This window comes from Clarias gariepinus, chromosome 5 (genome assembly GCF_024256425.1).
Source record: "Clarias gariepinus isolate MV-2021 ecotype Netherlands chromosome 5, CGAR_prim_01v2, whole genome shotgun sequence".
In the NCBI taxonomy this organism is placed as follows: Eukaryota; Metazoa; Chordata; class Actinopteri; order Siluriformes; family Clariidae; genus Clarias; species Clarias gariepinus.
In genome coordinates this window covers 16,274,672-16,396,567 of record NC_071104.1, presented here as the reverse complement: position 1 = coordinate 16,396,567, position 121,896 = coordinate 16,274,672, and the positions used below count along the sequence as shown (strand labels likewise).

At 38.7% G+C, this 121,896-nt stretch overlaps 3 protein-coding genes across 5 annotated transcripts; 2 read left to right on the top strand and 1 right to left on the bottom strand.

Moving 5' to 3' along the window:
• The first annotated feature begins 1,619 nt into the window (after window positions 1–1,619).
• On the top strand, window positions 1,620–75,339 carry clybl (citrate lyase beta like). Of its 3 annotated transcripts, XM_053495754.1 has the most exons (9): window positions 1,640–1,667; window positions 23,021–23,094; window positions 43,469–43,676; window positions 58,607–58,795; window positions 66,370–66,471; window positions 67,209–67,302; window positions 67,492–67,659; window positions 71,593–71,717; window positions 72,472–75,339. In XM_053495754.1, exons 2-9 carry the CDS (start codon window positions 23,033–23,035, stop codon window positions 72,565–72,567), a joined length of 1,044 nt encoding a protein of 347 aa, XP_053351729.1. In that variant the 5' UTR covers window positions 1,640–1,667; window positions 23,021–23,032; the 3' UTR covers window positions 72,568–75,339. The 3 variants fall into 3 exon arrangements, with proteins under 3 accessions (XP_053351730.1, XP_053351729.1, XP_053351732.1); XM_053495755.1 differs by lacking the exon at window positions 23,021–23,094 and having other exon boundaries at window positions 1,620–1,667; XM_053495757.1 differs by lacking the exons at window positions 1,640–1,667; window positions 23,021–23,094 and adding an exon at window positions 31,803–31,909.
• Window positions 75,340–88,333: 12,994 nt separating this feature from the next.
• Window positions 88,334–93,155, bottom strand: zic5 (zic family member 5 (odd-paired homolog, Drosophila)). The gene is made up of 2 exons (XM_053495765.1): window positions 91,986–93,155; window positions 88,334–90,305 (listed from the first exon to the last, which is right to left on the bottom strand). The coding sequence occupies exons 1-2, from the start codon at window positions 93,022–93,024 to the stop codon at window positions 89,860–89,862; spliced, it is 1,485 nt and encodes a 494-aa protein (XP_053351740.1). The 5' UTR covers window positions 93,025–93,155; the 3' UTR covers window positions 88,334–89,859.
• Window positions 93,156–96,754: 3,599 nt separating this feature from the next.
• Window positions 96,755–100,734, top strand: zic2a (zic family member 2 (odd-paired homolog, Drosophila), a). The gene is made up of 3 exons (XM_053497237.1): window positions 96,755–98,294; window positions 99,414–99,577; window positions 99,710–100,734. The coding sequence occupies exons 1-3, from the start codon at window positions 97,319–97,321 to the stop codon at window positions 99,902–99,904; spliced, it is 1,335 nt and encodes a 444-aa protein (XP_053353212.1). The 5' UTR covers window positions 96,755–97,318; the 3' UTR covers window positions 99,905–100,734.
• Window positions 100,735–121,896: the final 21,162 nt, after the last annotated feature.

Here is a 121,896-nt window from a genome sequence, read left to right as displayed (position 1 = left end):
ATGAAGTCAGGGAAAAAAGGTAGTTTCCAAGTAACCAATAAGTGGAATTTTCAATCTATAAACACATGTCGTTTATATTGCATCTGCAAGGAGGGCTCTATGGGATCACACACACACACACACACACACACAGACACACACACACACACACACACCTATACCTATACTGCACCTAATATGTTGCATGATAATACCTATATGAAGAGAAAGGTGGTTAGAAGGTGGTAAAAATGAAAGAAAAAAAAAAAAAGGTTTTCTAAGATACAGCCAGCATTTTCAAAGCCATGAATTTTGAACATTGTGCAGAATGAGGTTGGTGTAGTTAAAGAGTCACTATGGTCATGTTAGCAGTAGATGTGCACAGCAGGCTTGGTCTGAGCCTACCCCTTTCACAGCTGCTCACACATTTCCATGCATTTGATACAAATTGGAAAATATAAGCAGGACTGCTTTGACAGACTGAATAGTTGTTACCCAAGAGCGGTGTATGCACATTAGTTATCACTGATGAACAGAGGAACAGTATACAACATAGAGGAGCTTAAATTCTGGAGTGACGAGTACACTTTAAGGAGACATGCATCACTATAAACATTAATTTCTGAATTTATACAATTTATACAATTGTGCATGCAATTACTTTGAAATGGGCTCCAGCATTTGATAGCAGCCTATTCGCATACTGATGGGCTATTTCTTTCTGCATGGCACTCTTGTTGGGCGTGCAGAGGTGTCCCCCAATTTCGTGCAACGCTCTGTGCCCACAGCTAACACACATCCGGGAACTGCTTTTTGAATCCTGACATTTGGAGCGAATCCCCTGCTGACTTAATCATGCCAAATATTGCGTGTCATTTATGAGCCACACATGGACCTGGCTGACGGTTGTAGTAGTAATCCGCCTCTGCTGTGCCGAGCTCCTGGGGTTCTTAGGCACTGCCCTCTGCGCTCTTATTTTCCTGTCACGCTTGCTCATACAAATAACAATGAGCATCATCATGCAATGGATATTTATGGAAATGTAGCTGTGATGACTAAGTAGGTTTCGAAAAAGAGGAAGGTCACACTGACAGACAACTGCATGAAACATTTTTATATCATTTAAAAAAAATCAGACATTATGGGGTACGGTGGCGTAGTGGTTAGCACTGGTGGCCTGGCACCTCCAAGGCCCTGGTTTGATACTCGCCTCGGGACTGTGTGCGTGGAGTTTGCATGTTCTCTTGGTGGGATTCCTTCTGGTACTCTGGTTTCATCCCAAAGACATGAATAGGGGCTAATTGGCGTTCCCAAATTGCCCATAGTGTATGAATGAGTGTGTGAATGACTGTGTGAGCGTGTGTATAAATCTGCAACCCATTCGGGGTGTGTCTTCTAGGTCTTCTAGGATAGGCTCTTGTATAAAGAATACCGCGGTATAGACCAAGAGTGAGTGAGTAAGTAAGAATAACCAGAAGTTCAACATAATTATTGAGCATTTGCTGCCTGTGGTACAACTTTAAATTACCAAGCGAGGTCCGCTCGCCACGCCCACTTCTCATTCGACCAATCACAAGTCTTCAGACGCGCGAGGAGGCGCAGCCCCCAGCCAATAGCAATGCGTTTTGATATGACGCCGTAAACATGGCGCTCCGCATAGCTCGGGTTTACAGGAGGGAGTCTGCTCAGTAAGTTTTAAAATGCCTCGCCAGATATTACTCTATTCTTCATGACACTTGTTTGTATCTGATTAAAATATATGACAGTTTTCTGACATGCGCTAAATACAGGTTGCAAAGATAACATAAACAATATTAAACAACATAAATACTCGGGAGGCAAGGTGAAATTCTCAGCGCAGTGACACGACATTGAGATTTATGTTTGAATGATTGAGAATAATTTATCTCAAAGACAAAACGGCTTGATTATGAAACAGATTAAATACATTGTTCATTCTAATGCAGTCTCGATTGCCGTGCTTTCAGCCAGCACGCGCAGCTGCAGCAACTGCTTCCCTGTGTGTGTGTGTGTGTGTGTGTGTTGAATCAGGCGAATGTCCGCGCAGGCGGCGGTGTTGCCAAATCCTCGCTTTTCATAGATTTTGTTAAACTGCTGCTGTATTTTGGTTTATTTGTTTATGTTTGACATTTATATACATTCTTTTTTGAATTAAACATATTTCAGTGCATAAATGCTGAAATAAGACTAATTCCGTTATCAAAATAAAATAAAAATAACCTGATAAATGTGATCGCAAACGTAAAACACCATAACGCTCGTAAATGTCTCAGCATGCGCTAGCGGTCACGCGAGGTTCTCATGCACGTGTCCCTTTTAACATCAGCGCAAATGTATTATCATATTTGTATTGTCTAATATATCATCATATGTTATATCTGTGCCAGCGAAATTTTTCTCCTAATTTATTATTATTAGGGCATATGATGTCACAGTGTATGTGAAGGGCCTTCTTTTATAATAGTAATAACATTATTATTATTAGTAGTAGTAGTAGTAATAATAATAATAATAATATATAATATATATACTCTAATAATAAGTATATTATCATTATTATAATTATCATAAACCGTTATTTTTTTAGGCTGATCATGATTATGAGGGACATTTGTAACCTGAGTATTACCTACTACAAGGTTGTATCACCTTTAATAATAGTTTATTTATTTGATTTCATAAATGTTTTGTCACATCCGCCATTTCGTTTGATGGGCCAACAGATATTCAGTATTGCCAGTTGTACCAATTCGTGCCAAACCTGAGTCTGCATCAGGTCCAACAGACTGGCAGTTACTATTAAGTCCATTTGCCAATCTTCAGCATTTTTGTTATGAAAAGTGCACCAATGCCAGTGTTAGCTTTGGCACAATGTTGTATTAGAAGGGGACAAAACAGCCACACAAAACTAATGTTGGATTGATATCAGCTTTCTCCTTAGGCTTGACCATTTAAAGAATAATTTTGGGATTAATTATGCATTATATTACAAAGAATTTTAATGTTGCATTTACTATGGGATTTGCAATGTAGACACTATTAAAATATGCTTATTTGCACTTATATTTCTACAATAATTAAATTACAGGTTACATGCAGTTGAAGTATTTTTTTTCTACGGTCAACTTTGCAGGTGTAAATCTGTACAGCATGTACTTTAAAACGATATACTGGATTTATCTATAGGCTGTTATAAACATTGTCACAAAAAAAACTGCATTAATGAACCCCTCGTTAGACACTGTGAATGACTGGCCTATGTGTGTGTGTATATATATATATATATATATATATTTCTTTTTTTTTTCTTTTTTTTTTGCCAGAATTGCATATGTTTGGTGGAACATGGTGGTGCTGTGATTTATCAACACACCCACAGTGACCTTGCACTTTCTCAATTAATAGATTATACATTGAGCAACCCTGGTTGCTACTGGATAGAACAGTATACGTTTCGATTTCTGTTTTCAAGTATGGGCAGCTTAATGTAGTGCCAAGGGTTCTTGTTGTTACAATAATAATAATAATAATAATAATAATAATAATTTGTTGTAAATAAACTTAGCTCTAATGCTGCCACTTTATTTTGCTTAAATGGTAAATTATATGGATTCAAAATTTATAAAGTACAGGTTTAAAATTGTTCCTCAGTTGTCTGACTTTATAAGATTTTCCATAAACTTTAATTTATTGTCATTGAATAGTGTATGAGATTCTTGGTCTATAATTATACATTGCTGTGCAGTTTCCTTTGCTCAGTGTTTTATCTATTATAAATACATTATAAAAATTCATCTATTATAAATAAAGTTTTCGACAGAATGGAGATCAGAACAGTATAGGCAACAACATATACGGAGAACCCAAACCGGGAAAAGAAAACACACAATAAAAGTGACCAGAGGTGACGGATAATAGCTGTGACCTCTGCACTGCACGTTATTTTGCATAGCAATAACAGGTTATTTTACTTCTGTCGGCATACGAGATACATAGAGCCACCTCCTATGCAGATAGACACAAGTCTACACAGGACCATGTAAAGAGAGATTTAGCTTTTTCCACCTGGTGTTTTTGCTTTTTCCCCTCTTGTAACTGTGACTTTTACATTCATACCAACATTTTTCTTTTATTATTTTTGCTTATTCCAATAATGCAGAAAGGCAAGAAGATAATTGTATCATTGGAGGTACAAATTCTTGGATCACATCCATGTATTGGGGCATAGTAGAGCTCAAATTGTGGAATGTGTTTCTCCAAATAGCTTGAAATAGCACTTTTCTGCCAGTGAGGGTGAAATTTCAAAATCTTACACCCAGCAGTATTAAATTAGGAGGCAGGGAATGGGCATGGGAATGTATTTTAATACTGTAAAATTGAATTTAACATTAGGTAGACTATAATTTCTCACAAAGCACTGAACTGTCTGCATGTGAGATGTTTAATTATAAACTAACTAATTGTAGCATTGGGGCTTTTTTGCCTGAAAAGATGAATTGGATAAAAGGATAAATTCATAACTTTCATCTTGCATTTCTGAGACATTTAGACAAAGCCATTAATTTTGGTGGTGTTTAAAACCATTGTTTTGTTTTGTTTTTCCAGCAGTTTCTTTTACACAAAATAGATGAAACAAAGACAAAAACAAGACAGAGAGAGAGAAAGAGAGAGAGAGCGAGAAAGGGATGGTGGTGGAGTCAGGCTAGTCATTTTGGGGAAGTAAACAACCGGACCTTAATTAGCCAATACTGTACTTTGTTAGGATGGCAAGTTACATCTGCACCTGATTCATCTTCAGAGACTTTAACAAGGAACTTCAAACAGTTTAAATGTCAATTACAACCAAGGCATAGTTTAGGGTCCTAGTAATCTGTCCATATTGGTCATCAGAACATGGTGCCAGGTGGGTTAAATTCAAGGCAGATGAATTTCCAGAGGCGCTGTTCTGATGGCACAGCTCATCTACAGTGTGTGACGGGACTGTCATGCCAGGCATCGTCATATTTGCAGCTTGCGTGTGAGCACAAGGTGCATACAGTGACAGTTTTAGTGCCTGAGGTGCTCTCAGGCGCTGCCATGAGGATGTGTTTAGCTCTATTAATTAAAGCCACCAGTTCCTCATTTTATTCCAGGAAGATGAAATAGTTTGCTCATTCTAAGGGTGCGCACGTGAACTAATTAACAAACATTTAGTTTTTTTTTTTTTTTTTTTCAATTTAAAAAAAGCTTGTCAGTTTACAATTTGTCTAATGAATCTGTGTTTCCCTGCAGATAATGTGAGGTAAAGTCAATTAAGAGTTGAGTGCACACCAGGCTAAATGCTCAGGCTGTACTCTGTTCCAGGCAATGTAAGCGTGCATGGTTTATGTAAAACAAGTCGCCACTGGCAAGGCAGCACGCTGTGTTATGTCACCAACACCCACTTGTCAAAGATGCCGCAGCATCCGAAAGGAAACATTGACTGGTGCTATGAAGTCGACAAGTGATGAAAGTGGCCTAGAGCTTTTCAATTACACTGCCAAGGCCTAGACCCTATAAGTTAATGGGCAGCTTCCTCTTTTGAGGCCTGCCAAGGCTTAATAGCACAGGTTATAAAACCTTGAAATGTAATGTGCTACTATAACTTCTTCAATTAAAAGCAACTGTGCAAAGGGAAATAGGAAGCAGTTTTGGAGAGGCATTAGGAATAAATCAAAGGTGGATTTCAAATAGCCTCGGTTTACAAACTATTCAGGGGGTAAGTGAAATTTAATAGATTCTTATGCACCCTTCTGTTAGGGGTATATCTGGATAAGCCATAATCTGTTTTATGCAGCCTGCAGACTGACAGTGCATCATAAACAGGAGTTTTGTAGGCTGTACAATGTTTCAGAGTACCTCATGCCAAGCACTATAAACGCCAATAATTAACTTTTTTTTCATTCCGACTTAGTAAAGCTCTAAAACAAATCCAGACCACACTCGGTATGTGCTGTAAGCTTTATTATGAACAGATTAAAATAAAAAATAAAAAGTTCAAATGTTTGATATCTGTGGAACAAATATGAAATGTAACTGAAAATGATAAATACTTCAAACTTGCTGATCCATTCATGCCGCAGATGTTGTGTCTGGAATCCCCTAAAAAAACAATTGAGTCCTGAGCAAATAGTCTTGTGTTGACAAATCATTTCCACGTTGATGGGTGCTGGTGTTCACAGCGGTGCTGTGTCTGTGTGTGTGTGTGAATGTGTGGGGCCCTAATCCATTTAGGGAAGTAAGCAACTTAGGCCCACTTTAAACAAACGTTACATTAAGTGTTAGGGCAGTTAGCAAAATAGCAAAGAAAAAAAAAAGATTTTTGCACTCAAATGGATAAATGTACGTGAACCACTACTTTAACGGTGCAGCAGAAGAAGACGTATGCCAAGGGAAGGGTGCGGGCAGATTAGTACCAAATAACAGCTGCTAATTCCCCTACCTAAAGTGTGTTGGATATTAGTAAATAAAGAGGTTCGTATGATTTGTATATGCGTTTGGTTAAACACTAAAAAAGCATTACAGTGAGTGCAAGGTCAACAATAACCTTTTAAAAAAAGATAATTAAATAAAGTTCTCTGGCTCTCCTTTCAGAACAGTTCATCAATAAACCGGTCTATTACCTGTTGTTGACCCTGCTAAGCTAGCATTTAAAATTTGTTACAGAGCATTAAGCTAACACATGTTTCTGTGGGAAAACAAAGACTTGGTAACAGGATTGGGGTCCAGCTGAATAAACTGAATGGGGAGGGGTGGCAGACACTCTTGTCCTGGACGAAGCTAGGAAGGTCCATACGGCCAGCAGATGGGCATTTGTGCTTTAGGTCCCCACAGACAAAAACACTGACCCAAACAAGTGCCTCAGCTCTTGCATTAAACACTTTGATCAACACAGGATCTCGGCCAGAGAGCGGCACCTCAGATAGGCCTCAGAATTGCATCTGTATAAACATGGTCTGCTAGGAATGTGTGAACAATGCAACAAGAGAATCTTGTTCAAAAAGCAGACCTTTGACCAAAGCTGGGCCTCTGAGTTCCAACGAGCATTGAACCAGATTAAATAAACAGTATCGGGATTAGAAGGTGACGGGGAATATGTTGAACTGCACTCCAGTTTGTTTAAATATAGTTGTCATCACAATCATAAATGATCGTGGACCGATTAATGATAGTACTTGAAGTTTTTGCACATTCTAATGGTTTACATAAATTCTTGAGGTAAGCTTTCACTCAAGCCAAAGCTTACTGTATAATAATAATAATAATAATAATAATAATAATAATAATGAACAATGAACAAAAATATTTAAAATTACAAAAAATTACTCTCATATAATCCACAAATATATCCTTAATAATAATAATCATGATTAATGTAAGAGCAATAATTGGATGTTTAATAAATAATTTTAAACTATTAAATATGTATTGAAATTATTGCATCTTCTTATCTTAACTAACAGTAGTATTCTCCCACAATTTTCCAGTATTCTCCCACTTATTCACTATAGCGCAGTCTTTTGATTCGGACTGTTATTGGCATATATACTGTAGCATAATTAAATCGCTGCAGTTAGAATTGTAGCTTGTTTTGTCAAACAGTAAAACCAACTGATGAACCTGTGATGTCTCGTGTAAATGTGAGCCATTTATCATTACAATATATAAAAAGACATTTTGTTGGATCCTCTGTCAGAATTCTGACAGAAACATGATGAAAAGCTACGGTTTGCTATGGTAGAATGCTTGTTTGCAGAAGACCAATGTTGTGAAGATTAACAAATGATTGATTGTGTAGGAGTTTAGGACTCTAAAATGATTTGGTCAGGCTGTCAGCCAGACGACTATGATGCAACTCTGCATGCTGTGTTCAGCCAAGTTATGTTGGTAAAACTACATATTATAAGCTTAAAGTAAAGCTTTCTCTATTTCATTCATCATGTGAATCTTAGTGAATCTCCTAGAAACATTACCTTGTCTCATGCATTCAGTGCGCTGGTGACTCTTGAAGCAATTCACTCAAGGTTCAGGTGGTAGTAATTCACCTTAAATCCTCTTGGGGTCAGTGTGCACAATGTTCTGCTGGGCTGAGTGTACAGTCAAGGAAATTAAACCCAGACTTTAACATCAAGTAGATGGGGTTTAAATATATAATTCACTTTCTCAAGTGGCTTAAGTAGCTTTATTTCTGTTGCATATTTTAGAGATGTTGGACTAATGAAACATTTCTAACGCATGCTCAAAACAGACTGTTCATTAAAAGGTTATGAGTATTAAAGAACTAAACAGTAATTAATGTGAGGTTAATTATTCAGGTTTTCAATTAAAACGTCTTAAATCATTTCCTCCAAAAAAAAAAAAAAAACATAAATAACCTGATATCCCTGCAGATCCTTATTTACTTTAAAATTTAATATTGCCTGTGTGTTCCAGGTAAAAAAAAGTCTCTACTGCAATTCAAGCCTCAACCAAATATGAACCGTTGTCTAAATAAAATACCAGAGTAAATAGGACTTACAGTACAATTAGGAGTTGCATCACAACAAGCAATCATATGATATCCCTCCTTTTATGACTGCATGAAAAAAAATTAAATAAGTAAAGAACAGAAGCAATAAGTCGAGTAATAATAGTGGGAGTAGATTTCCCATGGTGCCACACATGTAAATAGAGAGAGTAGAGCCCTGAGGTTGGGTCCCACTCACTGATGTCCCGGTGAGGACGTTTCACTGGTTCTCATTAGTTTTGGAAATGAGCATTTCAAGGGGAGGGGGAAACTGCACTCGACCATGAACAATAGAACGAGCTGTCTATCATGACTTGTACCTTCTTTAAACCCTGCGTTTGGTTGCAGGATTTCTCAATATCTCATCGACCCTTTGAGAGATTTCTATGGAGAACCCGGATATGTGGTAGCAGGTGTGGAGTGTTTCAGAGTTTGAAAACCTTTCTTGGCAACATTATAAATGATTTGTCATGTTACTGTGTACTGTGGTGAACTTTGCACTTGCTGAACATCGGGTAAAGCTAAAGCTAAATCCCAACTCCTGGAGCAACAGGAATATTGTGTATTTAATAATAAGTGAATGAGTGATTTGAGGTTCATTTTATAAACTCCTAAACAATTATTTTTAATGGTGTATTAGTTTTTCTGAGGCGTTTTATGATTTTATGCGTAGTATTTATTTTATATTTCAGACACGCAGTCGTTGTTCTGTGTTAAGCGAGTAAAACGTTTATGGGATATTACGTTAAACCACTGACCGAAAACAAGCCTGTGCCTTCTTAGACCACTGGAATTGCTTAATTTTTGGAAACCTGATGTAAAAGCCGTAGCCAAAACCGATGTACTTAGTTCACACACATGTTGATAACCAGTTACTTTGTTTTATGACTTGTGTTCAGTTTTATAAAGACTTTGAAGTCTTGTTTAGCTTCTTTCTAGCAGGCAGTCCGTATGGAACCTTGTTGTGTCGTACCATAACATAAGTCCCTAATTTTTCTTTCATTCTTTCTTTCTTTCTTTCTTTTTCTTTCTTTCTTTCTTTCTTTCTTTCTTTCTTTCTTTCTTTATTTATTTTTGTTCAATGCTCAAGGTTACCAGAGATAAATTAGCACAGAATATTTGTAATCGTTTCCTAAATATAAACAAGGCCCACTGTCTTTCTTATATCTTACATGGATTCCCTCAGACTGGCTAACTCATGATGACCACACCTCGTTGTGGATGCCTTGTCGGCGAGTATGTTGTGTCTTCGTGCACGCATGCGGTGACTGGATGCAGGCGTTTGAAGTGGAAGCCGAGCTGCCGTGCAAAGGCTGTTTGCTTTGTCCCCTTAATGGGGTGTGTGATGGGCCTCTGGTCACGTCACTGAGTAGTGCTGCAGCTCATTAGAACCAGGCTGTGGTCCTGCCCCACACACACACGCACACACACACACACACACACACACACACACACACACACACACACACACACACACACCGACACACACACACACAAACATGCACACACCTGTCTTGGAGGTAAATAATTGTTTTGTGATGTTCGTGTGTGTGCGCACACACACACACACACACACACACACACACACACACACACGTGTGTCCACATCGTTAATCATCATGATGCACGTGTCTTTCCACGTTAGTCAGCCCACAAGTTGGTTACAATAATGGCTTTAGGTTCTTTATTTTCCCCCTACACATAATGTTTGTTTGGCTAGTTTTTGTTTGTTTATCATTTCCAGATGGCGGTCCTCAACTTTGCTTGCGTGGCTTTCAAGTTCCCAGTGAGCGTTTTATAGCTTTGGCTCGAGTGCTTATCCTGTTTCCTAGCCCTCGCTTTATGACAGCCACTTTTTCCCTGCAAACTGAAAACACTTTTCTGGAGTGTAAAAGGAGGAGCTAATCTTTGTTTTGACGCCACGATGGTTTACCCTAGGTTTAAGGGTCGCTTGTGAGGCGAGCGTCCCCGAGGCTACCATTCTCTTCAATTTATTTCCGTATTGAAACCGAGCCAAGCCCCTTTGTTCATGGAGGTGCAATGAAATGTGGCGCTTTTGTTATAAGGAAGGACTGATGAGGCTGGAAACCTTTTCCCATGCCTGGGTCTGGGCACCATTAAGGACACGTCACTTATTTACAGGAAAAGAGCAGGTCAGCTGTAAATGTGGGGGTGGATAGCCTTACTCATCGGATGCGGTTAAGGGCAGGACGCTCATCAAAGCTCACAGCTTTGTTAAAGCATCCCTCTCCCTTAACAGGTTCTTTTCTCCGATGCCAATCAATGGCTAATTACCCTTCTATTCTAGTTCTCTTGATCGTATTTTCCTTAATGACTTAAACAGGGAATTCCACTAATGTTTCAAGATGTCTGTGTAATTTGCATATCGCGAAGTAGGCTGAACAAAGTCAATCAGCAGCTTTAAAGTTCTCTGATGAAAACCGTTGTACAAATTTGAGTAAAAAGGAGTACACTCTCCGTGGAATGGCAAGGTCAGGTTTTTTTTTTCAGTACACTGAGATACACAGGGGTAGCTCGGTGGTTAAGGCATTGGACTACGGTTCGGAAGATCCCAGGTTCAAACCCCACAACCACCAAGTTGCCACTGGTGGGCCCTTGAGCAAGGCCCTTAACCCTCAACTGCTCAGATGTGTAATGAGATAAAAATGTAAGTCGCTCTGGATAAGAGCGTCTGCCAAATGACTAAATGTAAATGTAAATGTAAGATGATTAGGAGACTATGCATTAAAATTTCTGTTTTCCTTTACTGATATTTCATATCTAGAGCTGTTAAATAACTTGGAACATGGAACCTCTTGTTTAAATTTTTTTTAAGAAATCAAACTATCTGAGAATGTGGCATTCTTGTGGCCAGATGTGCTCTTTTAGATTAATTGATTTACTCTTGGTTTGAGCATTGGGTTTCACCTGTGAAATCTGCATGAGTTGGGACAGGTGTAGTGTTTTAGACATGGGACTATTGATTGGAAGGTGCCAGGTTAAAAACCCCACCACCATCAAGTTGCCACTGTTGGGCCCTTAACCCTCAACTGCTCAGGTGTATAATTAAAGAAAAATGTCACTCTGGATAACTGCTGCTGATGCGAGAAAAGCAAGCCATTTTAATGCTGATGGAAGATCAAGCAGAGCAGTTGCACAGGCATTGAGCATGGGCAGTACAACAATTTTGGAATGTCCTAAAAGAGAAGAACCCACTGGTGTACTAACAACCAGACATCGAACATGTTGGCCATGGAAAACTGCAGCAGTTAATGAAAGAAACAACACCAGCAACAACCACAGGGCAGGGTAAAGGCATTACAATCCACTGATTAATAGAGGTACAGTGGAGGTAACGTCATGGCTTGAGATTAAATGTCTGTTTCTGGAACAGACTCGCTCTTCTTTATTGATGATGTAACTCATGGTAGCAGCAGAATGTATAATGTCTTTATATACATTTGACCTGCTATCCAATCTAGTTGGAAGGAGCTTTATTATGCAGCAAAACAACACAGTTTGATGATGTCAATAGATCACTGGCTTGATGCGGTTTTTGCAGAGAAGGGATTTGCAACCAAATGTTAAGAGCTTTTTCATATATATTGGTGATGTCTGTGGCATCACGGTGGCATTATGGTTAACATTGTGGCCACGCACCTCTAGAGTCGAGAGTTCGATTCCCTCCTTGGGTCTCTCTGCGTGGAGTTTGCATGTTGTCTCTGCGCTGGGCGAATTTCCTCCAGGTGCTACGGTTTCTTCTCACAGTCTGAAGACGTGCTGGTTAGGTTAATTACGTTCCCAAATTGTCCGTTGTGTGTGTGCCCTGTGATGGGTTGGCACCCTGTCCAGGGTGTACCCCGCCCTGTGCTTAAAGGCTCCCCTGTACAGGAGATGTGGTTTAAAGATAAATGAATGATGGTGTCTGTTCAGATATTTTTGCTTGCCTATAAAATCAAGAGGTCTGCCACCAGAGGTCTGCAATGTACTAAACAGTTAGTAGGGAATATTAGATCATTCAGCTTTTGATCTCATGGACAGTTTTCCTCATTGTACACTAAAATCAAAAGAACTGACTTTGCTATTCCGATCCTTTTAAATACTCTAGTTGCATATGAGTAACATGAGTTTTAATAGAATGGAAATCCTCATGAATGTGTATTATTTTAATGAAAATGGTACTGTGAGTATGATTGACTATTATTACATGAAATGATTATATCTATCCAGTGTCATAACTTTGGCACAGTGTGAAAAGATGATGATGATGGTGAAGAATGTAAAGCAATGTTTTGAATTTCTGTTTCTATAGTACTTCCCCTTATTTCTGTTAAAATTGTTAAAGAAAACTAGATCAAATAATTATATCTACATGCATCCTAGCAGAGGTCAGGAAATAAAACAGAATTGCTTGTATTTTTGGTTTAATTTTTCTTTGCCTCGCTCGTTGTCTAGCACTGAATACAAAAATCCTCCATCATCTTTAAAGTCACCAGTAGGGCAACATTTAACTTGTTTTTCCAGTCGCATTGGTTGAGAGCAGCTCATATAAAAAGGCACCACAAGAACCTCAGTGAAAAGAGACAGTTTAAAGATGCAGTAGCTTTTAGATTTAAAATAAATCTAATAGCCGGTTATCCTTACCACAATCACAAATTCAGCAGGAGTTTTTTTTCTTCCTACCAAGCTGTTTTCTAACCACAGAGAAAGAAAAGATGCTGGGTTTAAGTGCTTACTGTTAAACCAGGAAAAACACAATTCCAGGTAGATTATGTTTAGGAAATTAAATTGTACTCTTGCTATATAAATGAGAAGGATGTAAATAAACACAATTGCAATAATTGTAATAAATAGACGTGTTTTAAACAGAATCAAAGACAGATGATATGAATAGGTGGGGCACTACCTGCTTTTGGGCTGGATTGGCACGATGGATAAGGGGCATCTGGCTAATACTCAAAGCAGAACAAAAAAAGTTACATGAGCAGAAGTTTTTATTTTTTACTTTTTACTTTCATAAGGATTTAAGAGAGCAGTCGGATATAAAGCAGGACAAACAGTCATTAATGTGCACGCACAATGTTCATCTAGTCCTCCTTACAACGAGAATTCCTAGACCATGCTGTCAGTGCTGGGCTTTCTACCTCTGGCTCAACACCCTTACCCCACAATAAAAAAAAAAAAATACACACACACACAAAAAAAAAATTGGTTTAGGCCATGTACACTTTGCTTTTAACTCTAAATGCAAATAGGGATATTTGGGCCTTAGTGTTGGGTACAGATAATGTTTCTGTGTTACACTTCTAATGAAAGCATAGTGGCTATAGTGGGTGAGAGAATAAGCAGAACTAATTGCCATGGAAAGACTTAATACTATACAGTTTATTTAAAACCATTCATCCATCCATCTATTCTTAGTAACAGTTTTAACCTAGTTAACCTAACATTTTTTTCCCACAAGCTATCTTACAATCTTTTGTATTAAAATAAAATGTATATTTTATAAAACAGTATTGTTTCATTAAAAAATAAATAATTAAAATAGTTACTGCTGTAATGTTTAAAGTTCATTTAATGCACTTTAAAGGAAAAAAAATATTAATATACAAACCTGTTAACTTTTGATTAAAAATGGAGCAAAATGTAAAAATCAATGAATCTGCATTCAACCAGATTAATAAAGTATATTGATGCAGTATACAGTACATTGGTTAAGGCATTGGACTACGGTCTGAAAGGTCCCAGGCTCGAACCCCACTACCACCTAATTGAGCAAAGCCCTTATCCCTTAACTAGCTCAGATGTATAATTAGTAAAAATACATGTCGGTCTGCATGAGGGTGTCTGCCAAATGCTGTAAATGTATATTGTCCTATTGCCCATCCTTAAAATGCAGCTGATCAGTAGACAGGTAGACAGGCTTGGTTTGAACAATATTGGAATCATAAGATCATTAGTGTGTTCTGAGAGTGCTGTGTGGTTTTAGGGCCAGAGTCTCTAGCCAAGGCCTGACCCTGTGCTGAGAAGTGCCTCTTACACAGTTTCCCTTAATCTCTGTACTGACCGCTTGGTGACACCCACTTGGCCATGTCGCTCAGTTTTTATGTTATAATGATCCCATTTTTGTGTAAAAAGCCACTGATAACAGTTACTATATGTGTTAGGTCGCTTAACCATTTTTTTTTGTTGCTGTGTGTTTACAGCATTTTTTACTCTGTCCAGCAAAATTTTGGCAGTTAAAGAACTAAACAGGAAGCTAGTGGTTATTTGTTTTCTAAAATCGTTAGTGATTTGGTCTAGGTAAAAATTTGTGGAAAGAGCAGATAGCGCTGTCCTCCGAGTGTGTTATGAGTGTGTTGTGAACAGTTCGAAAAGATGCGGTCGTCTGGCTGGATAGTCTTCGGCCCTCCTGACTGAGTGGTAGTAGTAGCCTTAATGTGGGAGCCTCCTAGTGATGGGGAGGAATTGGCCACGATTAAATAAAAATCAGGGGAAAAAAATAAAATTAATAATTTTAAGAATAAAAGTTTAAAGAATATCCCTGTTCTACATTGTAATTATTATGCTTCTTTGAACAAATAATAAACCAAACATTTATAGACTATAATATATTTTTTGATCTGAAGGGAAATTCCAGATATCCAGCAGTAATGGAGACAGTAACGCAGAGACTGGTTATGGATGGGATTGCACACTGTGTCTTACATATAGTCAGTATACACTAGGAAATGTAAGGAACTACCCGGAAGTAACTAGTGCACTTATAATAACAACAAAATATGATATAAGGAGCATATAAATATGGCATTTAAATCACAAGTGAAAAATATAAAATAAGATAAATGAAGTTAATTGCAGTGCAGCCTTGATGTGCAATTTTATGTGTGGCAAATTGTGCAAATAACCAAGTAATTGTGCAAAGAGCAGTATGAAAGTGACAATGAAACTGAATCTGTGTGTAATGGCAAAATATGCAATAGTAAGAGTGATAGTGGTGGTATAATGGTGTGGGGGATGTTTTCTTGGCAGACTTTAGGCCCCTTAGTGCCAATTAGGCATCGTTTAAATGCCATGGGCTACCTGAGCATTGTTTCTGACCATGTCCATCCCTTTATGACGGCCATGTACCCATCCTCTGATGGCTACTTCCAGCAGGATAATGCACCATGTCACAAAGCTTGAATCGTTTTAAATTGATTTCCTGAACATGACAATGAGTTCACTGTACTAAAATAGCCCCCACAGTCACCAGATCTCAACCCAATAGAGCATCTTTGGGATGTGGTGGAACGGGAGCTTCGTGCCCTGGATGGCGTTCCACAAATCTCCATCAACTGCAAGATGCTATCCTATCAATATGGGCCAACATTTCTAAAGAATGCTTTCAGCACCTTGTTGAATCAATGCCAAGTAGAATTAAGGCAGTTCTGAAGGCGAAAGGGGGTCAAACACTGTATTAGTATGGTGTTCCTAATAATCCCTTAGGTGAGTGTATATAGCAGATGAGCCTTAGCCTAGATCTCCCAGTCCCCATTCCCATTCCCTTGTAGCGCGGGTTTAAAGAGCCTCATGGCTCTGGGGACAAAGGATTTCATAAGTTGAGCAGCTCTGCGACAGAAGTCTTCCACTCAACACACTCTTCTGTTTGCCGAAAACTATGTACAGTGGGTGGTTGGGGTTGGCCATGGTGGACAGCATTTTGGTTAGTGTCTTCCTCTCCACTTCTTCCCAGAGAGCGTACAGCTCCAAACCAGCTCTCCTGACCATGTTGTCCAAACACAAGGCATTTGTGGCTACCTTCCCAGCATAGTACCACGGCAGAAAAGCACACTGGTGATGACCGATTGATAAAACATCAGCAGGAGCTTATAACAGATGTTGAAAGATCCTAGTCTCCTCAGGAAGAACAGCTGGCTCTGACCTTGTGTTTACTGACCAGTCCAGTTTGTCATCTAGCTGTAGCCTCAAATATCAGTATGACCTTACCTTCTAAACATCCACTTCCTTAATGGAAACAGGTAACAGGAGAGACCTGGATTGATGTAAGTCAATAACCATCTCCTTGGTCTCAGTGATGCTCTAAATATGTAATGCCTGAGGTGTATTGATTGAACAGGAAAGGGGCGAGGACGGTCCCCTGTGGTACTCCTTTTCTGCTGAATATGATTTAAAATTTTTGTTATTTGACATCTTTCCTGGTATTAGAGGAAGCCTGATATATGTTTGCCATGACGCACCACTCTATAAGCCGTAATGACGCTCAGGACACCCTGCAATGATATTTATACATCATACCATTTACATTTATGCCATACGGTAGGTGGTATTATGCTAGCAACTTACTGTATACTCTGGATTATTGAATTCCAAAATATAAGAAAACAAGGCTCATCACTTTAATAAATTATAAAATAAATTAGATAAATTTTTTTGTCTTTTTTTTTTAACATGCTTGTCAATTGCACGAATATAGTAGTTTTTTTCCCCCCACAAGTCAATTCAGGAAGTTTGTGAAAAATAAAGCTGTCTTATACCTTGTACACTGATCGAAATTAGTATGTCAATCCACACATGCTTTAGCCTGAAGGCTTTGCAGAAGCCACCTTGCCTACTAAAATGTAGTTAGAAGTTGTAAGAGAGCTCAGCCTGTCCACTGGAAACCTCCCAGCAGTGCTAGACACCATCCTTGGCCAGATTGCTGACGGTGCAAATAGCCAAGGGGCAGTAGAAATGACAGAGACGCTAAAGTTCTCAGAAGACTGTCGCTCCAAGCTGAAGATATCATAAATGACAAGTAATGGTGTGAAATGCTAATAGGAGAACAGTGGAAAAAATTCAGGGAGAGCAATATATTTATCCAACGATGGATTGACTGCACTAAGCTATGCACATTGTGTACTTCTAGATATAACAGTAGATTAAGGAAACCTAGAGGTTTAGGGTGGGTAAAGTGTAATTTGTAGTTAAATACATGCAGCAGACACTGAGCTGATTGTTGAGAAGCATTTTAAAGTTCGTCACCAGTGCAAATTTGGAAGTGGTGTTTAGATCAGATAACATTTTTTTTAAGTTGTTACTTATAAACTAATAAGTAAATAGTGCCAACAAATAGCTGAGCTAATGAAACCATTTTTTTCATATTTTTGCTTTTATGAGAATACAAAACGGATGATTTTAGCAGTCTTGGTTTATTTACTTATTCAGAGATGGAATAAACTTTATCAATGCACTTATAAAATCCAGTGTGTCAGCTAAAATAGCCCTATTTTGGTGACATGTTTTATTTTGTTCATACCTTGCAATTGAACCGCAAGGATTTTTATGACACTTCCCCTTATTGTGAAACACAGTTGAATTGGAGAAGGTTGCTTTCTGAAATTGCCAGAGGCTGTTTTCTGTACTTATGCTATTCGGAAGGGCAAGGAAGGAATATATTTTTTTCGCCAAAAAGGCCTCTAAAAGGTTTAACCTTCCACTGCCGTCCGGCAAACAGGTTCTGGAAGTGCCTATTTTTAATGCAGTCAGCATAAAGGACTGTAATTATGAAGTCGAGCGAGTCATAAACCAGGTCATTTAAAAGTGACGGCACAGGAATGGGACCAAATCCTTTGGAGGCAGAGCCTTTTAAGCGCCTGTTCTGTCTCTTCCACTGCAAACCCCCAAACCCGTTTGGCACGGCTTTGATCTGTTCATTCGACAACGGATCCATCAATAGATTGCAAATTAAGGCGACTGGACATGGAATATGAGAAGGCACAACAGCATAATTTTTTATGCTATGCTGTAGGCTGCACAAAAAGCTCATGGCTCATTCCTTACATTTTGATAATATTCTGAGTATTTATGTTTTAAATTTCATATTTTCTCGTCTGGGCTATGTTATGCGCTGTTCTGCATGGTTCATCTGAGAGACGGACATGGATGCTGCTCCACTGGTAGTCCGGCTGTAGTAGGCTGCCCACTGACACACACATCGCCATGCCTTTTAGGCCCAGCTGCAACCATGCGCTACTTCCTGACGGCTTTTGTTTACCCTTCTGGGCCCCAGCTGTTGGGATAGGTGATAGCCACGCTTTCTGCTTCAAGCCCCCCTTCGAAAAAGACAGTGCGCTCGTCCACACCAAACCCTAAATAGGTGCATTAGACACAGCACATTAAGAGGCTGCTGGCGTGGAGGTAGGTGCATGTCCCCGAGGCCTTCAACACCCACCACCAAAAACACACACACACACACACACACACACACACACTGGATCAGGAGGCATGAGTGGGGCAAAAAAAAAAAAAAAAGCTTAGACTCAATGCTTTTTATTCCTCCTTTCACCAGTCTTCCACCCCCCATTTTTATTCGTACAACACTCTCATTATTTAGATAGTTATCTCTCTTGAGGAAGAGCTTGCCATCATGGTCTTGTTGGTATTTTTAACACTGTGTCATGTGGCACTGTGTTTGATGTAGCATTATGTTACCCTAGACTTGTCGTGTTGCTGTCTTTGTGTCCCCATTGACTTTCTTTTCTTTTTCTTTCCGTCGTATCCCACCCTCCTTCCTTTTTTCCCGCTTTTGGAAGCGTACACCCCGCCGTAGCCACAGCGCTGTGAAAATACCCACAAGGCCAATCAGACCATATGTAGTGTTGCCGATTTTTTTTTTTTTTTTTTTTTTTAATGCACCAGCTGAATCGAGACACAGCAGGGTATTTCTAAACATGAAAATTAATTCACAGCTAAATGCTCCTATATGCAGTACAGAGGCAGCATGGGAGGGAAGAGGAATCAAACGCTGAGTTTCACTAGATAGCAGACGAACCCTGAGCTGCCTGGGCCTCATTTTCAAAGTCAGCACCACAAATAGGGTCTGACAATATAATGCTGTTTTTTTTTTTAGAATGCTTACCAAAAAAAAAAAAAGGACAAGACAGACTTTTGATTGCCCAGGATATGAATGAGTATAATACATCGGACACTGAGAGGGGGGAAAATGGATATCAGAACATAATTAATTTGATTCTTTGATAATGGCAATTCAGCTATTATATACAGTTTATTAACAAAAGACTAGAAAAAGTTTTCTGTGCACAATATGTCTCTTATGTGGAGTCTAATTTTGTGTGATTTCCTGAAAGGGTACAGCTAAAGTCAGCGCGCAGGCCTGGGTTCAGAAAGCTGAGCATGCCCCGTTCCCCTAAATAATGAAAACAGCGATGGGGTCTCTCTACTTGTAATGAACTTTACCATGAAAGTACTTGAGCATGACTTTGTCTCAGAGCAGTGCAAATGGAATTGCCTCCCGATGGTTTGGAATGCACCCAGCTGGCATTTAAAAGGTGATAATTGGAAAATACAGGATACAGCCATGATTGGGGAAGGGAGTTCTTGTTCTAGAGATCTAACCACTGCATACTTGATACAGGGTGTGCTGAGCTTGCCTTTCAGTTTGCTCTTTCACTGTTCTTGGTGGTCTTTCCTATAAAGGTGGGATTGGGATTTAAAACATGTTGCAATATAGGTAAATGACGAAATGATATAAAACGAAAGGATAAGCTTACATAAAGTGACATCGTAAAGGGATGAGGCACCACCAGATACCAGAACTGGTCTTGCAACATGTTCTCCAAGTACGTCAAGGAGAAACACCATTCTTCTACTGGATGTTTCTGCAATGGCCAATCTGGGTATGCATCATTGGTGGTATATGGTATGTGTATATATATATATATATATATATATATATATATATATATGTATATGTATATATATATATATATATATATATATATATGTATATGTATATATATATATATATATATATGTATATGTATATATATATATATATATATAATTCGATTCTTTTAAAATAATTTTTCATTTATACATTTCTGCATTTGGAGTGGTAATAATGTTGTTCCTCTATAATCAAATTTGAGGTGTAGTCTAAAGTATTCACACACTACAGTTAACAGCACAGCATCTTGTGTGGTATGGACAAATTATTTGAGATGTTCGTTTGAATTGTAACAAAATGTAAGATTTCTACTGAATCGGAATATTTATAAAGTCGCAATGCTAACAATCACAATGCAATTTGAATCAACACCTAAATATCACGATAATATGGTATGGTCTGGTCGCGACAGTGTCATCATGGAAAAGCTGACAAAAGTTTTGCTTTAGATGGAACCCATTATGGAAAAAATTCACTTTTGTGATTTTAGATATTCCGATAGTCTCCAGTTTTGTGTGCAAACACGAGAAAAATATTTTCTGTTTTTTGTTTTTGTCCTTTTTCTGTTTGTGTATGTACTGGAGCTTAAACAAGCCTACGAGGTTATAAAGAAGGCATACTTTACACTTATTAGTTTTATATGTACTCAGAATTCTAAAGCAGGGCATGGCCAGCTCCTTTGTTTTTATTTAACCGAATTTCATGCATAAACTGTAAATTGTGTAATCTCTTTCTAATCTTTTTTTAATCATCTCACTTCTCCCCCCTTTTGATCTCTAGGCTTATATTCCTCCTTTAGATCAGGAGAATGTGGGGCCACACAAAAGTAAAAGCTTATAAAAAGTAGCCTTTTCTCCCATCACCTCCCCTCTTTTCTTCCTCTCTTTATTGTAGTCTTATAGCAGTGCATAAAGCCAGACATGGCATTCCTCCTGATCTGAGGAAGGAAGCCTTGAAGCCTGGGATTTGGAGAGCCTCACACCCGTGTAAATTAAAACCATCTCTCTGCTCCTCTTCGAAGTTGGGCTAAGCAGGAGCAGACAGTATTCGTTAGAGTTCCTCAGCAGAAAGAGCCTGCTAATGTCACTGATGAGACACGGTCTACAAAAGAAGTGTAAACTTAAGCTGTGATTTGTAGCAGTGTTTTCTGTAAAACAGTTAAAAGCTCAGCGAGCACACAGATAAAAGTTATCAACAGACACCAGGGATAGGTTAGGGGTTGTAAATTTTTTTTTTCTAGCTGCAGCACCCCCATGCCATCTGCCTGACCCATGCACCTCTGAAAGATGTTTCCATCATTAGCGCACAGCGTCCTATCTGCACAGGAAGACCTTTGAAATATCGTACTGGACATAGCCTAATGATTTCCGCTGGTTTGCGAGTGGCGATTCCGGTCGGTTTCTGCGCACAGAGTCTGTACTATGAAAGGCAGTAAGCTGAAAGGACACCCACTCCCACTCGGTTAACAAACATTAAGGTACTGGGCTTCTCAATCTTGTTTGAACATCACACCAGTTCCTTTACTGGTTCCTGAGAACAGCATTGCAATTTCAGGCTGCTCTGTGTGTTGTTAGTGTGGATTTTCCATGTTTTCACAGACTAGACGGTAAAATATGTGCTGAATGGATGGAATGGGGAAGGAAGGGCGATATTGGGTGGTACTTGCCCTGCTATGCTATGCCACGCTTTAAAGCAGTCCTGTTCTTCCACCTTTGAACTTTCCACGCGTGTACTTTGTTTGTTTAGCTTAACCATGATTATGGATATGGATAAAAAAATGACTGAATTAAACTGGCCAGCTTAAAACTCTTTTTTTGATGTGCTACATCTATAGCATAAACATTATCATATCTGATAGTGACAACATGGTAGTTCCTTACCAATCACACCCTAAAAGTTATGAGCCAATAATTCAGCATGATATTCCATAACAAGCATAAAGCTTGTGAACTTTTATGAGTTAACTTTTCCATGTTTGAAAGCAAGCAGCCGTCTGCATGCTTTCCATGTACCGTCACTGTCCACTTTTATAGAAACCCTGGTATACATTTTAATTTATGCGATTATCCAGTCAGCCCATCATAAGCAGCAGTACAATGCATTATGCCATCCAGATACAGGTTCATATAATGTTTACATCAAGCATTAAAAGGGGCAAATAATGTGATCTCTGTGACTTCAACTATGGCATGGTCGTTGGTTCCAGATGGGCTGGTTTGAGTATTTCAGAAACCGTTGATTTCTTGGGATTTTTATGCACAGAATTGTGCAAAAAAGAAAAAAACAAAACAAAAAGAGCCCTGTGGCCAGAGGGCCTGAGGGCACTTATTTCCTGTTCTGATATATTGATATGAAAGTTAACTGAAGCTTTTGATGTGGATCTGCGTAACTTTAAGCTTTGTGCTGCTGCCGCGTAATTGGCTTTATATATATATACTGCTACCTTACAGTATACAAGTTAGAAAGTTGGCCCTATACTACAGTCCAAAAACATTTTTATTTTTATGGATTTGTATAGAGACTGGTGTCGGGTAACTTGCATCTACTCATGCATCCGATACCTTGCGATATTATCTGAAGCAAGCATAGTGTATGTTGCACATTACATACTGGTGATGTAGTGATATTTCATAATTAATGCAGGCTTCAAGCTGTTTTGTTTAGAAAAACAAAATCTACAGGGGATAATACTGCAACTTCCTGCCATTCCTGATAAAATATCTTATGGGCAGACAGTTTCTTTAACAGAGAGTCTGAATTTCCTTTAGGATCAATAATGGATGGATGTAAGGATGAATGGAGATCTTGCTCATGAACAAGCAGAACACTATCAGCTAGAGAGGTCAGTATAAATTCCATGTAATGCATGCATGTTAAGATATTTGTGAACATGGACCAGTGATGTAAGCATGTATAGAAAGTGTTGCCATTTAGTTCAGTGGCCACTGAGACCTACAGACTCACCAGGGTCTACACATGAGTCAAGGTGTAGTCATTTTTAATAACTATTATTGCTTATGTTGCTCGGTTTGCTCTTGTGTGCTCTATTAAATATAGTCCTGTTTAACATCTTAAACAAAACTCAGCATGAGTTCATTGCTAGCACAACACAGCAGCACATAGCAGCAAGCAGTTTAAACAGAGCTGAACAAAATGTTCCATGACATCGGCCACTGCGTAGTACTAAGCCGGTTACTCATTTCAGTATCAAGATTGGTATTAATATCAGTGAAAAAAACAAACCTGTAAACTGTAAACCATAAACTGTTCTTAAACTTAGTTTTATAGGTAATTTGTCAAATGTATAAATGCCAAATTATAAGGTTATCCAGATTTTACCTATAGCAACCTTATAAAATTGAGAATGATTGTCCAGCTAAACTCATGGGTTGTTTAGCATTACTCACCACAAAAATACTTAGACCACTTAAAATGAAGTAAAACATTTATATCTGTCTAGAGTCTGATGATCACAGCCCACTTTGCATAATGAGGTAAAGCTGTCACTTTAGAACAGTGGAGGCTACAGTAAGAGAGAGAAAGTCGGGGTCTAATTCATATTTGGAAAATCACTGTAGATAACATTGCCCTGCGATGGATTGGCCCCTGTCCAGGGTGTACCCTGCCTCGTACCCTAAGTGTCCTCGGATAGGCTCCAGGTCCCCGTAACCCTAAATACATTAATTAAGCGGTAATGAGTGAGTTAGTGTAGATAACATCATACAAAGACTTATTTGAAATAACTTATTTTTTATTATAAATGTTTGTAATTGCGGGTGGCATGGTGGCGCAGTGGTTAGCACTGTGGCCTCGCACTACCAGGGTTGAAGGTTCGATTCCCACCACGTATCTATGTGCATGTTCTCCCTGTCCAAAGACATGCAGATTAGGTTAATTGATGTTCCCTAATTGCCCGTAGTGTGTGTGCATCCTGCTATGGATTGTCACCCTATCCAGGGTGTACATTGTCTTGTGCTCTAAGTCTGCAGGGATAGGCTCCAGGCCACTCTGCAACACTGTACACAGGATAAAGTGGTATAGAAGATAAATAAATGAATAAATATTTTTCTATTCAATCCTACTGTGGTGCTATAAACTATTCCCACATTAGCAGGCTTCATCGATTCACTGTAGGAGCAAAATTGTAAGATCAAAATATTTTCTAACCTTGTTTAGATGTAAAAATGATGGCACCAGTTATCTGGGCTTCTTATTCATAGTTTAGTTAGACAAGGCAGTGGAGCACGCGTAACCTTGTGCTAGCAACCAGCAACAAAAAACAGAATATGAAACAATACAAATATGAAGCTATATGGCAGTAATGTGGAACAAGATAAATCTAGCTTTGAACTCAAATGTTTAATAAATGTAAAATATTAAATTTGTAACATAATCTGAAAAAATGGGGTATAGAATCAGGATTGTTAATTTATTATTATTGTTTATTACAATACAAATTTACTCAGCATCTAGGTAGAGTAATAATATTGTATCAGCTGGTCCATAGTGATTCCCGTTCGTATTATTCACTAATTTTAAAATAATGCTTTTCTAGAATGACTGAAAATAATAGTTTTCCTTTTATTCTATATGCAAAATATACAGATTTATATATATATTTTTATATATTATTTTTTTATAGTTTGTAAGGCCTGGTTATCTATATGAAATGACAACTGCACCTGATTATGGTGTGTACTGTTGGCTTTAGTTAACCTATTAAAAGTTCATTTTAAAGATATGTTTGGGTACGATTTGGGTGAGATTGTATAAACGCTGACCCAGGGCTGTTAGATTTCCGCTCGGTTTCCACAGATACTCTGAGATTTACACTTCACCGTCTGTAGGTGTTAGTCCTGCTATTTGCATCCACTTGGCACTTTACTCAATTTATTAGCCAGAGGCACACAAACAAACAAGCTGCCCTCCCCACCTCATGTACACCCCCCCCCCCGCTTGCTCACCATGCTTTTCTCTGTTTCTCTCTGTCTGTTTATGTTTGTCTAGATTGATTATAAATTTTAATTTCAAATCGGACCAGAGGCTGAGTCTTAATTAAACATAGAGGAACTTATTCATGTATCCACACTTACCAGTAGCACAGCCTTTACCGTCGAGAGCTACATGGAAAAAATATATCTAGTTCTGCATGTGATTCAGGCTCAGGTGTAATCAAAATAGTAATAATTCAAAACAAACGTTCAAATTTCATATACAAAAAAAGAAAAGTTTCAGACCTCGGTGGCAGGATGCATGCATGCTATTTAATGCATAGGCTGCATGTTGGAATGACACATGCGCTGCACTGGTTGTGTGACACATGTGTTCGCTCTATGTGGCGCGTCCTGCACTGCTGTGCTTCATCCTGTACTTACCTCACCACAGCTCACCTCACATTGCCCTGGGTCAAATGCACTTGTGATAGATGGTAGTTATTAAGGTTGGCTACTACCACAAAGTTCCTGAGCGAATTCCCACAACGCAAATTTGGAAGTGGCTTAGACTAAAAAAAAATAAATAAATCATCTGGTGTTATTCTGTATAATGTTTATGATGTTCATTTAAGATGCTGTAGGTAAGGGTGTGAAGCTTCCTTTTTTGTGTGATTTTTAAAAGATAAATTCATTCCATTTAACGGCCAGTTGTGTACTTTTATTTATATATAATTTTTTTTTTGACTGAGACTGAATTTAAGAATGAAACGGATGTGACGTCAATACATTTTGTGTTTTGCCCCAAATGTTCCAAAGGGCATTCCAAGACCAAAGCATGGTGGAAGCACAGGGAAGAATTTAATTCTCGCCTTTAAACAAGAGTGAGAGTGTGTGCGCGTGTGGGTGTGTGTGTGCGTGCGTGTGTGCGCTTGAGTGCAGGTAGGTAGATTTAGTGCCCGTGTTGTGGGGCAGGGTAGGTTGGGCCTCAGGAAACTCCCTGTAGTGTCAGGAGCAATCGGCCCTAAGCCAGTATTAATTAAAGGATTTGGGCCAAGCTGGAGGAGGTGGGGCAGCCACGACTGCTCTACAGCTACTACTGTCTCTGCAGGGTGTCTCACTCACTCACTCACTCTGGCGGGAATAAAATGCTATATAAAGGTCATTCAAGCTTTGAGATTACTAGGCAATAGATTGAGACTCCTTTTATTTCAAATAATTTTTTTTAATGCCAAGTCATTTGTGATGTCTGATCCATCCCATAATAAACATTTCTGCAGCTGTCCTGATGAAGATTCACTAGTGAATTGCACATCTGTATTGTATGATTAACAATCCCCTTATGATGAGCTTCTAATATTATTATTATTATTACTACTACAACATGTCTGGTGGAAATGCTTATGTAGGAGAAATGCTGAGACCCACCTGGTGCTGTAAATGGCCAGATCTGCCCTCAGGTCATTAGCAGTTTGTTTAAGAATGCCAGAAACCCAAGGCTTTTTTATTTTCCTTCCTGGGCTTATAATGTGTCGGGAAACCATGACTGGTCCCTGTTCGCTTATTAAAGAGAGACCTCTTATTTAGATCAGGCATTTGCTGCCTACCTGAGACTTTATTAAGGTCACCTGCTGTAACATTTCTGTCTAGTTCGGTTAAATATTTCTCCCTCCCCCACCTTCTCCATTTCGTTCTGTTTAATTATTTCTGTTTATCTGTCAGTAAGCAGTGTTCTATATGGCTAGCTTCCACTTGACACTCACTCTCCCAACAAATTTTTTCATGCCAGTAGGTGTTCAGTACCTTTTGTACAAAAACACTTGCAATATCTTTATCATACCACTGGAGGGCATGTTACGCCAACCAGGACATAAGCGACAGGTTTTGGGACATGTCTAGGATTAGGGAGGGAATCGTGTCCAAAAAATCGGAGTGCTCCGTCACATAAACATGCTGTTTGGAGCGGAAATCGAACGAGCGTGTTGTCTTTCTGAGCAAATCCGAAGGCCTGTTTGGATAGCCTTCCCATATTTCCACCCGACCCATCTGTCTTCAGTGGGTGCAGTGTTGGTCCAAAAATGGCAGTTTGCAGTCTCAAATGTGTGCGTGCGTGTGTGCATGTGTGTGTTCCTTCTGTTCTGTTTGCTACACCCTGTTTCATTTTGCTCTCCTGAACACTATAGCCAAAGCCTGCTTGAAACATATTCTCCTTCTGCTGGGCCTCCGCCACCTCTGGTGCGGCAAAACAATCCATCTTTTCTGTCTTGACAGTGCACCTCTGACCAAAAAAAAGCCCACTGATGTCTTAATGTTACTGAATGAATTTCTTCTCAGTGCTATTCTTTTTGTAAAGAGTATAGATAGGCACCAAATAGGTAGATGGATTGTCAGCGTTTAATAAAGCATAGATGGCTGTTTTGGTGTAACGTCCATGTTGTAAAATATTATCGCTTTAAACAGCTTTTGCCATAGCATGCGTGTCTGGTCAGCTCCCTGCCTCTGCAGGAGAAATGCTGTAGCACACTACCTGTTTTTTAGAAAGATGAAGAATAACAGAGAGGAGAAGTGGTGTGTTTAAATCTCTCTGGACGTCAACCAAATCAGTTGAGACTGGCTTTCAGCTTTTCCAACGCAATCACTGACTAAAAGTATAATATGCTTGATTTAATACTTTTTGTGTGCATTTCTGTGTGTGTTGGTGTGTGCTGGCTAGACGGTAGTAAAGCTCCCAGTGGTTGCCCGTCAATCTTAGCGCTGCTGTCTAAAACAAACGCTAATCAGTCAGCCCTCCTAATCACTAATCTCTATAGACCTGCCTGTGTCACTCTGCTCCTCCTTCCTAACCCCCCCAATGCTAAACCAACACTAACAGCCCAACTCAAATCAGACTGGCTGCTAAATGATTGTTCTGCATGTTTGTCTTCACCAGGGCCGTCCCGACCAATTACGCTTTCCCTTCAGTGTTCTCACTTTACATCTTATTTAAAGGGTGGTTTTATAAAAATATTGCGAAGGCATTTTCAGCACATGTTCAGGTGCTAGTGTGTGCCATGAAACCAGATTATAAAAGTAATGAAAGAGTCCAAATATGAGAGCGAATTCGAATTCCGAAGACGTCGACAGAAAAGTCGGCAGTTCTCCAAGTTGTAACGGAATGCTGGAGGCAAACAGAGGGCAGTGCACACACCGGAGCACACCTGCATCTTTCAGCTCCAAAATCATCTTACAGTACAAACCTCTGTTCGGCTGTGCACTGCGGGATGCTACAAATTCTCTAAAAAGCAGGGCAAAAACGCTCAGCCTTTCCAAACACCGGACACCTCGCAACCCCGCTGTCAGGTTTGTTTAAAGCCTGGATCTATTTGCATGAAATAAATAAAAGCTGTGGCTCATCAAGCGCGGTGCTGTGGCAAAAGGTTTCCTCTCCCAGATGCAGCCTCCATCTGTCCCCTGGCCACCCCGGACATTGTGTAGTTCTGTGGTGGTAACTCTTAAATAATTCCATTGGAGCATTTATTAGTAGCCTATGTTTTGCCCCCCCCCCCTCTCTTTGCTTGTTCTACTCCCTCTTTCTCCTTCTGGTAACTACGAGAACATTTTACGTTAACATTTGGGGCCCCTAGTCATGTTGGCTTGTAACTATAGACAAGGCAACATGGGATAATTAATACTATCCGGAATAATGATTTTAAACATGGTGAGGTGCTTCTTTTTTTATGTGGCCTGATTAAAAAAAAGCAAAGAAAAAAAGAATTGTTTATAGACGGAACGGGCATCTCCGTTTCCCCCTTACCTTATCCCTGAACAAGCAGTGTTGCCTGTCAAAGTGTTAGGCTGAACTAAGGTAATGGAAAAACTCCACACCTACCCAGAACAAGGCTGGCGTTTGGGCTGCAATTCGGAGAAGCCGAGATAATGAAGTCATAAGCCTGTTATTGTTTTACGGGTTGTTTTATGAAGGTGAGTTGACAGGCCACGTCCGTAATGGCTCCCGTCAGTTTAATTGACAGCATTATCAAGAGGGGAAAAAAGACCCAAAGAAGTGTGCGGCTCCTGAGAGCGGCTCGAGCCGCTCGGCTTTCACGGCGACCTGGCTGCAGGCTATCGTTTTACATTTTACGCCGGCTGCTATTGTCAAGAGGCCATTATTAGCGCTGAACTCTGGTTTAATTCTCAACTTCTCGCTAATCAATTACAGCGCTGATCCATTTATCAGCCAAAGTGAAGGAGGAAAGAAAGAGAGGGTTAAAAACGACCTCGGCTCACGGCTCGGGGCGCTTTGTAGCCTTTAACTAAGCAGCCTGACAGGCCCCTTCTGCTGCGTGCTATAGCCTGGGAGTCACAAGTTAGGATACTCTCACACTTGGGAACGTATTTTTATAACACCGTAACACATTTCAAGTGCCGAAGATTTGCTGGAAACCGTAGAGAACAAAGCATCAGGGAGTTTGAGTTTCGGAGGCTGATTGTAATTGTGACTGTTTAGTATCTATCATTACGTTATTAGGGAAAGATAATTGGATTTACATTAATTTTATTCATGTCACATTGCAGGCACTGGGCTCCTGGGGTAATGCACTGTAAATGAGGAATTACATGTTAGTTTAATTATCATGTGGATGAGCATGTTTCTGATAATTATCATTTGCTATGGTGACATTCACCACCGTGCAGAACCACGCGAAGGTGAACAAGAACGATTCGATACTCACTTTTTCCCTAAATGAATTGCGCTTGTTACTTTTGCTCTTTTCGTTTGTTTGTTTCCTTTCAGCAATTCACCAATCCAACATGCACCAATCATGGAAATAAAAATATCTCAATGCTTTTTGTATGCATATCACTAGTTAATCTGTGCGAACGTGTCATGGGGCATGAAAATGTCGGGACTTGGGCTTGGAAGGGTGGCGGGGGGCATCATTTGGAGAGGTTTTATAAAAACATGTCAAACAAATCTCTTCTTTTTTTCAGGTCCCCTGCCCCTCCTCGTCTGCTCTCATTCTTCAAGGTGGCATGATTTAACTGTAAATGAAGCCCTTCCATCCATTAGAATGGACGATGGGCACTGACTCCAGTTAACTGTGAGACAGTTTTTTTTTTTTTTTTTTTAATTATTCAAAATCCGAGTGATGGGAGGCGTTCTCCGTACTATGTGAGCGCCTAGAATAACAATCCGAGCCCCACAATTAATAATTACACTTTAAGCTCCATTCGGGCTCGTGATGCGTGTCTGAGCCATATAAAGGCGAAAGTCTCTTTAAGAGTCAAGCACATGTTGAATTAAGGAGTAAAGAGGTGGGGAAATGTTACTCGAGGGTTTAGGAGCTAATTGTTTGAGTGCACAAAGAGGCACTTGAGAAGTAGAGCTGGAGAAGACGGGAGAAGGCGGGAGAAGTGGGTGTTGAGTAGTGACACTGTAGCGCTGCTTATGTGTGGGGATACCAGTGATCCGCTGTCACCTTCTACAGCTTGACTCGGGACAGGAGCACATTTCCGCTCAGTCTTATCTAGTCAGTCTTGCTTTTTTTCAGCCTCTTCCTGTCACGCTAAGTGTCCCTGACATTGTAGGAAAATTTGGTCTTGTTTAGATCTCACCCTTTTGGGATTAGTCTTTCTCAATCTGTAGTATTTTTATAGTATCAATTCTTTTTGTAAAACATTTAAAGTCAACAGTAATTCTGTACCGTCTTGTGTGTGTGTGTTTTTTTTTTTTTTTTTTTCTCCAGGCAGTGCTGTGGAGGGAGCGAGTGGGGGGGACTCTTCTTGTGTAGATTTTTCGATTCTTCAGTGTGTCACTTGGCTGTGAGTGCCATTGTCTCGCGGCTCTTTTTCTCTGCAGCGAGTTGTGTCATTCCCTCATGATCAGCACTTTTGTTGCCTTTGTTTTTGGCTGTACTTTAGAAGTCCATCTTGTCTTTTATCTGCCTCCCATTCATGCAGAAGGGAACAGTTGTGCTCTGTTGTGGAGATGTTCCACTGGATTTCCACCAGTGGGGTTTCCTTTCAGGCCCTTCAAAGTGCTACAATGGGCCTCCAAAGGCCTGAATGGCTATTGCCGAGTGCACGCACTTAGTGAGGCTCTCTTATTTTGTTTTCTCGGAGTCAATAAAAATGCTAAGTTAAAAGCTAACCCTGACGCCCTCCCCACTCCCAACACTTGTTCTCCTCACTTTTAAGTTCCTCCCTCAATTATTTCTAAAGGAAAATTAATGGGAAAATATTCACTCTTGATCTCGTTTCAGAGGAGGTATCCGCTCAACATCTATGATTTGGGAGAAGCTTCTTCATAAAGTATTAACAGAATTCAATATTACATTTCCTCCGTGATGTTTCCATATAATTTTGACATTTGATGTGGCTGTGCTTTGAGGGTTTGTAGGGAGAGCTTAGACTTTAGGCTTGTCGAGCATTGTGTGTAATGCTATGAAGAGACAGGAAGAATGACAGAACAGGGCTGTATCAGAAGAGATTACCACAAGAAGAATTGGCCAGCACAGATAACTGCTATGACTTCATCCTTATTGCACAGATTAGGGCGTAAAATCCACCCTAATGAGGCGCGCGCTGGAGAGGAGGGAAAAGGCACGGCCTAGCTCACTTCTACATTGCTGCTGCCAGGGTCAGCAGCCACCAGCTGATCCTGTTTAAAGAGGATCAGATACCTCTCCAGCTACAGTCAGAGACAGACAGAGACCGACACAGAGGCATGATAGAGACAGGAGGGGGGTGAGTGACAAGAAGTTGAAATTGTTCCAGTCTGAACATTTTCAGCAGCACCGTTTCATTTGATCACATTTTTTGGACCTGAATCTTGTCTTCAGACTATTAAACCAAGTGAGCTACCATACCAAGAAACCCCTTTTATTTGGATTGTTTTAATGAAATTCTGTGGAAGTGTGAGGGTACATCATGGATAAGGCATGAAAAGGGTAAAAATATTGATAACTTTGACTCTCCCCCCTCCACCCCCACTTTATTTCATGTTTATGCATCACAGCATTGATTTTTCCTCCTGTTTCATCTCTTTTCCCTTCAGTTCCAAATTTAATTTAAAAGCTAAAGCATGGATGGTCTTGAAACTATTTTGCATATTAAAAAGATGATGTTTGTTGCAGAGTGGAAACACAGACATCCCTAATTTAGTGCATTTTAGACACAGCTTATGCTGGCATGTCCAAAAAAATTTGCATATTGAGAGGCCTGTCATTGACAGTCTTTGTGTAAATCAAAGGGATAAAGGGCACAAAATAGGCAACATATTTCTTTTGACAACAGAGAAATGTGTGTAACAAATATTTTTTATTTAATTACATATCCCCCCATTTAAATAAATTGTATACTGTGTAAATATGTATGTAATATATGCTGCGTTTGTGTGTTTATATTCTGTGCGTGTGTGTAAGCATATTTGCCAACACTTTTTAAAAATCTGTCGATCTGCCATCCTCGATCAATGAACTAGTAGTAGACAGTTCCTAGAATATTAATGTTTTTTATTTTAATGTTATGAATAATTGGTGTATTCTGCTCTACACAGACGCCAAATACTTCTAGATGTAGAATTTTTATGTTCTTTGTATAAATGTGTAAAACAACAATAAGTGGTTGGTAGAAGCAGCGAGTGTGATTAAGCCTACTGTCCAGGTAAATCTTTAAAGCATGCATTATATAAAATAAAACAATGTGCACAAACAGGGATTTAAATTGTTTACAGGAATCATTCAGTTTATGTTTTTTTGATGTGCCATCAAGCATAGTGCTTTAATTCTTACCCTTCAGCATGACTGGATTCTGCACTATAAGTAACATGTGGTGAGAAGGGACTTTTTTCATACTTTGAGCAAGAAAAAAAAACATGTATTAAAAAAATACTGAGAAAGAATATCCTCACCTGTAGTATTTTCCTCCAACATCTTGTGATATTAGTGCTACCATGTGGTCACCCGAAAATAAAAAAATAAGTACATCCATGTTTTATTTAGCATGGACAGATTTTCTCTTTCCTAGAAGGCTTGATTCACTAACACTCTAGAGCTTTTAATTTTTTTTCTTGATGTGAGCGAGCAGTCAGATATAAAGCTTGTGGTACAAAGTAATACAAAGTTCATTGACATGAACATGCATCAATTAGTGCGTCATGCGTCAATATTTAGCTACTTCTTTAAAAAAAGATATTGGGAAGCAGAAAGTTACTCATTAGAAAATATCACGTACAGTTACAAGCAAAAATAACTGCGCAAGTGGCATTAAACAGTCCCAGGCGCTAGCTGAGACCAATTATAAACTTGAGCTGAAGGTGAGGAACTGTCAGAGCCAGAATCCACAGACAGTGCTGCTATTGCTGCCATTTTTACAGTGGAGTTTTTTTTTTCTCTCTAGTATTTCAGGGGGCATATCGTAATATGATTTAATAATTGAGTGGATACACTACAGGTTTAACTCCAAATAGAGATACAGTATGGACATTTGGAGTAATAAATATAGTATGTACAGCTAAAAGTACTGTATTACAATGAAAAACCTATTTGTTTACTTTTATTCAGATTAATTCTTGATTTTTTTTTTGCGAAGTGGAAGTGATGAGTAATTTTGAATAATTATGCTGTTAAATATAAAATTATATAATTATGCAGTAAATATTAATAGTATGGTTGCATACTTATTCCAATATGTGTAATTTAAAATAAGATATATCTTTATTTATCCCACAGGGGGGAAATTTTAACGTTACAGCAGCAAAAAACAATGTGCAAACATATAGTGACAGTTCCGGGTATAAAGACGAAAATAAACATAATCAAAAATAAAAAAATTATTACATAGGAAGGAACATGAGCAATACAACACAATATTTACAGTATTTAATAACAGAAACAAACTAGCCTGCCTTGGTGATCACTCACTCACTCACTCATCTTCTAAAGCGCTTTATCCTGTATACAGGCACAAGGTGGGTGCATACTGTACATAGAAGAAACTGCAGTGGCCGAAGAAAACCCACCAAGCACGGGGAGAACATGCAAACCACCGTGTCAGCTCCCTATGTGATATATTTGCAAAATATATATTTTTTTATGAAAGGTAAAATTCATAATTACAGTGTTTTAGGTCATCATGTTTATTGAATTCATTTTCCACCTGACCTGACGCTGATCTGACAAGAGGTGCATTTACATTTAATCAGAATATAACTTTTTGACATGTGCAAAGTAGTACAATCTCCTGTGAAGCATTTAATCTGTTGGAAATATAACAGAAGAATGGGAAGAAGAAAAAGGTATAATATTTCTCCCACTTAGGTTAGGTTTAGCCTTCTTATCTTTACTGATAAGTCCCGCATCCTGTGGAACTGGTTAAAATGAATTCGGTCTCATCTATGATTGGTTAGTTGCTTTACTACATATAAAATGGGGAGCCAATCAGTGCCCTTTCATCATCCAGAGACCCAATGGATGAAAGTAAATGCAGATGGCAAAGAGAGTTGTTCCCCTGAAACTCATCATAGCACCTAATCTTACCTCCATGTTGGGCAAATATGCGCAAAACGAATATATTTATTCCAACAAAAGAGAAACGGTCGGATTAAGTGTTTACATGGTAAATGAATGTATCATCAAAAGTTTACACCACTCATTTCATTTTGATTCATAATCCATTCAGATTGGGCTGGATCAAGTCAGACTTTTTCCATTAATGTTTTTACTTGATGGAATTTTATTTTTAATTAAGCTATTATTCGCATAGTTAGTGGAATATTTGGGTAAATGCAGTTATTGTGGCATAGCAAACAGAAATGCCCTGCTTAGTGCTAGGGCCCCTGGTTCAATCCTGAACTTCAGTTACTGTCTGCATGAACTGTTACTTGTAGTCTTCATTCGAGTTCTTTGCTTTCCTCCCTCCTTTCTGATTTGGGTTTTAGTGTGATTATGTGACTCTTTGATGCCCAGCTTTGGACTGGCGTCCTATCAATGCTGCATTCCCTGCCTTGCACAGAGTACTCCTAAGACTTCCTCTGGATCTAACATTACCCTGAGTGGGATAAAGTGGAGGTCAGTGAATAAATTTTCCTTTATTAATCCTTTATTGCTGATGGTGTGTCTTATTGTTGTATTTCATGTTGTCGCAAAGGTATAGCACTTGCACTAGCATTTTTTTTGGAAGAAATTGTACAAATTTGGCATTTTTTTCGAAAACTTTGTATGTAGAGATCTTCACCTTTACTGCTGTTTTAAATAACCATCCTTACTTGTCAGTGTACGACACAAAACAACAGAGAATGCAGCAAAAATTATACATTATTGCACACATTATAGAAATTGGAGGACACAGCAAGGTACCCTTTCTGACTCTTTTTTTCTGATAATTATAAACAGCATGGAATTTCCAGGAGCATGTATGACCATTCCCTTATGTATTTAAGCTGTATGACCGTTCCCTGCATTCAGAAAGCAGAAGTGAAGTTCAGAATCAGAGGGAGGGGGCAATTGCAAACAAAAAGTCTGTAAAGTCAGAGGCAGAGTGGCTGTTACATGTTAATTGAGCAAGCCATTAACTGTCCAGTAAACCAATTTTGCAAACTGTCATTAGGAAAAACAGTATTCTTTTGAAGTTCTTGATGGTGTTTAGGTTCATGGACCCCCCCTTAACAGAGTTTAATGTATAATATAAGGATAATTTTAAGAAAGAGAAAGAACAAAAATAAGAAACCAAAAATTAATCAAATGTAGCTGGTGATGTATGATTTATTCTTAAATTGTTCTTAGGAGTATTTATGCAATTTCCAACATTTAAAATTGTTAATATCCGAGTAATGCAAGTAGGACAACAAATGAAACGGACTTAATTAATGGATCATTGAACTTTTATATACAAAATTATATTAAATTATTCATCATCATCATCATCATAATAATAATTATAATAATAATAATGATGATAATTAAACCTATTGAGAAGCAGTTCTTTCTACAGCCATATAAAAGTACCAAAGAGAAGGAGGTTTTAAAAGCCTGACCAAGAACAGAAGTACAGTCTGGTAACTTTACAATGTGGACATGTTGCCCTGTGCTATGATGACCTTTTAAGTAAAACATGTAAATAAATGAAACGTGCAACATGGCTAAATTTTAAAATGCTCTACAGGCTTACTTTAGGGATTGTTAAATATATATCATAGTTTATTGGGACTAATGCTGGCCAGATGTGGGATTGAGGGACTTCTCTGAATGTTAGCAAGCAGAGATACTTATCGCTTTATACAGTTATTAATATTGTGTAGCGCTCTTATTACTACATTTATCCTAATGTTAGCCCTTATTCATTGTTTTAGACAAGAGAAAAAAAGAGAAAAGGTGATTTACTTAGTTAGGCACAACAGGCATAGAGATAAAGGTATTATTTTTACTGACATAATTATGAATGTTTAAAGTCAGTGTGAAAATGTAAGTAAAATGCTTGAATATTGTATTGAACTTGAATATTTTGTTTCCCTGCCTGTTTGGGTTCTTGGGTCAAGGGTTCGATTCCCGACTCAGGTCTGTGGAGTTTGCATGTTCTCCCCATGCTTGATGGCTTTACTCCGGATTCTCCGCTTTCCTCCAACAATCCAAAGTGCAGATTACAAGCAATTTGGAAACATCAATTAGCCTAGTGCGTCTGTCTGTGCGTCTGTCTGTGCGTCTGTCTGTGTGTGTGTGTCTGTGTGTGTGTGCGTGCCTTGTGATAGATTGGCATCATTGTCCACCATTAGCAAATTGTCCATGGTGTACCCCATCCTACAGTATACCATAAATCCTCCTAAAATGCGATGGCCAATTCATGAGTCAAAATAATCCCTCACCCTTTCAGAACTGCCCTTTCACAATCTGAGCCCTTTATCCTGGAATATGCCAATGCATCAAAGAAAGAAACTTAATTAATGTGATAACCTGGTCATTTAGTACATCCAGGTAGTCAGCTAACTTAATTTTATTGCCACATAACATTGCTGAGTCTTGACATGACCAGTTGAAACAACCCCAGATCATAACACTGCCTCCATAGGCTTGCACTTTGGGCTCTGTGCATGGTGGGTTCATCGCCTTATTCGCTTCTCTTATTACCCTGACACACCCATTCCTCTGGAATAGTGTTTACTGTACTGCACTGTTTTTTTTTTTTTTGCAAAAAAAAAAAGAAGGTTTTATGCTCCCTAGCAAATTAAAGCCTTTTTTCAGATTAGTCTTGCTTGTTTTATAGCCACACAGCTATTTAGTCTATATCAGTTAAGTTTTTTTTTAATCATTGCCTGCTTAAATATATTAATCGCTGCTGTGATCAAATTAAAGGCTTCAAATATATTTTGAAGTTTAAATTGTAAAGTTTTTCTTTTTTTTTTGTTTTTTTTTATGTATGTAACCCACATAGCTACTGACACGTGTGTTAAAGTTGTATTGCAGTCCTTTCCATTGAGATTTGAAAGCCCAAATCACCATTAAGTGTCAAGACATGAGTCTTTATAAAGTTAAAATATAATGAAAACAATGTGAACTTTAAGGCATTATTCAGTGCCTGCAACAAGACTAAAAGCATATGTGTCTTTTGACAGTGTTTCTATAAGTGAGCTGACATTTAAGCTAATTTAGATTTCTTTGGTCTGTACGGCATCATAAAATCAGTACAGTATGTTGTGGCAGTAAATGAAAGCCCTCTGTTAGCTAGCAGCCAGTAAAGAGAAGGGTGCGTGTCTTTGGCTTTGGCTTATACAGGGTTGTTAGAGGGAGTGAAAGAATGTTTCTGCTTGTGTAGGACCTTTGACTTAATTCTCAAGGAAGAGTACTTTTCCTGACTTTACAGTTGCTTACTTTACTCCTCAGTAGGTATGCCCAGGCCGCTCATTTTCCTGTAGCTTCCCATAAGCGCATTGTATCAGAGGATTACTCTTAGCCTGCTTACTTTAAATAAGGAGGTTACATTAGAAGAACAGCAGATACTGGATCTTTACAGTAACAAGCCATGAAAGAAAAAAAAAGGGAAAGGAATAAGCTTCCTCTGGTTTAGGCAAACACCTAGTGAGTATAAAGTGAAATTCAGGATTAAGGGCTTAGGAATCGACATCACGTCATGCTGCATTATGGGATCGTTCCAACAGTTTGTCAGGGGATGTTCTTGTTGATATCCTATTGTATGATATCCTAACATATTCACACATTAAAAGAGCTATACGACCGCTGTTTTGTTTTGCTTTTTAGACTTGCCATGCTGTGAATCAGTGGAGAAGATAAAACTTTTCCAAACAAGTGGAGAAATGATCTGGATACACTGCCTTCTCTAACATTTCTTTTACATCTTTTTAGGTCTTTAGGTAGCTTGAGTGCCTACAAATTTAGGCCCAAATTATAGTTTTGAGATCAATTTAATTTTAATAAAACAAAAAACTCTCTTTGGCTTCATGAAAACACACAAACGCACTGTATAAGCATGCCAAAACCACAGCAAGTGATAAACCTGTAATCATAAAGCCATATTGGCCAATTAGAAGTCTTAAAATAAGCTCTCAATGAGTGCATCACACTCTGACATCAAACACAGGAGATGCAGCACGTGGGCCACACTTTCGGGCCACTCAAACCAATTGCCCCATGAGTCTCAGCCTTAGATATTTGTAGCATCACAGGGATCCAAACGATCCCTTGATTGCATGTTGAGAGCTTTTCTACTGCTGTTTTAGAATGTATTTAAGTATTAAATAAAGTCTTCATAATGTAAGAGTGCATTACTTAACACAAATTATTTCAAACATGTGAACATTAATTGCAATTAATAAATTACATACTGATTTATGTATTAAATATGATTAATTCTTATTCCTTTATTCACCAAAAGACCAAACACTGCAGTGGACAGTGACCAGCCTCCTACACAACATAAAGTATGGGTAAGCGATAAAGACCATAATGCCCTGATTTTTTTTTTTACCTTAGCTAATAAAGCATTAGGGACAGCATACAAGCTCAACCAAATATTAATATATTAGATGTCATAGAATTACATTATAGATTAAAGTATAATTAAAAACTAATTTCATGCTGTCAAAGTTATACTAACAGGTGTACTGTTCAGAATACTGGAAAAAGGAAATTTTTTCCCATTTTATTTAATTGCTTTTTTGTTTCCAAATAAAATGCCTTTTGGTTGGTAGGTAGATTTCTAAAGTGGCCAACTAATTATCACAGCCTGGTATGAAAATGGCGATATAGTGTGTAAAATACAGTTTTCCCAGTTTTTACATTTTTTCTGGAACGTTGCTTCCCTGTGTTTTAAAGTCTTTTAGATATGTGGTTTAAACCACGGGTGCAGCTGTGACAGTTTATTGTAACACGACAATAATGTAGCTTCTAACCATAATGACACGAATACTCCGAACCACTCAGTTTATATAATAACTAGTCTGCCAGCTAGATTGACTTTTAGATGCCTCCCCTGCCAAAATGCCATATCTCCCATTAGGCAGCTGCTTCAGGCTTATTCCCATCACGTTTTGAAATCCTATTCATTTTTTGCAGATGTCATGACGTCTGTCCCCATGGTCCCACACACTTCTGGATGGCAAATGGGATCCTGCTTTCCAGATGCCAGTTCCAAAACCCACATTCAAAATCAAGAAAGCACTTTCAGCAAGAAAACACATCTGAAAACATTATGTCATCTCAAACAGGATTTCTTTTTAGAAATTGCTTTTAAGTCATTTTGAGTTGGCTCTGATCTATCCAGGTTGTGTTTGGAGCTACAATACTAACTAACTTCTAACACAAGGCTGAATCTCAAATCCCTTTTTAAACTTTGGACAAGGGGACTACTTGTTGTGTGGAACAAGTGATTGTGCCCCCTACGTAGATTGTGAAAGTAGCTTTCCATTTTTCAGTATTTGGGATTCAGCCCTAGAACAGAGTTGGCTATTAATTAGAAAGCTTGAAATGTCAGTATTTGTTAACATTACCTGCACATTATTTTATGAAGCAAAAAGCATATCATATTTTATAGCATTGTTTTATTTGCAACAGAAGTACTGAACAAGTTAATGCAAACGCCACTAAATTACATTTTTCTACACCAGCCTAGGTGACCTTGTGATCTCCCTGGACAACAGATCACTGCTTTAGCCACTGCCCGCAATCTTGGGGTAACTATGGACAATCATTTGTCATTTTCCCCACACATCCCTAACCTTACTCGCTCTTGTTGATTTCTTCTATACAACATCAGAAGAATCCGCCCATTTCTTTCTTCACAGGCTACTCAGGTGCTTGTTCAGTCCCTTGTTATTTCAAGACTGGACTACTGCAAAGGCCCAGCACCCACTTACCTCTCTGCTCTAATTACACCACTCACTGCACCACGTTCCCTCCGATCCTCCAGCACTGTTCGCCTCATTCCACCATCTCTCAGGCGATCAAGGAAGACAGTCATCCAGACTCTTTCCTGTTCTGGCACCTAAGTGGTGCAGTGAACTTCCTCTAGATGTCCGTACAGCAGAGTCTTTAACAATCTTTAAAAGACGACTCAAGACATTTCTGTTTCTTCAGTACTTGGACTAATCCCCCCACCCCACTCCCATACCCCTCCACCCAAAAAATTTAAATAAAAAAAAATACTCTTCCCAACTGTGTTTGACTGATGGCACTTAGTTAGTAACCTAGTAACCCAGTGTAAGTATCTATCCAGTGACACTTTTTGTAAGTTGCTTTGGATAAGAGCATCTGCCAAATGCCTAAATGTACACCACCTAAGCTTGTGGTTAAGGCATTGGACTACAGTCCTGAAGGTCCCAGGCTCAAACCCCACCACCACTACCAAGTTGCCCCTGTTGGGCCCTTGAGCAAAGCCCTTAACCCTTAGGGCTCAGATATATAATGGGGTAAAAAATTGAAGTTGCTCTGGATATGCTATAATGTAAATGAAAAGAATAGATCTCGGTTCTCTCTGATATCAAAACAATGAGACAGCAGCCTAGGTGTTTATTAGAGTGAGTGTCTGGTAGTTACTGCACTTTTATTATTTGTGTTTTAGACAGGAACTTAAGCAAATGCTACTTGCTATAAACACTTTGTCGCTCTGGATAAGTGCATCTGCCAAATGCCGTGAATTTAAACTTCTGCAAATTACTCTGCTTGTTAGCTTGTTCATCATTTTTCACACGCTTGTTTCTCTTTTAATAAGTTACGAAAACCAGTACTGCATATAAAGATTATCAGCTTAACAGAAGCTATCGGTTGCTAAGTTATTCTTATCTGGATGACAAAGCCTCAGATAATCAAGTAGGTGATCAGGTAATCGTGAGGGAACTTTTCTGTTTCGTTTTGGCTCCCGACTTACGAACATTCGAGTTATGAATTTCTACAGATATGAACAGACTTACAAACCGGACTTACAAACATTCGTAAATGCGAACAAATCAAAGAAGTAGCTCACATGTATTATATAAAAAATAGACATTGCAGTGCACCAGATAACAATATTTACAATAATATGCAATATTTTCGGAAGACATGAGTCGGCCTTACTGGTTTCAGTGAATTAGTCTGGGAGCACGATGATAGGAAACGGCTGTCCTGTAAATCTGTCCTGATGGTGAATAATCCTAATTTCTGAAAATTCTCATTGAGACATAATGGCATTCATTTAAGCACACAAAATTTTTTTTTTTTAAATAAAAAAATAGTCGGCTGCATCATGAGGAATACCCTCGCGATTTGGATCTCGCACAGTTTTGCAAGAGTATAAAACACCAAACCTGTGTTTTTTTTTTCTTTATGCTTTACATTGTATATTTGTATCAAAGGTGTATAACACCCCTATCTCGTTTACACAGTTTGACTCGTGGAATACAGTGTTGGGCACCATGACCATTTGACCATTTCAATGTTTCGTGAGGTTCTGCAAGGTCCACGAGCTACCACAATGACTGCCAAAAATGTTTCTTTTTTTTTGAGCGGAAATGTTGGAAACGTAATCACTCTGCCAAAACTGGTCAAGCACACATTGCTGTTTTCCATAATCTTCCCTCCAACCTTGCTTATTTTTCATTTTGGTCAGTTAGTGTAGGTGCTCTGCTGTTTTGTTTTGTCCGTCATGCAACAGCAAGTTCCTCCCGTTCTCCTTTGCATATTCCCTTCTCATCCCCACGTGAGGTATTGTTTCTGATCAAATTTAAACACTACAGCATTCAGGATCCCCGCAGAGGCTCTGTGTACTTGGGCCCGCAAAGTGCTCGCAGCCATAACTACATGAATTGCTTTTAATTGCTTGGTATAGCTGCATCATCTTAGTTGAGATTATGCCTGATTGATACTGGAAGGCAATTGTAAGCGTGGAGGATGGGATTAAGTGCCTATTGAAGTGACTTTAGCTCCTTTACACAACAAAGAAAGAAGGGAGAATACTTTACCCCCCTCCTTTTCATCTAAAGCCCACCGTTCCCCCGTCCGCTTTATTTACCCCCCCTACACACCCTTTCCCTGGATGGAAGGGGAGCACAATCTACTGATATTCTTCTTCTAAGGGCAATGAGAGGGAACAGCCAGACGAGTACTGTTCCTGGCTATAATTAGCTGTATGTGATCCCAATTATTTGGCCCATTCATTAGTGCTAATTGTTTGAGCAGCCTGACCTAAAGAACAAATAATTAAAACGTGTGCCATAACTGCAACTACTGGTGTGTGTGATAAAATGTATTGGAAGAAGCTGAAACAATAAAGTTGGACATTTTCATTAGGCAGTGAGCAAAGTGAAGCCGAAATCTTGGCTCTCGAGGCAAAACTTTGGCCGTTTAGATTAACAGCATTACTGTTTGCTTCTAGTGAGCCTTGCTTCCAGGAGTAATTAACTCGAATTGTTATGCGGATTTGTTGCGTTGTCCGAACTTTAATTATTTCGTAGGATCCCTTTCTGTTTCTGGCTCTTTTAGCACGGAGTAGACCATAAATAGATGTATGCAGCTAGACCTGTTAAGCCTTTGTGTATTCGCATTAAAGGAGAACAATTGACTGTGATGTTGTGGGTAATAAAGGCGCTTAAAGCGCAGGTCAGTGGCACTCGTCCACTTGAATGGGTGGCTTAAAGGAAAAACAAACTTTGTCATTGTGTTAAACATGCCGGAATGACACTGACACAGATAGCGTCCATTCTTGCTTTCATTTGAGCGTCATGAAGAAACGAATAGCAAACTAAAAAATAAACAACATTCAATATCATAGCGATATGCACTTTGATGTATTATCTTTTAATTTGTTTTTGTTTGTGTTCAGGATAGCCCAGAGGGTGCTCGTGGCAGCGTGGCAGCAGGGAAGTTGGCGAGCCCACCATAGCCCTGGCTCTCCGTCTCTGAAGTACATCCCACGACGAGCCGTCCTCTACGTACCAGGCAACGACGAGCGCAAACTCAGGAAGATCACCTCTCTAAATGTGGACTGCGCTGTCTTGGACTGCGAGGATGGCGTCGCCCTTAACAAGAAGGTACCCACTGCAGGCATGGCCTTCATTATCTTGGCATCACCTGACTCCACATGAAAAAAAAGCAAATCTTTTACAGCCCCCTGTTCAGACAGGTGCTAGTGCTTAATCACTCAGCTTAAAGCTAGCGAAGGACCGTGTTTAAAACAAGCACATTTCCTTCCCATTATGTCATCATAAAGGCAAGAAATGCCCCCTATCACATTCTCCTGAAACAAGGTGCCCACTTCACACTGGGATACCAGCAGGAAGTCAGCAGATGCAGCAGGTTAAAAGCATTCTCGACCCGCCCACACAGCCTGCCAATTGGCCCTGTTTGCCTTGCCATGAAATTGTGATTGGAGCCCAGGATAAAGAGGGGCTGGAGGAAAGAAGTCACCTAACAAAGGTTTTTAAGTCGTGATAATAAAGATGATTGATATGGCCAGAGGCTATTCCTGATTGAGAGAGGTCAACTGTGACCCTTTGAAAAAAGTGATGGGGCTCAATGTTTTCCAACACCCTCTTATTTCTCCATCACTGCTAAGTGGAAAAAGGGTTTCAAAGGAAAATGTCACCGAAGTGTCCACCGATGCTTGAAAATAATACTAGCTTAACATTCTCACATCTATTGTGTCGCTCAGACTCCTTGATTGTGTCTTAATCCAGCCTTTGACAGCCATTAAAAGTTTGGGCTTTCTGTCTTGTTTCTTTTTTGTTGTTGTTGTTTTTTTTTCTTCCTTTGATTGAAACGAGGTACCAAAATACTGTCTTTAGGTGTAACAGTTATGTGTTGGCACACATGCTGATAACAACAAAAAAAAGCTTTAAATGTAATGGTGCAGATATATTTTTACTGTTTCAGACGAGTGATCCCACTAACAGATGAAAATATCCTTCAAATCAGTGTGGTTCTGCCTCTACAGGATTATTCTGCTGAAGAATAATAACGCAAGGTGATCTGAGCAGAGGAAAATTGCATTACGAAAGGGCATTGGTTCTCTCCCAGCGTAGCTCGCACATATTTTGGCAAGCCTGATAGATTTAACTCTCTCTACTCTCTAAAAAAAAAAAGAAGTAGAAAAAGAATGCTAATGGCACACCCTGAAAAATAACATTTGTACTGAACAGAGGCCGTCAAGTAATCCTATTACACCTCAGCTTTTTGATCGTTTAAATCTGCCAAATCTACAAAAACACTTACAGTCCGCAGAACAAGTCGGAGTCTATTTTAAAACCCATATGCTGACTTTAAAGACTTTGGCACACGTACACTGAGAGCTGGATTCCATTATTTATTCGTTAGCACACTAGTGCGTAATGTAAAAATGAGTTATTAACTCAATAATAAAAAGCACCTCGCTCTACGGCTCCCTCTCCTTCACTCCCACTCTCTCGGCTGTTTTATGCATCCTGGCAATTGAAAATCTGCGTGAGTTGTGTTGTGTACAGACATTTTATTTCCATGCCACTGAATGACACTTCTTCCTGCGGCCCAGCTGTGCTCATATAGGCCTGCGAAGTCTGAGTAACAAGAAAATCAAGACTCGGTAACAGTTTTGAAGCCGCTGGATAAGAGATTGACTTCTTTTAGCGTCAGAGATTTCTGTTTTGTTTTTTTTTCACAGTAATTTTGTCTATGCAGCAAGGCACCACAAAGTTCTGTTTTTTTTTTTTTTTGTTTCTTGTAGGTTAATGTTACGAGAGCAGCGTTTAACAGTGTTTATTCTTTTTTTATTTTGGCCGTGAAAGTAGTCTGTAGCCTGTTCACCTCTGTGTGCTCTGATGTCAGATGACAGATGCTACATGGTCCGTACAGACGTTTCAGCTTATACACTGATGGAAGCAGGGAGAGCATTCAGTCCTCTCATTGTGCATTCAGGTGATGCCTTTGCTTCTTCTGTCCCTGAGAGAGACTCTGCTGTTCTGCCCTATAGACTGGTGCACAGTTTGGAGCGTTCAGTCCAGTGGCTTCGCTTCCAGTACGTCTCCCATAGTCCTCTGGCCATCTCACTACATGCTCCCCTTCTAATCCCTGCAAGTTTGGAGCTAATGAACTAACTGCTGAGCTGCTGCCACGGCGTGTAGTCCCAAACTATACTGTACTTCACACCCGATTTATTCTCCAGATGGCAAGACTACGCAGCCCTGCCGGGAGGGACCACCTCTTCCACTGAAGTGTGAAAGTGGACGGATGTTGTTTTCGTACCCTGTCTGATCAACTCCGAACCCCACCAAACCTCCCAGCTCCATTCCCCGTTCCCAGATATAAGATGCTCTGACTAACTGACATGGATGAGGCTTAATAAGAGAGAGGTTGTGTCAGAGCACATTTCTGCTCTTGATTCATCCGAGGTTAGTATGTCACTCGTTTAGGCCCCGTCTTAGCCGATCTGCTCAATAACAGCTGGCAATGAATGTCTTCATTCATTTCCATTCTTTGTTTGCTTGCTTGTTTTACTGTTTTTGCCACTTAGAGTATACGACATCACCTATTTTTTCTTTTCTGTCTTCTAATCCGACATGCACACACTTTTTTTAATAAGTCACAGTGGTACGTAACATTTAATTATCATAAAGTATACTGTTTCTCTCTTGCTTTTTGTTAATGATAATCTGGTACAGTTTGCTGTATTTTATACCATACAACCTGTAGTCATTAAATGACAAATGTTTTCGGAGGTACATCTACAGTATGTCTTTGAGCTTAGGCTCAAAGCTCAGTCGAGTATTGTGCTACATTCTGGTCAGTGCACATGGAAAGATGAGAAGCAGGGTGTTGTTCAGTGGGTGTTTATCAGTGGTGTATTCAGCCCACTAGCATTTTCGCTTGTTTGACATGAGCTGCCATGACATGCAGCGAGCTTGTTTGTGTTAAGCCTGGTTGCTTCTGTGGTAGTCCTGCTGGTGGCAGCAGATGAATGGTTTGAGCAGTGAGTGGAATCACAGCCCATGTTTGTGTGTGTGTGTTATACTGGACACTATATGGTATATGAAACAGCTCTGTCTTATTCTTTCATGTTGCTAATTCCCAACCCTATACACTGACCATTAGGGATAATGTTTTTTTTCCCCCTTCCCATGTCTATAGGTTGTACGGCGTACAGTGAATGTGTTTCGTTTGACAAATCAGACTTAATAATACTCTATTCTATTCTCAGATTTCAGACAGTTCTTATTTGAAAGTGTAATATTTTGGCTTCCTGTCAGCGTTTCCATTTTAGCATAATTTATGCAGTGAACTGTTATATGATATACAGCCTTTAAAAGCAGTGTATGGATATAGTGTTCAGTTCAAAGAGCAGCTGCTTTTTTTGGCCAGTAGAAAAGCTCTCTCTCTCTTTGTATATGTGTGTGTGAGTGCGCTCCTGTAGTTTTATACGCTGCTGTATGAGGCCTGTGTCTCTCCCTGTGGGTTCGTTGGTTGCTGCGCTGCTCTGAGTAGGAGGCTGAGGAGAGACAGTCCTCCGGAGATCAGGCCTGTGTCACTCGAGCAGAGGCTCCTCGCTGTTCTTCTCACAGTACAGGCCAGAACAGCACAGAGGTGCAACAAAAATCACTCAGCTTCCAAAAAACACAAACAAGGATACCAGGCTTTGACTCAAAAAGCAGAACCCTAGCTACATTAAGCCTAGAAAAGTCGAGTTCTGCCAGAACATACATGACAATCAATTTTCAAAGGGTTCAAGTGTGTACATACAGATGGATGACAAATTAAAGAAAATGCAACATAGTGTACCTTTTCAGCATTTAGTGCCCTAGATGATCACCATTCTGCTACAAGATATCATCTCGGGTTTAATCATGGCAATTGAGAATGTAGGCTGGCATCAAGTTGTTATGAGAGCTGGTGCCTGTAAAGGCCATAGCGTATTATTTTATGTCATTTTTATGCTCATCAATCCATTCAGTGCCGCCATGCTCTGAGGGTGGGTTACAAGGTCCTCCTGGAAAATAGTGCTTCCAACTGGATTAAAATATTTCATCATATTATAAGGACGATCAGTCAGAATGAAGGTGTATTGATGTGCAGTGATGCTTTAGTCTAAGTGAACATATCGCAGTGCCACCTAAATGCTCATACAGCATATCTGCGTGTCAGTTTTCTTTTTCCCTTTGTCACCCATCTATATCTGTATGTATATGTTTGTGTAAGTCTGGTTATGTCTTCATCTTGGGTATCGATTCAGTAATTGAATCAATAGAAAAGTCCCAAATGTCCCAGTACAAGAACAAAGGTTGCCAGAGCATCTTTGCATTCAGCTTTCTCAGTGAACACAGTGAATCTGTGTTTTTTCTGATGCGGTCAGGGCAGATTTGTAACATACAAATAATAAATTTTTAAAGAAATAATATAATTTATAATTTATAAGAAATTTTCACTGCATATTTGAAAATTTGAATTTGATTTAAATGTAATACATAGACTCCCATGCAGCTATCCAGTATGAAGCTGAATTAGGACCAACATGCAAATTGAATCCATATGACAGCCTCATGGCAGGACTTTAATGGTCAGGCAGCGAGGGAATAGAGGAATACTGTGCATGCTTCACATACCTGAGGAACGGTAGCCTCATCATCAGTGTTTAATGCCTATAAGCCAGCTGTAATGGGATATGTGTCCAGTGATTATGTGAAAGAGATATTCATTTTAATGAACGTAAAGAATGTTCTCTAGCTTTTTATCATATAAAACCTATGCCGGTTTGTTTGCTCAAAGTGGTTTGGAAAGCGAGTTAAAAATAAATGCATAAACTATGTATCAAAGTTTAGTGTATGGGAGAAGGTTGTAGATGTACTGTTAAGGTTTTGCAGATTATGCTGTTCATTCCCATGAAGTTTTACTCCATATTAATTGTGTAAAATGTTGAATGTATAAATCCATTGTTGCACATCTAGTTTATTTAATTAACATGGTTGCTGTAATTTTTTATCCATCCATCCATCCATCCATCCATCTTCAACTGCTTATCCAAAGTCAGGTCGCAGGGTTAGCTGGGAACCCCAAACTTTTCTTTCCCCAGCCACCTCAGACAACTCTGACTGGGGAATTCCTAGGGGTTCCCAGGCCAGAGTGGAGATGTAATCCGTACATCTAGTCCTTGTCTCCTTTCAGCTGGACGTGGACTCCTTTCAGCTGGACGTACCAAGAACCATCTTTATAAGATGCCCGAACCACCTCAACTGACTCCTTTCCACGCAAAAGAGTAGCAGCTCTATTCTGAGTTTCTCACGGATGACTGAGCTTCTCATCTTATCCCTAAGCAAAAAGCCAGCTACCCATCTGAGAAAACCCATTTCGGCCGCTTGTATTCGCGATCTTGTCCATAGGTGAGTGTTGGAACGAAGATCGACCGGTAGATTGAGAGCTTGGCCTTTTGGCTCAATTCTTTTCGTCACAACAGTGCAGTAAAGCGACTGCTCTGATTCTCCGGCCAACCTCACATTCCAATGTTCCATCACTCGTAAACAAGACTCCGAGATACTTAAACTCCTTCACTTGGGGTAACATTTCGCTTCCTACCTGGAGTAGACAATCCATCGGTTTCCTGAGGACCATGGCCACAGATTTTGAGGTGCTGATCCTCATCCCTGCCTTTTCACATTCAGCTGCAAACCAATCCAGCAATTGATATGCAATCCTTAGCCCACAGAACTGGATACCCTCTCCTCCATGGCTTCCTGGATATTCTGGAAATCCATGAAAATCACAACCAGGATTGGTGACAGGGCACAACCCTGGCAGAGTCTGCCACTCCTTAGGCACTGTCCCGGACTTCCATACAATGTTGAAGAGGCATGTCAACCAAGACAGTTCCTCAACACCCAGAGCCTTCAGCATTTTTAGATGGTTTTTGTCAATTCCTGGGGCTTTGCCATCCTTCAGCTCTGTCTCTGCAACAGAGGGTGAATTAGTTGGGTTAAGCAGTTCCTCAAAGTGCTTTTTTCACGACCCGATTACCTCCTCTGTCGAGGTCAACAGTGTCCCATCTTTGCTGTACACAGCTTGGGTGGTTCCCTGTTTTCCCCTCCTGAGGTGCAGGATGGTTTTTCAGAAGCATCTTGGTGCCGCCTGAAAGTCCTTCTACATGGATTCTCCGTGCTCTTCCCACACCCACTGCTTTGCCTCTGCTTCTACTGCAGCTGCTATCCTTTGATCCGCCGGTACCTTGCAACTGCTTCTAGAGTCCCCTGGGATAACATATCCCTGAAGGATTTTTTTTTTTTTTTTTTTACCAGAGGTGTCGACCATGCTGTTCGAGGGTTACTGCCCCTTGAGGCACCGAGAACCTTAAGAACAGAGCTCACAGCTGCAGCTTCAGCAATAGAAGCTTTGAACATTGACCACTCTAATAAAGTCCCCAGCAAGACTTTGAAATTCCCTACTGGAGCCTGATGCAGTACTCCATTCAGAGTCTCCAAAAAAGAAGAATACTCTGAACTGCTGTTTGGAGCATAAGCACAGACCACAGTGAGAGTTTTTCCCCCCATGGTACTCAGGTGCAGAAAGGTGACCCTCTCGTCCACTGGAGTAAATTCCAGCGTTGTGGCACTCACCTGGGAACTCATGAGTATTTCCACACCCGCCTGGCGCCTCACACCCTGGGCAACTCCGGAGTAGAACAAAGTCCAACTCCTATCCAGGAGTATGGAGCCAGAGCTGAGGCTATGTGTCGAGATAAGCCCCATCAGATCTAACTGATAACCCTTACCGCACAAGCTTCGGCTCCTTCCCCCACAGAGAAGTGACATTCCTCGTCCCCAAAGCCAGCTTCTCCCGCCTGGGTCTGGTCCGTCGAGGCCTTCGGCCTTCACTGCTACCTAAATAACAGCACACCCAGTGGACAGCTGAAGGGGTCTGAAGAAGCTGTGGAGAATGTTATAATGCCTGTAGCATCGTTTAGCATGACCAGGTTAGTGGTGGTCTGGAGAGGCATATCCATGGAGGGATGCATAGACGTCTACAGGCTAGACAACGGCAGCCTGACTGCCATTAGGTATAGGGATGAAATCCTTGGACCCATTTTCAGACTTTTGTGCAGTAGGTCCTAGGTTCCTCCTGGTGCACAACAATGTCTCATGTGGAGAGAGAATGCAGGCAGCTCCTGTAGGATGAAGGAATTGGTACCATTGACTTGTAACTATTGTCATTAACCAGTAATGAGAACTTTATTGAAACAAGTTTCACCAAAAATATTGCTAGAATATTGGATTTTGGATGGTAGATGAAGTATGTCTCCTATGAAAAAACTTTAACAATTATATCTATCAATAGTCTTTGAGTAAAAATGCTGTCTAAAATAAGTACTACTCAGTATTTCAGAAAGGTCCCTATGTTACACGGCTCCTGCAGTGGCATCAGGTGTGAGTTACCCTAATGGCTTTAAAATGAAAAGCAGGCAAATGCCAGCACTCTGTATAATGTAGTATTTAAAGGCCATCCAAGCTTTCATGTTAGTTCTCAACATTTATTTTAGACTCATTTATCTTATAACCTAATGGTATGCACAGAAACACAGGAACATGTTCAAGGAGACCAGATTAGTGCATTGGAGAATGTTATATTATTGTATTTAGTAGAATACATTCTAATGGATACTGGTTGTACAATTAATTCAGATTAATTTAGAGTGTGGAATTAATTTATATTGTGGAAAACATTTGGATTGATTCAGATTGCAGAATATACACTGATCAGCCATATAATTATGTTCACAGAGAGCTAAACATAATAGCTATGTTATGCTATCTAGCTATCTGACTGCGCTAGAGCAACTTTTTGGTGATGTTCCCTGTCTGTGTTGGTCAGGGCAAGTGGTCCAAGAAAGGAAAACCAGTGAACCAGTGTCATGGGTGGCCAAGACTCTGCGTTTTCTTTTATATCATGTGGATGGCCACTGACCTGGGAAAGAGATGGTACCAAGATGTACTATGGGAAGAAGGTAAGCTGGCAAAGGCGGTGTAATGCTTTAGGCAATGTTCTTAAACCTTGGTTTCTGACATTTATGCGGATGTTACTTTGACGGGTACTTTTATTACCTAATGAAACATTGTTGCAGACCAGGTACACCCCTTTACAGAAATGGTATTCCCAGATGGTCATGACTTCTTTCAGCGGGATAAAGTACCCTGGCTCCACCTCGCAATTTACAGGACTTGAAGCATCTGCTACCGATGGCCTGGTGCTAGATATTACAGCACACCTTCAGGGATGTAATGTAGTCTGTTTTTTTTTTTCAGCACAAGAGGGACCTATGCAATAGTAAGGGGGTGGACATAATGTTATGACTGAATCTGAATTGCAGAGCACATTGAGATTGTAAAATTGTTGGCCTTTTAAAATGAACAAGAACAAGTAGGTTTAAAATTAATCCTCCAACACATTAGCAAAACCTGGAGAAATAGGGCTGAGCCATGGAACTGTTAAAAAAAAAAAAATCCTGAATGAATATCCTGAAAATCAAGCGTAGAAATTACAGCTGTGGTAAAGAGTAAAACTAAGAGCATTTCCATCTGCACAGTGTGATGAGAAGTTGCAGGATTAGGAACAAACAGCTGACCATCAATGGATTTTATTTATTAATTTATTTTTGTCCCACCCTGGGAGAATGTAGAATCATTTTCACACATGCATTGACCACCATAACATGTGCTGTAATTAATGCCAAATACAGTTTAAATTCATTCATTTATTTATTCATTTTTGCCCAGGTAGTACATTAGCATTCACATAGAACGGGTGGAGACATTATATAGCATCAGCTACCAGGGATTAACACACAGGCTATATACAAGTGTGAGTAAAAATGTATCTGCACTCTGGTTATATTAAAACCTTTGTTTTATCATTGTTTTTATGTGGGGTGAGGGTGTACCTGATGCCAAAACAACTCATGGTAGAGCATAAACAGAAGCGTTTGGATATCTGCAACCATAATTTGGGCCAATACTCTAGAGAGGATGAAAGTTACTTACAGAGAATTATTATTAGTGACGACACATGGATTCATCACTACAAGACAGAGTAAACCTCAGAGTAAGGAACGAAAAAACCCTTAATCACTGACCAAGAAAAAGTTAAAAAGTCAACCATCAGATGGAGAGTTGATGCCCAGAGTTTTCTGGGATTCTCAAGGGCCAGTATTGGACATTATCAGGGAGAAGTTTCGACAATCAACAGTGCTCGTTACAGTGAGATATATTGATATACAGTGAGTACGGAAAGTATTCAGACCCCCTTAAAGTTTTCACTCTGTTATATTGCAGCCATTTGCTGAAATTATTTAAGTAAATTTTTATCCCTTATTAATGTACACACAGCATTCCACATTGACAGAAAAACAGAATTATTGACAGTTTTGCAGATTTATTAAAAAAGCAAAACTAAATTATCACATGAGCCAAAGTATTTAAAAACCTTGCTATGACACTCATATATTTAACTTAGGTGCTATTCATTTCTTCTGATCATCCTTGAGATGGTTCTTCTGTACTCACTGTATCAGTGGCGATTTCTTTAAGACTGCAAGGAAAGCTCAGCTTCCCCTATAATGTCACAAAATTAATGGTCAAATTATGAACTATTGTATTAACATTTTATTGATTAAAAATGCGTTAGAAAAGTTATATCAGTTAGATATAGCAGGTCGGCTGACTTGATTTTCTTCTCATACATTCCTGTAATGTCACAGTGCATTTCCCCGTTGAAGCCCAGCGTCCAGTGACTTAAATGCGGCTGCTTTGAACGTTTTTTTTTTTTAAGTGCTTTGAAACTAGACGGTCATTGGATAAACGCTGCGATTATGTCCCGGTAACAGCGGGCCAGGACGCTGGGCTGCTGCATGATGATTGGAGGAGCTGTTTAAAGGGCGGAAGCCCTTTTTTGATTGACAGCATGTCCTAAGTATACATCAGCGCTACAGAGATTCAAGTTCAGTCCCATTGTCAGGTTATAGTACAAAGTTTCGAGTGGCCCCCGCACTTAAATCCAACTAAAAAGTACTGAAAAGAAAACAAAACCCAGGCTTTATATCCCAGCTTACATCTCGCATATGCGTTCAACTTCATTTCCCACACTATCAACACTCTGCAATACTTTGTTTTGAGGTGTTAAAGCATCCTCCCTATACTCCTGATCTTGCTCCACTGGACTCTTAAATGTTTTGTCCCCTGAAAGCAGGCTGAAGACGACGATTCAGTTCTGATGAAGATGGGAGAAGGGGGGTGGATTTGTAGCTCTCAGCTCAGCCTAAACATTTTTAATGAGGGAATACAAAAGCTTGTTGACAGATGGACAAAATGTATTGAAAAGCTAGGAGATTATGTCGAAAAAATTATGTACTTGTCTTTTCTAAAAATTTCTTAAAAACTAATTCTACAGCCAGAGTGCAGATAGTTTTTGACTTGCCCTCATATGTTTCCCTTTAGTGTGTCTTAGGTCTTTTAATAATGCAACATTTATTAGTTGACCACTAGTAGATCTTATTGGAGCCCTGAGAGTTCTTTGCAGTCCTCACTAATTATGGGGTACACCACTAGCCTTTATTATATTCAGTAGGAGAAAGCTTTTAAAATCTCGCAGATGTGTGCTGCAGTTGAAATTCCATCTGAGCAGCTCAGCCCTGTACCATCTAGCTCCTCCAGATTCAGGCACACGTCACAAAACTCTGGGCCTTGTTATCAAATTACAGTGACCTGTTTTTGTTGGCAGCACCAGTGGATATGTAGGCGTGTGATGTATATGCTGCTGTTCTAATAAAAAGGACCTGAGGTATTCACTAGTCTTGCACCATATCCTTTTCGTAGAAAAGTCGATAAGTTCAGAATGAATGCATGATTAAATGCAGGATCTGTTGGACGTTCGGCCTGAACAGGGATGTAGATGCATTTCCTGTTGTATGTAAAAGCAAAACCATGGGATATAGTCCTTCTGAATATCACAGCTAGAATATACAGGCCTCTGTGCCCTGTTCATCTCTTCACCTCGCATCCAGTGGCACTGCAAATGTCTTTAGTTGAGAAATAATAGGAGTAAAAGACAAAAAGACAATACTTGTTTTGAAGCACTTACCTATGACCAGTGAATTATTAATTAAATAGTTTTTAAAAATGTGTTCAGAAAAAATTATTTTGGCAGGTGATGCATATTACATAAATAAGTAAATTTATTACAAATTATTTATGATATTTATCTTCCTTACAGAAGGCTTTTATTATTATCCCATATTTCTGCCACCAACACTGACCTACTGATTGATAAATGCCTATTACATGTACGTGTACTATTAATGACGCAGGTATGTATCTGTGTTTGCAATAAAAGAATGATTTCTGCCTGTCTCTCAGACACCTTTCCCAGATGTAAGTGAATAATCCAGACATGGAGTTCCTTTTTTGCCATATCACTCTGCAGGAGTCCAGATTCTGAAGCTCTCAATACATGAAGGAGCTGGCCTTTTTTTTAACTAGAGGTCAGTATCTCCAGACTTGAAAGTTCATCCTTTGTTTTGAGCGTTTTGTGGACATGCTGTCATAACTCAGTGTCAGGCTTTAATGATGGGCTTGATGGAAGGAATCAAAGATCTCTGAAACCTGGGCTTCTCCGGGCCACTCTGTGGGATGCTTGGTGATTGGGGAGCTTGCTTTGAAGCAACTTGTTGGATGGAGATCCATTAATGTAAAACATTTCAGTTTTCAAAGTGCTTTATTCAAGCACGGAGTCGCTCGGCCCCTCAGGAGCTGAAACGTTCTCAAGAATGCTGTCTGTCAGTTTACTCTTAAAGGAGGTGAGTTAACTGGCCTTTCTCCCACTGATAGAAAATCAAATATTACTCTGCCAAGAACGTCTTTTCTCAGAAGGAGGAAGGTAGGGGGAGCTGTCAAGACTTCTGTTACTTGCAGGATTCCTTCAGTATTAGTTTATTTAAAAAATTGTACCAATTATTTGTTGACTCATGTCATGTCTGTTTGGTCAACCAGTTTGGATGCCCACAACATTTTGCTTTTCAACAATTTTTTTGGAAAAGATGACATGAAAGGATATGCTGTAAAATGTATATGACTGGTAATTTTATGCTCTCCCGTCTTTCTTGCATTACCTTTGTGTAGCAGTAAATGGAAAATAGGCAACACAAATAAGATTGCAATACAACATTTCTGATGATAATAACACTTCCTTTAAGGTTACATCAAAGATCGACCCTATGCCAGGGTGATGGGTGCATTAGTGAACAAAAGTGCATGAAGCGATGCACGAATAATGCATATTGTCTATTGTGCAAGCATCTGGAGGCAATGTTATGATCTGGGCGGGGGGCTTCAGTTGGTCAGGTTTAGATTCAGCGGTGTTATGTGCCAATCAAATGAAGTCAGCGGATGACCTGAATGACTAAGTTATCAAATTAATGTTTACATTTACATTTAGGCATTTGGCAGACGCTCTTATCCAGAGCGACTTACATAATTTTTTTTTTATCTTATTATACATCTACAGCAGTTGAGGGTTAAGGGCCCACAGTGGTAACTTGGTGGTTGTGGGGTTTGTCCTGGGATCTTCCGAACCGTAGTCCAATGCCTTATCCACTTAGCTACCACTGTACAGCAACACTGTAAGTTGTTGTTCCTGATGGTTATACTTTAGGATGACGTTATCAAAAATCATAAGTACCTATATTAACAATCTACTTTTGCCATGTAAACATGACAAACTTTAGTTCATTCAGTTTTAATTTTTTTTGTATGCCATGTTACCTAGAAAAACATTTTTGAAGTACTTAGCATTAGCTGCTAAGCAACGGATGCTAGTCTACCCTAGCATTAGCAAGAAAGAGTTTTGCTATATAGGTTGATATTTCCAAATTAGTAAAACTTACCTCAGCAAGCCTTTTCCATTTAGAAATTGTATATTCTGTTCGCTTTTCCAAGCTGAACTTAAGCCTGTTTGCGGTTGTAAAATATAAATTTCTTTTTTTTTTTTTTTTAAAACTTGTATTTAAGCTGTTGCCAGGTACAATACAGACCAAGAGATGCCGATTAGCTATAATAACAAAAAGAGCAGACTATAAAATATAGATTAGTTATAGTAATGAATCAACTTAACATTACTGTTACTGCTGACATCAAACGTCCGGAGGTAAAAACAAAAGCTTACCTGATTGGTGTTCTCGCACTCTCATTTTGTGTGTGCATGTGCATGTGTGTGTCTGTCCATCTGCCCATCCTTCCGCTTAATTTACTCCATAAAATTGAAAACATTGACACATATCACAACCAAACTTTGTTGTATCAAATTTTTAAAAATTTGTTGTATCAAATTTTTTTCTAACTTAATTGGATGCTAAATTGGCTAAAAAATGTGCCTGTTCAATTGTTGTGAGATGAAACCATCTAAATTAAGAGACCAAGTAGTATTTAATCATATAAGTATTTCAGTAATTCTCACTTATAAGTATTAACCTGGCAAATTAATACCTCCAGGGTTCAATTTCTGCTCCAGGTCTCCATGTGCATGAGAATAAATGAATAAATAAATGAATATTTCTTTTTGTACAGTTCTAACCTACAGTATTCTAAGTCTAATCTAGAGCAGGGTTGATATAATGTGCCTCATTATAATGAGTTTATGCTTCTAAGCCAGGGTGTTCATTATTCTTTGGTCAAAGGCAAATGTAGTTTTAATGAAAATTAGCCTTTATATTTTATAGTGGAATGAGATGTATTTTGGGCGGCACAGTGGTGTAGTGGTTAGCCCCGTCGCCTTGCACCTCCGGGGTCGACCAGGCTCAATTCCCATCTATGTGTGCATGGAGTTTGCATGTTCTCTCCGTGCTTGGTGGGTTTCCTTCAGGTACTCCGGTTTCCTCCCACGGTCTAAAGACCTGCGGATTATGCTAATTGGCATTCCCAAATTGCCTGTAGTGTGAGAATTATAGGCGATAAGTGAGTGAGAGTGAGATTTATTTTGATCTGAGCTTATTCTGGGAGGGTCTGTGTGTTTTTGAATGTGTTTATTCTTATGACCTGGCCTGGAGCCCTTTCATTCAAACTGTATTAAATTTTAAGTTTTTCAGTCTGTGCTTACACTCCAGCTTTTTTCAGGTCTAACTGGCCCAGGTCTAAACTCCTGGGGTTATATGTCCTCATATAGCACTGGTTGAACAAGAATTTCCTTGTACTTTTGCATTACCCTCTCGCTTTAAATCACTTTTCAGCCACATCTGTTTAGAATCTTCTGCCATGTGCTGGTGTGTCACCGCTGGAATCTAGTCCTCAGATTTACCTTTAATTCCTTTGATTCCTCTTCCTCTTACTACTTACTCTGAAGTGTTTGTGCTTGTGTGAGCTCTTTCGGAGTTTTGTGTTAGAATGTTGGCAGTTGTGCTTTATGGTCTTGAGTGCATTGGCTTCATGGAGGATGATCCCTCTTGCTGGTATTTGCCTGGCTCTGTAATCCCAGGCGCCAGATGCCGTTTCCTCAATAAATTTCCAAAATGTCAGCCATTGACGCGTCTTAATCTGTGCATAAGGACAATGTTCATAAAAATGTCTTTTTCTTTATTTGTTTAGATTCCTTGCCTTTTTTTACACATAATGATGATAAATATTTACTTTAACGTTAAGGTGCGGTAAAATAAAGAGTTTGAAAATAATGTTCCTGGATGTGCGCCTCACTTATTTCCAGCATTGTTAGTGTTTGCCAATTTCTGAATGCCCAATTTAGTTTTGTATTACATCATTGTTCCATAAAGACCGTCATGTCTATTATAGATAAATCCGGCCCCTTATGGTCAAATAAAATAAATTGCTGTAAAACCTTTCCCTAAGAATAGGAAAATTGTGTATTTGTCAATTCAGTCTTCAATTTCAACCCATTACGTTTGTATTATGTTACTGAATGGTGCATTTACAGGGCCACTCATTCATGTTGCATACGTGTTGCATCCCCCATGTAGGCAGAGGCACGGGAAACAATCCCAAAGATGCTGGCTGAGCTGAATGTGGGACGCACTGAAAAGTGTGTGCGAGTGAACTCTGTGTCCAGTGGCCTGACTGACGCTGATCTAGAGGTCATTCTACAGGGGGAGGTCCTCCCCCCGGCAATCATGCTACCAAAGGTGGAAGACACAGACGAACTACAGTGGGTAAGTAAAGAGCCTTCCTCTATAACAATGTTTAAAATTTCAGAGGACATTAAAAAAAATGCTGTAGATAATAATGACATATCAACCGGGATTATATAAATTGGATTTAGATACATTTCCATCCCTAAATACAGATTTATGCACTGCCTGGCCCAATAAAAAATATCTGCCACTACAGTATTTCAATGGACAAATTTTAGCTTTGATTACAGCTGAAATTTCCTTTGGCTTGTTTTTAAGAAACAAGATTTTTTACTAATGATGGAAGAGTCAAACCACTCCGTAAAGTCTCCTCGAGCACATCCCAAAGGCATGTAATGGGGTTAGGATCGGAACTCTTACACACTATTGAATCTTGGCATTGTTGGCCATGGATTATACCTATACATTCAAGGGGGAAAAGATCCATAGCTGTGATAAGTAATGAAGTAAGAAGTAGTCAAGCAATATGATTTTTTTGCCACATAATGTTGCTGAGCCTAGACCTAAGCAACTGAAGCAACCCCAGATCATAACACTGTCCCTTAAGACTTGTACAGTGGCCACAATGCATAAAAGGTGCATCGATTTATGTGTTTCCCTCCTTATTCTGATGTACCCATTGCTCTGGAACAGAGAGGTCTGGACTGATCAGAACACATGACCTTTTTCCACTGCTTAAAAGTCCGGTTAGTAATAAAATAATTTTCCTAGCTGAAACATATAAATCACTGCAGCAAACATCCAATCAAAGTATTGCTTATTTAAATCCAAAAGGTGATTTATTTTTGCCAGGCGGTGAGTCTGATACTGAAGACTTCTAAAAATGGGAAATAATCACCTTCCATAAAACTTTATTAGCTTTAATTACATCATCTTCTAATCTCTTAGAATAGAGCATTAAACAAGACTGTGGTATAACTAACTATAATAGTGGAATTACTCTTAACCCTGATAATAGAATAAATATTTTAGTGTTCTATTCCTTTAAATTCCGCATGCCAGTGCAGATGATAGACTTTGATCGACCACAGTGTCATCATATCAAAAATAAAGACCTAAAAATAACCATTACATTTTCCTCATCATCTTCTACTATTTCCATATCTTTAAATAAAAAGCAGAATGCTCCATGTATTAACCACTAGAGAATGAGAAAACATCAGGTCTCTTTAAAACAGTAATAACAAAGTGTTTCAATTTTACAGGAAGATTTCTGCTCCTAAGGCTTGTTTTTTATGAGTCGAAGCCATGAATTTGACATCAGTCTGACATGTTGGATTCTATAGAACATGTTGTTCCAAGCCAATGTTCACTTTAACATGTGTGCCTGGAGGCTGAGTGTCCTAATATTGTAAATGTAGGTGTAAGAATTAAATCCAAGCAGTTTTCTTTTCGCAGTGCAGAGTAAGAATGAGTAGTCCTTAGTAAATTTACTAAGCTTTCTGTTGAGACAATTGCTGCACCCTGCACTGTCAAGTTCTGATGCATACTGTATTATGCAACCTGGACCTTAAAAGGAGAAATCACCCCTATAAATCCCTTAACCCAGCTTTACATCTTGTTCAATTCAGAAGATGCCCGTTTGTGTGTGTGTGTGTATGAAACACATCCTAACTTCTGCAAGAGCTCCAGTGGCTTGGAGAAACTCTGATCCCAAAGTCTCCCCCACCCCCTTAAAAAAAAACAGCCCCAACCCACATCCACCGCACCCAAATCTGCAGCATTCAGATGCTCTGCATGCCTCCCAAAAAGACCTGAAAAGAGTCACAATGTCTTGACTAGGTGGAGGAAGGGAATGCGAGACAGAGAGGCGGAGGGAGCTCACAGCTACAGCTAGTCCAGGCCAGAAGCAGGAAGTTTTTAACTAGTACTTTTAATTAGAGCTCATATATTTCCTGGGCCGCTCTCTGTTTCTTGCCGTTTTAATTGCTGACAGGTGCTCATGTTTTTCTCTCACTCTCTCCATCACCTTGTTCCTTTTTTTGCCCCTGTCAAACGTATTCGCTTACCCAACATGAGTCTTTTGAAACACTGTGGTCAGGTGATCGAAAATGGCGAAATAGGTTTGCGTGACTAATGAATGGCTGATTATGCATTTGTAAAAGTTACAATCTTTTATGTTTTTTTTATATACAACAGGCATTTAGGTCAAACTGGGACTTGTAATTGTGCAGAATAACAGAACACAGTTATCAGAGTAAAATCCATGTTATGTCTCGTTATAACCCTTAGCTACACTAATGCACTTATCCCAGCATTTCAAAAGTACCTGGATACCATCAAGTTGGATATGATAAATAGCCCAGGACTATTTGTGCGAAGTAGCAATAACTCTCACCTGTGTTGTGCAACCGTTGTTCGTGAATGATTGTGTACAGTTTCCTTGTACGTTTGTTTTGTGTGTGTATGTTCCAATGAATGTTCTGCTCATGAGAAACCGATGACTAACGTGTCGCAGAATGTTCACCGGACGTTCTGCTCACTAAATGTTTACAGAATACATGCAGTGGGCCTCGAGCCACCTCGGCCAAGATCATCATTCACAGACATATAGACTTCTTTAAAACATTTGATCCATTCAATTTTTTTATGGTGGCTAAGAGTCTTATCACCTCACCATACTTAAGGTCTTTTGTTAATGTCAATCAGCCTAAGACCTTTATTCACAAGAAAGTTCCTATTTGACTTTAACTGGCTGACATGGAGAGAATGGCAGTGTGTGTGTTGTACGGATGTGCACATATATAACCTGCACATTCTTGACCAGTGCCCTGCTCATAGTCCCAGCAGGGTACAGAAGATTGTGATGGTGAGGACATCATGTAGCACTGACCTGACATGGGCCTGCTGCTTTGAAAGTGATGAGAGGAAAAGAGAGACATGAAAGGAGTTGTTTTCCTTTTCTCCTTTGCTGTCCCTTCACCTACATATAAATGTAAAAACTTTATTTATTTATTCATATATATATATATATATATATATATATATATATATATATATATATATAGTGTGTGTGTGTGTATGTAAAACTCTATTCATTTTACATTTATATATTAATGATATTACTTTGTCTTCCAGTATATAAACAGAATCAAATGTATTGAAAGCCTATCATGTAATACAGTTATTTTCAGTTTTTGAAAATTATGTTTGCCAACTGTGCAAGCAGGCTAGATTTCTGTATTAATTTGTATACTTTTTTTGAAGACCATAATAGCAATGACTCATAGAAAAGCTGTATTAAATCTCTCTATCTCTCTTTGTCCTTATCACTTCCCATCTTTTAGTCCCTGGTCTTTGGCAGATTAGAAACTAACTGCTCCTCTGAGACTTCAAGCTTTGAAGCCTGGTTATGGCTATCCCCCTCCTGTCCTCTGCTTTCAGGCTGAAAATCCCTCCGCTGTTTATTTTTCTCTTTTTTCCTGCACCTAGTTTAGAAGAGAAACCACCACACTGATTTGTTGCTAAAAGACGGACTTACTTGTTTCTCTTTGTATGAAAATCCATTGCTTTCCCTTTCTCTTTGCTTTTTCTCTCCTTGTTTGACTGACAAGGCTTATTGGAGTATAACAGGCGTAACTCCCACCCCTTTGTCCAAGGACAATCCTCCTGCAATTTTGGTGCCGCGTGCATTCTTTAGACGCCACGCCACTGGGTGTGCACCCGCTCATGAAAGGGTCCATTGCTAGGCCCAACCCTCTTGTCTCTTGCCTCTCTCTTACTTGCTCTTTCTCTCTATCTCTCTTGCTCGCTCCCTTGCTCTCTCTATCTCTCTCGCACGCGCGCTCATTCTTTCGCTCCCTCTCTCACCTTCCCCCTTCAGTGAAATGAGCACTTTAGCAGGCCGGAAACATTTAATCTGGTTCTCTTTTGAAGAAAATTAATTAAAACTTGTCCATTCACAACCCCTTTTTTCCACCAGGGCTCTCTTCTCCCATGATCGCTTTCTCACCAATTCCTGGCCCCCTCCATTTTCCAGCCGCTGAAGGATGGGCTAATGCAGGTCTTATTGAAGAGTGGCTTTTTTTTTTTTGAGTAAAGGCTGGACAAGGTCTAGAAGGGTCAGCTCACATTGAGCCACTGACCTGTTAGAAAGATTTCTTTCTCTGCTAACCTGGGAACTGTATTATTAGTTAAGCAGTGCAATAGGGCCAAGCCCAGTCTTTTTGGAGGCCCTATGAAAATGAAATTCACCTCCACGTCCCTTTCCATACGGTATTAAAATTACTTTATTTAGATAACACCTCTAACTTTAGAAATAATAATAAGTGAGTTGAAGGAAAGATAATTAGTGATCTTGTGATCTTTTTAAAAAATATTGCACATATTCTGAGAATAAAAAAATAAAAGATTAATGCAATCATATTTAGACCAAACAACACATATTAAAATAATAAAAGTAAGAAAAATCCCCCCCCCCCCTAAAATAGAGGGCCACCAAACACTTAACACTCATAAAATATGAGTATGTGTATTGTGTGTAAAGGCCAAAGGATGATTTCAGAATAGGCTTAATTCCTGTGCAGACTGTTTTACTTTAACACTAGGATAATACTGTACAGTAAGGATTAACTATGTAAGCTGACTATCACAAACATCATCTTAAGTCTTATAGCTTGCTTGCCACAAATTACAAAAGTAAATCACCAATAATGATAAATATTAGCATGAAGAGTATGATGTGCAAAATCTGTCACATGTAGTATGCGTACACTGGTAAATACTTTTGCTTTGACAGCTGTGTCGTGATTGTAATGTTAATGTACTTAATAATAGATGCTTATGCAAATAATCCTCGTTGATGTAGGTATGTGTGATGTACTCTGGGGTATTAATAATGAATGGTGGTGGGAAACACAACAAGTGCAAGAAGCACTGAACAGTTAAACCACACAGATCGATTATTAATCAATAATTGATTAGTTTACTCAAACCGGTGATGGATTATGTGATGGTTACTGACTCCAATCACTACTTTCCTCCTTTCTCAAATATCTCTACTTGATTTAACCATTTCATATTTAAACAATTTAGCAACAGAATGCAATGAAAAAAAGTGTATGGCGACAGTGGTCAACATTTACAGTGCTTGGTGCTGACAGTTTAATTTCTTTAGTCCCAAAGTGACATCTAACGAGCATTCTGGAGCAGTCATGTGACGATCTGTGAAATTGTGTACCCACAATATCGTTTCCAAAATGGTGGTGTACCCAGGTAGCACATGTGACAGAACTAGCTAATTTTAAAGAGTATGGTCCTAAAGTTAGGTTTTTAACAATTCTAATGATTTAATAACATCTCATATAGGGCCTATATCTCAACATCTCATATATTTATATTTATATTTATGTTCTGACAGCATTTTTTAAACAGATTGATATAAGAAATTATACTTGTGACAGTTCGAAAAAATGTTAAGGAAAATGCCATGTGACTTCTTTCAAAATTCATGTTCATGTTCATCAAATTCATGTTGTCTGTTTTTTCTGTATTCAATTAAATTTTAATTTATTTGTATAGCGCTTTTATCAATTGTCATTGTCGCAAAACAGCTTTAAACAATCGAAAGAAAATAATGGAAATTTGTATGAAATGTAAAAAATGAATAATTTTGATTCATACACGTATTATATCCTCATAATTTCCCTTAAAGGCAAAATGGGTCTGGGCTCTTATGGGATAAGCTTACCTCTTTTAAGATATTTAGCTTTCAATTTTGTTAGTTTCTTGGCGCTAGATCTCTTTCTTTGACTGCTGACATAGTGCTGCTCTATTTTACATAACAAGCAAGGAAATCATAGTCATTGCTTTGATTATTTAGAAAGAAATGATCTAGGAATAGAAACTGGACCCTGAGAATGTCATTATTCTGATTTTTTTTCCTTCTCCCTTTCTTGAGTTTTCTTGCCATTCTATTGCATTTTAACAAATCAGTTGGACGTTAGTTGCATTCTACCATTTAAGCTATTTTTGTAGCCGCCTGTCCCGATGCCCCCTGTTGGCTGTCCGGTCTAAATGATCCTCTTTTTTCGCTCATGCTTACTGCCAGACCTGTTAAGCATCATCAGGACAGTCTGGAGATATGCTGCACTTTGTAAATTTCAATTACAAGCCGCCTCCATACACATTTGTGATACAATACCACTTAAGTGCAGTAATTTGTTGCCACTTCTCAACATCCTGAAAGCCCACTCAATCCTGGCATCCTCTAAAGCTGTGGGTCGTGTGAAACTTGGGCCAAAGCTATCAATTTTCCCTTGAGCGCAGGATAAATTTCTGGCTTGCATGTGGAGCTGGGCAATGGATCCATAATGCAGGACCAGGAGTATGGTGGCAGATAAATAGGACTACCAGTGGAAAGGTTGCTGGAGATGATAGGGAATGCGATGTCGTTGGGAACGCAGTCCTCGCTGAGGTTTCAGGGGAAATATTATGCTAAGCCGTCTGTGTTAGCATAGCAGCATTGCTCCTGCAGGGTTGTGACCTCAGATGATTACAGTACAAAGCTTATTGGGTCTTGAAAACCCCTTTGAAGATGAAAAGGCTTTGATGGTTTATATTTATGCAAATCTCTCAGATATGATTTATCCTACTGAGATTGAATAGGGAGATGATTAAAATTTTCCCCATTAGGTAAAAAAAAAAACATCAATGAAACTTCTTATATATATATATATATATATATATATATATATATATATATATTTTCCCCCCGTTATTTAGGGGCAAAACTGGTCTAGACTTACCTGAGGTTATTTTGATCCTCGATTCCCAGTGTGTAAAAGGGAGCGAGCATGGAGAGCGACGACAGGGAATTACACATTTCAGCTTTGAGCTTTCTTCCTTTCTCCCTGTCTCTTTCTCTTCCACCCAGTCTCCTTTTTTAACTGGCTTTGGAAGGAAATATCTGACAGAGAGCGCTTTTGTGTGTTTCCAGATGATAGATTTTGGAATTTGGGCTACCCCACTGGCAGTGCACAGCTAGCTGTGAACTGGTGTGTTGAAAAAAAGGGAATGCTTTGGTCTTCAAAGAACTAAACTTCATTTTAATGCTTTCTTAGGTAAGCTCAAATATTAGCTGGAAAACGTGCCAAAAAATAAAAGGCTAGGAGAAGTGCCACATCACACTCTGATTGTCGTACATCGCTCCGGTTTGTCTACCCAGGAAAGCCGAAGGGAATAAAAAAGACCCACTGAAAGCGAATGCACTCCCAGACAGTTAAAATCTTGTCCCTTGGCGTGTTTGTTTTCTCTTTTATTATTGGAACATATTGTACGTCTTAAGGGAGCTTGCAAAACGGGCGTTTGTCCAGGGCCCCAAGAGAGAGCAATTTTTTTTCTTAAAAAAAAAATCTATATGTTCTGTAATTCAGGAGGAATTTATTTTTTGTATTTAATTGGCTGTCTGTCAAACATGATGTGCCATCGGTGTGAACATGATTAAAAGGATCTGCCACTACAATAACAAACCATTTGCTTTTTTTTTCAGATTGTGATCTTTTATGATTGATATTCCCTGTACATCGTACTAATCATTATGTATGAACAAATAGTGATGTGTGTGTGTGTCTTTGTTTGTGCCTGTGTGTCAGTTTGTTGACAGATTTCAGCAGCGCTTAAAAGGCCGGATGCTGATAGAACCCATTCGCTTGGTAACCTTTGTGGAAACTGCTGTTGGGTTGCTGAATTTTAAGGTAAAGCAGGCCTAAGAGTGCAGATGAAAGAACTTTAAATAACAAAGCAGTGGGATTAAAGAACCTGTCATTGATCAAAGGGAAATGTCACCATTTTTGTTTCAGATTATTATTTTTTTTTTACATTTTTACATTTTTTTTCTTTTTTTAGACTCTTTCTATTAAATTAGTCATAAATAAACATGCATTATCATTATTAGCTGAGTTCTATATGTACAGGCTGACCTCCCCCCTCCCCCACATATATTTTTTAATTTTTTTACACTGTCTTAAATCATATTGGCCTGACTGTGTCCCAGAGCTGAGACAGGGAAATATTGCACAGTCACAGTGAGAAGTGAAATTAATTTGGATCCCAACAAAAGCCTGACACAAATTCCATCTGCTTCATGCCCGACACGATCATCTCGCATTCCAAACTTTCTGCTCCCCGCCACAGCGATGGTCTTCCGTCCCAGCTTGGATGGCCTTCACAGATTTTGCCGCTTTTCCGTCCTTCTGCTCATGGCTGTGTCAGGCCATTAATTATCTGTTGTGTGTGTGAGTTGTTTTTATAACTGATCATTTTCCATGTCTGAACTATTATGTGAGGAACGGAAGCAGAGACATTGATTGAACGAGTTGAGCGAGGGATTTGAGCCATCTGACTGATTCACTTGATTGGGTGCCAACACACACACACGCACACACACAGCATGCATATACAAAGCTCTTTGTGTATTCTGTGTCTGTCCCAGGCTGTGTGTGAGGCGGCTCGGCGGCTCGGACCAAAAGTTGGTCTGCATCATGACGGAGTAGTCTTCGGCTCTGATGATTTCTGTGCCAGCATAGGTCTGCCATCTAATCCACTTCTCTGTCCTTTACTCTTCTATGACCTGTGCTGTTACTCAGTTGTATTGTATTTTGTATTTTGTTTTATTTTATTTTTTTCAAAATAAAAAAAATAAAACAAAATATTTGGATTTTAAGCAATAAAAGCAATCATGTCAAATTTTAAAGCAATAATTTCCCATATTAAAGGTGCAACAAGAACTAAGGATGCCCGAGAGCTGCTGTATGCTCGTCAGAAAGTGGTGGTTATCACCAAAGCCTTTGGCCTGCAGGCTATCGACCTCGTGTATATTGACTATCAGGATGGAGAAGGGTTGCGGCAGCAGGCCAGAGAGGGTGCACTCATGGGCTTTACTGGTAGGATTTTCTTAAATTACATGTGCACACTTACACATACATGCACACCCACAAACAGAGGAAATGTACTTTACTCTACATTTCTTACATTTCTCTATATTTGGTATATGCCCTATTTATATAGGCTATTTTATATCTAATACAGTCTCCCCATAGTTCTAATACAGATTAATTCATGTTATTGCAATGTAGTAAGTCTAATAATCTCTGATCTGTATTTTTGTATGTTAAATTAAACTTATTATGAAATATTTTTATATTTCTATACTAATTTGCAGAATAGTCTTTTATGACATCATCAATGCAATAACATGAACTATACTCATAGCTCCTACTGTATGAAGCATGTGTATCCAGAATGCTACAGTGCATGCAGGCTGAACAGGTGCTCTCACTTATGCTGCATCTATTTTCATGTATCTGTGCCATGTAAATGTTTGCTAACTTTCTGTCTCATTTTTTCTTTGTCTTTCATTTTTACTGTAGCATCATTTCATTAGTGTTTATATCATTTTTTTAAGAATGCTTTTTGTAACTGAGTGTTAGTGATTTGATTGATTAATTGATTGATTGATTAATTGATTAATTTTTAAATGTGTGACAGATTGATAATTTAAGAATAGTTTTCTTGTTTGATCAATGAATTTCAATAAGTAATGAACAATTTTATATATGAATATACTGACAGTTTTTTTTTTTTTTTTCAAAATAAAAAAGGGTAAAAACTTTATTTATTTTTTTGAACATACAATTGGGTTAGGTACTTTGTATGTGTGTGGGTGCATGTCTGTGTTCTGCTCATTTGTGCATATCCTTTATTGCATGTAAGTGAGTGTACACACATTTGTCTGCATGTGGCTTGAGCTTGGCCGTATGTTCGCAGCTTAGCACTGTGTGGGTTTGTAGCCAGGCAACGCGAGTGTGTGTAGTCCCGGTGAGTGGGTAACTGGCCACAGGAGGCCAGGCAGCCCTCCTCAGAGCCTGCACTAATGAATATGTAATGGCTGTTTGCAGAACACACACCGTTCCCCCTGCACATCTCTGTTTACAGAAACACTGCCATTCCTCCAGAGCACTTTTGTCTTGCAGTATTCTCATGCTTCTTATTTATCCTGCATCCTCCCCCCCTCCCCGCCCTTTACGCCACGTCCACATTTTATTTCACAACAATGACATATTAAATATCCAACAAATGTGGTTGCATGTGGTTTTAAGCTGTTATTTATTACTGATGTGTGCATATGATTAAACCCCCCAAAATTTCATGACTGCTCAGAACACTTTAAACCTCAAAACAACAGAAAAAATTAGTGGTTGAAGTAAATGTATTTATTTTTCTATTTTATAATTTTGCAATTAATAAATGTTTTTGAAAAAAGCCACAAATTTTGGGTTGGGTATAATCTGAATAATCATTAGGGGAGCCTAAGCATGCAGCACAGCAATCAGGCCAGCTTCCCATTCAACAGTGTGTCTGTATCAGCAGGTAGGTTAGAATATGATGAATGCCCATAAAGATGGTTTCTCCACAACACACACATACAGTACACACACTATCTGAGCTATTCATTCGGAGACCTGTTTGCCACTTGGTGAGAAGAAGATGGTTTACATCCCCTGGATGTGTATCAGTGTGTGTACAGTATGTGGGGACACAAAAAAAGGAAATCGAACAGGATATTCTTTTGCTTTTTAAATTCTTATTTATTCAGTAATATAATTGCCATTTACAGCATAGTGTTTAAAGTGCATGTCATGCTCAAGTTCCAATTAGAATTGTACATTATAATATATATACATATAATATTTAGTTATTTTATAAATAGTTTTATAATTTAAAATATGTGAAATTTTAGTCTGCTTTGTAAATTCTTTATGTATTTTCTGAAATGAACATGGGTCCTATTAGGTTAGCTGTATATCCAGTATCGCTTGATCTATGGCTTGACTTAATGAGATAAAAATGTAAGTCGCTCTGGCTAAGAGCGTCTGCCAAATGCCTAAATGGAAATGGAAATGTTGACTTAGAAAAGTCACATCTACGTAATTTCATACTGTACATAGCTGTGCCTGGAATCTTGATTAGTGTTTTTAGATATTTTCTTTCTTTCTTTTTTTTAATCATCGTCATAGAATGCTAGTTTGTGACACACTACGCTTTGCATGCATTCCACCTCATTACTAATATCCTGTTGCAAAATAAAAATAAAGAAACTGTGACCACACATTTCAGCTCATCCTAAAAAAAATATTAATAATTAGGCTGCCAAAATGTTGTACTTTGAACCTTGCCTAACAGAGGCCTCTCTGCTAAACCACAACACGCCAATGAGACAAACCTCTCCAGATGGCACTGTGTGATTGGCTTGCTGGCTTCAGGGGGCATAAATGATGCAATGCGGCCGACCAATAGCAGCGCAGTAAGAATGCCTGGCACGCCCCCTTTGCTGGCTCTGTCATTAGCTGGCTCAGAGCAGGCAGCTCCTGAACAGGTGGCACTAGAGGGAAGGGGGCATATTTTGTTGATGTGAGGGAACTACCCCCTGCCAGCCTTTTCTGGGATGGGCGTCGCAGGCGTGGGCCCTGAGCCTCCTCTTTAGGCTGTTGATCCAACAGGCCGGCTCCTCTGGGAACAGAGAGATAGTACACACTCTTAGTCCTCTATCTATACTAACCCAAAGCCAATAGCTGGAAGCACCTAAAACAAACTGCTTTGGTTTATTTAATTTTAAAATGCAAGTCTTACTGTCAGTATTTTAACAGTACACAGCTGAGTAAATGATTCATTAACCTTTCTGGAATATGTGCAAAACAGAAGTCTTATTGTAGAATGCTCTGTCTACATGTCTGGAAATAAAATGCAAATGCATTAATGTAGGAATAATGCAAGAGTGTGTTAATAAAATGTGAAGAGGGTCGTATGTTTTAGTGTGAAGCTGAAATGCATTACATGTGGAAATATATGCTTTTGGTGATGTTGGAAGATAATAATCCTTTTTTCTGTGTTTCATTCCCATTTTTTTTCTTTGGTAAGCAACATCATAAATCACATGATTCCACTTACAGCCTGTTTGGGTGGTCATTCCACATCGGCATGAATTTATTTCTTGGTTTGTTTATTTGTCAGTCTTTCCGTTTAGTGGAAAAAGAAGACTAAAATGTTGTCTTACATATACAGAGATATTGTTTTTTTACAGTATGTATAAATGTTTTCGTCCAGCTATCAGCTTTTTGCATGTCAGTCCCTTTTGTGTGAGTGTGTGTGTGTGTGTGTGTGTGTGTTCGAACACTTGTCATAGAACTGTATGTTCGTATTTGTGTGTGTTTCATGCCCACAGCTCTGTAATAAAAAGCAGAGGCTGACAGAGGCCAGCTCAGATTGAAGTGTAACTAAGCGTGCAATAAAGTTTCAGAGTTCAGCGGGGCACAGGGCGAAAATCAGGATGACACCCATGATTCATAGCATCCTCTCTGCCTGCTGTGTCGCTCAAATTCAAGCCTGGCCAGGGAGCCATGCCAAAATAAGAGGAGATGGTGTGTGCCCACTGCTGTTGCCTCGGGAAAGCCGACTTTCCACATTCAAAGCACAACAAAGCCCGTTATGCTTCCAGCTCAGGCTTTTCTCTGCCCATGTGCATTTTTACACTGTGCAGCCTTCTCCACCATCTCATTTCATGGGCTTGGCATCTTCTTACCCTTATGTTATGTTTATAGGTCTTTATAAAAAGTTAATAAGGACTCTGTCTCTATTGAGTCACACCTGTGAACTTGTAATTTTGCAATTTACACTTCCTAGTTCAAAAGAGAGATCTGGATTTGTATTTGGTAATCGTCAGAATACAATGAAGCAAGTTTGATTTACGATGATTCTTATTTGTTAGTGATGTGCTTTAATGGTGAAAATTGTCCCACACCTCTGGCCTTTTTCTCAAGGGAAGCAAGTCATCCACCCAAATCAAATCAGTGCTGTTCAAGAGGAATTCTCACCCAGTCCAGACAGAGTTAATTGGGCCGCCGAGTTAATTGCTGCATTTGAGGAGCACCAGAAGCTAGGAAAGGTACATTACTGCATCATGATCTCCTTTATTACTGTTCTCTAACGGATTTCATATTTTGTTTGCACTGAGAGAGAGTTTAAACTTGAATATCAATATGACCACGTCTCTCTGCTATTTAGAGTTTGATGAAACATTATCATTTCCAATTTAATGCCTCACTGAGTCTGGTGCTTTCTACACAGTGGTGTGTTGGTGATGTCCAATCTGCCTGATTTTTGCTGCCAGTAATTCTTAGACTAAGTTTAGCCTCGAGTCCTTACATGGTCTTTTTTTTTTTTTTCAGCCAACATTACACCATATTTTTCTGGTTTTCTGTTTAAGCCCTCATTGACCACTTAAAGCCTTTATACAAGAAAAGTCTAGTAAACAACCTGTCACTTGGTATTTTAGGCTAAAGCATTGCCAATTTTAAAATCAGTACATTGCACTTTACAGACAAAAATACAAGCATGGCTGTGTGTAATAAAAGCTTCTTTCTTTTGGGAGGTGATACAGGCTGAATGGAAATATTTGACACAGTGCAGTAGTAAAGTAAAGAAAGGCATTTAACAATCAAATAAAAGACTTCCAGCAATAATTCATGTGGCTGTGAAGGACAAGTTGTCTGTGTTTAGCAATTCTCTTTACCAGCATTATGCTACTTAATATAATCTCATAATTACTGCAAATACATTTTTGAGTTATATGTGTATATATTATAAGAATTACAATACGTTTTATCCCCCCTCCCGGTGTTGTGCTTTGTTCTCTCTAGGGTGCGTTCACCTTCCGTGGCAGTATGATTGACATGCCGTCGTTAAAGCAGGCCCAGAACATCGTCACCTTGGCCAGAGCTGTCATGGGCAAGTGAGCCAAACTGGGCAGCCATATCTGTCACTGTGCGGGACATCGGACAAAAAACTGTTAACCTCAGACAGATGCGTGCCCTCTCAGACCATTAACAGTGACTCATCTACGACTCTATAGGGCACTACTGCGTGGCCTGATGGGAGTGTCTTCAATGTCAAAGAAGTGATTATAAGAATTGTTTTTCCTTTGTTTTATTTTTGTGAAATTTTTAGAATGCTAATTTTCCAATTTATTAGCTTAACCTACCTTATACTCGCACTGATTGGTTGTTTTTTTCCAAGTACACATGAAGTGTATATACATTAGTTATACACAGACTGTTTCTCAAATTTTCCATGTACAAATTGCATTCCATACAATTTAGATTTATTATTAGCAGAGGCCAGCGGCATTATGTCACTTCCATACTGTCCACTTTTGGCGAGAATGCACCTGCAGTAGACTTTGATTCCTGTTCTTAACTGATAATATAAGAATCTGCTGTGGCCTTTTTCAATTTTAGCCCATCCACCTTAATGTATTTATGTATGGTGGCATGCACTGTGAGATGCTTTTCTGCTCATCGTGGTTGTATAGTTTGGTTAATTGAAGAACTATAACCTTCCTGTCAGCTCCAACCAGCCTGGCCATTCTTCTGTGTCTTCTCTCAAATCATCTCTGTCTGTAGAACTGTTGCTCACTGGACAGTTTTCTTTTTCTGTAATTGATTTAACTATAAAGACTATTGTGTGTTATAGAAATTCCAAGAAATCAGCAGTTTCTAAAATACTCAGCCCATCTGGCTTTAGCAACCATGCCACAGTCAACATCACTCAAATCAAACACACACCCAATTTCTGATGTTTGATCTGAACATTAACTGACTTATACTAATAGAATATCTTGACCTTATTTTTTTGCATAAATTTATGCTTCACACTGCTGTCACCTGAGCGGATAGTTGCATATATATATGTGCAGGTGTTTCTAATAAAGTGGTCATTAAGTGTGTAGTTGGTGTACCTCAAACATTGGGTGTCACTAATAACCAAACTAAATATTTGCATACATATGTATGTGTAGTTGAGAAAAAAAAGAGGTGTGTGTGTGTGTGTGTGTGTGTGTGTGTGTGTGTGTGTGTTTTCATTCTACTGTGTGCGTATATATTCCTGCCTCCCTCGGGTCAGCTCCTGGGCCAGGGCTTGACGTGTCTGGGGAAAGGGCAAACAAACACTTATTTCCCCATTCAGCCCTGAGGCTCCTCCAGGCTCAACCAGGCCACAGTACATCAAAGCAGCATTTGCCAAAGAGCCGCCATAAATGTCCTTAAACCCACAGTGAGACGAGAGCCAGCGGCCCACTCCAAACCACAGGCCTTTGTTTAGGAGGGCACTCTGAGCTGCTGAAGTGGGGGGTATGAATACGTCTTGAAACAGGCATCAGCTCTAAGCTGACCTGTGTGGCAACATGACACACTTACACTCATTCTCTCTCTCAGAAACACACACACTGCAGGGGATGGTGTTTGTCCACTTTGTTGTAAGTAAATAGCCACAGTTTCTCGCATTTTGCACTGCTTTGTTGCTTCGGCCTTGTGGATTGCAGAGATTCCTGGATAGCAGACAGCATCCGTTGAGCCTATGAATTGCTCGCTTTTTGTCCTGAACATGCCCAAGAACTAGAAGAACATGCCACCATTGTCCTCATACAAACATTCAAGTCTGCCTTTTGTTAAGAAAGCTTCTTCTGAAAGAAATCTCTTGGATCTTATTTCAAATGAACTAATGTAATGTTGAAGCTTGTGCTTATTTTTTCCCCTCATGAATAGGTTCTATGAAGTTCACTGTTATTTCTTGTTTCTGTCAGTCTTTTGTTTTGTTTTTTTGTAGTTGATGAGGTCTGGGCAAGTCATACAGAGGGGTGGGAGTATGAGAGCAGGGTGGAGGGGTTGGATGGTTAATCGTTCAGGTGGTCACTATGGAAATGAAGGCCTCGGAAAAGCGGTTCAGCTGGGTGTGATATGATCGATCATGTCTGTGGTGAGAACTTCAGGTTGTAGCTCAGTGCCAGCCAAGAGATGCAGACAAAAAGATGGAGGCCACTGCTGTGACCGGCCCAAAAGGCTGACAGTAAGCTGCCTGCCTGGCATTTGGCCCACACTTCCACCCTACCCACAACCCACTTCTTTTAGGCTTTCACTCATTTATTTTTAATTTGTTAATGGTTTTTACATTGTTTCTCTCTGCCTCGGATTCTAAACTCCCATCGTGTGTCAGTAATGGAGGTAGTCCGGTGGCTTGTCAGACACTGCAGTGTTTCTCACACTGAGACAAAGTGCTGTGTAAGTGAGCTACTCTGACAGAATGCTGAGCATTAAGTCGAACAAGCCAATGGATTTAAAGTAGAATTGTAAGATGGGATAGATGCCTGGGTTGAGGATTCTGGCAAAGCTGTCGTAAGTCTTAGAGAGCTTACGGAACCCTTGTCCTGCTTGTCATGTCTATTCGGTCTCTGTCAAAATAAAGAAGAAACATAACCACACCTCGATTTACTGTTCAATTCATTCTAAACTCTTGGGGTGGTCTCATTCTCCTTCTTCAGTCATTAGTACTTAACTCGTTTTTGTTTGCTGTTTCTGTTTGTTTCTTTTTTAAAAAGACCAACTTTTAGCTATTGATTTTATTGACCATATTGAAGCAATATTGTATGTTAACCCCTGAGTAGACTTTTCCATGTCATTTGCAATGCATTTATTTGGTTATTGATAGTGCTGCACACTTAATCCCATAAAAATCATGATACGGATCTGTGCAGTTACTTAGGAAATTATTTATGCTGCGGTTTATTACAGGTAATAGATGGAAATTTATGTTGAGCCTAATATATATATATATATATATATATATATATATATATATATATATTTTATTTTTTTTTTATTATTATTATTTTTTTTTTTTACATGATAAATAATATAAACGCCATTGTTTGGTGTTAGATAGCCTAGATAAATACGTTTGAATCCAAAATAGGGCATTTAATAGTTGCATATTGCAGTCCCAATGTGTGTCAAAATAATTGCAATGCGATTTATTTACTTATTTATTTAAATCAAATCCTGCAGCCTAAATCACTACTCAGTAACATTGACATTGCTTACAATACTGTAAGTTTCTAGTTAGTATTTTATGATATGGAATATATTTTCGGTTAAATAAATACTCTCATTGTAATCTGGAATTTTTGTATTCTTTAAACTTCTCTCAACAGTTTTCAGTGGGAGTCACCTGGGATGCTGCTTAAAACGTACCCACTCACATGAATAAACGTGTGTGTGTATTAGTGACCATTTTTCATGACATTTCTATTATGCTTACTTAATATAATAATGCTGCATAATCTCCTCAACTCAAAAGGCGGAATTATTTAAATACATTTACTGGTATTCCCAGAGAGAGTTCATTACAATTAACACGATTAGGACCTCAGCAAGGCTTGACTCAATTATAGCTAGACTCTAATCACTTTATATTCTCTGTTATGTCTTTCATAAATGAGCTCAGATATAAATCCGCCGGAGAGAATGCATGTATGCAAACCACCGGCAAAACGAAATTAAAACGAAACGCTTAGCATATTTTCATTAATGCCAATGGGGCCCGTGTGACAGGGCTCATTTCTCGCCCGGGGATCTGCCAATAATGACTGCATTGTTTTACGAGGCTGCTAATGACAATATGTGACAAACTAATTTCAGCACAGATCATTCATTCCCCTGCAATAAAACTCAATTGTTTATGGCGTGAACAAGGGGCGTCTTAAGTCTGAGATGATTTAGAAAAATAACATAATTGAAATTAAATTCAATTCGGAGGCAAAAAATAAAGAGTGGGAATGAACCGCATTGCTGTTCAGCACAGATCGGTTTTCTGATGAAGCTATTAATATAACGCGGTAGACAATGAGAGGGGAAAATAAGGGATAAACGCTTATAACTACACACAGATGGAGGTAAAAGTAAACACACACACACACACACACACACACACTCAGCACCTTAGCAGAGCCTGGAATAAAACATGGTACAGAGTTGTTGTGACCCTTCTCTGCTTTATCCACAGCGCTACAGAAAATTGGGCGGAAGTGGCTCATGATCCCGACAAATCTGACTTATATTCAGTTGACGTGCATTCGTTTCTTTCTCTCTGTACACGCACAACTTTATAACACGGTTTTCATGTTGACAGATTTTTAAAGATGTTGTGCATTTTCTGATATAAGGTCTTTTATAATATATTAGATTTAAACTGAGGCAGCTTACATTAGACCTACAATGTGGGGGGGGGGAAGCCAAGCAGTACGAGCAGACAGACTAAAGTTGTGTATTATACTCTCAGTTGAAAGGTCTGCAGCTATCGATCATATAAAGTGCTTTGAATTGTTGCAGGGCTTCTAATAGTAGATTAAAACATTTTTGTCAATGTATTTAAGCATTTTAACAAAAATCTGAATCTGAATTCACATTTTTATCTGAATATCTGAATTCAGACGTTTAAGATGAACAGCATTGAGGTTTAATGCTTTATAAGCTAAAATGTGAACTTAATGGTTGATTTTAGCACATATAGGTTCATAGTCTGTATGTGTTTTTGTTTGTTTTTAAGCTAGATTCAGTTTATGCTGGATGTACGTTCAAAAATATTCAGTCAATGATTGGCCATTTAGTGACTGACCATTCTTAGGGATAATTTTTATTTTGTTTTGGGCGTCTTGTCTAACCCACCCCGATGCAACATCAACCCTGGTTTTCCTATTAAGTGAGGTGCCTCTCTTTCTCTGGCTCAGTGACTCATCTCGTAGAAAGTCCTGGATCTTGTGAAACTTGGGGACATTGTGTGTCGCTTCCTTTGGGCAGACATGGCTGTGTGTGAAACACTGGAAACAGAGGTAGATCAAAGCAGAGAAACTTTCCCCTAAAGCTCACTATAAAAGCCACGGGTCCTTTTGTCTGCTGTTGCTAGGATTCAAGTCAACTAAAGGAAGGGGTTACGCTAATCACACTCCATACATTCTCCCAAAGGTTTTCACAAACTTGTACATTTTTACTGTGTTGGCTTACTTGTTAGTTACATGTTATTCACTTCATAGTTCCAGTCTGTTGCTTATGTCCATTATTCCCTATTATTATTATTTGTATTATTATTATTATTATTATTATTATTATTATTATTATTATATTATCATTATTATAATAATAATAATTATTATTATTAGTATTAGTAGTAGTAGTTAGGAATAAAAAAACCACATTAATTACATTTGTCTTATGACCAAATTGTTAAAATAATTGTAATTTAACGCAATTTAGTGTGTTTAAAATGTCATTGTTTTACGCATTGATTAGCAAATTTAAATGTAGAAATAATTAAAGGTTAAATGAAACACGAAACTTAATTATTTCGTTTTTGACGGAAGCTTGTTTATCCTGCGCGGGTTTTTACAAGTACAAGTATTTGTTCTAACAAAAATTCGTTCATAACAAAAAAATATACTAAATCAAATTATATATTTATTTATGGAAATAGTAAAAAAAAAAAAAAAAATTTAAAGTTCTTTAATGAGCAGGTGCATCCTCCCGCCCCCACCCCTCCGGCACACACACACAGACACACATACTTCCTCCGAACTCATGTTCTCACCCAGCTTTTCTTTACAGCGCCTTTAAACCAGCGAATGTCTGAATTTCCTCCCGTTTATTCTAAAGTAGCTCGAGTGGTTCAGAGTCTGAAAGAGAGCTAGTACAACATGATTTTGCGCACTGTCTCTTCCAACAAACTGTAACTCGTGATCACACAATTGCTGATAAATTAGAGAAAAATTAAAGCGAGGCAGCGTTCTGTTTCATGGTGGAGATGAAATAAATGCGCGTTGGAGGAGCACAGAGCTTGCTGTGTGATTTGAGTACTTTGTGCAGCTTCCACCTTCTCACCCACTGATTTTCTGATAAAAGAAGAACAACGCAGGCGCCACCGCTGAAGATGTGCGCCACCGGATGCTGTCAAATTTGTGGAAGCATAAGAATGGGTGTTCATCACTAGGACATTAAAGGATTCATTGTTTCTTTCTCATTCCGCCTGGTAGACATGTGGACAAACTGAACTTCAACTGGTCTATGTTTTACAAATTCATGCAAAATGCAAACAAAAAAAAATGCAATATATAAAAAAAGGAATCAAATAAAACAACAATATGAAGAGAGATATATTTGTATACACGAATTCATTTTACTCTAGGTGGCTGAATGGGATTTGTATCTGCATGAATCTATATCGCTGTTTTATGCCCCAGCATATTTATCATTCAAGTGTGAAGCGCGCATTAGTTTAGAAATTACTCCTCTAGATTCCTCCCGCTATCTGTCAAAGTAAAATCAGCGTAACGTATGGTTTTAGGTTTAAATCATTTTTAATTGATGCATTTATTTGTACAAAAAATATTAATTTAAAGTCTATATTCAGATTTCTTTTGAGGGATATTTACAAATGATGCCATTTAAAGAATGCAAAAAAAAAAGAGTTTTCCAGCGCTGCTCGTCTTATATTTTGGAGAGTTGCACATTGTTTTAAGTCTTATATAGCCTAAATTAATCACATGGACTGTCTCTTGTTGATTTTAGTCTCAGGTAGGTTATTCGATGAGATATGACATATTCATGCACAGCTTGAATCGATCGGAAACATATTCCTGCACATATAATATTTTACTTCTGCATTTTTACATCTCGCGCATCTAGCCTATATTTTACTTGCTTTCTACAAATCGTCTTATATAGCCTCCAGGCTAAATTTATTTATGAAATAAATAGCCTACCTGTTTCAGCAAAGTGACGTCACAAGTTAAGAATCATGACATACAAAAATAATATACAATAATAATATTTTCTTAAAGCTTAGTCTATAATGACCAAATTCGTTTGCACTACGTTTGGATTACACACCCCTGCTAAACATATTTGGTGATAAATATGCCGATATGGTGTGTATTTAATTAGTTTTTAAGAGTCGATCTGTACTTAATTAGCCTGTTTGATCACATTTCTAGTTTTCTGGTTCGCCGCGTGCCGTTTTTAATTGTCGTGTGACACCATCTTCTCTAATCCAATTACACAAGTTCGTCCTATAGGCTGCTGGCGGGACTTTCAGAGATCCATAGCTGTAACACCCGCGCCAGTTTAATTGGCTAATTTACACAATTTCTCGGCTTCTCCTTGATTCCCCTTTCCCCCCAACTTCTTTTGTATATAGAAAAAGAAAGTTATGTCTATTTATATACTATTTTATATACTACTGTCTATTTAACTACTACAAATTGTTTTATGCACTAATCCATATCTAACATTCTAATGAAAATGCCACACAGAGGTTTCCCAAGAATAATAACAATGATAACAACAATAATATATTTTTTATTATATCTGACAACATCCACGATAATAATAATAATTATAATAATAATAATAATAGTTGTTGTTGTTTCTGTAATAATAATAATAATAATAATAATAATAAATATTATTATAATAATTATTATGAGATTATCATTATTATTATTAATAATAATAATAATAATAATAATAGTGCTTAAATTCAAAGCAACTTTGCGTAAATCGGGGAAAATTTGTAAAAAAAAAAAAAAATATATATATATATATATATATATATATATATATATATATATATATATATATATATATATATAAATAAATAAAATAATCCAACGCAACAGGTTCCACGTAACTCTTCAGCTGCTTTACCTTGTAGGGCTCATTAACTTAATCATGCTTTAATTTATAAATGATAATAAAAATAATAATAATAATAATAATAATAATAATAATAACTATTATTATTATTAATACAAATAAATAAGAATTTTTTATAGCATGATTAAATTAATGCGCCCTACAAGGTAAAGCAGCTGAAGAGTTACGTGGAACCTGTTGCGTTGGATTATTTTATTTATTTATTTATTTTATTATTTTTTTCAACCAATTTTCCTCGATTAATGCGAAGTTTCTTTGAATGTAAGCACCAGGATATTCGGTTCATTTTATGCTGAACGCAGGAAAACAGCATGAGCATTTTGTTTTGTGAGTTTACAGTACAGTGTTACAGTTCACGTTCAAATTAAATATTAGCTTCGTCTAATAAACCACTCCTGAACTAGCTATACCTGATGCTAGTCTAAATCTAGTCTTTATGCACTTAGCGAAAGTTTCAAATCAACCCCCTGTTGGTTTTTGAAAGCAACTATGCATTCATAGGACTTAATCGAATTCGAATCCGAAGAGTTTGTGAGGCATGGCATTAGAGAAGCACACAAGGCAGAGAAAAGGGGATAGGCCTAATGAACCACTTGACCCCTGAAGTTCCCTAGCGCAGTGTGGAGAGGTAAAGTTTAAAGTTCTCACGTCAAAAAAAGGGCGCGGCCCAAACCTTCGTCACCGTCTTATAGTAGTAACAAGAATAATGTATTACATAAGTGCAAAAATTCAAGCTGGGACAATATTTTCTGGTTGTTTAAATTTATACAAAAGAGATATTATTTTCCTCGAATTTTTATAAATCTATATATTATGAGATATTAATCTAAACATAAAAAGAACTTTTTTAGTTTTGTCATATACAATTATCAGCATTTTAATATCTGAATGGGTTAGTTGTATAGGCTGGTAAATGCCGTTTTACTACGCCATAAAGTGAACGATTTAAATAGCTTATGTGCTGCTTGATTTGTGGCTTTTGTGTGTTTTCTTGTACAATAGCAAAAGCTTTCGGTCTCGTGTGAGTTTCTTACAGCCACCCGACAATAGTGGAGTAGACTAAATCTGCTGTGTGAATAGATGCGCCGCTTGTCAGTGTCGTTACTTTTTTTACGGTTCTTTGCAGCACTGACATCTCTAGCACGCTGCAGACCTGCATAACAAATCTGAACACCCGTCGGCTGCAACACGCCTTCTACTGCTGACGGAAAATAGGCCAGTAATGCAGTCTGAAGCTAATAAGCATACTGTTTCGTGTGTTGCTTATTTCTGTGACAATCAGCCCTGCTCAAGGCCGGTCGCTTCGAACATTTTGTGCGCCCCTGTATTCAGACTAGATTTGTGTGCGTGCGTGTGCGTGCGTGTGTGTTTGGATGTGTGTAATGTGTTTGAGAGTAGATGCTCTCAGGTAAGAAGCACCAGGGAGTCTCAGCCCTAATGAACGCTCCTCTGGGGGGGCTTCCTGTGTGGAAAGAAGGCTTCACCCTCCTACTGTATCTGTCTCCCTCTCTCTCTCTCTCTCTCTCTGTCGCACACACACACACACACACACACACACACACACAGTGCTGATGGAAGTAGCCCAGGAGAGCAAAGTCGAGCTCCATTCCAGGTTTGGGATCTGTCGCACATCAGCACCAAAGATTCATCTCGCCTATCAACAGTCTATATCTACATATACAAGTGTTTTTCGATATACAAAAGCGGAAAGTCTGCATTATCAAATGCTGAAAATGCTTTCTATGCTGTTTCATAATGGTATATGGTTAGGCAAACATTTGATTTGGAAGTAGTTTATTTTCCATGGGCTAAATTGAATACTTGGTATACATTGATCATATCAATTTCATTTGAATTATGATAAGCTTATTTCTCTTGTGTATAAATGCATTAAGAAGAGGGGAAGCAAAGGTGAACCAATTAATACTTTCAGAGATTATTACACGTGACCAAGATTAATTTGGCCGGTTATTTTAGTGAAACATTCTGTCATTTACCATTGCAAATGTCAAGACTGGGGCAAAGGTGCCCTTCCCCTAAGAGTTAAGCCTAATTATACAATTTGTCTTGTGACTGGGACAGACCACTGTAAAGTCTCCATTGGGACTACTTCTTCAGCTGGCCGATTCCATCACTGCTGCTGTCACCCCTGGTATATACTTGGACTCATTGGCTGACTTCATTCATCTCTCTTTTCTATTTACAGCAATTAAAGAAGACCTGTGGCTAGCAAAGTATTTTTATTTTTTTATTTAGATAATTCTACAGGAGCTTAATGTCAGATAATATTGGTCTAACATCAATAGACTTTAAGAACTTCAGAGTGATATTACTTTACTTAATAAGATGTTAAATGCTCTTTCAACTGTGACAAGGTAATACACCTGGTTTTTATCAAAAATGTTTCTTAAACAAAATTAAATGCTTCTTAATTATAAATATTCTCAATCTTTCTGACATTTTACCACACAGACTTCAGCAATCAATCTGGAACCTGATATCACCATATTGTGCTTACTATAATTTTGGATGATGATTTGGATGATGTCATATGAGATTCAACATTTTCATGTAGAAATCCACATATGAAATCTATGACACATGAAACTACAAACCTTACATAAACCTGCGGTGAAGGAAAAGACTTCTCATAAGCTGAGAAGATACAGTGTGTACTCATTGTATGTCCTCTTTAAAATGCTGCACTGCAGGTATGGAAGCCATCAGTGATATAAACAGACCCTAAGTCTATGAAGCATAGTTATTACTGTTTCAAAGCCATGCCTAATGGTTGTTTTAAGGTCAGCTGGGGACAAAGAAATGAGTTTGTAATGTTTAAAAACCTTCAGCCACCTGAGTAAAGCCTTAGCAGGGGGCCATAGGGCATGTGGGCTGTGACGCAATCGGGATAGTTTAGGGGATTCTTCTAAGTAAGCTTCTGTGCTTAATCATGCTGGGATTAATGCCCCATTGAAGAGAAGAAGGATTTGAGATATTTATGGTTGGTAAACTGCAAACTAGCAATGCTATGTATGCACAAAAAATGCAAAAAGCAATCATAAATGCTGTAAAGGATGTATTTCTGATTTTAGCCTGTACTTATGGACTCTGTCCATTGTACTGTATTTGCTCTCTCTCTCTCTCTCTCTCTCTCTCTCTCTCTGGTGGTCCAGCTGAGCAGGAATGATTTCTTCACACTGAATCTTGACCTTTTCCTCTATGAGGGGTTTTGCAGCTGCATTCAGAGACACTGCTGTGGTGTGCATGATAGTTTCTTAAAAAGGGGCCTTATTTTATGATCTATGATAAAAATGGGCCATTACAAACATAACAAAAAATATATATATAAAAATGTTTTTATTTGGCCTTCTGTAGCATGAAGCATTCAACAGTATTCTGATATTTCTATCATTCTGCCCTTTTTTGGTATAGTCCACATAGATTTAGATATTCAGATTCTAATGAAATCTACTGAATTCAATATGAACAAAAAATAATAATAAACCCAGGCAACATATATCATATAATCATAATCATATACTGTATATCCACAGTGCTACTTAAGCTGTCAAAATGTAAATATGCATTATGGTTTATCTTTTTATTGGTGTCCCATCCCAGAAAATGGCCACACAATTTACTAATTATTTACCATGTAGATGTAAAATGCTCCTATTGGATGGAAGCCTACATTTAGATACTTTAAAGCAGATCCTTTCAAATGATCTGAGTGGTAAAGCAAATGTATGACTATGAGATTTTCCGACATATGCTCAATGGGCCAGGTATGAGGGACTGGCTCAATGCTTGTCCATGGACGACCTTGCTCTCCTCACCCCAAGCTTTGGAAAATCTCCCAGTCCTGTGGCTCCACATTTGGACATGCACCAAATTTGGAGGTCCACAGATGTTGCCGGGAGGCCAGATATTATGTCCAGACATGCAAGATGATTCATATGTTTTTAGTATCAAAGGGCCTACTCTACAAGAGATGTTCACTACAATCTTTGAAAAAATGCTTTTAGGAAATAATTAGACACATTACTCTATATAATTGAAAACTGGATTTTTAAAAAAAATTGTACGAAAAGAAATATATACATATGCCATTAGGTACTTGTGTAACAATAACCTTATTGTGCACTTGCAAAATCCATCAAGCACCATGATAAAACTGGCTCTTGTGAAATCCATCCCCAGAAAAGCAAGACCAAGTTTAGAGTTACCAGCCTCAAAAGTCACCAATTAACAAAACCTAGTCTCCATTAAAACTGGTATGAATTCTTTATGAGCACAAGTAGCAGTCACATCTCAAAATCAACTGATCAAAGGAGGTCACTGCATATTTTGAATGCTTTCAGCTTTGTTTTAAGAAATAAAAATCAGGAAAGACAATTACATCAGACGGTGTGCCCAAACTTGTGACTGGTAGTCTATATATACAAAACTCGTAACAGCAATCTTAATGATAACATAAACACGATTAAAGCTAATATTAAGCCTGTCTGACTTTTTTTAAACATCAGGTTTGTTGGCATTAGAACTTAGGGCATACTCCAGAGAGGTTTCAGATCTCTTAGTCAGCGTACTAGCATTCCTCTCTAATGAGAATCCTCTCTCCTACAGTTAAAATAATCAAAACTAACTCCGCAGTGCGCAGACACTGATGATAAACAATTTCTGTGGTGCAAAATTGTGAATCATAAAACATTTTTTTTCTCGAGTTAGTCTTTTGTTGCGTTTCAGGGGGGAAAAAGCAAGCTAATTGCAAATAAAGTGTGATGTGCTTGCTGAGTAATTGATTTAATGAATTTCCTATGAAACTATTAAAGGCGGGCGGAGGTCAGTGAGTGCCCCCCGGAGTGCCCGGGTTCTCCGGGGCTTTGCGGGATGAACTCGCAGCTGCCTGAGGAGAAAACGAGCAGCTTCCGCTCCGAATAAAAACCCGACTCGAAAACTTTTTCCCACAGCATAAGACTCGGGATTCCTACTACCTCCAGAAAGGCACGGCAAATAGGACTATAAAGGGAAAACAAAAACATGCGCACCACAGTCTCCATCTGGATATTTTTAAAGAGACGAGTCATAAATATACTTACAGTGTAGTGTGTACAGGCGACGTCTGCTCCCGGTAAAAAGTTTTCGGTCCAAGGTGAGGCGAAGTAGGGCTTTTTGTTGTCGTTTTGGGTGATGATGGGTTCTTTTGTAAAAAATCTCGATGGCGACCAGAGAGCTAACATGCAGACTACATCTGCAAGTGGATCGGGTTTTCTCACTTATTCGTTAGACTTAAGATAGCAGGCAGGTAGGGTGCATGGAAGAGTTTGGCAGACTGCCTGGATTAGGGAACAGCGTCTGTGGTGAAACGGTGTTCTTTCTTTCTTTCTTTCTTTCAAAAAGACTTTTTCTCATAAAGGACCCATTTTTTTTATTAGAGCTAATTATAAGGCATGATGAAGAAAGAGTTAAATTATTGTGTTTTAATTGAAGATTTAGAGGTAAAAGTAAGAATACTTGTAAGCAAATGAAGTAAGCACCAATGTGGTCAACAAATATTTTTGTTGTTGAGAGTGTTGTGTATGTTTTATTATTGTAGAGGCTTTATTAACATACCTGCGACGTAGACATAAAACAAAAAAATAACAATAGTTATATTTAATTAGGTATATGTTCTAGTCTCCATGCTTTGTGCACGTTTAATTAATGACTTCTAGATGGGCTAATGCTCACGAACCCAAGTAGACCAGTTCATGCTAAAAGTTTACACACATTGCAACATTGTAACAAGATTATAGGACTTTAATGTTAGTTTCTTTGTTAGTCGTAATCGCTGAACTCCACTTTATCCATTATCCTGAATAATCTGTGTTGACTGAGCTATACGGCCGTTGGCATTTAGTTAAAAGTTATTTTTATTTCAACATCACTCGTTCTATTCCTCGCACAAAATATTTTAAACTAACTTGTAATTAATTAACCCCTGATATTTTCAGCATAGATTCCCTGTAAAATAGCTATACTATGTAGTCTAATATTCATTAACCTGTTCTTTTGAGAACTTGCGAGTGTTATAGCCTGTTAGATTCTTACTGCAAAAAAAGTTCAAAAGTGCAAAATGTCTACGACATTTCGGGTCCATGTTAAATGCAATGTGAAAGGGGTGGTGTGAAATGGGACTCGAGCACAGTAAACACGAGCTCCTCCAGTGTGCTTCTTCTGTCTAATAAAGGCGAGATGGGAAGCGATCTCGCTGCTTCTTCACAGTCTTTTTCGGCTTTGTCTTTTCACAAGTGGCGTCTGCAAGTCTGCCTCGCACAGTTACTGATTTGCAGGCTGCATGTTAACGTGGCCCATGTAAGTGATTTCCACGGGCAGGAGAGCAAATCGTCGACAAAAGGAGCAGCTTTTCGATTCAACGCCGTCGTTAGGACAACCTAGAAGTATGCCTCAGATAATCAGCTCCACTTCAAAGAGTCTCCCATTCAGCAGCGACAGCTTCAGCTCTTTTATGAACTTCCCCCTTTTTCACTCCGAGGGGACCGTCTCTTTGATTATTTTTTTACCGTGTTTATTTTGCCCCATTCATAGGACACTTGTTTTAAATAAATAAAAGATCACTCTTTCACTTGGCCTAGCAGTTCGAGCACACACACAAAAAGTTGGGCTGCACGACTATTGTTTCAAATTAAACCTGAATATACCCTTGGAATTTTAAGGAGTTTGGGAACAAACTTTTGAGAGCCGTTCTGGTGAAATGCAAATTGACTTGCGCTAATGTGGCATGAGACTAAGGTCATTGCAACTGTATCTTAATAGAGGGTTTCGAATTGAAGGAGGGACCAGGAAGGCAATGACTGGGGATTATATTTCCCCTAACGTGCACTTGAACGTTATCCTATCAGTGAGACACCTGTTCACAGATATGATTTTAAAATATATATTACACTAAAGCAAGGCGCTAAAAGGCAAATGACATCTTCCTCTAGCCACAATGCACTGGCATACATAATTTAATTTTATATATACGCATAATTATAATCGATTGTGTGGTTGCCCACAAGATGCTTGAAATTGGTCTCCATAGAAAACATTGTCTTTTTGTGATTTAGCGTTGCGTCAGTAAAGTTTTTTTTTTTTTTTTTTTTTCAGAAACCACCAAAAGCTGTTTTTTTTTTTTTTTTTTTTTTTGCAGAAACCACCAAAAGCTGTTTTTTTTTTTTTTTTTTGATGAGCATTCTTTTGCAGAAAATATACGGATGTTAGGAATTGCAATTGAAATCCAAAGGAACCATGAAAATTGTCAAAGTGCCAAAAGGGCTTTTGGCTCTAAAGACTTGTTGGCTTTGAAGTTGTGCAGGACTGGAGTTACTTGATTCGGATTCTGTAGTTTGGACAGGGGCCACTTTGAAAGTGTACTATAGCGTGTTTTAACGGAGGAAATAAGGATAGGGTGAAGAATGGGGGCTTCATATTCACAAGGAAAATTTTCCTTTATTGTCAGACATCTTTTATGTTCTGTTTCCCATGACTGATTTGTGCATTGGTCAATGTCGTTCTTTATAAGATAGATACATCTCTGATGGGCCACAGACTTCTTCCTTGGCAGATATATTGGATTGATAACTTATAAACATAAATTATGTTCATCTAACAATCTAAACATAAGGAAAAAAATGTAGGCAAACTACATGTGATCATTCAAGCGTTTTAGCAATTTGTTCAGCGTAAACACCGATGCCTTTTAATAATTTGTACATCACAGGTTTATTGTGTTATATGCTCTAAGTTGTTCTTGTTTTGCTAATTGGAGGTGGTTAAATCTGTAAGACAAAGGTATAGTCTCGTCTCCATTTTAGAAGCATTTTTGTCAAATGAAACCAAACATGATGCATGACTATCCAATAAAAATAGATTAGAGTTGTCATGTTTTCTTTTAAATCCAGGTCCATAAATTTATTCATATCAATTTCATCACGAACATCAAAAAATCTTGACAATCCTCTTCACTCTTTCCCCAGCACAATTAACAGCACCATGCACCGCAATAAAAAAAACACAATTACTACACAGGGCATGCGAGGGACTCTTCACATTACACTTAGGCTAAATCTATTCAAGTAAAACTTTTTTTAAAACACAACACCATAAAAATCACTACATTTCACCAAAATTAATCATATTCTTCTTTGGTGTATCTGTAATTTCAGACCGAACATTATTACCAGCAAATAAATTACAATGTACAAAACTGGTTGGGACGTTAACACAACATTCACAAGCATCGACACTATTAGCCTTTTTACATCCGTCAGGGAATAGGCCCGTCCACTTTACATAATTTAGGGTCTCAAAGGACATATTCGCACTCTTAAATCAGAGTTACATTGATTTTTTTTGCATAAAATACAGTCTAAATAGTCCTTAAATACCACAAAAAATCTCCCGACCACAGTTATTGTATAAATTTTAAAACAAGTATTCAACACTTTCTAGAATAAACAATTTCTCCTCAGTAGACACTCAGGGGAAAATGTCGCTGGGATGGTACCCTCAGATGAACAACTTTTGCAATTGTAGTATGTATTTTTAATCTATGGTGCATCTAGCCTAGAAACTTTACTTTAAAAAGTAATTCGGCTCCAATTATATACATTTCTTTTTTTTTGCTACATAATTGCTGCATAAAATATTTAAAATGTACGATAAATGCACATCTCCAGGTGAAAGATATATTTTAAATGTAGAAAAGAAAAGGTGTACCACCACAGCGACAAAGAAAGATACAGTTTAGTACCTTATTTCTAAGAGTGTACTGACATTACAGAAGTGATAGACATGCCTGTTTAAACATGTTTCTCACTGCAAAAAACATCAGGAATGTTTACATCATAGAAAGACTTAATAAAGGACAATCGCCCCACAAATATTCATCAGCCCGTCACTATAAAAGACCTCTGGGGAGAAACATAAGCTATAGAAAACTGTCCAGTCATTGATACAAACAGATCAATCACCGGTTATTGTTTCACTTGAACAATGGCGGTGTCACTTAATAGGCTGGATATGACTTAATCAGCAAAGCCCACACAGTCCTTTCGGCAACGCAGGGAATACCTTGGTCCACAATTTAAAACAAAATGTATGAAATGATTTCCTGTTTTGCTAATGAGCTGCACCCCTTGTGTGTTATTAAATAAAATCATTAAATAAAAAACAACTGTCAAATTTTCTACGGTATTAATGCGTTGATCAGTATGTATCAGGGTAGTGGGGTACATGAACGCGCTATGCGCAAGTTAAGGACAAAGGGTTGGTCAGGGTAAGGGTAGGATAAGGTATGTATTGATGGCACATGTTCTTCACCACCTGACATCCGCGGCGCTGTTGCGTGTTTTTTCCCCCAACTTTACTGAGTAGCTTACTGCCTCAAACACTTAAAGTTACAGATGTGTGGGAGGGATGTAACATAAATATATCCCATGTTCATTCATATCAGAGCATCGTCCTTGGGTCTGAATGTCTAAAAGAGTCCTCGTCGTCGGATTCGGATGTTGGCACATCGCTGGAGGGGGTGTGGAGATTGTTCGGTACAGCGCTGCCCTGGCATACGTACCACTCGTTGAGGTTGGTGACCTGTGGGGAGAGGTTGGCGGCGCGGCTCCTTTGCTGTTCTGTGGAGGGCGCGAGCGCGTCACCGAGCGCCGCAGAAGAGGAATGATATGCGGCGGCCGAGCTGGAGGAAGGGGGCGGGGGAGACTTGCAGTGCACCTTCATGTGTTTCCGCAGTGAGCTCGGGTGTGTGTAGGACTTGTCACAGCCGCGCACTTTGCAATAATAGGGCTTGTCACTGGTGTGCACATGGGAATGCTTCTTTCTGTCACTGCTGTTGGCGAATTTTCGGTCGCAGCCGTCAAACTCGCATTTGAAAGGCTTCTCACCTGAAAAAGAAAACAAAAACAATTTAATTATTTAAAATACAGTAGTGATTATCATTATGCAATCAGTTCAGTTCAATCAAACATAACTAATATAGCGGGGCAAAAATGTTGTGCTTCATTAAACCACTCAAAAAGGTACAAAACTTTTCTTCCCTTGTGGTACTCACAGGTGTGCACATTTTCTACTTTAAATGTTTATCCTTGTCCTAGACAAGTATCTTTTACAGGCGTTAAAACGTTTTTTTAATATTAATTTATTAACGTTTCCAAGTAAAGGGTACACATTTAAAGTAAAGCCTTCCCAGCCAAAGTGCCTCCCCCCACCACTCTTCAGAAAAAATAGTACAGATGAGGTAGCAGTTTCTTGAAAACTCAGCACACGTGCTATGACTGCTACCTTCACGCAGTAACTTTTCATGAGCCCATGATGTTGCTCTTTACACATCCATTTCTCACTTTAAAACAAAAAATATATATATTTTTTCTTAGCATAACATCCCCTAAGACTATGGACAACACGAGGGTGTCCCATAATTTCCCCCTTCTTTGCCTGTAAACAACGTGGTGGGTGATATTGATCTTTGCGTCACTAACAACAAAACACTGCAGTCAATTGGGATGTGAAGCTGTCAATCAGGCCTAATACCTAAATATACAAATAGTACACAAAATATCAAGTTTGAAGAATGTACAAACTAATATTTATCAATGGCCTGAAATTTAAACAGGCTAGTTTAATTACTTGGTGTTTTAATGTAGCCTAATTTAAACTTGAACATCAACGCATAAAGAAAGGACACTGGGAGAAACTGCGTGGGCACGTCTTTGTAAACATGTCTGTAAGTCTCAGCCTAATTGGCATAACAAATGTTCCTAGGAGTATTAGTGATGAAATAAACACACTGCATTTTAAACGTCCATACAAGAACATGCCATTACTAATTTCATACCAAACGCATTCAGGTAGAGACTGTTAGATAGGCTGTAACAATATTTAAAATAACGTGGCCTTCATTCGCACTTTGACTTAGCATGTGGTTAGATTTGCGATTCAGAAATGTCAGGAAAACGTGATTTAATTAAAACACAATTTGTTTAGCAATACAATAACTTGGCATGCTGACCCTAAGCACTGTGTCCTGAAAATGAATGACTGAGTAAGGCTTTGCTATTGTGGCACTATAGCCTGTCTATGCACATCACTGTTGATGGCCAGTGGTGTCGTATATTTGGCCTGAATCAGCAAAGGCAGATATCAAACAACTGAACGAGTTTGTTACGCTATGAAATCTGACAACATTTTCGTACTTGACACGTGTGCACATAAAATATTTCTGAAAGGGGATCTTTCCTCTTTGTTTAAAAAGTCCACGACTCACGAGGCGCTCGAATTACACTTTAAAAGGCGTAGCAGCCATTCCCAGAAGCTAAAATGCGCTCTATACCCGTACTGACAACTTCCATAAGCAGCGCCTATATTTTCACCCTCGTGAAAATCTATTTATGTATGAAATGTAAGAAGTAAACGTCATGTTTATGCGTGGCAAAAGAGTAACTACGTCTTTCATGAGATTACATCACGGTGTGGGCTACAGCGTCTGCACTAATACAAATCACTGTTGCTAACTATGTAACAACTTCTTTTCCGCTTAGTCCATGGTAATGACGGATAGCACTGACCTGTGTGTGTCCTCTTGTGAATCTTAAGGTTTTCCGAGCGGGCAAACACTTTTCCACAACCAGGAAAAGGGCAAGGAAACGGTTTCTCTCCTGTGTGAACTCGGATGTGGTTGATCAGTTTATACTTCGCCTTAAACGCTTTTCCCTCGCGCGGACATTCCTCCCAGAAGCAGACATGGTTGCTTTGCTCGGGTCCCCCGACGTGCTCCACCGTGACGTGGTTCACCAGCTCGTGCATGGTGCTGAAAGTTTTCGAGCACGGCTTCTTAGACGTTTGTTCCTGGTCAATCCATTTGCAGATCAGCTCTTGTTTGATGGGCTGCCTCATGTACCTCAAAAACGCCCCCGTGGCTCCATGAGGAGCTGAAGCGAGGTTCACATTTAAGTTCATGGAATTGTAGCCATGTAGAGAAGGTCCATAGTGCTCGGGCCTGTGGCCGAAGTGTTCTGGCCGGCCGTAGATGTCCCCTGGAAGACCCAGTCGCACCTGTCCGTTGAGAGCATGGTGATGCGCACCTGGGGCTGCCTGCTCGTGAAGTCCCGTGAAAAGTGGATGGGCACCACCTTCAGTGTGCCCGTAAGCACCTGTTGGGGAAATGAACATGCCATGGTGATGAGGGGAGGAGGCGGAACTATGCTGGTCGCCAAGAGCATGCATAGCAGAGGCTGAGAGCTCTCTCCTGAGGATGAAGTCCCTGCTGCTTGCGTAGCCTGAGTGGGGGTGAGCCACGGGGAAACCAACTGTGGTCTGAGAAGACGGGAAAGATGCCGCGGTCTGGGCTTCGGGATGGCTTTGAATGTGCTGCGATGGACTAAGTTTTAGAGCATTTGTCTGTGCCATGTGCTCTGGTCCAAATGGAGTGAGAGCCACTCCAGGGTCGTTGCCCATCTCCCCAGGGTGGAGGTGGGCATGGTGGGAGTGAGGGTGATGCCCCCCTATCCCCGGGAAGCCTGTCATATTCTGATGAGGAAGAGGTTGAGTCGCTGCCAAATCCGCTAATCTTATCGCCGAATTCCTCTTGCTCAAAGAGGGCTCCATATTTACGCCGTCATGTCCACATTCGCTACTTTTGTTTTTTTTTTCACTACACGCCTTCTAAAACATTAAAATATATGCATATAGCCATCTATATAACTTCTTTTGTCCTGCCTCTAACTCTGCTTGCTCCTTTTCCCACTCTGTCCTCAAGCGATTGGCAGAACCTACAACAGTTGGAGGACACAGTGGGGAATACAGTTTAGAAATGGCACTGCGGGTATTGGACAGATTTCGGTGACTGGCAGTTAAAGGAGCGAAGCGATTGGCTGTCTTTCAGTGCGCAGGCTCAGCGGGGTTCCGCCCCCTCACTCCCATCACCACTGTCGACTCCAAAAAGTTGTACTCACAAAGTTGAGTGTAAGGCGCTGTTTACAGGATTATACAGAGGTGGATAGAGACATCACAAAATACAGATAACATTCATTCATTCATTCATTCATTCTATCAATATATTTGCACTTTACTATTTATTTATATATTATCCTAACTAGACTACGGTATTTAAGATAAAAATTTAAACACTTTGCTTAATTGACTGGTGAATGTAATCTAATTGAAAATGCGTAAATGAATCCAAATTTTAACTATAAATATATTTCTAGATTTATTATGTAATAAGTAAATGTATATACTAATGACTAAATGAATGAATGAATGAATGAATTAAGTAATTGGAATGAATAATTCCTTAGTTTAGACTTAAAAATTTCAATACACAAATGTTGTTCAAAATTAAAAAAAAGAATTCGTGCAACATATTTGTACATTATTTTGTAGATTTCTATATTGCCAGTCACTAAATCACCGTTTTATATCGTTAAAAAACTCCAGAAATTGTATAATTGGGCAAATGAAATGATATTTAAAAAAAAAAAACAGATTTAAATAACATTTTAGCTAAAAAGTATAGAAACAATGAAATAATACGCTACTTAAATGGGAAAAAGGTCAATAACGTTCAATTTCAATTATTAGACCTATTAATTAAATAACTAAATGATATATAATACGGCAGGTAATTTAAAATATTAAAACTGACATAGTCTTTAGTACCCAGTTCCTTCTGCATGACTAATATATATATATATATATATATATATATATATATATATATATATATATATATATATATATATATATAGGCCTATATATGTGTGTGTGTGTGTGTGTGTGTGTGTGTGTGTGTGTGAATTTCGTGATATTTAAATATTTATGTAAACACTTTGGTCTCTAGAGAAATGCGCGTACATTTGCAAATATTTGAGCATGCTATTCTCTTTCTCTCTCTCTCCGTCTCTCTCTCTCTCTCTCTCTCTTTCTGTATGAGTGAAAGTGTTCGTTGAGCTTTATGATACAAGCACACACCCTTTTTAAGGCTCCTATTGCACACAGCAGGGAATGCATCAGTTTTAATTTTTCTCTGTATAAAATAATTCTAATTGATTTCTGTTAAAACAAAAAAATATATATATTTTTAACCTTGGTAGACTATTTCAGGTAGAATAAAATGCCGGCATTGATTAAATACTCATCAACTAGCTGTCGTGTGGTTGTCCAGGTTATAACCTGTTGGAAGCAGCCTAGACAGATAAAAACTCGCTATTAGATAAAATCGAAATTTGTTTAATTTACAATTAATTAGGAACATTGTTTCATGCTTCAGGATTCTTAATATTATGTTTAAAACTGTTTAAAATGTTCCTACATAAGTGTTAATATCTATAAGGTTTATGTATGGTATTATGTATGGAATATATTCTGAATATGCCTACCTTGTTAAGAAACTTTATTATTTTTATGGTAATGAGAAACATTAGAGAATACGCAATGTGTAACCTCAGCTGGCGAATGCGTTGTGTGTGTGTGTGTGTGTGTGTGTTGCAGAAAAATAAAATGCACATTACTTTTTGGACGCCATGTTATCTTTATTACCAATCTTTATTTAATAGGGGTTTTTGTTTTAACAGGGATGTTCTTTACATAGTTTGTTCAAGGGGCCACATATGAGGTCTTCATAGGCCGTAGGTCAAACACCCATGAAAACCGCCAGGGACAATGAAAGTAACCAGCATATTGATAACGTCAAACCGAAGACATATTTTGTTGTTGTGTGTAAAGTGGTGCTGTCACACTGAAACTAGGCATTTATGGTGGCCTAATTTTTATGTTGCCTGAGCACAGTAAGAAGTGTGGTAAAGAGCTTGTGATGGTCACCATGCCTGTTTGAGTTTTACTACCTCAGTGTGGACGTTGGGAATAAATGTGGTTTACCATTTTTAGTGTTTTTCTTCTTCTCTATGGCAAAAGAGTAACAGAAGCTACGACTTGCCGCCCCAGCCCGAATGCGTCGCCGCTCTTTCTAATGTCTTTTTTCTTCTTTTTTTCCTACCCATGGCAAGAGGGAAAGGTTTTGTGGTTTCCTTGAGAAATAAAGAACTTCTTAGAGAGGTCGGCAGACGTGACTTTGAACTTGGATCAGATCCTGTGTTTCCTGCGGAGAGGGAAGAAATGGTCTTGGGAAGAATGGTCTATAACGTTTAAGCTGCGGGGCTTTGAGCTGAGAAGCACACAATCCCAGAAGTTTTACACTTCTTCTGCTTCTTCCGCCCAGTTATTTGCTGTTTCAAGCGAGAAAAGAGAAAAGATTATGTGTAAATCGTGTTGCACCGGGATCTTTTGGAACAAGAGCTCCGGGAAAGTGTAAGTAAAAGCTTGTTTTTTCTCTTGTGTTGGCATTTAATCCTAAACACATCCCCAGTGAATTTACTTTTATTGCGCGTGGCAGTGATAATATATATTATATATATATATATATATATATATATTACAAATAAATCAATTTTAGACGGTCAGGACTATATATATATATATATATATATATATATATATATATATATATATATATATATATATATATATCGCACTCATTGGTTGATCTTGAAAATTATGGAGCAATAATTTTGTAATTCATTATGCATTAATAGATTATATAATACGAATAAGAATATAAAGACTGGTATTAAAGCACCATATTCTCTGCTTTTTCTAACATTTGTCTTATTATGTTATATTTTTGTGGTCGTTGTAATACTCTTGGTTGTACTATAGAACTAAAATCATTCTACAAGCAGTCATCTGAAAAAGAATAATAAATATTATAATAATGAAACTCATTTTAAATTGTGTAAAAAAAAAAAAGGTTTTTTCTTACTCACAAAAAAATCACAATCAGTTACTTCCATGTCTTCCATGAGTACAGTGCTTAAACTGAAATTAATCATGCAGTCTGAAAAAGACTCAGTGTTCTTGCCATTGGCTGCTGCTCTAATAAACCTATCCCAAACTAGACTTTTAAATCTGCATTGTGGCAGCAGTTGTGCGATTACTTACCTATAGTACGTTACACCGAGTGATACGGCTTTTTATTTTATTTGAGCAACCTATGTCTGAATGCTGGATAGCAGTTTTTATGGTGCGCAATAATTTGATTTGCCCATAACGAATCCCCAAAGAGGATTTATGTAAATAACATATATGGTAAAAGATCGAACAGTTCAGTCCTGATAACTGCGTGCTTTATATAAAGATGTACAGGTTGATCTATAGTATGCTATTGTGTACTAATGTTGCAAACGCTATCATAAAACAGTAGCTTTTTTGCCTTGATTTCCGTATATACTGAGAAAAAGCTCGGCGAAAAAAAAAGTAGGCGGTAATTATCAGTGGAAAAATGGCGATCGACTATTAGTCGCCAAAGAAGCGCGTGCTATTGGAGGGACCTATGGGATTGATGAGGCTCGAGAGCCAATGAGACAGCGCCAAACGAGTGACCGCTCTCCAGTTAAAGGGGGCGTAAGAAGAGGTAGTGCCAGTCCACTGAGAAAGACAGACCCTCCGAGATAAACACAGAAGAGCGAGAGAGAGAGAAATAAACATCCCGATCCGAGATGCTTCAAGAACGCACCGCGCGTTTAAACAAGACACAGTAAGCTAATCAGTTGTTTTTTTCCGACTCGTTTTAAACGGGAAGGCGCTAAGGAATTTATTTCCCTTTGACTGGGATTTTAAGTTAGAAGTTATAGAAAAGAAGAAAAAAATATAGACGATCTGAGTAAGAGCGCGTCTGATTTTTTTTTCCGTGTGTGAGGATTAGTATATAAGTTTTACCTCATGTCGTGTTTTCAGATCTGGAAGTTATTACTTCCATAGCTAACAGGCTTCTCTGTTTATTTGGCGTTTATCAGGGCCGTCACAGGCAAACTGGTTTAAACAAAATTTGTATTAAGTAAGAAATATGTTACTGGACGCTGGGCACCAGTTCCCTGGCTTGGGAGTGGGAACATTTGCGAGGCATCACGCGGCGAGCGACATGCAGGACAGGGACTTGAGTTTAGCGCAGAACAGCTTCGTTGATTCTGCGCACATGGGCGCTTTTAAACTGAACCACGATCTCTCCCCCGGACAGAGCTCTGCGTTCACCTCACAAGCCCCCGCTTATCCCGCCGCGGCACTGGGCGCGCACGCGGCTCATGTCACCTCGTATGCGAGCTCGCCGTTCAACTCGACGCGGGACTTTCTTTTCCGCAGCCGAGGTTTCGGAGAATCGCCCCCGGCGAGCGGCCAGCATGCCATCTTCGGCCCCACTGCGGGGTCCCTGCACCATTCCCACGCAGACAGCCAAGGCCACATCCTGTTCCCTGGAATCCACGACCAGCACGCCTCTCATGGATCCCCAAACGTGCTCAACGGGCAAATGCGCCTTGGACTACCGGGCGAGGTATTCGGACGATCAGACCAGTACCACCAGGTCTCAAGCCCTCGAACCGACCCTTATTCAGCAGCCCAGCTCCACAACCAGTACGGCTCCATGAATATGAATATGGGGATGAACATGGCAGCGCATCACCACCATCCCGGTGCCTTCTTTCGCTACATGCGGCAACAGTGCATCAAGCAAGAGCTTATCTGCAAATGGATCGATCCGGAGCAGTTGAACAACCCTAAGAAAAGTTGCAATAAAACTTTTAGCACAATGCACGAGCTTGTCACCCATGTCTCAGTTGAGCACGTCGGAGGACCGGAGCAAAGCAACCACGTCTGCTTTTGGGAAGATTGTCCGCGGGAAAGCAAACCATTCAAAGCTAAATACAAATTAGTGAATCACATTCGCGTACACACAGGAGAGAAACCTTTCCCCTGTCCGTTCCCTGGTTGTGGCAAAGTATTCGCACGATCAGAGAATTTGAAGATTCACAAGAGAACACACACAGGTAATTATATGAAGTTTGTTCATGCTTGACTTGTGTTCAACGAATTAGTTGGTTGATGCGACACAATATTTACTCGTTACTTTAAATGTTCTGTTAAATTATTTTTACTGTTTAAATACTCATTAAACTCATTTTATTGATAATTGATATTGCTTTAGGCTGAAATAATATATTTAAAATGTGAGCGTTTCAAATGGAACGTAAGTTCATCTTTAAAAAATTGAAGAATCTGAATCGATTATGGGTTGACGCAGTTTAAATAGACGCGATGAATTTTTATCACTGTAATAAATTATGTAACAGATTGCTGAGGATTTTGTGATTTGCAAACTTTGAGCGGGTCGCTGGCGAGGCTAAACCTCCTTTCCCGTTAAGGCGTAGCGTGCATAGCGGCGCCGTAAATCTCTACTCGCGTTTTAACGTCTTCGTGGCCAATGCTCTCGCGCTACGTCAGGAGTTTAAAATTAATTTTGCTGAAGCAAACTATTCTTTTTTTGACCTGATGAATAATTGCCATAATCGATCACGAATTGTACAGTCATCATTCCCTCTCACCTTTTAAAAGAATTTTTGAGGCCTGTTGTTTTCCTTAATGGCCTATGCATGTTTCTATGAACAGGACAGGCCATATATGCAGATTTAAATTAATTATAGTCATACCAATCCAATATTCACTGCAACACCAGATCATGGCTAAATCGAGCTGTCGATTTATTTATTTATTTTTTTAACGGCTAAGCTTAACAGTTGTCAGCTTAACCACATTCGGTAAAATAACTTTGTAGCTACTTTACGAAGTGAAAATAACTAGCGCTTGGTTGTTGCTCATTTTTTAAAACATTTCATTTTAAACTGGCATCTTTAACCATTTACCATTAAGTTGTGAGAAGACAGTTTACTTTTTAGAAGAGTCAGTTGCAATGCAGTTAATTGCGCTTTTTAAGAGCTCTTGTGTCTGCATGCATTTTAACACACTAATTGGTACATTGTAGACCTGCATATTGCAGAAAAAGGAATCACTTTACCTTAGGGCAAAATTTATTTGTTTTGTCCTTATGTACACTGCTAATAAGGGAAGTATTAAATGCAAAGGTTTTCTTCGTTGTTTATTTCCTACAGGGGAGAAACCATTCCAGTGTGAGTTTGAAGGCTGCGACAGGCGCTTTGCAAACAGCAGTGACCGGAAGAAGCACATGCACGTGCACACGTCAGACAAACCATATTTGTGCAAAATGTGCGACAAATCCTACACTCATCCCAGTTCTCTTCGAAAGCACATGAAGGTAATTCTTGAAAAAATAAATCACCAAACGAATTATGTTGAAGTTTCTGCCACATTCTACTGTTATTAATCACACTGAAATAATGGAGAATTCACTGGTTAATTAATTGGTCGATTTTTGTCCTTTTTACAGGTTCACGAATCTTCCCCGTCAGGGTCCGACTCGTCACCGGCAGCCAGTTCTGGATATGAGTCGTCCACACCCCCCGGGCTGGTGTCACCCTCCACCGAGACCCAGAGCAACACTAACCTGTCGCCCTCGTCCGGCGTACACAGCTCAAACGCACACAGCGGCCTGTCGTCCAACTTCAGTGAGTGGTATGTTTAGGACTGGATTAGTCCACAAAGATGTATTTCACATACATACCCACAAACACACACTGATCCAGTAAGACCTGGGGTCTAACTGAGACTTGTACAACTACTAGGCCTAAGCCTGTATCTTGCGCTATTCTCCCGGGAGTGATCCTCATCAACCGAAGAAACGTGCACAAAGAAGCACTCATTCTCTTGTAAATACTTTGCACCCTTTTCCCAATTGCTGTAATAGATTTTGTCAGGTTTTTATTTTTCATTCTTTGGTGTATAGATGTCGCTTCAATGGTAGCTATTTCTCTAACCAGACTTTTAGTGCACATATTACGATAAAAGTTGTACATGGTCATAAATATTGTGCTCTCATAATGGCAAGCTGATTGTACCTAAAACATCTATTAACTGGTATGAGTGCCAAAGTCAACACTTAACGAAGACGAACACAATATTTGCTTGTGAATGTATATTTTTCGTTTGCTGGGCTTAACTTGTGATGTTCTGTGCTTTGCAAGTTCAAATTGTGAAATATATTTGGAAGATGTGAGGAAAATACACGTCGTGCAGTTCAATTTTCTGCTACCACACCCTTCCTTTTGTAAATATCGACTGCCATATTTATCCATTTGTAATTAAATTATGGTATTTACTTGCAACAGATGAAACAATATTTATAAAGAATGTTTCTTTACTATAAATATGTACAATTACGAGCTGAACAGGGGCAGGTGTTTTGTTATGTGTTTTTGTTCAAAAGTTCAAGAGGTGTTTTCTCCATTATTGTGATAAAAAAAATACTGCATACAAATATAATAAAATGTGGTTCAAGTGTTAAACTGTTCATAATCTCTCGTGCTTTTTCGTTTTCACTGTTGTGCATCTGCACATTTTGTTAATCTGGTACAAAGTGGTTTTATTATAGAATACATCTATGGGTGTTTTTTCGTTTTCTTTTATTAATGAGGTTTCATTGATTCCCCCCCCCCCCCCACACACACACACACACCTTCTTGCCCCGTCCAAAATTGGTTGGGTTATTAAAATAAACTTCATACATCCGATCTTACAGACAGCGTTGTTAATAAAGCGTATTTATGCTAATGAATTTTTAAAAATTATTATTATGATTGGAATTGTATCTACGTGATTTCATTTATTTTTGGGGAAGACCAGTGTCCAGATTCTCTCTCTTTGCTAGGGTTTAATTTTTATGTTAAATTGCATAACCATGAACATGGTTGGAGGGCAATAAGGCGCTTGTCTATTTAGCACTTTGTTGTGATAGAAATACATGCAATAGATTGTGAGTTTGTATTAAACCCATTCATACTGAATTTGTGCCTTACTTTATATACGCAACACGATAGCATTCTAAATGTATAACATTTTAAAGTAGTTGTTTAGTGGCATTTTAAAGATAACTCCCACCAATACAGAAGTAGCTGATAACTGTCAGGTCGGTCGGCAAACAAACACAACTCTAACAAAAAAATAAATAAATGTAAACTCACCAATTAAACCTCCTTCTGTCAGGAAAAAAAACGCTGACTAGACTCGAGGGAGACGAAACGAAACATTTGCGTGTTTTCTTTTCTTTTTTTTTACCTAGCAGTGAAGACCCCTGCTATGAAAAATGGTAGGTTACTTCTAACCCCACGTCAGAACAACGTACTACACTAACTCTAGTAACTGCTATGGAGCGCTATCATTTTGACACGGTCTGGATATTGCCGCAATATATTTATATATTTATGTTCGTCAACCCTGTGGTGTTTCCCGAGATGGCAGCTGTGAAAATTATGACAACTGTCATCCAGTGCCTTTGTAAAAACCTATGACCAAAGTGTTAGCAAGTATCTGGTATCTATATTTAGATAGGATCAAATAATGGGTCTAGGCAGATCCATATAAAGAAATTACAATTTTGATAGCCTATATCTGCTGTGTCAGGCTAAGCAGGAAACTCTAGAGCTTCAGGGCAGTCACCTGTGCTTGACTTTACGGTTGTTACTTACAGTCTCCATGACTGGACTGTGTGTTGATCTGTTGGAGCTGATCACCTGGTCTAAGCGTGACCTGTAGGGAGCGTGAAAGGTCAATGTCACGCAGAGGCGCTCTCTCCGCCACTGGTTCCTCCGGGCCGCACGTTGCTCTATTATTGATTCGTACAAAACAACGCAAAACTCTTTACGAGCCAAAACACAAATTCATTTAATAGATATAACAATTTAGCAGCGATAAACGAATCAACTTGGTCTTGATTAAATGTGATGCAACGTATGGACCCATCAAATCTCCAAACTATATATACAAATCATGATCTCACGCGTTTTCTAGTGTGCATTTATTATTGCGACATTTTTTTCTCCCTTAGTGCGGTTTGCGAATACTTGTAGAGTTTGTAATGTCATATTAAATGTATTTATTCATACTCACTGTCTCTAAGAGTAGACTTCACCTACCACACGCTGCGCTCACTAGTAAATGCGCGCACTCGGCAGCGCTACATCTCTGAGCGCGCACACACGCACCCCCAAATACTAATTGCTATAGATTTTATTTGTGTCGTTAAATTATTTGTACCAATAACTTAATTTTTTTAGAACGACAAAAGTATCCTGCATGTATCCAGTATTAGATAAATAGTTTTTAATTATTTTGTGTGTTTCCGAACCCGTGGGTTAACTCGTACTGTAAAAGATATAGGCCATCTGCGATCAGTCCCCACTCTTAATAATTAAAGTAATGGTTGGCTTAATTTTCCACCGATTGGATCCACACCTGCAAGAACACGGACGCGTGTGGCTATGGGCACACATACATCCCCCCACTTGTCTAAAGACGTGCATACAGAAAACGCTAAATCAGGGAACCTTTTTGTAAATAGACTAATTCATTAAAATGTTTAAATACGTGTCTTTATGTGTATAGCTACATTTCTGTTTGTGTAGAATGATCACTTTCTATTGGAGTGGGTGCATCACATAATTATTTAAAATGTTCATGTGCGTTAATTGTCACAGCTTTTATTTATTCTGTAACGGTATAAAGTAGTAAATCGTTACTTATCTCAATAAATCAGCAGTAGTCATTTAAAACGAAAACGTTTTCTAATCAAATCTTAATACCCATAAATGTCTATAAAGCGCAACTTGAGCATTGTAATAGAGTACCGACCAGAACGTATCGGCCACGCCCAACGTGACGTCCAAATGTTTTAATGTAGAAGTCATAATTCTGAATAGCAAGAAGCGCTTACTATAAAAAAAAAGTCAGTGCTAAGGCAGCAACATTATACAGCCTACAATGCATGACGCTCTCTCTCTCTCTCTCTCTCTCTCTCTCTCACACACACACACACACACACAGACGCACGCACGCACACACACAGTGATTTTTTACAAAATGACAAATAAAACAAACAACCAGGCAAATAAATAAGAACAAGAATGATTCCGAAATGATGTGAATGCTCGATTGTGACTGTGAACAACGACAAACAAATTTGCACCTAACTGTAATAAAACACACACACACACACGCGCGCGCGCGTCTGATGGTAATTGTTTAGAAGTTCGAATGAATAAATAAATAAACAAATAAAGTGTGAGCAAGAAATAGATGTCGCAATCGATGGCCCAAAATGACTTAGCCCACGCACAGATAGATATACAATAAGTATGTTTTATAAGCAACATTTTGGACACTGTCATATGTTTTTGATTGTCTTTAGATGTTTATATGTAAATTAAATTCTGTAAAGCAGGTGCTTGGTCCTTTATAGAAGCCATCACTTCTATAAAAAAAAAATCATTCAGTTTACTGTTTTTGCTTTTCACCTCCTGTTCGCCGAACCATTAGAACCGTATCTGTAGAAGCAAACAAGCAAACAGAACACACCAAACCGAGGCACGCTCTCACTATGTTATGAGGTCTAACAGCACACTTTTCTTTATCTCGGTAAACGTGATTAAGTTACGAAATCCTTTCGCGGAATACATAAATGTTTATTTTGGACTGATCGCCTTTACTAAGCGTTTATCTCCATGAGGTAAATACATACTGAAATATATCCGTGCTCTGCCTATGGGATATCGCAATATTATCAATGCAGCTTTCAAAAAAGTAACCTCGCAGGCAACACGCTTTGACATCTAACGTTCTCTTCACACTGATGTCAGAAAAATAAACCAACGCAACATTGTTTGCTTGATGTTCATATCAAAGAAATATCTGCGTGAAGACTAGCGAAGAGGAATTAAGCTATTATTTTGGAAAAACTATTGTGATTTTAATTATAAACTTTTATTAATATTAATATTAAGTTAAGTATATAGTGTTTGTATTATTGTATTATATTCACACCAACATATAAGGTAAATCCTTATTTGACTGAATGAATATTGGTGGAGAGGAAAACACGGGAAAAACATATATAGCAATATTTGCAGTCAGTCTATCTATCTATCTATCTATCTATCTATCTATCTATCTATCTATCTATCTATCTATCTATTTTAGGTATGGTTTATCCTAGCCAATCCATCTGTGTAAATTACCTGCTTGTTATTAATTTTTTTTTTATTAATACCTGAAGTTCTCTTATATTTATTATATAAGATCTCTTATACTATAGTTCTCTTATACTATCTATCTATCTATCTATCTATCTATCTATCTATCTATCTATCTATCTATCTATCTATCTATTTTAGGTATGGTTTATCCTAGCCAATCCATCTGTGTGAATTACCTGCTTGTTATTAATTTTTTTTTTATTAATACCTGAAGTTCTCTTATATTTTCTATTCTATTCTATTCTAATTATAATTCTACTTAATTTATTATCTGAACTGATTTTTATAAAACTTTCTTTTATTTTCTTTCTTTATTTATTTATAAGATTTACCTTTGTGATTTTGAATCAGCAATAACTTTACTCAGCCATTATTTTTATTTGATAAACTTTGACTTTAAGTGACTTTTCCCCCTTTCCTCATTTCTCAGGTCCACCCCACTCTTGAGTTACTAATTATATTCAGACATGTAACAGGGTATTATCACTTTTTTTTCCGCCTTTTGCGGTTATCTAGTGTGTTTATCTAGTTTACATCATATACACATATTAATTTCTTCCTTGGACACTGTGGCATAGGATTTTACACTAAAAAGGGGATCTGTAGGAGACAGTCATAACTATCCTAAATCACCAAGATGCTTTGAATGTAAGAAGAACCTAAACAGGTAGGCTCTTTAGTATACTAGTGACACTTAAGCTCCTCCCCCTCCCCCCACTTCTTTTATTCTGAATTAGGCTTTCCTCAAGCCATCTCTCACTCTGTTGTGGTTCTGTGAAAGATTATATACAGTTGGGTTTCCTGTGGCACTCAAGATGACTTTCATCATGTCGGGAATAGGTGACTGCTGCCTTTTCTCCAAAGCTTAGTTTGCTTTTTTGTGAGCAACTGGAAATGGCCGCACATCAGTTCCAGGGAAACAAAGAAAAATGCCTGAAACTCCTGAAGGAAGCGTGTACTGGCAACACCCATAAACATGGCATACGCATGGCATGGAATTAACTTCCAATGTGAAGCACTCTTTCTTTTACAGGCTAAATTTACATGAGTGTTCTAAAGGCAGGATTTGTGGCTGTCAATCAGGACAAGTACAATATAAACCATGCTATTTGTATATTTTTTGTCATAAAACACTTGTTGTTTGTTCACTGTTTTTTTTATGATTACCTTGAAAAAGCCTTACATAAAAATAATTTCATTGTGTATAATATAGCCTATCTACAGTGTTTTAAATGCTAAACAGCATCCAAAAATGAGTGGATCACAATAATTTATAGTAGTAAAGTTATCTGTTCCTTTTATTACATAAAAATGATCACACCAAATAATCAATGTTAATTTAGCTAAACAGCTCATTAAGCATAAAATATAATTTACTAAATATTTCCTATATAAACATTCTATACGGAGCATTTAATAATTTCCTTTATGGTGGAAAATCTCAACTTGTGGATCAGCAGTGTGAGAGAACATTATGATACTTTGTCCCACTTTTTAAAAAGTAGGCCACAAAAGATTAAGGAAATTTTCAATTTCCCTACACCTATAAACCCAGAGTCACACCACTACTACACCTCATCTCTTTGATCCTTAAACACTGCAGCTTTCTGCCTCAGGGAAGCATGGGGCCTAAGGATGCTCTTACAGTTCTGTTTACAGGGTCCTAATGACAGAAAGGAATGAGCCCTTTTCTGCTCTTCGCCATTTTTTTTGTTAATGAATCTGCCATTAAATTTGCCCTGGGTTATATCACCAGCACTTTCTTTCTTCAAGAGATCATTTCCATTCCTAATTTGCTCATTATTGCTTTTAAGAGGGTCAGTTGGCTATTCTCATAAATCTGGTTTTCCATAACAAATGGGACTCAAATGGGTTTCTCCAATACCATTACAGGTTTATGATAAGCATGTAGAGAAAATGTAGAATTCATTTTTTTTTATGTCTTAAGGGCTTTTGGTACCATTGCCTCCACATGTAGCCGCTGTTTAACACCAAATGTTGTAGACAACTTTTTGATAACCAAAGTTATATAAACTCAACTTTTAATATGCATATCATATTCTTTGCACATGTGACTGATCTTTGTTTAAGATATAGTTAAACGTACAAAAATACCAGCAATTCAGCAAGATGTAAATGAGTTCAGAGAAAAGAATGTGGATGGCATTCTTCATGATAAGAAGGAGGGTTTCCACCTCCTCCCTGGCCTCTCATGTTCAGGCCTCTTCCCAGCTGTGTGCTGTTTACTTTTTTTCCTTCACCATCTTTAACAAAATCTCAAAAGCAAATGGAAGAATCCCAGTGGATTGAAAACTGCTTTACACTAAGGATTTGGTTCGATATCCCTGTGAATATCTAATGTCTTACAACTTTTTGACTTTACCCACATCAAGAGTTCATAAGTGGCAATCCACAGGTTATTTAAACAACCAAAAATAGTTGAAGATGAACATCAAAACAGTAGCAGTCTGTGTAAAATAGATTCCTGTTCAAAAAGTTGTAGAACTGGTCCTAATTTTTTTTATTTTTGCTCTCTGGTCTTCTCAAGAGGAGGCCCATTGCCTGCAGAGCTCTCAGAATACAACAAAAACATCTTTGTCTCATGCAAATATTAGTTCAATATGATACTCATTCCTTCAAAATAATGCTGAAGGCACTAGGAAGAAAAGGTCGTATGACATGCTATAAAATTGTTCATTTTTAAACTATACCTTAATGTATGTATTACTTTGTGGGGTGCATTTTAGATCACCTATCAATTTTGCCAGTGCAAAGCGATCGGTTTGAAGAGGAGGTCATTGCTGCTAGGGTAAGTGGGCTGGAAGGAGCTAATTTGATTGACTTTGAATGCCTAATGTCCATGCTGGATGCCTGGATTCCCTTGACAGTCTATGCACTCACGGTCAGTGAGCTCATCAGTGGCTAGTCAAGTAGCACCTGACACATGTCAATTTGGAGAACAACCAGCAACTTTGAGTGAATGATCAGGGTGATTGTGATTAGAATGAGTGGGACAGATTGTATTTGATGACAGTTCTGCAATGTGTGAGGATTCCCTCATGACCTCAGCTCAAATGAGATGCTGCTATTGGGACATATTATTTGTGAGACAAAGTGAAAATGATGATAATTACTAAATCTTTTACAGAGTCAACAACTGAGTTTGGTGAAAATTGCTTAACACATCAAATCCACAAGGATTCTAATTCTTACAATTTGCTTCTGTAATCTGAAGCTAATACTTACTTATATACAGGGTTTAACATTTCGGGTAGTTTATGATGGTAAATTCAGCATAGCAATTTTTTTGTGTGTCATAACAGTGAAGGAAAATGTTAGATGAGAACTACGGTGATTTTCTAAAAATAAAAAATAAAAACAAAATCTACATAAAGTACTTTAAAGATTGCCAGCTATAAGTAAACATGCATGTAATGCTGGCCTGGCAAGACTGAAGTTGTGACAATTTAGTAGTCTTTTGACTTGATTACACCATTAGTGAAGAAATCAATATTAACTATTTTACAATATAAATATTATAAAATATAATTTAATTTATTGATATTAATAAAGCCAGTCTAGTTAAAAGAGTCTTTGTTTATCTTTGGCATGTTATGTAATCCTTCAATCTTTTTATTTTCACTATAACCAAACCTTAGCAGAAAAAATTTCAATATCTTGATTGAAAAAAAAACAACAAACTGACAAGACTGTGAAAAAGGATGCAAACTCCTACCGAGTATCAGAAGCGCATCATTCAAGGTATTGCTGCCACTTGTTTAGAGCATGCACATGAATAAACTGCAGCCCTGAAGAGCCCAGCACGTGCATGGGCAAATGTGTGTGCTGTCTCGTGACTGTCACATCTCTGAGACATGACCCTTAGGAGCAGTGTTGATAAGCAAACAGTATCTGGGTCCAGGGGAAATGAGTGTGCTTATTTCCCACCTTGCTGGCCTTGTGCAAGAAGTGTGGGTCACTGTAGTCTCTGGTGAGTGTTCGGCCAGACTTGGACACCCATACAAGGCCTCTTGTCATCCTCAGTTGGGAAATGAATAGGAAACCCAGATGGGGATAAAGCACAGGGGAAAGAAAATTGCCTAAAAGGTATACCAGTCCTTACATATGCCTTAATCAAGGAAGCAAGATGGAGGAAATAATTTTAAAAGTAAAACAGAATTCAGACATTTGTAGAAATGTTTTTTTATTGTCCACAAATAGAAGTGACATTTCAACAACTGCATGGAAATCAACAATTGTTCTAGTGTTGTAGTGATTTTGAGTTTGAGTTCAAGTTCACCCAGAGTAAGTGTGCATGTTAGACATCCTATGTTTAATTGAAGGGCCATGGTACATTGGTGTGTAGCTGAGAGGAATTATTAAGTGTTAAGCAAGGCCCTTCTGGGAATTGGGCCCTAATCAAGAAGCCAGGGAGCGAGCTTGGAGGCTGATGAGAATTATGATGATTATGACATGTCAGCACATGTCTGTAGGACAAGTGGACAGACGATGAGTTAATCAAGGGCTGGATTAAATGGCGCCATGCTGCTTGGAATCCAACCCCAGACTCCATGTTAGTCTTCACTAGCAGCGTCCCCTTATTAAGGTCAGGCTGTGCCATAATTCTGTGTGTATATGTGTGTTTTAGATGTTTAAATGATTCATTCTTGCTATACACTGTATAATTACCGTAAGGGTTTTCGGCCCATTCTGAACATATGCCTTGGATTTGATAAATACAAATTTAGCAAATTATTGTCCTGATTTTCATTTGATGTTTCAATTTTTTTTTTAAGTTTTTAGTGACATTAATGAGACTTGCTCAAATTTTGCTAAAAAATCTAAACTACACTGACAACCATTTTTTGGTTAAAATCTGAATATGGAAGTTGCCTATTAAAAATCAGTTTAAAAACCATACATATCAGCCACATCCTTCTGTGTCACCAGCAACTGGGTACCTTGATGTATTCATGTGCATGTCAACCAAAAGACGATGCTCTATGTACATTACTTATTTGAATATATATTCAGTATATATATATATATATATATATATATATATATATATATATATATATTTTTTTTTTTTTTTTTTTTTTTTTTTTGACAGCTTGTCGGTCAAATGAGTCTGACCTCTAGGTCTGGTAATGTCATGACATCCACTCACTCATCTTTTTAGGTAACTTTTTTTCAAAATCATTTCAGATGTTTCAGTGCAGCATTCTATTACTTTTTAAATCACATTTCACTTGTTTTGCACTTTACATTTTTAGCAGGTTATTATCCATGGTCCTTGTGATCACTTTGTTGGGTTTCCTTTAGGTTTGGTTATAATTTTTAAACTTGACATTTTGCTACCTACATGCACATAGCTGCATGCGTCATTACTTTAAATGTAAAAAGCATTCAGGATACAGCTATGGCAGCCCTGTCATAATTTGAAAAGGAAGAAAAAAAGGTCAAAAGAATCTTGAAAAGAGTAACTTTTCCTCCCTTACAGTATGTTCACATAAGAACCGATGCACAGACTTCAAGTTTGTGTTTATGTGTGGCTGAGCAACATATTGATTTGCCATTTGAGGAAAAAGAGCAAACTGATGCTTGTGCAATTGCAGTGAAGAAACAGTGCTATTTTCTGCAGCTTACTTCTTTGCCTACTGCTTACTGTATAGGTGATTTCATAACTGTTGGCTCCTGCCAGCCACAGGGGGAAGAACTCTCAGGCAATCAATACCTCAAATAGTACCTGACTTCTGGGGTATGAGCTATCAAGCACGCGCACACACACACACACACACACACACACACACACACACACACACATATACACACATCTATTTTTAAAATGTTTTGCTCTTCATGGAAAATACTCTCTATGTTTTGTTTGGAGAAGACCTGTTCATTAGCCACCCTGGTTTTGTCTCAGCACTGAGCTAATTGATTGGACCTCACATATGTTAATCCGTCATCGGAGGGAACAATGCCCTGTGCGCTTGAATTTACTCCCCCCACACCACTAATAAAGCCACCTTCCCTGCTGATGGAAAATTGTCAGTTTACCTCAAGCTACAGGGGGCTCAGCAATCAGACCTTAAAAAAAGCACTGACAGGTTAACCTGCTGTGCACAGGGGTCTCCCAGGAGAGGACTCCTCTACAGTTTTACATGCACGCTTCTGGAGGCCAATGAGGAACTCACCACATAATGGAATTGTTACCAGTCACTTGAGTTTAACCTTTACAGACCTTGGGAAAAAATGTAGGTGCTTAAAACCTCATTGCGCTTTTGTTCCCTCCCAAGATTTTCAACCTCTGTCTCCTTCATTTGGCTCTTCTTAGCAAAAATGCAAGCCATGTTTTTACTAGCCAAGGACAAGAAGCACTTAACAATTATTGGAAAGTTATAGTATTATGGTTGTGCGAAAATCGTGTCAGATGATAAACTTTTCACAAAAAGGAAATAATTATTTTTTAATCCACATGAAACTTGTGGAACAAATTAAAACTATTTCTATGTGAAAATTTAAATGGCAAAATCATCAGAAGTAAAAAAAATAAATAAATAAAACAAAATGATCTTTAAGAGTAGACTCTTGACTGTAAAGAAAACAGATGTTTTGAGATATCATGCAAATGGTAATGTAGCATTCGTCTATTCTTACATCATAAAGTAGAGTTTGAATAGCCACTGATGATAAGAAACAGGAAATGTGTCCAGCCAAAGTACTTTCTGAGCTCTAGTCATGAATGTGTGGTACATTAACTTTACAAAAGAATGCATTTGACCAGGAACTTACCCACTATGTCCAAGTAATAGGCACTTAGTGGGAATTCTTTAGGGTACTTCACAGATACTTTTGGAGGAATTTTTACAATAGACTCTACATTCAGACATAGGTGTACAACATGCAGACAATGTGCCTCAACGTTATCAGGACATCCACCATCATTTATGATGCAGATGTGTCCATTGTCATTCATCATCCATTGCAAGCAGCATATCCTACTGAAGGGAGAAATCTGTAATGAACGCTAGACTTCTCTTTCTTCAAAGGCTTTACCATTGTCATGTATAATGTAAGCCATTTCCGTTGTACCGGTGTGCAAATTACATGGAAAGTATGCAATGAGTTGTACACTTACTTCATGTTATTTAAGGGTCAATCTTTTGAATCATAGCCATTGTGATTCCTGGGTGTCTGGAAATGTATAGTATTCAATTTGTAGGAATCAATTTGCATTGTGTTTAAATGACATTTCTAAAACAGGATTTAACACATTTTTCACATTTGCACCTTTAATTGATTAAGGAAAAGGGATTTTAAAACTGATTCTGGATGATATTTAAAAGACTATTGCAATCCCATTTGTGTGTGTTTATGTATTTTTATTTCATTTATTTAATTTAAAAAAGTGGTGGCTGAATTGGTTAAGGTTGTGGGCTATTGATTGGAAGGTCGGAGGTTCAAGCCCAGCGCTGCTAAGTTGCCACTGTTGAACCCTTGAGCAGGACTCTTAACCCTATCTGTAAAAAAAAATAATTTCACTGTGCTGTATGGTACATGTGACAAATAATTGAATCTTAACACTGCTTTTTGCATGCTTTTGCTGTAATATGTGATTCCCAAAAATCACATATTACTTATGGAGATAAATGTTTTTCTGTGTCTGACCAGCTTTTTCCTCTCGGAGATAATGAGATGTCAGTGGGGTTGGTTCAGTACTGTTTTTGTTCCTATGTTTTGAAGCAAAAGAGACTATGTGGGTTAATAATATATGCATTGTTTTTTTAACAGACTAAAAAAAATACAGACACTAGATTCCAGCATGGATGCTGCTCACTTCTGCTATCACAATTAAAGCAATTTTCCTCTGGGATTAATAAAGTTATTTTATTCTTAAAGCTGCAGACATATTTTTTACCTTTGTGGATTGAAATAAAATGACCATATACTGTAGTTCTAAACTATATGAACACTGCCAGGTAAATTGTATGTTAATAAGTCGTGTATGTTTAACCAAGGCTCTCTTTGTTGCTTTCAATTAACTCTTTATTAAGGTTTCAAAAGGTTGATTTTTAGGACACCCCTATGGAATGTGTTGTGCACCACTTAAAGCATGCCACCTCTCCGTAAAGGTGGAGAAAGTGGAGGTTGTAAGTCATTTTAGCACCTCTGTGCAAAGTGCTGAACAACTGGCTAATAAACACCTTGTCTTCCCTGCCACGTTGATCCAGTTGTTGATAGTAATTCCCAGGAATTTCTCCCCTGAGTTCAATTGTCTGTCACTTAATTAGCTCTAGTTTTATCACCACATGTTCTTGAGGTGTGAGATAGGTGTCTCTGTTTGTGTGTGTTCATCAGTGTGCCGGGTTTTATAAGTAGGTGTTTGTATACACAGCACTTGTTTAAGCAATTGTTTATTTCTTAGTGTGTATGTGTGCTATGTCAATGAACAAATTGGTTGCTCACAAATTTGCACATTGTCACCACAATGATAATTGTTTTCTCCCCCTTGCTAATCTTTTAAACATAACATTAAAAATGGAAAGCAGTTTTCAATCTCATAATGCTTTATTGAATTGTTTTTATATTTTCTTTAGCCTTTGATACATTTTAATTACTAAATAAGACTTAGTAATAAATATGTAGACGGCACAGTGGTGTAGTGGTTAAACATGTGGCCTTGCACCTCCAGGCTTTGATGGGGGTTCGATGCCAGCCACAGGTCTGTGTGCATGGAGTTTGCATGTTCTCCCTCTCTTGATGGGTTTTACTTCAAGCACTCTGATTTCCTCCCACAGTCCAAAGACATGCAGATTAGGCTAATTGGCATTTCCAAATTGCCTGTTGTGTGTGAATGAGTGTGTGAGTTTTGTGAGTGAGTGTGCCCTGTGATGGATTGGCACCCGGTTCAGAGTGTACACCACCTAGTGCCCTGAGTCCCCTGGGATAAACTCCAGGCCACCTGTAACCCTAAACAAGATAAGCATTATAGGGAGTGAGTGAATGAGTGAGAATAAAAATGTAGAGCCACCCCAAGTTTTTTTTTTCCTTAGTCAAATTAATAGATTTTAAGGTTTTATGAACAATAAATATCTGTCTGGTTTTGACCTAATGATGTGTAAGGATGTTTACTGCACTTATTTTATCCAATTCATTTAAAGAGCACTTGCCTCACAGGTGGGCAACTGTCACACCACCCTCTTTATTAAATTGCTTACCTTAGGCATGCAAAATAAACAGCATTAATATGTGTTGCTTGCAGATTTATATACTGATGCAAATGCTTGAATACAATTTTCCTGCTATTTATGTAGATACCTGGTTGGCATTTTGGTGTAGCAACAGAAGAATAGCACTATGCCACTAATATATAATGAAAAAAATTATGCTTTCTTTTCAGTTTATCCATTATCCCGGACTTACATTTCTCATTTTGTTTTTCATTTTGTCCTGATCATTTTGTTTAAAAAAAAACAAAAAACAAACATGGACAATTAATTTTGGTGGGATTGTGTGTGTTTCTGGTGTGTGTGCCTGTTTCGCATTTCCCTCGTCTGCTCTCAGGTGACAACAAAAATGGCTGCCAGTGGTTGGTAATTTTTGGCTGAGCTCCTGCTAAATAAGCTGGAGGACTATGGCGGCAGCCGCCTGGGTCATGGAGCCCAAGCTGTGCCTATGAAAGGCCCTGTGCTTAGCTGCAGCATAGAATTAACCACAGCCCGAAAGCAAAGCCCCTGAAAAAAAATAGAGACGGAGGGAAAGGACCAAAAAAAGAAGGAGAGACAAAAAAGTGGGTGAGACAGACCAGGCGACAGCCGTTTGATATCCCACATTAGCTGTTGGGCTGTGAGGCGGGTGTGCGGGCGTAAAGGCAGCCTGAGCTCATATCAAAGAAGGCCGGCGGCATTTGGCTGAGCTGGTGGTGGCTGCTGCAGGTGGCCCCTAGATTCAGCCCTCACCACGGGGTAGCAGCTCATCCCCTGCACTAGCTCAGAGAGAGGGAAAAAGCGAGAAGGGAAGAAAGAGGGGAAACACAGACTAAAAAAGAGAAAACAACAGAGCAAGAGAAGCTAAGAGATAGTAGTCGAACAGGGAGCTAGATAGTGAGGGGAAATTAATGGTTTGGCTTCTCAAGTTCAGAACATAAAAGTCACAAAAGTTCTTCTGTGAAGTGAAGAAATTTTAATATTTTTTTTTCTGTAACTTATTGCAACCTCAACAAAAACTATTTCAATTAAATTAATACTATTCACCCCAAACACATGAACTATTAACTATCAACATTCAACGATACCTTGCAACAACCATGATGCATCACCAGCTCATCAGTATACAAAACTGAAATAGATAATTAATATCAGCTATTTTTTTTAAAGACAGATGAACTTTAATCGTCAAGGTTGAATTCTGAGTTTTAACAAAAATTATATATTTTTTATATAATATGTATAATTATATGTACAAACCTTTTAAGTGCACATTTGTTCACCACATCATGTGAACCACTGTATTAAATCTAATAGATTATAGGACTCCTGCTCTGGCTTTTGCATATGGCTGACTATAGATTGTGGGGGAATAGCAGGGAAGAATTAATTATTTAACAAAACAGGAAACAACAAAACCTCAGCAGGGGGCAACACAGCGCATGTGAGAGAGAGGGAGAGAGGACCTGCTCTTGTGTTAACTGAGATTATTCTGTCTTGCTAAAATATGGTATGAAAATTTGGCTGTGGCTGAGGCTTCCAGACTCTTGATGAATATTAAATGTGTTGAAATAAGATGTCTGTATTGGAGCAATGAAAATATTATCCTGTGATTTAAAAAATGGCTAGACATTGAGGAAAATACTTCTTCGTTTGCTAAAATGTGAAGAGCTTTAGAAAATCACTTAGACCATGCCATTATATTAATTGTAATGGATATTAAATGATATAACTTTAAATCTATATTAATAATACATTAATTACACAAAGTTTGTATTTTGTGTTTGGTTCCTGATTTTTTTTTTTTTTTGTTATTATAGAGCAATTACTCGTTACTACGTAAATAAATTCTTTTGTAGAGTGTGAGATCCATCTGTGAAATAAGGAGTGTACGAACTGACCTCCCTTGGGCTGGATTCAATATTTGGCAATGTAGGCAGAAGACTTAGGCAAACCAAATCTGTTCCTTTGGCAATGCTGCTTTGCTTGAGGAAATCTTGACACTGCCCGGATGTTAATTAGGGTCATTTATGTTAATTGTCTGCTGGAACCCAGTGTCACACCAATCATATGTACTCCTTTTTCCCAGCTGTGCTCCAGTCACCATGCAGTAAAAGAGACACTGTAAAAATCCCCTGGAAAATATTTACCAAGTCTCATATCGCAGCTCTGATTTTGGCCTGGAACCTATTTTCCTAGCATTTCGAAATATTTCCAGTGCAAAGAGCTCTGCTTCAAGATGGTTAAGTTGGTTAAGGATGTAATCATGTTTTTTAATGCTTGAGTATGAGATATTTAGATTTATATGTGCATAATTGCCATGTTTGTATTTAAATAGCTTGTTCAAGTGTATCGTATATTACCACATTAATCTAAGTTGTATTTTATCAGTAAACTGTGAGGGTTTTTTCATTAATTAAAAAGTATATTGCCCTAACAATCACATAAAACATATTTGCGGCATTGGCAGATGACAGCCTTTATGATATATAAATAGATGTTCTTTTGAATTTTTATGGGATATTAGCCATAACCTGAAGTAAAAAGTAAAGCAGGTATTATTTGGGGCCCCATCTCTCTTGTTAAGAGAGCAACAGAAACATATATTTCCATGAACAGCAATATTATGACTATTATATGACATACAGTGTAATACACTATGATGGTTGCTGATAAAATGTCTTCCACTTTTTTTGATTCTCTGCCCCAAGCTTTCTTATTGCAGTGGAGTTTTGCAGTGATGCTTCAATAGTGGGCTAGAACACCCTGCTTCCTGTATTAACCTTTTGCAGTGATATTTAATTAAAGGTTTAAAGGGCACTAACACCTGCACCTCGCTCTGAGAGAGGGCCACAGCGCTAAGTGCCGACTCGGTGGTGGAGTGTGGCAATTAGCATGACCTTAAGAGTGGCGCGGCCACCCTGCTGACCACGCTGTGCCGAGCCTTGCTTGCCCTGTGCCACGCTGGGCAATTGAGATGGCCCCTGAGCTGACACCCCCACAAAAAACCCTTACTCCTAACCTCTGCACTGTGCCTGAACCTGGCCTGGGGTCATCCAGGGGTCACAGTAGACTCTTGATAATGTTGGCAGTAATGAAAAAAAAAAAGGCTGCACTCTAACCCCAACACTAACACCAGTTGAATGAACAAAAGGGTTGCCCTGCAATGTGCAAAAGAGTGTTCATAGGTAATAATGAGGCATTTGTTATATTATGGCTTTAAGGTAGTTTTGATTAATTAAGTTTTTAGATTTTCTTGTCTGTTTTGGATCACAAGTTTATGCTATCTTATTTTTGTATAGGCAGTCGTCCACCTATCTCCTCTCTGACCAGGCCAGGAGCACTGGAAGAATCCAGGCTTGTACGGCTAGTGCATCATGCTGTGCTAATATTTCAGTTAGCTTGAGTGGCTTGCTGACATGTTGTTTATTTGGATTAGAAAGCTGTTTTCTTCAAAATCAATATGTGGAATGGGGCATGGGAGAACAGCGATTGAAGCTTTTGGCTAACGCACCAATCTGTTTTGACATGATGAGGATATGTTGACGTTGGTGGACTGGAGCAGAAGAAAGAAAGCAAGAGATGGCGTATATTGCAAAAACAGTTACTTGATGGATTCATTCTTACAATTTTGTATCAAAATCCACCTTTTCTATCATGAACATGATTCATTAATTCATGATGAGGAATGCTGGTACAATATCTACGTGTTTTTGAGAGAAGATTTACCGCTTTTAGCAAAATATCTCAAATGCATCATGCACACACATACCCAAATGATACATGTGAGGTTGTGACACTGTAACAAAAAAATCCCTGAGAGCAGGGGGCGGGGGGGGAGAAACAAAGAGGAATGAATCCATTTGTGGAATAAACATGAAGGAAGCAGCATTTTTCTTTGGATCACTTATCATTTAGCAGTGCCGAGGGAAAAGCTAATAAAATGTTATCAGAGCTAAATGGAAGTTAAGTGGAGAGGAAAGAACTGAATATTCACATTCATTTGGCTGACAGCTGGGGAGTTCAGTCACTCATCATGCATTGATATTCATTGTATTCTGCCCCCTAACCACTTGGTCCCCCCACCACATTGAAAATCCACAGCTTTGGCACCTTTGTTTTAATTTAATTAAAGGTGTGATTGCCTGGGTGAAAACTTCATTTGCACACATGGAGGGGGAAAAGGGGGGAAAGAATCGAAGGGGTCATCAAAGGTATAGTGAGAACAATTAGCTTTGTCCATAATAATTAAATAAATGGTCAACAGCTCAGGGCCTTGGCGAGGTACCAGCAATATCAAACTGTGTGCCTTTATAAACAAGCCCTCTGCGTGCTTGTGGCCCTGGGACCTGCTCTATATAAATTTGAATTCAGACTGCCTCAGCAGAGGTTCAGCAGGTAGGGAATAATGAGTTCTTTGAGATCCAGCACTGGTTCTGCTCTGTGCCAGTGCCCTCAGGCCTGTCTCTCTCTCTCACCCTCATCTCAGCCAGTTGTGCTGTAAGACAGTTTTATCTGAAAGGGACCTATGGGTAGCCAGAGACTATCGGCCCATTCTGATTAAAAAGGGTTGTACTTCTATCCCATGCTGAGGCTGGATCAATGCTGTGATGATCTCCACCTGCTGCACTGCACTAGTTTTCATAAATTTGTATCTGAACAGTTTAGTCACATTTTGCTTTGTGCTTTTTAAGAGTATACAGCAGGGGAGGACAAAACTACTGAGAAAATATACAAGCCCTGTTCAAATCAAACTGGGACTTTTGATTGTACAGAATGACAGATATGAAAGTAAAAACTACCTTTATTTCTCCATATAACCCCCCGCTACACAAATGTTTTTATCCAAGTGTTTCCCTAGTGCTTGGATAGCATCAAGGAGGAAGGTTTTCACATGATCGGACTGCCTGGTTTATGTCTGAAACGCTGGGCTTCTCGTAACTCCTTCAACACTGCAAATAGCTTGGATCAAGGATAGGACTGTGGGTTGGGGATGTGGCAATAACTCCCAGGCCAGTTCCTGCAATGTGCAAGTGGTGCTGGTGAATGATTGTGTGCAGATCGTACAGATGCGGTTCCTCTACAAGTAGGCAATAAATTATCCATGATTCTCAAGCATTAGTGTTCCACATTTTGAATGTTCATGGGAATGATTGCAGTGGGCTCTAAGCTACCTTGGCCAGGATTGTCAGTCACAGACGTATGGTCTTTTTTACAAAGTTTGCAGTATTCATATGTTTTACTGCAGCTAAGCATCTCCTCACCATATTGTGCTTAAGGTCTTCCTTAAATGTCATTACGTTTTTTTGCATATATTTACAAGAAATTTCAAGTCCTGGTTTGACTTTAAACATCTCTTGTATAATAGCTACAGAGGTGTGTGTTGCTGATCATGGAATGGCTCATCATGTTTATCAGTATGCTTCAAAATCTGCAGGAAAGAGATAAAACATTTACAGATGAATTAATAAACAATTTATCCTTTTTTTCTGAAAAAAAAAAAACTTTCTATATCATAGCACACAGATGGCATGGTGGCTTAGTGGTAAGTACAGTCGCCTCCAGTCATACCTCCAGTTATCACCTGTTAGGTTCGATTTCCGGTCAGGTTTGATTCCCGCCTCCATGTGCATGGGGTTTGCATGTTCTCCCCGTGCTTGGTGGGTTTTCCCCGGGTACTCCGGTTTCCTCCCACAGTCCAAAGATTTGCAAATTAGACGTGGAATAGTCTTCAAGCCCCCTGTGATCCTGTATACAGGATTAAGCAATATAGACTATGAGAGATGGGTGACCATACCACAAACTACATATTTTTACATCAATCCCAACAATCCAAAGATTTCTACAGCTCAGATAAAGCCAAAGGCTTAAGCAGTGTGACTTGTACCTAGGCAGCATCATAGTGAGACAGGGTCGGTGGAATATCAGAAAGATCCACAAACAATGTTCATATAAAAACTACACACATGAACACACCCAAGCCAGAGCTTTTTTGGTGGCTTAGGTGCTGTGTTTTGTTGACGTTGTTGCAGTGCCTAATCAAACGAACCTAGACCATTGTGTGGACTTTGTGCCACTACCTTGGATTAATTTGCCGTCAGCACTGATTGATTCAACTTTATAACTATTACGTATGACATGTTTGATAAAGTAATATTGGTCTTACTATGTAGAACACAGAACTGGCTAAAGCCAGTAGTGGAGCATGCTGCGCGTGTAATTTGTGCTATTCTTAAAATAAAAGAAAACATGGAACATTCTTAAGCTGATGGATGTTGGAGTCATTAATGCTGCATTCCTGTCGTTTTATTAATTAGTGTGGCTAATTTCGGAACACATTCCTGAAGAAACAGCTTAGCTTTAAGTGCTGTATGAAAAGCTGGCTGAGGTGTGTGATTTAAAAGCGGATTTACAGAAGTGTTAACGCCATGGAAAGTATGTCTGAACGAAAAATCGCAAGGTCAGTGGTTAATAACGGGAGAAAGTACCTGAGAGACAGTGTGTTTTGTATTTTATTTCTTTTCTTAATAAAAGATCTGAGCTTGTGTGTGGTAATGTAAGAGGGTGTGTTGCAGTTTGGACTAAGTTGAATGAATACTTGAGTGTCTGTGCGTGGTGAGGTGTGATTTTAGACTTAGCCATTGACGTGTTGCTCTTGTGTGTGTGTGTGTGTGTGTGTGTGCGTGCGTGCGTGTTCAGGTGTATATTTAAAAATAGACAGTAGTTTAAGGGACATTGAGAAAGAGAGAGAGAGAGCGAGAGAGAGAGATTCTCGACAGTGAAAACTACAGATGCTGGCCTGAAGCCTGGCCTGTAAGTGAGCTTGGCCTTGACTCTCCCAGCTGGTCAGGCAGGTCTAGCCTCGAGTGAAGTCCTCACCTACTTAGCCACAGAAATCCTCATAGCCACTGTTCAGAACATGGAACAAAGCCCATTTTCATCCATTGTCCTCAAGGAAAGGCAAGGGGAAAGACATACAGTGGCTGCAAATAACAGCTAGCATCCAGGTAATAGAGGCTGTATTGTGTGCCTGCCCATTGCTGTTACCTTGTTATCTCTGGCTTTTACAGTAATAATCAGACTCTCGCCATCCAACCAGATCCTCCTTTCTCATATGTGCAATCACTCTTTTATCGAGCCTGCTGAAACATGGCAAGTCTCAAAAGGAGAGTGGGGGTATATTTACCCCTGCCACCTGAGGGGATTTTACCCTACCCTTCACAATTCTCACCTAGCTCTGTTTACTCACAGGCCTCTTCAGTATGTCACAACATTTACATGCATTTGGTTTTGCTTCAATTTGTATGTGTTAGATAAGAGAAAAAGAGCGATAGAAAAATCACTAAAAGAAAAAGTCCCCCAGCAACCCAGCAATTGCAGGAAAAAAAAAAAAAAAAACACCCCAAACCTCCAAAAAAGGATAAAAAAAAATGGTGCCCAGCTGATGGGCATTCATAACAGGACAAACAAAAATCAAACCGGAACTATGCTTTTAGCTTTTAATTCTAGCCCCAAAAGTTTCCAGCTGCTCACATAATTATTACCTTTTAAAGTGTATGAAAATGGCACGTTAATTCAAACAGCCACTCTTTCTATCTCTCTCTATTTCCTCCACTCACCACCCCCTCACTACAACAGGTAAGCTCTACTGCTCAAAGGAGGTCTTCTTTCTACATGTAATTTAGCTCGGAAAGCCTCTGGCCTGCCCAGCTTATTCTTAACCAAGCCTGTGTTTCCTGTCAGAGTGGAAGGAGGTGCACCTTGCACACGGGGAGCGGAACAATGTGCTCCTGTCCCAGGTCCTTCGGCCCCCTGTGCTGTCTGTCAGCCTGGGATTGTCATGCAGGCCCTCCTGCAGAAACAAAGGGTACTGATGGGCTTTGTGGCTCACCAGGTCACCAGTATTGTTATTTGGGTCCCTGGGAGTGTTTGTTCTCAGGATGCTATCACTCATGTCGTTCGGGTACAGGTAACTGACTGACTGTTAACTCTGATGTTAGTTTTGTGACGTGATGGGTGCATGTAAGCATATATCTTTAGTAGATTGAATATTTACCGTAGCATGTAAACAAGAATTGTTCTATAAGGATTTGGGAAAATTAGCCTTATATTTAAATGCAATGTAGGTTAGATGTAATATTTGTTTAATTTCTATAACTGAATAATTTCTGACTATTTGCATGCACAAATAAAATGTTAAATAAAGTTTCTAAATAAAT

Coding starts and splice junctions, on each gene's coding strand:
- zic5 (XM_053495765.1), bottom strand. CDS start 93,024: ATGGAGCCCTCTTTGAGCAAGAGGAATTCGGCGATAAGATTAGCGGAT. Junction 90,306..91,985: donor TCACAAGAGGACACACACAG/GTCAGTGCTATC, acceptor TTTCTTTTTCAG/GTGAGAAGCCTTTCAAATGC.
- clybl (XM_053495754.1), top strand. CDS start 23,033: ATGGATGTAAGGATGAATGGAGATCTTGCTCATGAACAAGCAGAACAC. Junction 43,677..58,606: donor GCGTCGCCCTTAACAAGAAG/GTACCCACTGCA, acceptor TCCCCCATGTAG/GCAGAGGCACGGGAAACAAT. Junction 66,472..67,208: donor TTGGGTTGCTGAATTTTAAG/GTAAAGCAGGCC, acceptor TGTCTGTCCCAG/GCTGTGTGTGAGGCGGCTCG.
- zic2a (XM_053497237.1), top strand. CDS start 97,319: ATGTTACTGGACGCTGGGCACCAGTTCCCTGGCTTGGGAGTGGGAACA. Junction 98,295..99,413: donor TCACAAGAGAACACACACAG/GTAATTATATGA, acceptor TATTTCCTACAG/GGGAGAAACCATTCCAGTGT. Junction 99,578..99,709: donor CTCTTCGAAAGCACATGAAG/GTAATTCTTGAA, acceptor TCCTTTTTACAG/GTTCACGAATCTTCCCCGTC.